At 44.9% G+C, this 144179-nt stretch overlaps 1 protein-coding gene and 2 long non-coding RNA genes across 3 annotated transcripts; 1 reads left to right on the forward strand and 2 right to left on the reverse strand.

Moving 5' to 3' along the window:
* Positions 1 to 430: 430 nt before the first annotated feature.
* Positions 431 to 66288, reverse strand: ST8SIA2 (ST8 alpha-N-acetyl-neuraminide alpha-2,8-sialyltransferase 2). Its single transcript, XM_077871145.1, has 6 exons — positions 66140 to 66288; positions 33549 to 33611; positions 29936 to 30064; positions 26119 to 26376; positions 19936 to 20229; positions 431 to 4949 (listed from the first exon to the last, which is right to left on the reverse strand). Exons 1-6 carry the CDS (start codon positions 66235 to 66237, stop codon positions 4664 to 4666), a joined length of 1128 nt encoding a protein of 375 aa, XP_077727271.1. The 5' UTR covers positions 66238 to 66288; the 3' UTR covers positions 431 to 4663.
* On the forward strand, positions 19201 to 30912 carry LOC144297277 (uncharacterized). The gene is made up of 3 exons (XR_013364342.1): positions 19201 to 21820; positions 24663 to 24747; positions 29420 to 30912. It is a non-coding gene; the product is annotated as an uncharacterized LOC144297277 (long non-coding RNA).
* A 29676-nt stretch (positions 66289 to 95964) lies between the features above and the next one.
* LOC144290641 (uncharacterized) lies at positions 95965 to 101453 on the reverse strand. Its single transcript, XR_013358225.1, has 3 exons — positions 101398 to 101453; positions 96146 to 96367; positions 95965 to 96056 (listed from the first exon to the last, which is right to left on the reverse strand). It is a non-coding gene; the product is annotated as an uncharacterized LOC144290641 (long non-coding RNA).
* Between the last annotated feature and the right edge of the window lie 42726 nt (positions 101454 to 144179).

Consider the following 144179-nt stretch of genomic DNA (forward strand, 5'->3'; position numbering starts at 1 on the left):
AAACCTGAATGGCTTTTGTCTTCCTCCAAAAGGAGGGAGACTTTGCCTTTGTTGATGGGCACACAAGCTGGGGTTCATGCTGAGGTTTGTCTGACTCTGTGAAGGTAATGCCAGACCCATGACAGCCAAGACTGTGCTTGGGGTCAATTTCCAATTTGCAGTGACCCAGCCACAAGGATTAGCAGAAGATGCCATGGAGTGGGGATAGGACCTGGGTGCAAATTCTGCCAGTGAGCCCCCTACAGGGATTTCCTGTAGGTTTTCTGCCTCAATTTTATGACCCATCCAATAGGAATAATGATCTCTGCATCTGCCCAACTCATAGGATTTTTTGGAGGTTCTTATGACATTCCTGATGCAAAATGACCATTAATTACACAGTCCTCCACAGGCATTCAGGATTTAATCCAACAAACATTTATTGAGCAACTGCTATGTGCTATGCACCACTCCGGGTGCTGTGATGGATACAGATGAATAAAACACAGTCCCTGCCCTTGGCGAGCTTACAATCTAAGAACACTCATAGGACAAGTGCACGATAACTATAATACAAGGCAGAATATGGTAAGTGCCATTAGAAAGGCACAAATAAAGTGCTACGGTGGTTCAGTGGAGGGAGAGATCCCAGTGGTTGGTAGATCAGGGAGGGCTTCATGGAAGATGTGGTTTCTGCATGGGCCTTAAAGGGAACAGAAGAGAGAGTCCCAGGAGATGAAAACAGCAAGACCAAAGGCACAGAGACAGGGAAACCAGGCACCCTTTCCAGAAATGACGATTCCAGATGGACCGGTACAGGATGTAAAGAAGGAACGGGGCCTTATTGGGTGATCTGTAATGTCAGGGTGGAGACTTGTACCTTATTTTGTGGGCCAGGGTGGGGGTGACTTTTGAAGGTTTGTGAATGCCTGGAGATAAATGCCTACGCAGGTGCAGGACAGATGGGGGCTGTGCAAACATGCCCAGAGGGGAAGCAGGAGGGAGGAGAGGGCTGCTAAAATTGTGCAAGCAAGGGAAGCAAGGGCAGTGCTGGTGGGGAGGGGTGACAAGGGAACCCATGGAGAAGAGTCGAAGATGATTTTAGGGTCTCAGACTTGGGGGGTGAGAGGCTCGCGGGGCCTCTAGCAAGAAGAGGGGGGATCGTGGAGTAAGGGGAGGCAGAGATGATAAACTTGGCTTCGGATATATGGAATCTATGGTGCCATGGGAGCAGGGGGGTAGGGGCACAATGGAAAGTGCCAAAGTAGGGAGTGTCCGTGCAGTGAGGCAAGGTGGAGGGAGGGAAATAATGGTCTGACCCACCTTGGGTCCTTTTTAAGATCAAGGGAAGGGTGGCAATAAATAAATCATAAATACTTAAATAAATAAATACATAAATAAATGATGAAGAGGCTCTGGGAAGGGAAGAGAAACACCAGGAGAACATGGCATCCTGGGCACAGAAGGGCAGGTGTCCAGCAGGTGTCGCTGTGGAGCCCAGCGAGGTGGGGAGCTGGGGGACGACAAAGGGTCTTTCCATGTGGCAACATGGAGGGCCCTGAATCGCAGGTCCCCAGAGCAAGGAGGCCAGACAGGTGTAGGGGACGGCAGTGCAAGCACCAGAGACCCCTTCCCGGGGCTGGTGGTGGAGGGAAGGTGAGGGAAGAGGCTGTAGGAGCCGGGATGGGTGGACGAGTGTGTCCTGGTGGAAGTGAGGACAGACGTGGCAGAGGAGTGGCTGGGGTGTGTGGCAATATGTCACTGGCCAGAGGAGGATGTCACTTCTTCAGAAATGGGAGGAAGGAGAGGAGTGGGGAGGAAAGGGATCAAGAGATCTGGAGGAGAGTTGGCATTTCAGATGGCTCCCTCTCTTCAGCCAAGGAGGTGGCCGATGGCAAATTGGTGGGCATTTGGGGGCTTGAGGAGCATGCAGGTCTCAGAGGCTCCAGGGTGAGTGATGGTGGGGCATTTGGAGACTGACTCATGGTCAATAGGAGGTGACTGAAAGGGTCTCCTGCTCCGAGGATGGCTGTGACCACTGCAGTCACAAGGCGGTGGAGGAGGGTAGCAGGGTGCAGGCTGGGACTCCTCGGGGCCACACAGGCTAGCTGGCCTGTGCAGTTAGCTACTCTCAGTGGGCAGAGGGGATGGGCTGCCTCCTGCCTGCACACCCAGGTGGAGGGGCACACCCAGGTGGGAAGCTCAGGCCCCTGGAGCTCCTGCCATCAGATGGGAAGCACTCGGCAGCGCAGGACCTGTGAGTAGGGGAATGGAGGGATGTGGACGGTCCTGGCTTCCCAGCTCTTCTCTGGAGAGAACCTGAGGGCACGTTCTCAGGACTCCTTCTACTTCAGCAGCCACTAGTGTCCGTCTAAGGAACCAAGACCAATATGGGACCGAAGGAAAGCCATCTCTTCCACGGAGCTCTTGCTTTGAAGTGCCCTGCAGGGCAGGCTGTTGGCTGGTACACGGAGCGTGGGGCCAACTCCAGGACCTGACATCCCGGCTCTCCTCAGGACTCACCACTGGAACATTCTGGAGTCCAAAGCCTTGGTTAATCCACCGAGGCCCAGGCAAGACTACCTGTTCCCCAGGGCATTGCCAGCTTCAGATATTAAATGTCTTCCAGGGCCTTTGAGATCCTCAAGATGAAAGGCTCTGGAGAAGCGTAAAATATGATGTTAATTATTTCCACTTCTTGCAAGGGAGTCCAAACCACTCAGTTCCCACAGAGGCTGTTAGGGCTGTTGCTTTTTTAAATATTCATTTTTATGATGCAAATCCCAAATCTCAGACTTTGAAGCATCAACTTGAAGCATCAGACTTGAAGCAAGGACAAGAAGGGAAGAAGCAGAGAGATGCAGGGTGGCGATCGCAGCTGTGGTTTGGAGCTGGAGCACCCACGTGTGGGGTGAATGGTTCTGAGTAGCTTCCTAACGCCTCCGCTTGCTTCCCAGCAGCCATTAATTTAGAGCAAATGTCCTGTTCTGAGTCGCCGCTGATTAATTATGTCCGGTCTCGTGTGCTTAGGAGCAGATCTTGGTTAACTTTTCTTAACTCCCTTCACCTTCAAGATAATGGTTTTTTACTTATCTTTCAAATATGTTTTAAAACACTGTTATTTATCAGGCAGGAGATACATCCAACAAATCAAGCCTGCCAAGGCTTGTCTATATGTGACCTCTGATTCCAGCCCCTAAGTGATTGGCATGGAGCCCAGATTTCCCTGGGGGAGATTATGCCCAGTGTTTGGATACTGCATTTGGCTTTGGGTTAAAAAAAAAAAAAAAAAGAATAAGTCTTAACAATTAATCTTAATAGAGGGCAAAAAGGATTTTGTGAAATTCTAAAATTGTTGCCTCTGGAGGACGGTGGGTAGGTGGGGATGGGGGTGGACATTGGAACCTCTCCCTGCAGACTTGAGAAGCTCGGTGTTGGAGCTCCATGCCGGCTTGTGTGACCATCAGGATAGGAAGATGATGAGAAAGTGACATTGACACAGCAGTCTGGCTGCAGAAGCCCCGTGAGTGCACGATGCAGAAAGCAAACAGAGTGGTGTCAGAGAAATGGAGCTAGGTGCTTAACATATGTTCAGGTCTCACACTCTGGGGCTCTGTGAGGCACCCCGAAAGGCAATCATATATATTTTTAAAGGGGTGACATTTATCTTGACAGAGCCCTTTCAAGCCTCTGCTGTGGTTTCCCTAGTGGGAGAAGGGGACAGTACCATCCCTCATGTGACATTCTAATAGAGCAGGAAGTGGGCTAACCCAGAGGGTGAGATCTCAGGGTCCCTTCCTCCTTGGGGGGCACTAGTCTCTTTAAAGAACATCCATCAAACAACCACATTTTGGACACTCTTCTGCCCTGTTGTGGGGTGGAGTGCTGCCCCTGAGCAGGAAATCTCAATTTTCCAAAAACACCAGGGAAACATACCAGCTCTTTAGTATCATCTGTCTGCTCTGTCTAGGTCTTGGTGGTTCTTGCAAAGCCAGAATTTGGACTGTCCATGGATTCTTCGCTAGCCTTCTCTCCATAGCTGTGGAAGCCTGTCTGGGACAGCCGGGTCCACTGTGGATCATCCCTTGGACAGTTCACCTCTAAGTCTGCGGGGCCAGGCCCACAGCTCTGAAGTAGCCTCTGGTTCTTGGTATCCTTGTACTCTTTTGCCAGGCTGGACCCCTCAACCTCCTTCTCCTCTGTGAACAGCACCATTTCAGACTTGGGTCAGGTTGTCCCCTCTGGGTCTTGGCTCACCCAGAATCTGCGTATCTCAGCGGCTCGGGGCAGCTGCCAACAGGTGGCTCTCTATCCATCCATGAGCCCAAAGATCTCTCCAACCCAGGAGGCAGTTTGTCATCCAAAGTCATGGGACTGGCTTCTTTTCATGCCAAGTCCTTCTGCCCCTAAAGATGGACTGAGTCTCAATCCAGTTTGGGTGGGTTCTCCACACCTTCTTCCTGTGGCTTATCTGCCTAATGCTAGATGAACACCACACAGTTATAAATACTCAGGTCAATATATATATGCAGGTATAGATATATATATTCTGGTCACTGTTTTACACTTTAACAAAGAAAACCACTAGCCTGCTTGTTCTATAGTTTGTGCCACCCCGACTCCCATCTGCCTGTGGTGTAGCTGGCAGGAAATGTGAGCCACTGAGTCCCGTGGGGTGCCCACCTTACGTAGCCCCGTCGCACTGGCCAACAGTCAGTTTCAAAGCCCCCTGCTCATGCAGGCTCTTGAGGGCCTTGAACTCCAAGGGCATGGTGTGGGGGCTGGCCTGGGAGGTGTAGCCATACTTGAGGCTGTCGTAATAGTGGTATTTGACCGGGTTCTGGTTCTGATCTAGTGGAAAGGGCCAGAAGCCATAGAGGTAGATCTGGTTACAGAAGCGTGTGGCCAGGGTATACATCAAGAGACCAGTGGTGGGTCTTTTGATGTGAACTTTGTTGGTCAGCCAGTATCTGGAAAAATAAAAGAAATAAAAATAAAAGAGGAAAGAAACAAAAAAGAAACATGAGTTTGTGAATCCTCCTTTCCAGGAAGAGGACAACTTTAAACTGTCCAGCAGCCTGCTTCCTGCCACTCCAAGAATTGTGGCGATCAATCGAGCCACTGGTTACCTATTCCCTTCACAGGGATTGACTACCAACATTTATTAAGCAACAGAAATGTTCCCTGTGCTGTGTTCTTTCACATACATGACTTTTGTGGGAATATAATGAGCCTGTTAGTAGGTCCAGATGCAGAAATGAGGCTCAGACAAAAGTGGCTTGTCCAAGGTCACCTAGGTAGAAAGGGCAAGACCTTGACCTGAGCTCAGGCTTGTTGAAATCTAAAGCAGGGGCAGGCAAACTTTTCCTATAAAGAGCCAGCTGGTAGATATTTTTGGCTTTGCAGTCATGCTCCCGGCCTCTGCTGTTGGAGCACGAGAGAGCCACAGATGACACATGTGGGCGTGGCAACTTGCTGCTCGGGCCACAGAATGCAGACCCCTGATTAAAGGGTGGCTCATGCACGGTGCCCACCACCTTCCCTTTGTGGAGGGTCCTGTGGTATGTGCCTTTGCCTGTCACCATTCCTGACCCCAGCAGAGATTGACTTCCTTGTCTCTTGAGCATAATTGGATTTCCTTCCCATCCCTGCCTGCAGGACCCCCAATCTCTCAAGCAGGCTGCCCACCTCTGACCATGGGTGGCTTCCCTGAGAGCTGAGGGGACACCAGATGGTGCTCTGCTTGGCGAAGCCGGGTTCTACTGTGCTCTCTTCTCACGGCCTGCCATGGCATTGGCATACCTCCCTCTGAAATGGGAGTTCCCGCTTCCTACCTAGGAATCTGTCGGGGGTAACAAGATGAGCTACAGAGAAGTGGAGAGAGCATGGCACTGGGCTCAGGGGCCCAGTGCTGGGCAAGGCACAAGCTATCTCTGCACACAGAGGGCCTCAGTTTCCTTCAGCCAGCAGTGAGGAAGAACCCATCTCCATTCCACAGTCTAGGAAACAGAGGTCTGGGGGAGCTACCAACTTTTTAGACTTGAGTTTCAAGTGACAGTTCTGTCCACAGCTACCTGTATGCTGTAGCAGGTTACTTCTCCCTGCTGGACCTAATTTTTCGCATCTCTATTATGGTGGGCCATAGACCAGGGGATCTCCAAGTTTCAACACAATCTAGACGTTTCTCCAGAAGTGGGAAAACATCCATTCTGTTTGCCACCAGTTTGACTTTCCACTGTGGTTCTTCCGCTTGGATTTAGAACTCATTGGGATGTGTGGTTTACCCTCTTGATTCCTTGTAAGAAGCTTCTCCTTACCTTACACTGAGTCCTCTTAAATGCAATGGGTATGCCTTGGTAGAAAGAATTCCTTACCACCAACTCCTTCCTGCTGCGCGCCCACACCCCAGACACTACCACGTTTTTCTGCCCTCAACCTCTGTGCGCCTCATCTCACGTGCTCCGCCTGCCATTGTGAGGAACATCCACTTCCCAGCGGCAGCGCAGCCTCTGATGACCCTCAGCACAGTGACAGGTGTGACTTTATAGTCAAACACACCAGTTAAATTCATGCTGGAAGTAAAAGTATGCCAGGCAGGACATTTACATATTGCTGAAAGTTGAAAATGTTTCATATTCTTCACAGCACTTTTAGGAAAAAAGTTGGGTGGGCAGGGGTAAGATTTTCGAGAAGTTCCAGTATGCCCTTCCTTTCACCAGTGGTTCTTTCTGCAGCCTCAAAAAGGAAACACCAAGACATTCCAGAAAGTTAACCTTAAATCCTTTTTTTTTGGGAGGAGGTATTAGCCTTTGAATCAGACGCGTTACAGATTCCTAGTAACCCATATAATTTTAGTAAATCATGTAATATGTGATATAGTGAAACATATCCCCCACCCCAATCCCCACACCATCCCATGAGCATGATTCTCTAGGGCACCATGCTAGCCTCCAGGGCAGCACCTAGACACCCAGGCTTTTGTTGTAAGTCTTTCAGTTGAAGACCACCCTGGTTGCATCTCCTCCTGTTTCATCCTGTCTGGGCCAAGAAACTTCCCTGCAGCTGAATTTTTCAACCCGAAATCAGATGAAGAGGACAAAGATGGGGAGCAAGACAATGGCTCTGTTAACTACAAGCACAACTGGGAAGTAATAGGGAAAAGCCTGTATGGACATCCTGCAGACCTTCATCATGTCTTCTTTCCTGAACTGCTGAGAGGCTTACTCCCAACTGACATGTGGAAGGCATGGTGCTGGCTTGGGGGTTGGGGGGCTTGATGCTGAGGTTGAGGCTTAAGAGATAAGGTGCCCTTCCTGAGACCACCTGCGCCCTATAGATTTAATGGGGTTGAGCTGAGCTTGGGAAGGTGCTGAGGGGTAAAGGCAGGGAGAATGGAAGGAGAAGAATCCTGGGAGAGTAGCAGCTGATGTTTGGATCACCCACACATTGTTGCAAAGTGCTCATCTGCCCTGGCTTAACCACCTCCTATAACAGGGATCTCAACACCCTCCTGAGCTGGTCCATTGCATTTTCGGTTCTAACTCAGTGCTTCTTGACCTAGAGCTTTAAGAAGACTGATCCTGAGTGAAACCTCCAGGTGCAGGCTGGACACTGAGGTTTTTAAAAACCTCCCCCAGTAGTTCAAATGTTCAGCCAAGGACAAGAAGCCCTGCTCTCACTGGTGGGTAGTTCTGCTAAGAATAAGGTATATTTAGAGAAAATATGGGAAAAGAGTAAGCCTAAGGAATACTCATTGAGTTTTAAAGATGGTTGAGTCCTGGAGACTCATCTAGCCCAATGGCCTGGTAGGGGATGTAACCGAGTGTGCTGGGAGCTGGAACATGTGCAGGAAAAACCAGTGCCTGGCCTCAGGGTTGCCAAGGCAACAGGGAGTAGTGGGGACTGTGGCATCTAAAGGGGTAGGCAGTTTTACTGTTGTCTAGTGTGGTGGTGCCAAATTTTCTGATTGTTTTCCAGAGTTACCAGAGATCTGGATTTCTATGCAATTTCTTCAAATTTTTGAATGCTGGCAACTATTGAAAAAAATTTAAAAACACCATGTGAGGCCCTGTTGGGTGAGTCAACAGGTTGTATTTGCAGGTGATCCATGGGCCTCCTAGATTGGATTTGTCCTGTTCTTTCAGGTTCCAGAGGAAAACGTGGGAGTCCAGGGAGATGTGCCTGAGCAGTGGTGCTCCTCATGCAGCTGGTTAGACAGGGCTTAGATAAAATGCAGCCTCCCTACTTCTGATTCTTGGGCCTTTTCCACCCCATGGTGGTTCTGGAGGGTCAGGGTGGGCACAAGCTGGCTGTAGTAGCTGTTAGTACTCCTCAGGGACATGCAAGCCACTGCAGTGTCCCTGCATGAGAGCATAGGGCTGTTTGCTCCCTGAGCAAATTCAAACCCTAACATAGGTCACCAATGCCATATTAGGGATTTGTGGTTTGTTTATTTTCAGATTATAAGGCCTTAGTGTGAGGAGGCTTTTGGAAATGAATTTCTTTTCAGGACATCAGTGCTGTGCTCAGGGGTGGGGAGGGAAGAATTTGATCATTAGGAGGTCTGAGGTTACATGGACATGTGCTGTGCCCTCCCTGCAGATGTGACTTTCCTCCACATATCCCAGTGGTGAACTGTCTCTCCTCTGCCCCAAAACCAAGCACATGAATTAAATCTTCCTGGAAATGTTCCTTCTGTTCCACCCTCTTCTTCCTGGTTCATGCTTAGGGAATCACTTCCATCTACTTTCATGAACTTTGCTTCTACTTCTACTGTTATGCTTATCAATCCAGCCTGATAATCCATTACTCGGTGAGTGGGCCTCCCACACAAAACTGTGCTACCATCTCCTTAAGAGCAGGGGCCATGCCTCACACTCCTGGTAGGGGGTTCAGAGGCACCTGGCTCAATGCATAGGGCAGCCAGAGCACTGTGGCAGGGACAGAAGTGTCAACAAACACTCCATGTGCCCTTCTACATCTCCCAGCATCTCTTGCAATGGAACTGGGGTCATGTAACCAGTTCTGGCCAACAGGCTGTGACAGGAAGGGTGTCCCTTGGGGGGGCCAATGTGCCTTAAGGGCCCGCAGTCCTTCTTTCTCTTCTGCCATGAGGAACCTCAGAGTGTCCCATAATGGCCATGTCAGTCTAAGAAGGAAGGATCCTAGATCCCTGGATCACTGGCTGGAAGAGAGCTCATGTTGACCTGCATCACACTTTGCATAAACGAGAAATCAGCTTCTGTTGTGCTAAACCACGAGGCCCTGGGGTCATTACCGCAGCACAGCCTAGAAACATTATTATCCTGGCTTCCATTGTGCTCAGCAAATGTTTGACTTAGATGGAACTGAGAAATAGAAGTTGAAAAGGAGAAAGAGGGAAGCCAGGAAGGCACACAGCCTTGTACCTGTGGCCAGCAGGGACAGGGAGAGAGGTGCCCACCCTCTTCGATCTGCTGCCGGCTTTCCCCGGGAGAATCAATCACTGAGACAGGTGTTAACAGCAAAGGAGGCTCCAGAATGAATGGAGAGCTCAATGGCATGGAGGGACCCACTTATTTTCCATTCTGCCTCCACGGGTGAACAAGAACACTCTTGAGCAATGTCTGATGGGGATGCGGGGACGCCATTTAATGAGCAGCTTGTAATGGGAGCTGACTGAGTTATGTGGGAACAAATCATCCTTGATTTCCTTTCTATCCCCCCTCAGTCACTCTGGCCAATTTAGACACTGTGTGTGTGGCCGACTTGCAGACGATTTCCTTCCTCAGGATAACAGCTGGGTGTTAAAACACAAACTAATTAATTTTGCCTTCCCAAATGAGGTTAGCTGGGTGCATCCGGGACATTGTATTGACAATGCACCTTTAATATCCCAGTCTTGAGATTTTAATTAGAAGGCAAAGTAATCTCAAAGAAGGCAGTAATTATTTTCCAAATTGGTTACCCCAATTGCCAAGACGATTAAGCGCCGTATTTTATGTGCATAGACAGCTATAGATGAGGATCGCCAAAATCATCTCCAAAGCACATTTATCCTTCTTTCTGGATTTCTGAGCTCGGTATGTGGCAAGCACAGTGGCTGCCACTGTTGGAAAAAGGAACCAAAAGGCTTTCTGTAAGATGCTAAGAGCACTTTGTGGGAACTAGCTCATATTGTCCCTTAAAAGCAGGACTGCCTTACAGGTGGTTGCCATGGGACACTCGGTGACACTTTGTGCAAGATGAGCAGCAAAGTCGGGGACAGGACCCTCAGAACCCTGGTCTCCCATTATCCACATCAGCAGCCTGGGCCCTGATCTAAGGACTCACAGCCCATTGCTGTCTTTTCTTTGGGAACACTGCTGAGGGCTCTGGTATCCTGAGGAACATCTCAGGACAAGGCTGCTCAGCTTTGTGAAAATGGAGAGCTGGGGCTTTTGTCTCAAAATCTGGGGCTGGAGTGCAGGGCCGACCAAGTCCCGTGGATGCTTGAGGCTGATTCCTGGTCCCCAGGCCTTCATGCTCACGCACGCCAGTGCTCTACACTCACATAAGCAAGGTTAACTTCAAGGATAACCACGCCACCAAAAACTCCCTAGTGACTCTCGGAGTCCCCAGGACAACATCCAGTCACCAAGCCCTTGTGGCCTGGGCCTGGGATCCCTCTCACCACCCAGCATGCATAGCCACACTGCTATAAGGATCTTCTTGTTTCCTATGAGGACATAGCAACTCCCAGTTCTCCTGGCTGGTAGCCCCTTTTTCTGGTCTCGGCTTCAATGGCACTTCCTGGACCTCCCCCAGTGGGTTTGTGCCCTGTGTGCTGTTCTTTTCTGATCACAGCACTTATCATGCCATGGTATAATTATTCATTTACTTGCCTTTCTCCTCCCTTACAATTTAAAATTCTGTGAGCAAGTGGACTGGCTTCCTGTTTCTATATAGCTCCAGATGCTAGCTAGGATAGCTCAAGCACAAAATGGGTGCATCACAAATCTCTATTTAATGAAGCCAGGAGTGAAAATGAGCAAGTGGGGGCTAGTGGCTCCCTGTGGGGGCACTGGAAGTGGAAGAGGCTGGCTTCCCACAGACCCTTCTAAGCTGCCACTAGGTCTGCCCATGTGAAAGGCAGGCTAACGTTGCCTTAGACCTTTGTTGCTGAAAGAAAGGAGGAAAACCATGACACCGATTACTTCAGAGCTTCCTTCTGCTATAGGGCAGGTCCCTGGAAGGGACATTTACATTGACTGGAAGAGTCAAGAGACTGTCACTCACCTACAGGGATCACCTCTGGCCCAGCAGTGATCCAGAAAGACCACCTCTTGAGGGCCAAAAACTTCTGGCTGGATTCTGGGATCTAAACTGATGCTGCTCCAAATAGGAAAAAAATTATAATTAACCTCATTCATAATTAAAGGAATCTAATTTCACACAACAATCAGATGGCATTTTCCGCTGGATTGGCAAAGATAACAAATGTTGGTAATTTACCATGCTGGTGAGGTTATGGGAAAGCAGGCATTTTCAATAATCATAAGTAGGAGTGTAAATTGGTACCTGCCTCTAGGGAGGGCAATTTGGTAACCTCTATAAAAACTAACAAGGCTCACATGCGTCTCTTTTTAGCGATGGCATGTCTAAAGAACAAGCCTACAGAGGTACGTAAGTGCAGATGTCGGTATAGATGATCACCGTAGCACTGATGATACTAGCAAAAGATTGGGAAAAACTGCAATGTCCACCATGGCTTGTGCCCCCATAAATTATGGTCCAGACACTGTGAAGGAGAACAGGGTGGTGTGTATTGATGTGGAAGGATTTCCAGAATTTAGCAAGGTACAGTGCTTAAAACATGCTCCCTTATGTGTAAAAAGTGGATATTTCTGGAAGAATAAACACAGAAAACCAGTGTAACAGGCTGCCTCTGTGGAGGTGGACTCACTCACTTTCCACTTCAGATCCTTTTATATTGTTTGGATTTTTCTTTTTACTATGTGCATTGCTGTTTGAAAAAAAATAGTCTATGAAAAGTGACAAAATGCCATCTGTGCCTTAATACCACAGACTTCCCTCCTTTTCTCTATGTAGCACTGCCCTGAAATGTACTTCCATACTCCATGTCCCCTAGAGGAGACTGGAACCCAGCTACTGGACGGACCCTAGGGACATATTCTTGGGACCGTGATGGGCATGCTTGGGAGAGGGCACCTCCAACCTGTGCTGGTCTTGCGTCTTTCTCTGCATCATGCTTGCTCCCTCACCCATCTAGCGCTTGGGTATCTGCTCCCTGCTGCCAGGCAGCAATGCCCACTCTGCTGATCTACTGCTCCAGCTCTGGCAGGGATGCCCGCTGGATCACTGCCATCCCAGGGCCGACGTTCAGCACTTTTGGTGCCTAATTAAGCACCAATTCACAGGCTTCCTCCGCACCAGGCCCATGGTCTGGGCAGCTAAATGGGCCAGGCAGCGGACTGCTTTCCTGCCCGAGGGCCACCCTCTCTATGGGTCACAGCCTTCTCTATTGTCATAATTGAATCTGAGCCATTCACTACCATCTGCAGACCAGAGTTTTCCCCTTCCTGCAGCCATATTCAACTGCCTGGGTGTCCTTCCCCTGGGCTGTTCACCTCCCTTGCCAACAGCCAGCCAGGGCACTGTGCCACTCTTGCAGGCTGGCAGAGCTGGAAGCCCCCTGGAAGAGCTGTTCAGCCAGTAAGAGTCAAAGGACAGGCCTTCTCTGCACCACATTGTCCCCTCTCTGTGATACCCAGGCCCAATAACTGCCTCAGACCAGCAAGAATCAATAGGGTGGCCTCTATTCCAATCCAACTGATGTTCTTATAAGCGGGGGCGGGGTGGGGGTGGATTTGGAGATAAACAAGCAGACACAGAAAATGATGGAGATGCTCCTCCACAAAAGGAAGGCTTGGAACAGATTCTAACCTCAGAGCTCTCAGAAGGACTTCCAGCCTCCAGATTTGTGAGACAATAACTTACTGTTGTCAATTGAGGCCACCTGGCCTGTGATCCTACAGCAGCGCTGGAAGACTGATACACTAACTCTGTATGACGCGGATTTCCCAAGTCATGGCCCAGCAAGGGGCATTCATTGCTGTCTGAACAAGAGGCAACCAAGCTCATTTCAGATGACCCTTATTTGTGGGAATGCTTTTCCCAGGGTCCAGATGACACCTGACTCATTGTAGATCCCTTTTCAGCCCTAGTTCTACACCTGGAGCCTTGCAGGCCAAATCTGTGAGCCCCTCAAGGGCAAAAGCCCTGTTTCATTGGTTTTTATGTTCCCTCAACACAGGCCTGGGGCCTTCTAGCTTATAGCAAATAAGTATTTGCTAACTGAAGAAAGATTGCTCTCATGCTCTTCGGAGATTTCTCTCCCCAAACTTTCAACTTTTGAATTTCTCTGCCATTGTGGTCCCTCTCCATCCTGGAACCCCAAATTTCTCCAAGTGGGACCCAACCAAGGTCATTGCTGACCTCAACTCTCAAACTGATATACATACATCGCTGTGATCTAAGATCATCTTATCCCTTTGAGCAACCAACCACACTCCTATTGCTGGTTGGCAATGTTCATTGCACCTATACAATTATTTAGAACCTAAGTACAGAATTTTGCATTTGTCTGTATTATATTTAACCCTTTTAAATTGGCTTCTTATTTCATCCCATCAAAGGTAGTTTGGATTCAACTCAAATATTAGGAATCCCCCCAAAGTCATGTCTTCTATGAACTGGCTAAGAAAACAATTGATGCCTTTGTTTAAGTCATTGGTAAAAATGAGGACAGCTGGTAGTATAGGAGGCTGGTGTTGTGTTCTGAGAGATCCGCATGAAGTCAACTTTTAATTAGTGTCTTTTGGGTGTCCATGGTCAACAGTGGTCAGTCTGTCAAGGACATGAGAAGAGGGATGGCAGTGGAAGAGAAGACCCAACTGAAACCCATACACATAGGTTTTAGTCCCTCTCCTCCTCATCTGAGTGAGCTGGAGCACTTCACTTAACATCCCTGAGCCTGTTTCCTTATGAGTAAAATGGGGATGAAAACAGTATCTATTTTACAAGTTTTCTCTGAGACTTAACATTTGTTCCCTTTTACCTGCTGAAATATCACTGTTCTCCATGCTGCTCAAGAAATACTTTATCAAAGTATCCGACCTAAACCAAGATATGAAATGACTACACTGACTCCAGATCTACCTGTCTCCTACCCTTCCCAGAAGAGCAGACCAGGACAGTGTGCTCTGCTGTTTGCCCCATGAGCACACCTGCTCTTGATGTTTGCTTCTTCATCTTCAGGTGTTCATAAGCCACTACACTGATAACCGTTTTGAGACTATGGCTTGGGGTTGATAACAAGCTCACTAGAGTCCATCTTTTCCCCACTTTTAGAAAATTGGGCAAGAATGGCCTGCTCCAGATTGTCCTTCTCCAATTTTGTATGATTTGGGGAAGATCAGGGCCAGCTGCTCTGTGGTCTAAGTGCATGATATCTCCTGGGATGTTAATAGGTCTTGGTTTTGTTGAGTGTAGAGGTTCTCAAACTTGTGCTGTGCATCAGAATCAACTGTAGGGTTTGCTAAAATGCAGATTTCTGGTCCCCAGACATATAGTTTCTGATTCAGTAAGTGTAGGGTGGGCCTGAGAATTTGCCTTTCTAACAAGTACCCAGGTGATGCTAATGTCGCTGGTCCAGGGACCATGTTGAGAACCACTGGTTTAGGACAATGAAGCAGGACTGTAAATAATGACATCAAAGGCTTCATTATGCTATTCAGATAAAAGATAGCTCTCCTTTGCTGAGAATACAGGTGTAGAAGACAAACCAAGGTCCAGTTCCTATCTGTCTTTTGCAGCTTCTACAGTGCCTGCCCTTAACTTTTTGGTTCTTCTTACTTGAAACTAAAATGCCCTGTTTTTCTTTTTCTTTTTAGGGGGGAGGGGTAGATAGAGAGGGATAGAGAGAAGACTCTTAGGCAAGCTCCATACCCAGCTCCAAGCCTGACTCAGGGCTTAATCTCACCACCCTGAGATCATGACCTAAGCTGAAATCACAAATCAGAGGCTCCACTGACTGAGCTACCCAGGTGCCCCCTTTCTGTTTTTCTTAATATTTTCATAAGCTCACACTCTGACTTTGGCCTTCCTGACATTATTCTTCTAGGGTCCCTGTCTTTATTTGCTGGTTATTGTCACAGGGGCAAATGGGTAGTGATCAGGAGCAAGGGAGGAGTCCTGAATCTGTCTCTTACCAGCCATGTGGCCTTGTACAAGTTACTTCCACCTGAGACTCAATTTGTTGTCTTTAAAATAGGATATTGGTACTAGTTCTCTCATTACATGTCATAATGCTTAGCATGGTATCTGGTACAGTAATGTTAGGGATTTTTTTCTTGTGCCCCTCATTAATTCTCCTACATGTCCTTCATCAATCTGAGTTCACTTGGGGACCCCCTGGCCAGTCACCAGATGCTCTCTCAGTATCAGGCACTGTGTAGGGGACAGGAATGCAGCACAAAGTGGCATTATCCTGGCCTTAAGGCACTTATTACTCAAATAACTAACAATAAGAAGTAGGCTAATAACCACAAATGTGTAGAAGGAGATTGTTTAACCAGGGGAACTAAAACCATGGTCATTTGGTTTCTTCACATGAAGCCTGGCTCTACCATGTGCCAGGTTTTAGTGTTAGATGGGCTTAATATGAACAGCATTGGGTTCTAAAGTGATTTGTATAAATGATCTCATTTGGTCTTTGTGACAAGCCTATTTGCTGTTACTAGAGCATCTCACAGTTTTTTTCCCCATGAATGGATGGACTGGGGACACTAAATCAGCCCTAGGAGCACAATGACTTGTATATGGACATGTCTGGACATTTCAAGCCACCCAGCTGCATTCAGAGTGTGTGGATGCACAGCTGCTATCTGAGGATGGCTGCTTTTCTTCTGAATGGCTTAGATGTGAAAGAGCAATCAAGCAAATGAGGGAGGCAAAGGCCAAGGTGAGGTCAAGGGGCAAACAAAACTGAGAACCTCAACGGGAGTTTCCACAGGGCTCTATCAAGCCTCAGCTGCCAGAGGGTGTTTGGTGAGACTCCGAGGCATTCTGACCTTTCAGCTTGTTCTGTCTGTTGGAAAAGCTGTCCCAGACTCAGAAGAACTGCCATGTACACAGAGAGTCTTCATACACTGCTGTCCAATGTGGTCTCCTAACTCCAATTCTCAGGTGTGACAGTACTCAGACCACTGAACTCCCTGAGGCCCCTAATCTAGAACTGGCTAGGTATGAATTTGCTGCATCTGATGCCCTGGCTAGAGTAAAGGGCTGTGCTTCAGTTCCTGGATGTGTTCCTCACTGGCTGGGTGTCCTCCTACAAATCACCCCACTTATCTGGGCGTCAGCTTTCTCTTTTGCAGAACAAAGACACTTGGATGCCTCAAAGGTGACTCCCACTTGACATTCTCGCCAGCAGACACAAGGTTCCAATTTCTTCACATCCTCACCAACACTTGTTACTTCCTCCCTTTTTTTTTTTCCTCCTCCCTTTTTTGATAGCAGCCATCCCAGTGGGTGGAAAGTGGTAACTCATTGTGGTTTTGATTTACACTTTCCAAATGATGAGTGATGTTGAGCATTTTTTCATGTGCTTATTGGCCATCTGTATATCTTCTCTGTAGAAAAGTCTATTCAAGTCATTTGCCCATTTAAAAATTGGGTTGTTTAATTTATTTGTGGTGTTGTTGAGATCTAGGAGTTCCACGTATACTCCGGATATTAATCCCTTATCAGATACATGATTTGCAAATATTTCCCCCTGTTCTACAGGTGGGTTTTTTCCACTCTTATAATATATTGACTTTTTGGTTCATGAAAGGTTGAATTTTGATGAAGTCCCTTTTATCTCTTTTTTCTTTTGTTTCCTGTGTTCTGGTGTGATACTTAAGAAACCACTGCTAAACCTAATGTCATAAAAATTTTCTGCCACATTTTCCTCTAACAGTACATTTCTTCTGATTGAATTGTACACGTAAAAGTGGTTAAAATGGGCTACTACCAAATAACAAGTGTTGGCAAAGATGTGGAGATGGAATAACAAGTGTCAGTGAAAATGTAGAGAAACTAAAACCTTGTGCACTGCTGGTGGATTGTAAAATGGTGCAGCCACTATGGAAAGTGGGATGGAGATTCTTTAAAAAAATAAAAAATAGGACTACCATACGATGCAGCCATTGAAAGCAGAGTCTCAAAGAGATAATCTGCACACCCATGTTGACAATAGCACTCTTCACAATAGTCAACAAGGTGAAAGCCACCCAAATGTCTACTGATGGATGGATGGACAGACAAAATCTGGCGTATACATACAACAGAGTATTATTCAGTCCTCAAAAGAAAGGCCATTCTGACACATGCTACAGCATGGATAAACCTTGAGGATGTTATGTTAAGTGGAATCAGTCACAAAAAGGCAAAAACAGTATGCATCTACTTGTATGAGGTAGATATGAGGTATCTAAAATAGCCAAGTTCATGGAAACCGAAGTAGAAAGGTTACAGTATCAGGAGCTAGAGGGAGGGAAGGGGGACTTGTTTAATGGGTATAGAGTTTCAGACTTGCACGGTAAAAAAGTTCTGGAGATTTGTTTCACAACAGTGTGAATATACTTAACACTACTGAGCTGCACAGTTAACAATGGTTAAAATAGTAAAGTTTAGGTTGTGTATATATTTTGCCACAATGAAAATGTTTATCACCCCAATCTCATAAATAGGGGGTTTACTGAACAATAGATTTTTAAATATGGAAACAAGATTATCCTGTTCCATATTTGAATGTTGAGGTGAACAAGTCTTGACAGATGTTTTTGACTTAATCCACCATTCTACTACAGAATCTTTGATCAAACTGAGCCTAAATATATATGCTCCTCCCTGTGGTTTCACTCTCTGGTCCTATTTCTACCGCTTAAATCCATAGGACAAATCTAATCTCTTGGTGGGTGGGTGGTGGCAGCTGCCATGGTGGCAGTAGGTACGATCGACTGACTGTGTGTCTCCCTTGGCCAGCACAGGACACACATTTGGATGTAGGCAGCGTTCCACAGTGATGACACAGAAAGCAGGGCTCAGGGAAACAAGGGACCTATTCAACCACATGAGTCATGGAAGTAGGATTTGAACCCAGTTGTCCCTAACTGCAGAGCCCATGATTCTCATGCTAGACCAGACTGCCCCGGCCAGGTTTTTTCTCAGCTATCTTTTCTACGAACCCTTGGTCTTTTCTCTTGTGTCTTTGTTCTGCATACCACCCAGCCCCCAGCCCATTCCTCCTTTGGCAGCAAACACAGGTAGGTTCCCACCAAGTCCAGGCAAGCCCTCACTCTTACTACAGATGCTGCCCACCTTTCCTGTAATGCCCTACTGGACCCCACATCCTACAGAGGGAGAGGGCTATTGGCAGAAATCCATTCTAAGGCCCCTGAAGCCTTCTTCCTCACCACCTTCTCCCCTTGCTAAAAGAAGAAGCCTGCCCTGTTCTCTCTCCTGCAGTATTTCCTCCCGGGAGTTCCTGCAAGGGAAGATGGTACCATCTCAGGATTAACAGCCTGTTTGTTTAAAGGACTTATTACTGGTGCTTAATGCTATTTTGACAGATGAAAGTGAGTCAATTATAGCTGGAAATAGCTCTGGCTGCATAAGTTTCTTCTAGGGAGTAGCCCATTCCCTGTCCAAGGGACTGTTTCTCTTTACCATGGGCTAGCCCTTCTCCTTCTCTCATCTCCTCTCACCCCCAAACCATGTAAAGACTTTCCTCCTCTGGAAAAAGACAACATTTAAGGCACAGAGCCTAAATCTGTGAGATGGGGGCTGCTGTGGCAGACCCACGCTGTGACAGGGATGAAGTGGATGCTCAAGGAAGATCTAACAGGTCAACCTCCAGAATAAGGATGTGGTTCCAGTGAACCTTGTGTCCATCAGGTATCACTCTGCTCCATCAGCCACAAGTATGTCCACCTCTTTCTGAATGTTTCTCTTGGCTTTTCTTGGAGGCAATGGGTTTCTGTGCTGGCAACTCAACCTAATGAGACCAGTCAGTGCTGGTCGCAGGCTTGGGTGCTTCAGGGGTCACCTTTGTGAGACAGCAAGAGCCCTTTGTGAGTTGGTCAGAGAGCTTCCCTGGGTCACACTGAGTTATGCTCAGGCTCCAGTAAAGAGCAAAAGAGCATTTTAATGTCAGTGGGGATCTGTACAATGAGCTTACTTGTCCCCCTAGAGCAGGTCAGTAAACTGCCATTTGGTTGGATGGGCAGATGGATGCAGAGCCTGATCCCAAGCTGTAAGGTCAGGCATGTGGAGGGGTGTCTTTGTAACAGGTATCTTGAAATTAGAGCAAACTTAATACCCCAAAACATTCATGGGCTTCTCCCAGACTCTCCTCTCACAGAAAATGGCACCACTGTCCACCCATGTGCTCAAACTTTAATCCTAACAGCCATCCTGGATGTTTCTCTTTCTCTCACTCCTTAAGGTCCTTAAATAGAACCCATCAGTAAATCCTGCTGCCTCTACTCCAAAATTTTCAGCTGATCTGAGCTACCTGTTGCCTATCCTCCACCACTATCCCAGTCTTAGCCACAGTCAGTTGTGACCCAGACTAATGCAAGAGCTTCCAGCACACATTCCTCCTTCCATCCTTGCCCCTCCTGGTTTATTCCCCACACAGCAGTCATGGGACCATCGTTCTCAACACAGCTCTCTGGGCAGATGAAACTCATCTGCCAGCCCTCCTCCTTTCTCCAGGAAGGGAGGCTCAGAAAGGCCAGGGGGCTTGCTGAGGTCATACAACGAGTGAGTGGTAAGCTGAGATGGAAGTGCATCTGGGAAAGGAACATGGCCCACCAAGCCCCTCCCAGACTTGGTGATGGCCCCGCTGGCTTTGGAGAGGCGGCTCACCCGCGGACGGCGTGCAGCAGGCGCAGAGAGGGGTATGCAGTACGCACGTTGACGTGGTGCTTCAAGATGAGCTCGTTGACCCACTCAACACGCTCCTTGCCACCCCTGGCCATGAAGGCGGGAATCCACAGGATGCTGCCATTGAGACTGCGCAGCCGCTGTAGCAGCTTCTCCCGCCAGGTGGCGTTGACCAAGTCCTCAAAGGCCCGTTGGATGACAGAGGGGTTCATGGTCACCAGGTCGGTCTTGAGCCCCACATCCCGGCCATACTCCTGCACGGGTGCCAGGTTGCACCTGTCAGAGAGAAAGGTGTCACAGTCCCTTTGGGAAACACAAGATGTTGCTGCTTATAGTTCATTTTATCCAACTTTTGCCTCCTCTCCCCTCCTCCTCATCCCCAAAGACCCAAGGGCATCTTCCAGCACCATCCCCCCCACCCCACCCCCAATCATCCCTGCTTCTTCTTCTGTGACCCATATGTTTACTAGGCTCTTACCACACACATAGAGCTGTGCAGGTCTCTGGGCTATACAATACCTGCCTTCTGCAGTTCCAGATCTAGTAGAGGACAAAGGAAGCTGGTAAGTCAGCCTCAGCCCACAAGACAATCATGCTATAGGCAGGTGTGACCTGGCCACGTTAGGTAACAGTGAGGGCTCTGAAGGCACACTCCCAGGTTCAGAATTCAGCTCTGCTACTTTCTACCTGTGTGATTCTGCACAACTTGCTTAACCTCTTTGTGCTTCCCTACCACAAAGGAATATGCACAACAGTTTGTTTAGCTATGATAAAGATCACAACACCCCCTCCCAGGGATTCAAGGAGTCGCCACATAGCCAGTACTTAGAACACTGCTCCACCACACTAAGATCTCAATAAACGTGAAGTAGTGTTATATTACTACAGAAAGGAGGAACATTAGGTGGTATTCTTGGAGGCGGTGACCACTGAGGAAAATCTAGGATGGATGAGCATTAATCCCTTTGTGGATGTGGCAATTAGAAGAGTGTTTCTCCAGCTTGCCAGAGCAGAAGAATCACCTCAGGCAGTAAAAATACAGATTTGCCAGGTCTCTTACTTGGGGATCCAGATTCAGCCAGTGAGCCTAGGAACTGATACTTATTTTTACAAGCTCTTCAGGTAATTCTTATGACCAAGCAGTTTAAGAAACATCATGCTATGGCATTGCAGGCACAAGAAGTGTATTTAAGGTCATAGAGGTGTGAAACAGTGTCGGTATTTAGGGGGAGGCAAGTGATTTGCTCTGCTTGGGGCATATTGTGTGGAGGAGATGAAGTGGAGAGGCAAGCAGAGCCTGTATGTCAGGGATGCAGTTCCAAGGGCAAAAGGGAGCCACAGAAGATTCTTGAGCAAGAGAGTAACATGACAAACTTGCATTTTAGGCAGCAGATAGACAACAATAAGATGAAGTTGTAGTAGGTATTGGATTGGATGGAATTAGGTCTGGGAAGACAAACTAAAAAGGCCATGACAATCTCTTGTTGAACTAGCCAGGGACCCTGGGTGGGAAACCTCTGATATCTCACCAGAGGCCTGCTTTGTGGGGGACCTTCCCACCTTCATGGGTCCAGCTTGGGTGTGCACACTGGAGCTTCTTGTCCATGCTGCAAGCTGATGGGACTGAGGTGGCCATGGAGTGCTGCTGAGGAGGGCTGGCTGCTGCCTGCATGGAGGATTTGATGGTGGAAAAGCCCTTTGACCAGTGGAATCAAGTCTGAGAAGCTAGAATAAGTATTTACAGAATGGAGGCTGGAGACATGAAGACCAGGGCCATGGGTCATTGCCAAATGATGTGATCCACAGAGTTACCACTTACCCTCCTTTTAAGCCAGGACTTTCTTCCTTCAACATTTGGGGAGAAAAGGTAGGACAATCAGAAATAAAACTAACATCCTTGAGCTCCTGGTGTGTGCTAGCCCCTGGTCCTTTAACTAAGCTCATTTTATTCTGACTCAGTATTTTATTCTGAATCAGTATTCTGACTCCATTGCCTTACAGATGAGGAAGCCAAGGCCAGAATGTGCAACGTAACTTGCTGGAGTCCCAGAGCTAGTAGGAGGGCATCCAGGATTGTTTCTGATGTGTCTGACTCAAAAGCCTGTTTGGTGCTCAGACTAGACTCCCTAAAATAGCCACTGTCCCCATTCTCACCCTGGCCTTGCTATCTCTGACTGTGGCTACACATTGCAAGGGGGTGGAACTGCTTTGGGACAGCTTTAGGGGCCCCTGCCTCAGACCTCAGAAAAACGAGGAGTCATTTTCATGTCCACCAGTTTGAGACAATTATTCCTACTGTCCTGAAGCTTGGCTGAGCCAGGCTTCCAAGACATTCCCAAGAGCCTGGGACCTCTTCTGGGCCAACTTCCAAGTCCTAAGGGCAGAGTGAGATGGATTCAATGCAGTTCAGATCTACCAAATCTATCATGGGCCAGTGAGGGCTGTGGGAGAGGCAAAGAAGGAAGTGATGTGGAGCCTGCCCCCAGTAGGCTTCCAGGTTGGTCAGGGGAAAGGAAATGGGGAAGTGCATACCCAGCTACAATATTGGTCAGTTGGGGTGTCATCCAAGTGCAGTGCTGGAGACTCTGGGGGAACCCTGGGGCTGTAAGCAATGTGAGGCAGGCTCCCAACCTCACTCAACATGGGACCCGACTCATGGCAGGTGTTCTAGGCAGGTGTTTTGTGAGGGCCAGGTTATTCCCATGACCATGTCCCAGGGCCACTTCTTTAGTGAGGATGATGGGGACAGCTCTGCCCTGACGTGCCCCTCACTCACAAGGCAATTTTCTTCAAGCAGATGGCTGGGGGGAATCAGGATGGGAGTAAGCTTGATCTAACAGTAGGCCAGGCCTCCTGAAGCAAATTCTGGGTGGACTGTGGGTGGGCTGCACTGCTTTTATGGGCATGGCTCTGGGCTGGAAAGGAGTCTGTCCCTTCCAGAAGCAGGCATGTCCACAGGTATAGGGTGAGGAGTAATCTGCTGGGGAAGGAGGCAGCTCATGTTTGGCTCTGACCCATATTGCCTGGGCCCACAGCATGAGCCCAGCTGCCCCAGCCTGCCATGGACCTATGGCTCTCTGCACCTCAGTTTCCTCACTGCAAAAGCCAGGGCAAAATAGAACATTCCTGTCAGGGTTGTTGTGAGAATTATATAAGTTAATGAACATGAAGTGTGTAGAATTGCACCTGGTACATGCTAAGTGCCTAATGAACATGACGATGATGGTGGAGATTTGTCTGTGAAGAGGCATTGGTTCATTAGGTGAGTGAGTGTGTGTGTGTGTGTGTGTGTGAGAGTGTGAGCACACAATGAAGTTTTGATCCCCAAACATCTGGGAATTTATTTTGTACATATATGATCCCGAGTGAGGCAGTCTCCTCAAGCTGCCCCTGAAGGCTCACGGGGACCCTGCGGGGACCAGCCTTCCTGTCCAGCCCCAATTCTCATTAGTACTTGAGGTTGGCAACCTGTGGTCAGTCAAGCACCAGCCTCCAGGGTCCATGGATTGAGCTTCTTGCTTCTATACTTTTCCTCACGCTGCTTCTCCTGCTCACCTTTTTCACTTGCCAAAGTCAACCAAGAGGAATTATGCTTCTTCCAGAAGCCTGCCCTGAACTCTTCCAGGAGGCTGTTTTGCAAGCTCATTCTGTTTTGCACACAGGGCGTCTTCTCACTGTATAGTGTAAAGCGTTCTGAGAGGGGGGCAAGGTCTCAGTGTCTCCCGGGCAGAGAAGGCGCCCGATTAACGAGGAGCTAGGCAAAGTGATTGAAGACTTCAATTGACAGAGACCCAGAACATCTCATCAGGACCTCCTGGTGTCTGTTATCTCATGGAGACTGGAGCCTGAACTGGGAGCCCCTTGTCTGTGCCAGGCACAGGCTTGGACAGGTGTCCAGAGATGGATGGGAGCAGCCTGCTTTGGGGAGCTCATGGTCAGTGTGAGGCAGTTGGGGTGGAGACACAGGCTCCACTGTGCACTCTCATTCAGATAGGCAAATGCTACAGGAGAGGTAGTGTGGAGTCGTAGGGTCACCTCCTGGCACCCCACGGAAAGGCAGGGGAGGGAATGAACACTCAGTGTGCTCTACTGTGGGAGACACCATCCAGCACACTCACACATGCTGACTCAGGCAGTGGCCACAGAATTGCACCCCATTTACTCTTTGTGAGGGCTTTGGCCCATAGGATCCCCTAGGGGGAAGGCAGATGATTGCCCAAGTGGGATGAGCCCAGAGGAGTTGCCCTGGTGGGGTGGAGGAGCCAGTGCTACCACTCGGCATCGAGAAGGGTCTGTGCACAGTACAGTTTGGTAATTTTTCCCTAAAAGAGCACCAAGGTCACCTCCCCAAGACATGCAGGTGTGTGCAAGAGACAGACCTAAAGGTCAACGGACAACTTCATGGTGCTCTGGGGAGCTCTCCGTGTCTCAGGGCCCTCCTTTCTAAGCACGTGTGGACAGGTGTGGACATGACCTTTGGGAAAAGGCAAAGCAAACTGTGGCTGTGCTTATTCTCAAAGCGCAGTCCAAGCAGCAGCAGGAACGGTATTGGGAATGCAGAGTCTCAGGCCCCATCCCTGATGACTCTGCACGTGAATACACTCAGAGGACTCCTGGGCTGGTCCGAGTTTGCGAGCACGGGGCCAGAGCACAGACTATTCCTAATGGAAGGATTCCAACAGGCTGAGTCCAGCCCACTCGTTTTACAGGTGATGATACTGAGGTCCAAGTCATGTGACAAGTGAGCAGCAGAGCCAAGACTGGACCCTAACACCACATTGCTCATCTTGCTCTGTAAGTAGCCGCTGGCTGGAATCTGCCCTTGCCTCTGGAAAATGCTAGGGCAGGGCTGGGTGGAGCATGCAAACCTCACCACTGAAGCTTGTGACAAAGCAAGAGGCGTGGCTTACAAGTGTGACACCACGTCAGGAAGGTCTCCCATTCCATGTGCCTGGCACCCATACTTGTACCCTCTGCATGCAGCCTTAATACCTCCGTCACCCCACTCCACCTTTGCTCTGGCTTCCATCAGACAAGAGCAAGGAAGCCCTGCTTCCTTCCCCCCTTGCATCCCACTCCATCCCTGAGTCTCCAGACTGGGGGCTTTAAGAATGGGGGTGAGCCACTGGCTATGCCAGGTGCAAGCAGAATCCGGCAAGGCTTCCGAACTAAAACAAGTTTGGCTGCTAGGCAGCTGTGGCTCTTCCATCGCGGTGGATGCAGAAGTAAACACACCATCTAATCCCACGTCCTGAAGTTCAGGGTGTCCTGTGAGAAGGCCGATTCCCAAAGCCCCAGGACAAGGCCCTCTTTGCATCAGGACAGCCCCAGAGGAAACGTGAGATGCGGTATGCACTCCTGCCAGGGCTGGGGCACTGTTTGGTATGAAACTCGAGGCTCTGTGTGCCCTACTTCTGATGAGGGGACAGCAAGGCCTTGTTCTGAGTCTGTCTGGGTTGGGGGTCAGGTAGCAGGGCCATTGGTAACTGACTCCAAATGTGTCCCCAGGGGAATGAACAACAAGAGCTGATATTTCAGGAAGAATGATGGTCAAGTCCAAGTTTCTCTGTCCCCCCACCCCCCACTCACTTCCCAGATTTTGACTACAGGATAATAGTTACTGGCAGAGCACCACCTTCAAGAACACTTACAAGAGGTTTGTAAACTTGGACTGACAACTGGCCGGCTGAGGCTTTTTCTAGGGGTCAGCAAACTTTTTCCGTAAAGGGATAGATAATAAATGTTTTAGGATTCTGGCATTTGTTCTCTGGTTGCAATACTTCAACTCTGCCCAACTAATCTAGCTATTGAGGATATGAAAATGAATGGGCACAACCATGTTCCAATAAAACTTTATTGATAAAAACAGGCTGTGGGCCATAGTCTGCCTACCTCTGTGCCAGATTAGGGATTCTCAACCTTGGCTGTGCACCAGAAACATTTAGGCTCCCTGGGCCACATGCCAGGGCTCCAGATCCCTCAGATTGACTTGATTGATCTGGGGTGCAGTCTGGATACCTCAAGAAATTCTAATGCACAAACTTGAGAATGAGGACTAACCCAAAGCAATGTCTCTGTCTCTTGTTTCAACCTCTTGGGACAACTGGCCATGCTCAACTTAAAAACTGCCTGTGGCTTTGCACCCAGAGCCCCTGCTGCGCTTACCTTATGACAAAGCTGTGTGTGTCAATCTCCTGCCCGCAGCCACTGTTCAGCAAGACCCCGGAGTTCCCCACGATGGCACAAGTCCGGAAGTGCTTGTTCTTCAGGGGTGAGGTTCTGGGGAGGAGATCGTAGAGGTTCTGGGACACGTTCATGGTGCTGTCGCGGTCAAAGATGTAATGAATAATGTCTCCGGGCTTCAGGGTCCCCTTGAGGACAGAGATGTCCTTTTCAGCATCCAAGAACTTTAAGATTTGCTTCCTACAAAAACCAAACACACGTGAGGAAAAAGTTTCCCTGTTGCTAGCTGCCTTTTGCCAACCCAACTTTTGCTGTCCCCTGTCACCTTGTAGCGTGCTGCAGCCAGTACACAGGTGAAGCGGAGTTCAGGTGCCCTCTGAGGATGGGTTCTGGGTGGGGAGCATCAGAGATGGCCCAGAGGCAATTATAGCGGGGGCCAGTCTGGTTTTGGGGGGTTATGGCCTCTTCCTATGAAGGGCAATAACTGCCCAGGGAGATAACTCCATGAAGACATATCATGAGCTCATCATAGAAGGCCCTGTAAAGAAGGGTGATCCAGCATTCTGGTTTGCCCAGGACAGCCTGCTTTTAGCATTGAAAATCTCATGCCCCAGGGAGCCCTTCCCCGTCTTGGACAAATCCAGACAGTGGTCACTGTACTGTCATTTCCCTCTCATGGGGTTCTGGGAGATCATCTGACAGGAGGTCCTGATCCAGGAATAGGAAGCCAGGATGACACCTGTCCCTCACTCCTCAGTCATCTGTTTGCTTCCACAAAGATCTTCTCTGGGCAAAGGGGTGAATGGGAGTGTGGATACTGTGAGGTGTGTCAACCCCTCTACCTTTGAGAGACTGAGAATGTGGCCTGCCGTCCCTGAACTAGTCCGTTCCGTGGAGGGTGCTGCCCTGTCTTCCACTGCTGTCTAGTTCGGGGATTGTAAAAATTGATACCTCTCTGGTCCCTCAGAGCAAGTTCCTTTGTGCTGTTTCAGAACAAAGATGAGCAAAGCATGGCTCTCTAGGCTCTAGGATGACTTTGATTGGGGTGGGGGTGGGGGGGGTGGAGTTCTAGAATCATCTAGCACAGTACACAACAGGAATGAGGTGTGGTCAGAAAGAGGGTAGGTGTCTTCTTAGAATCACCTGGGGAGATTTACTCAAACCACCCAGGCCTAGCTGGGTGTTTACTGTCTGACTCTCCTAAAAGATCTTTAGAAATGACTTAAGTCATAGAGAGAAAGAAATTTGGTACCCACATTAGCCTAAACGAACTTCATTTCCTGCAACAAGCCCCTATCTAGCATAGATACAATGATGCCAGTCTTCTTTTCCACAAAACCTTCCTGCACTTTGCAAATGTGAGAATTTGCAAGATGGTTGCCCCATCGTGTAGATGGTAATACTGATGCCTGAGAGCCTGTGCGACTGGGGATGTTGACAATCTGTGGTGTGTCCCAGAAGGGTGCCCATTCAACAACCCACCCCACCCCCACCCTTCGGGAAATGATAAATCCAGAAGCGCTGGGCTCACAGCTGAGAAATCCTGACTTTGAGAATGGTTCAGGTCTCTGCATCCTTTCTCAAGCTCGCAAGTGGCTCTAAAGTGTACCCGGATTTGGGAGCACTCTGGCATAGCCAAGGGGCAGCTAGAATGCTGGGTGGGGCCCAAGGCTCTTCTTCCACTAGCCTTTCCTTATTAGTGACCTGGGATCTATAGCCATCATGCAGGAGAGGCACCCCCATGCTGAATAATTTGTATCTCTGGATGGGAAAAGAGGCATTATACTTATTCACTGCCCTTTACCAAGGATTATACAACTTGACAAACTGATACAGTGTGATAATTGCTAAGACCTCCATAATAACTTACCCCAAAGTATTTAAAAGTAAGGAGAGTCCCCAGAAACTTCATAAACACCTCTGTGAGCGAATTAATTTATAACTAATTATGAAAAATTACTATCAATTATTAAACATCATTCCAAATCACAGCATCTTTTATGAAGAATAATTTTGGTGATTAATTGAAAGAAGCTGAAGGAAATTCTTTTCTCCCCCTGGGGAAAGGCACATTGTTCCTGCCAGGGTGGCTGTGTGTTTGCAGGCTTCCGTGGTCTGGTCTCTGAAAATGTGTATGTGTGAAGCGTCCACTTGTCTACCCGGTGGCAGAGGAAGGGCCATGGGGATGCAGGGAGGATTTCACTCTCAGATGGTGTGGTGGGGGGGGTCCCCCCAAATATATATCTACTTCCTAACCCTCAGAGCCTGTGCTGTGGCTTTATTTGGAAATAGCATTTTTGCAGATGTCATGAAATGAAGGATGGTCCTTCATCAAGATGGTCCTGGATTATTACCCTGGGCCCTAAAGCCAATGACAAGTGTCCTTACAAGAGGCAGGAGAGGGAAACACCCAGACATAGAGAAGACCATGTGAGATGGGGGCAGGGATTGAAGCGATGAGGCCACAGGGCCTGCAGAAGGGTTGGGGCACCGCCCGCCCCTGCGGAGGGGGCATTTGGAACTCGGGCCTCAGAGCTTCGAGAGAATATGTTTCTATTGTCCTAAGCCACTTAGGGGGCAGGGATTGCTTAAGAGCAAGCCAATCCTGGGAGACTACTGCAGGTATTCCACTGAACAACCTAAGGGTGCTGCTGATCCAAGGGTGAGTGACGTAGGCGTGCAGCTGGTCCACCCAGGGGGCCTTAGAAAGGGCACTGGTGAGGGTGGCAGAATGATGGCAACAGGATTTAGTTCCTTCAGATGGCTTCTCAGCTCCTGGGTCCTGGGTCTCACACCTTTCTAGCCGCACTCCCCTCTCCCCACCGCCCCCCCCCCCCCCACCAGCCACCATCTCACTGACCTCGCCACCCACGTTTCCTACTTCCTACTTTGGGTTCCAGCAGCACTGAGCACAAATAGCAGACGTCAGGCTGTGTGTGCAAGCGGGACGCAGCTTGGCATGCCTGGCAAACTCCTAATTACCTTTCAAAACCCACTGCTCCTTTCCTGGCTATCCTGCTTAATCCCCTTACAAAATGAAGTGTCCTCTCCTCAGTGTGATCTCTGGATTTCCACCTATTCATGAGATGCACCTAATGTGTGCATCACATGGCACTGTCTTGCCTCATAGCTGCATCTCCCCGCCAGCATGTCCGGCTCATGTCAGCACCCCAGGGCCCCCAGTACGATGCCAGGGTTATCCTGACCAAGCTTTCCTGGGTCAGTCGTGGCTACATGAAAGTCAAGTACTCAAACTGCTGACACTGTAATCCCTTCTTTACAGCTCTCCGTCCCTGCCAGCCAGCAGTGACTGCAGAGTTCTGAGACATCACCCTCGAAAGCTCAGGACAAGAGTGCTCTCTGGCTAAGCACACCTCTTCTCTTCATGTCAGCTCCTGGGTCGCCTCCACAGAAAGGCGGCACAGGTGCCGGGCTGGCGCAAGCAGGAAACGTCTCCTGCCAGAGAAGGACTCCTGCTTTGCATCCTCTGGGAGAAGCCACCTGTGGTCTCCACCCCCAGGCTCCTGCTGCCACAGATCCGAGGGCCTCGCTCCTTCTGGAACCAAGGACCTCAGCAGGGCCACCTCCCACGCCCCAGTCACTGCACACATGTGCTGGGCTGCTGGGCTTGTCTCAGGTTTTTATTTCCAATTGATCGCTTACAGATGACACTTGTCTCAGCGGGGGGTAAACATTTTATTTCTATCCTGACTTCTTTAGATGATGGAGAGCGGCAATTTGCTGGCTTGCGCCAAAGAAGGCCAAGGCTGTCTCTTGTCCTATAGGTAATTACCACTACCTGATCCTCAGAGAGAGCGTCTGGTTGTGCCTCCATTTGGCCGAGGCTGGCTGGATGTTGTGCTTAATGCTTTCATTACTTCTGTCAACAACAGCTGGCGACGAGGAGCCATTTATTACAACTTCAGCTCTGGAAGGGAAAAGAAAAAAAGAGAAAGAGGGTAGACATGATCTGTTAGCATGCCGATGACAAGTCTAATAGTTTTGTTTTTGCACGGGCTTGGATGTAAACTTCGGGAGAGCAAAATTGCAGTTATTACCTGAGAAGGGAAGGAAGTCTATTTATCCTCTAGAATGCACAAACTCTCTCCCTCAGGTATAAGCTGCATACAGTTTGGAGATGGGGGAGGGGGTGGTGGAGAAGGAAGGAATGTTTTTCCTCCCGACATCCCCGCCCCAGTGTCTCCTCCCAGTGAAACCTAGCTGTCACTGTTGGAATAGTAATAGATCTTCAAGTGACTTTTGCAAAAGTCCACAGTTGCATTAGCAGCTGGGTGTCATAAGATGGTCTACAAACTTATAAAGAGAAAACAAAGCTCATACCAGGGGAATGCGATGCAGCCTGCAACTTCCCCCACTTCCGCTTATCCCATCACTACCTCGTTTGTACTTTCAGATGCCACCTCACACCTTGTTTCACAGTTCTCAGTGCTATGTCTCGCTCTATCACTAGGCTGTAAGCAGGGGAGCTCCCTCATTCATTTCTTTATTCCCAGTGGTCTAACATAGCAGGTGTTTAATAAATGTTTGTTGAATTGAAATTTGACTTTTACCCTGGGGGAGCCTGGATGGATGAAGGAGCTGGTTGGCCCTGTGTGCCCAAGGCAAATCACAGTTCTGGCTGCACACCATTTCTCCACCTGACTCAGGAACACTAGGTATTCCGGGTCTGCTTGAATTCTGAGGTTTGAAATCTATGCTAGTAGGTTTCTAAGAAACTAGGTTACAATTACATCTCTAAATGCAGCGTAGTAGCCAGCCTGCCTCTGTCAGACACAGATGCATGTGGGTCACATCAGAACTTCCTTTTGTCTGTGCTGACAGCAGATTCTCCCACTTAGAGTGATAAGTGGATTTGTGATGCCAAATTTTGGAGCTCTAAAGAATTCAAACCAAACATCTACGTCCTCAGCATTTATCTCGAAAGAGCCAAGTTAAAAAAGATGCAATCCTTTTAACAAGGTCTACAGCCGATGCTCTACTTTGCTTTTTATAGGTAGAGAAGAAATTCAGTTGGGGGTGCAAATTGTCTCTGCACATTCTCCCCGCATACCTTCATTTCTCAATATTCCTGACTCTTCTGGCTGCTATAGCTGGTCTTGGATTCAAACATATATAACTTTTGCAGAGGACTAGAAGAGGAAACAGAGGACCCGACCTTGGAAATGTTGCTGTTTCCATGAAAGGAAGCAGAAGGTGTGCATGAAAAGATTCCACAAGCTGTGTGACTGTGGATAAATCACTTTACCTCTCTGAGCTTCAGTTTCCCCATTTATAGAAAAAGGGTATAGAAGAGGAAGATATCTAACATTCAGGTTCTGGAATTCTATAAGGACCATGATGTCTCCTGCACCTCTCACTAACTGCCCTCTCATGAAGCTCCAGGAGAAGCTGCTTGTGGCTTTAACTCTTTGGTACTGCCTCCTTCTGCACAGGCCACAGGCAGGAGCAGTGACGCTCAGGACCACAGATCCAGCTGCCACACCCCAAGAGCACAAACTTCACTGCAGCTTAAATCTGTGATAGAAAAACTTGACTGCTTGTGATGGGGCATTGTCTTCCTAAGGGGCTAGCTGATGTTCCCATTGGTAATAAGTGACCAGAACCTGGCCTCTTATGGCTTGATGTGGATTTCATCTAAAGTGAAGCTCCCTAGAAACTGGGGCACATTGGGTGATCCCAGGCTCTCTGAGGCCATAAGGTTTTGAGAGGTACCTATCCTGGATGCTTGCCCAGGGGATTTGCTTGGAAAACTCCAGAAGGAGTTTCTAGGCTTCTCTGGGACGGAGTGGAGGAGGTGAGGAAGGGAAAGAGGTAAACACTGGCATGACTATTGGCAAAATTCCATTTCTCTCTCCACTTCCTAGTGAAACTGTGGAGGGGACCTGGCACTGCCAACCATGGTCTTCCTGGATGTCAACCCTGGCTCTGTGGCTACTGAGGAAGGGGACTTGGTCAAATCACTTCAGGTCTCTGGCCTCTGCCTTCTTCTAAGATGGAGGGGATGGATTAGGTGACCCAGGAACCACCTCAGGTCACTGGTTTTACATGCTTTACATTGCACGAACCCAGCTGGATTGGGGAGTTGTCCTAATTCAATGAGGAAACAGGCTCAGGGGGAGAAATAATTTGCCCATGGCCCCATTTAACAAGCACAGGAAATGAATCCAGGTTTGACTGGCTCTTAAGACTCTTTCTTCCTGCTTCTCATAATCAATTTTGATTAAGACTCTTCCACCCTCAAGTTACCATGGGGCACAGCTGTGGCAAGATCAAGGGGCAAGATCTTTTTTCTCCAAAAGGGGACGTTTTTTTCCACAGTAGAGGAGAAAGAAACTTAGGCCACATGGCCTTCTCTCTCTCTCTCTCTCTTTTTTTTTCCTGCATTTAACCAGGCATAGTGTGAACTTCATTTGTAGCTTCCAGGTAGTTAAGAGGTCATTTGAGATCTAGAAGCAATGATGTCAGGGAGAGAGAGGTCACTTTCCTGAATCATGTGGGGTTAGGAATGGATATATTGAATAGGTCTGATAGGGTCAAGAAACCTAAAAAATATCTATGGAAGGGCAAATAGCAGACTCTACTCCAAATAATTTGGATTTCTCATTCCCAGACTGACCACGATAGGATATTTAGGAAGTAAAACAAGGCCTTCATTTTTAGTAGTGGTTGCTTATGTCAAATAATGTGGCATTCTTTCTTCCTTTCAATGTTCCTTGAGTTCAGGCTCATAGACTGTAGGTCAGAGCTATGGGACAGTTGTCATCAGTGGACAATGGGGACTCAGAGGTATGGCCCAACTATAGTCAGTGGCAAGTGGGGTCTGTGGCTTGCAAAGCATTTGCTCACTCCTGTGTATTGAGCTGCCCCTGGCCAACGATCATCACAGGAGAAAACACTCTTTCAGAATTTAGCTTGTGCATTCAACAATCAAGATAAATATTATTAGGTTGACTCCCTAAATATTTTTAAGAGGTTTTTGCGAAGTTCCAGAATGTTTTATTTTCCATCTTAAACTCCTAGATAAGCCACCTACCACAATGAAACTGAGAGAAACTCCTGATTCTCTTTAGAGCTTCCATTGCTCAGCAAAAACACAAATTATGAATAAGCACATTGGTGGCTCAAGTGCTTCAAAGTATGTGGGCTCTTTTCCAGAAAGTAGCTCTTACCCATCTGAGTCTTCCATCTTTGCAGCCTCTAGACCCTGGGCCATTTCATGGTCTCTTCTATCGACAGCTCCTCCCCAAAAGTGATTAGTGAAATGCAAAGCCAAAGTGAAAGGAAACAGATCTATTTGCTAAGTAAGAAGGGCACCATCCAGCAAAGAGGAGAAGCAGATTAATAGCTGCCTTACAGCAAAAACAAATGAACACAAAATCTAATTTACAAACCTATTAGATTTGCTATGTAAGCTGTTCACAGCTGATCTGATTGTACCTCTGCCTCCAGAATCCCTGCAAGACAAAGGAAATGCATTATTTATAAACCCAGCTCTTCTTTGTAAAGCCCTCTTCAATCACCAGGAGATCCCGCAGCCGGCCTGGAGAACTATAGAGGGAGAATGAGATCTCACTCTGGCTTCTCCAGAATGGGCATCATCCTGGCCCAGACACAGACCCAAGCATTTTACAGGGAAGTAGGCCTCCCAGATCCTTCCCACCTCCCACTTGAACACTATTTTAATTCGTACCAGGGTTTCCACTTGAGACTTTCATTTGAGTCTTGAGACAAACTCCTTTGGGTTAATCTGCCCTAGTTAATCCAACAGGATAGTACCCCTCAGCATGACTCAGCATCTGCTCTAACATGACTCAGCATCTGCTCTCCATGACTCAGCAGGACTTGGCATTCACTCTAGCATGATTCAGTATCTGCCCCCAGTCTTCTCTTGCTCTCACATGTGTTAGAATGTTGTCCATCACATTCCAAACCTGAGACACCAGAAGTTCAACAGAGGCAGCAATGATTAACTCAATGTGATACCAGATGTGATAATGATTTGCCTTTTGGTGGCAGAAAAAATAATAAGTCGTGTCACTTTGTAGGGGGGAGCAGGTGATCTGTGAATAATGGAGTCAGTCCTCTGCTTCTCACTCTGGAATATGTTTTTGGGGTAAAAGCCTTCCAAGGCCCTTTCTAGCCCCACCATCCATTCAATTCTGGAAAATTCCATTCTGAAGGGGGGCTGTAGGACCATGAAGTTTCACCCTGCTTTGTTATCACATTGGGCTGGGGGATAGATGAATCCTTTTACCCTTGGTACCTTAGTCCACCCTGTGCACTGTGTTGGTTTTTAAAAAGTGGTGAGACTAATTATTTTTATTAAATTAAATATTTTTTCCCCCACTGATTTATAGGATGTGTGGTTGAGGAGCTATTTCTTCATACTTTTCTTATTTTTTAAAGTTCCATCTTGCCTTTCAGTCAGGGTATTGGAGCACTCCAAAGAAACAATTAAATCACTGGCAAAGCTGTGTGTTTCAAGGGATTCTGTGATTTAATGAAAATTCTTTGGGGGAAGTTAACACCTATCTCTACACTGGCTGTAAGTCTGGATTTTTCTGTCTGCTTTTTAGGGTTATCATATCTGTAGTTATAACACTGTGCGTGTGTTGTGTGTATGCATGTGTGTGAAAGCATACATGTCTTTTCCTAATGGACTGAAATGTCCTTTCAGCATTATTTGGCAACAGGCAACATTCTCCTATTTCATAGCCAAATAGCCAGACAACAGGAAGTGTGCTATGTCCTGTCCAGAGTCTCTTTCCTCAGGTCTTTCCTCAGGTCTCAAATTTCCATCATTCCCGGTCTAGTTCTTGATTTCATGGATTGGCTCTTCACATCTTAAATCAATGCCTAATATTTCCTTTTTGTCCCTCCTCGTTTCTCCCTGAGATGACAGAGCTCTAGCACTTTTAACTCAGAGATCTGGGCATATCTGTCCAACTCTGGCCCTGTAACTATGTCTACTCAGATCAAACCCCAAGGGCTTTCTTGGGTGTACCACCGTCCACATGTCACTGACCTTTCACATCCCTGCACCCTGACCCCTGTCCTCAAAATCAGTACTCTTTGTGGGGAGGGAAGACCTGCAGAGCCAGATATTAAGTCAAGTGCAGTAATTAAAAGTGTGGTAATAGCTCAAGGCTAATGAAAGGTTAATGGAACAAAAAAAGATCATGCAGAAAGACTGCATATAAGAATTGATATATGGCTTTAAAAAGTCATGATCAATGAGAAATTCAATAAATGGTTTGGAGTAGTTGGTTAACAATCTAGAGATGAGGTGGAGGGGAACGAGTTGAGTGATACTTTATTCTACACAGCAAAATAAATTTCAAGTGATTTAACTAGTGTTTCCTAAACAATAGAGATTCTCATACTCCTACCACCAGTTCACCATGTTTCATTTATCACTCACACCATTACCTACTTAAGTTTTAAAATGGACTCATCTTTAAAAACTCCTTATCCTAAGCAATGCCATCTGTGAAAAATACAGATTTGATACCATGATTATATATGCATTTGAAAAGAACACAAAGTCCTTAACAAAAAAATATTTATCAGTGGAATTCCTAAAGTCATATTATCCCCAAGAATACTTGTAGTACCATCTGGGAAAGAATGAATTGAAGAGGCACATTTTTAAGGAAGGTATCCCATAAGAAATTGGTGAGAAAATGAAAGAGAATACTTATCAAATCTTTGATGAGGTATGAAGAGTGTATGTGAAAGACTTTTTAAAATTCAGAAAGGTAAACATAAATCATAAGAGAAAATATAAGACAGATTTGACTTTATAAAAATCTAAGACTCTGCTTATACAAAAAAGCAATCCTCAGTAAACTCTGTGCACAGTGTCTTTCAGGAAATTGAAGCAGGGACCAGGTGAGAGAGCACTGTCTCTATGCAGCCCTCTGAATTAATGTGACCAAGCATTTGGAGAGAACCATGTGCCCAACAACAACTACTTCCCTGAGTCTTTCTCACCAGGCCAGATCCCGAATGGCACTAAGACCTGATGTGGGCACTGCAAATCCAAGGCCTTTTTCTTTCTTTTTCTCTTCTTTTCTTTTCTTTTCTTTTCTTTTCTTTTCTTTTCTTTTCTTTTCTTTTCTTTTCTTTTCTTTTTTCTTTCTTTTTTTTTTTAAGATTTTATTTATTTATTCATGAGACACACAGAGAGAGGCAGAGACATAGGCAGAGGGAGAAGCAGGCTCCTGCCGGGATCCTGATGTGGGACTCAATCCCAGGACTCTGGGATCACGCCCTGAGCCAAAGGCAGACGCTTAACCACTGAGCCACCCAGGCATCCCTCTGGGGCATTTTTCATATCAGTTCTTCTTTTACCTCAGGACTTCCCAGCTTCAGCACTGTTGACATTTGGGTGGGAGATTTCTTTAATGGTGCGGTTGGGAGTAGGGTGTTCAGCAGCATCTTGGCTTCCATCACTTTATGCACCCACCCGCCAAGTTATAACAACCAAAAATGTGTCCAGACATGACCGAATATCCCCTGGGGGCAGGGGGGCAAAATTGTCTCCATTCAGAATCTCTGCTCTAACTCTTGCTTTCTGCCCATTGCCCCGGGGAACATGGATTCCTCCCCCCATCCAGCCCATCTGCATCACCTTCTCAAGCTGAACACCAAGCCAACATCTATGCCTCCCTTTCAAACCATCCCCATTTTCACTTCTCTACCATCTTTTCCTTCTTTTTCCAGAGCATTCAATTGTCTTACAGCCATTTGTCACCTTCATTCTGTATTTAATTATTTCAACTATTTCATGGACTCACAAATGGAGGAACTTTAAAGAAATCTTAGGTGTCTAGTCCAAACTCCTCTTCTTAGAGTTGAAACCAGGGCCTGGAGATTTGGTCCTGGTTGCAGCTTCCCCAGCTGCTCGCCACTTTAGAATATCAGCCCCTGGAGAGCATGCATTAATCAGGTCTTTTATTTTCTGTATTCTGAAGGGCCTGCCCCTCTGAGGGTTAGCCAATTCCTAGAGACAATAAACAACTTATTTGGGAGTGTACCTTTCAAAGACAAACCAACCAATTTACAGTCCACACCCCTGCCACCTCCCTATTGGTGTCTTGCACTCTGGGCTACTATCCCCCTGCCCTAATCACCCCAGAGCCAGGTATTAGACAGCTAGGACCAGCCCCTATGTCCCAGAGCCTGCTGAAATTATTCAAACTAGCCAACCTCAGCCTGTTGGCCCTGCCTTACTCTTCCTTCCTGTGAGAACAACAATAAAGGCTCTAGCTCACAGTTTTCCCTGTCTCACTGCCTTCTGAGTGACCTGGAGCTTCTCTATGTGGCCCTGTATGGTGTGGCATGCCCCTTGGGATCTAGGAGTATAACAAATCATCTTTTTAATGGCAATTGTCTCCTGACCTGTTGGCCTGACCATACCTAAATAATAATAAAACTAATATTAAAACAGGGGGGAGCTCTGTCTTGTTCACCTTCACAGCCTTGTGTAAATGGGGCTCAGTGAATCAAATCTAACTTCAAGGTTAAGTGGGACTTTTTCCCCAAATCTTCCCTTCCCAGTGTGCACACCGTGCATATTATTTACACTATACAAGACACAGTTTCACCTTTCAGATATCCATAGAACGGGGCAGACTGTCACTAAAAGAAGTAAACTGCAGATGTTCGGCTCAGCAAGAATCACATGAATTGACAAGGAGGGTTTTTTTTTTCTTCTAATTAGGTTTTGCCTTCAATGTTATTAAAATGAATTTATATTCCTTACAATGGGAGACTACTGATACCTGCTTGGTTGAGTAACATAAGAAGATTATCAGGTGAGAAGAATTTGCTAGAGATAATTCACAGTGTGCTGAAGTCATAGAAACAAAGTTGCTTAGATCATCCAAAGGAAAAAAATATATGGGAAAGCACTACGCCCACATAAAGAACTCTATAAAATGAGGAATAATACTGGTAATAACCACTGTATATTTGACCCTGCTAAATATTCTCAGCCATAGCAATGATAGAGATTCACTGCTTTAGAGCTCTACATTTTAGGACAGTGATCTCCTTTCCACCACTGACCCAATACTCCAAGTAGATTGTACTTGGTAAACTAATAAGACAATACAGAAAAATATTATGATATTAAAAAAAAACATGCACAATTAGTTCTGTTTTTGATGCAAAGCAGTTAGCAAACCTGAGAACTGCATTTCTATGTTGACTTTTCACCCAAGCCCAGTTGTTTATGGGTAAGGTAACATCCAGTGGGTTGGAGTCTTGTAGCTGTGTTAGAATTCCTGTCTTCTCTGTTTCTCACTGGAGAATCAGGCCCAGTAAACAAACTGTCAGCTTTAATTAAGAGTCTAGACCCAACTTAAACAACTGACTAGTCTTGAGAATAAAAGATTAAACTAAAGCACAAATCATGAATTTGCAGATGTTCTTCCTTCAGAGTTTTGGGAGGATACTGAATGTGCTTTTTTTTCCCCCCTCCAATTTTTGTATAAAACCACTTGGAGTTTGTACCTGTTGACATCCAAGGGACACACTATAAGTATATGGCCCCAGAGATGCATGTGGGGAGGACAGTAAGGAAAGGGATGATTCATTTGGGGTCAGTCACATGGACAGAGCAAGGGCTTCCTACAGGCCTTAAGGGTGAGTTTTTTTTTTAATTTTTTTGTGGCAAAATATACTTAACATGAAATTCCCATTTTAACCCTTCTAAAGTGTACAATTCAGTGGCATAAGTATATTGTGTAGCCATTACCACTATGTAGCTCTAGAAGTTTTTCTTTAATCAACCAAAGTGAAACTCTGCACCCATTAAATAGTATCTTCCTAATAATCCCCTTGCCCCTAGACCCTGGTAACCTCTATCAACTTCCTATCCTCATGAATTTCTCTATTCTAGATATTTTATATAAATGGAATCATACAATATTTGACCTTTGTGTCTGGCTTCTTTCACTTAGTATAATTTTTTAAAGACTCTTCCACGTAGTTCATGCATCAGAAACCTGACTTTTGATGTGGCCCTTCTCAGGAGGCAGGACATCACAAAGACAAAAGAGGGAAAGACTCCTCCAAGATGTTTGTATCTTGATCCTTGAGCATCTGTGATTAGAAGAGGAGCACAGGTTCTACCAGCTGACCCGGCTTTGAATAGTTCAGGGGCTCTCCTCTGCTCAGGGCTTACTTGGCTAGGAGCTTCCTGAATTCGTTGCTGGAAAATTAAGCTTTTCTGTCCATCTCCTCCTCCATGGGGCTAGCTTTACTTGGCCAAGGGCTCAGATGGGCAAGAGGCCCAGCCTCGTTGATCCACTGCAGATCCTCACCACGAGGCTGGCAATAAAATTATTTTCAGTTGCCCTAGCACAGTGGGAAACATGGCACCCCCATCCTTTGGACTAGGCCAATTTGCATTCCCGAGGAGACTCTGTCACTGGTTTCTGATTCATTCGGAGCAGAAGGCAGTAACATGTGTTGTTGCCCATAGGCTTAGTGATTCGTTTTGGGTTGGGCACTGTGAGACCATCCCCTACCACCTGTATATTACCTGCATTAGTGGGAACTTCTTCCCAGCTTTCCAGTCATCCTGATCTAAGGCATCTTCAGTAGACACACTGGGTAGTCCCTGATGAAGGACTTGCACCCAGCCACAAGCTAGTCAGGAGTGATATAATGGTTGAAGTCATCAAGAGACCTGAAGCTCGAGGTTATATTTTCCAAACTCTAAGAACTAGAGGTTACTGCATTCATGCCATTCACAACCTTATAAGTGTAGCCAGCCTTTCTAGTCACATTTCATAGCAACTCCAAGGGGCTGCATTGTCCAGGATTATGAGTCAGCAAACTTTTCCTTTAAAGGGCCAGGCAGCAAATATTTTAGGCTTTGTGGACCAAGAGGAAAAAATGGAAGATTTTACAATGAGAAGAATGCGATTCTTTGGGGGAGGGGCAGAGATTAGAATTTGCTTAATTGAGACTTAAAGCTAGTAGTCCTGTCATCATGATATCCTCTATAGAGCCTTCCTTTCCTTCTTTCCTCCTGTGAACTCATCAGAACACGTGTCTCGAATCTCTCTTTTGTTTTTTTTTTTCTTTTTTCTTTAATTGGAGTTCGATTTGCCAACATATAGTATAACATCCAGTGCTCATCCCGTCAAGTGCCCCCCTCAGTGCCCATCACCCAGTTACCCTACCCCCATGCCCCACCCGCCTCCCCTTCCACTGCTCCTTGTTTGTTTCCCAGAGTTAAGAGTCTCTCATGTTCTGTCACCCTCTCTAATTTTTGCCACTCATCGAATCTCTCATTTGGACTTCTACTCTATCTACGCTTACAGGGTTGGAGAACCTTTCATTCAGGGATGCAGGTTAAGAGCACAAGGCTCTGTGATAAGACTCCCTGGGTCTGAGTTCTAGCTGAACTAGCCATTAGCTGTGTGATCTTTGACCATTATTTAACCTATCTAGAAGCTTTCGTTTGTTTCCTCATCTACAGAATGAGTAACAGTATCCACTTCACGGAGTTTTTGTAGAGATTGCATGAGCTAATGAATGCAAGGCTTTAGAACACTGCAGGACATATTATAAAGCACTCGATATTAGTGTTACACGCCCTTTGATTTTTTTCCCCCAACCTTTAAAAAATGTCAAAACATTCTTGGCTTGAGGGCCACATGATAACAGGTAGCTGGCTGGATACGATCTATGAGCTACACTTTGTTGACCTCTGCTCTAGGGAGTGAAGAGCAAAATGCCTCTCATCCTCCACGTGGGAGGCGTCTTTGCCGTATTTCTTTTTGATGACATCCTTCTGATTGAGCACAGCTTTCCTGAAGTCATAGCTCCAACAAGAAGGACCATGAACTTCACTGCCAGCTCTTCACTAGCGTGACAACTACTGTGGATCATACTGAGAGCTGGAACTGGCCAGTCACTTCTGGACTGCCAGCCAGGACTGGGTGTGACCGTAAAGGTCAGTTTTATAGGCAGCAAGTGACACTTCTGCTATGGTAGTTCCATCAACTTTAGACTTATCCCCAGTGCCCTCATGCCTGTCACCAGTTTGTCTCTCTCTGGTTCCATGAACTCAGCTTCTTGCTCATCAGGTCAAGTCTAAAGCTTTACTTACCTGCTAACAGTCTCTGGGACAGCTTTCCTATACAGCGAGCCTTCCTGTACAGGATCCCTTGAACCTCACAGATATTGAAACATGCCGGGAAGAGAGCTCTGAAGAGACCTGTGTAGGGTTTGCCCCTGACAATGATGTTCCCATGACGATCGAGATCTCTGCTGTTGATACCAGGGACGAGGGTGAGGTCAGCAAGCTCATGGGTTTATCTGTAATGCCCCTGAGCTCTCCTCATCCACTGTTCAGCTCCTTTCTCTGCTGTTCTCCCTTTTTTCACTTTAAATATTAGCTTATTATTAAATTATTAAATATTACTCATTTGCTTTGATTTTAGGAAACTTTTGCTTGTTAATCAGCTTCTGTCAGTATACAAAAAGGAACCAGTTCACTCCTGGCTCTCCCTTCGCTCAACTTCAGAAAACATCTGTGTGAACTTAGGGCTTTGATTATATTCCAGCCAATTTCCCTAGTCTTCATATAAAAGTACAGATAGGCATCTGCAGATCAACATTCAAGTAAACAAGTCACTTGGATGCCAAACATTTTGTACCATGTTTATTGCTGATCCTTTCTCATCATGAAACTGTCACCTCTAATGGGGTGGTGGTGGGGAGGGGGCCCTATGATTTATCATCCAAACCAGAGCCCTTTCAGGGTAAACTGAGGCACTGATAGCCAATCCATGTGGGACTCGCCATCCTCCCATCTGTACCCATTTTATAAAGACAGACTTTATAATAGAAAGACTTCTAAGAGAATGCTGTGTTCCAAAACCCTGACCACCCAAAAACCAGAAACCAAGACAGTTAAAACTCAGAGATGAGACATACTTATTCTGTTGCTTAAGCTGGAGACAGTGAGGTTCTTGGTAGATAAGACCTCTGTTAGTCGTTCATGGCTATAGAGACATTCCTGAGTCCCCCTGACCCATTCTGAAGGCCCTGCTTTATAGCGGGCCAGTGTACTCATCCTACTTCCATGTCCTGGTCCTACCTGCACCAAGGTTCTCCCTACCACTGCAGCGTCACTAGCCTGTGGCTTTGCCAGACTGGGGTCGAACATAGGACAGGGGCCTGCTCGTTTCTGTATTGTGAGGAGTGGGGTGTGTTTCTCCTGTATGCCAAACATGCTCGGGAGAGGGCTGCTGAACGAATAGATGAGTCAGAAAAGCTGAAGGTGTCCTTCCATTTTAGAGAAGAGGACTCAGCCTCCCAGAACCATGGCCAGGGTAGGAAGTAGGGAAACCCTAGTCTCACTTCCATCACCACTGCCCACCTACCCATGTCCCCATAGGGGTGCTCCAGCCGCAGAGCTTTTGCACTGGCTATTCCCTCTCCCTGGAACACTCTTCCTATAGATAGCTCCATGATTCACTCCTTGATCCTTCAAACCTTGGCTCAGATGTCACTTCCTTGGAGAGGCCTTTTCTGACCAGCCCCTTTAACTGCTCTGCTCTGCTATTCCCCTCATCGTGGCCCTCCCCACTCCCAGCTCCTTTTATCTTCTTATCACCATATTCATGTCTTAAACACACTATCTGACTCTGCTCCTGGATTGTAAACTTCATGACAGAAGCGTGTGTCTGCCTTGTTGACTGCTGCACCCCCAGTGTTGGGCACAGTGCCTGGACATCATAAGGGCTCAGTGAATATTTGTAAATAGAAGGAGCCTGCCTCCTCCCTTCCTTTGTTACAAGAGAGGAGCTAGCTGTTCTCTTATCCAAACCCAGCACCTCCACCTGTGCTCTGGATTGTATCCCTTCCTGCCTTTTGAAACTCTTGTTCTATCAACTATTTCCTCTCTCTTCCATATATTCAACAGCATCCTTTCAGCTTGCTAATACTTCTGATACTTATCTTGGACCTCACAAGAGCCCCGTGAAGCAGAAATGCTTATCCATTCTATGTGAGAAGACACTCAGGCACCAAGAAGGTGAAATACTTCTCTGTGGGCAGCACAGAAACTAAGTAGGGACACCAGGATTTGAACCCAGTAGACAGGCTCAGGAGCCCAGCTCCTGATTATCTGCCATGTAACTGGCTCATACCCACCAGCATTTATATATATGTTTGCTTTCCTCATCTTAAATAAACAACCCAACCTTAACTCGATATTCCCCTCAGCATCTTCTCTATGTCTTGCCAGTACTCTGCAAACTTCTTACAGCATTGTCTACACTAACCCTCTGTGTTCCTCATTCTGCCCTCTCTTGGCATCACTCCAATCTGGTCTATGTGCCTGTCACACTATCAAATGAGCTCTTGTGTGAACATCTTGCAATGGATGCTACTCATTCCCCATCTTATTCGAATCCCAATCTTGTGTGATGACAGTGGCCGCTTCTTCCTTCCTGAATAGGTAAAATCAGGGTTTCCTGGGTCTGGCCATGGGACAGATCTCCCTCTGGAGGAAATAGGAAATATGCTACTATGGAGGGACATGATGAACGATTCCCAACAAAGAGATGGGTTAAAGTCCTCGGGGCATCATTAAGATTCCTTCTGGCTCAGAAAATCCATTATTATATTAAATCATCTCCTCTCAACACTTTAAGGTTCCACTTATAATGACATAAAAATCCCTCCTTGATTCTCACTACTCCCTAGACCGAGAGAGCCCCCAATTAAAAGTCTTGATTTTTCGCTATATTCACACCCAGCAAGATTTCATCCAGTATTACTTTCTATAGTTTTTCTTACAAAATATTAGTTTTATAAAATTTTCAAATACAAAGTATACCAGAATATGCTTTTGTTTTGTTTTTCAAATGAAACAGCCTCTCTTTCCCCAGCAAAATTTACTTCCTAAGAATTAGGAAGCAACCCAGGTGACAATCCCTGTCCCAGATGGATACGTTAATAAAACATATTTTTAGGAAGGGGATGCAGATTTCAAGAGAGCAGTGAAAAATATTAATAACCTCATTTGCTTGACCCCACCATGTGCTGACTCTTTACCAGGGACATGTTAATTTCCATATTTTGGTTTTAGAAATAAGACAGACAGGCTCCAAAAGATTAAGTGATTTGTGCAGTGAAAACACTGGCAGAGCCGGCATTGGGGTTTTCTGTGCCTGCAGAAAGCTGGCCCCAGCATCCTGCCCTTCACCTGCTGCAGATAAGGATTTAATATACTGTCAGGGAGACACCAGGAAGTTGAGAGGAAGCAAAGGTTAACTCAACAAGTAGATGTGAGACAGTTGGTGAGCTAACTGGAGAAATATTCAAATTAGATTCTTCACCTGCACCGCACCAGTACGGATAAAATGTGATCCAGGAGTGGTTTTATATGAAAAATCTTTCAATCTTACTGTCTCATTCCATTTGGGGTACTGGAACATAATACCATAGCCTGGCTTATAAACAGATATGTATTCCTCACAGTCCTGGAGGCGGAGAGTTTGAGATCAGGGAGCCAACTTGGTCGGGTGAAGCCCTCCTCCCTCATCTGAATCTGACTTTTTGTTCTAACTTCTAGTGATGGAACAAGTGAGGGAGCTCTGTGGGGTCTCTTGGATAGGGCACTCATCCTATCATGAGGCCCCACCTGCATGACTGAATTCCCACCCAGAGGGCTCCACTTCCTAACAGCATCACAGTGAGGGTTAGGGTTCCGATATGTGAATTTGGGAGGACACAAACACTCGACCATAGCACCTCCACTGGCCAGTCATTTGGTGTCCATTTATTGGCAGTCCCTGGGCCTCCTGCTACAGACATAGTGTTAACCTGGGCTGTAATTTTTTTCCTTTTGTATTGCATTAGAAATATACTCTTGCAAAAAAAAAAAAAAAAAAAAAAACCTGAAGCAAGAGGTTGGCAGCTCTGAAAAGTTCTCATTTCATTCATGTGGACTGCTATGGATAAATCTTACTCTTTAAAAAGAAGCAGAATACCTGTCCAATGCGCAGTGCTTTGCTCTTGAACCCTCCTCGCCTCGCCAGCACTTGAAAGGCCTTTACCCTAAGCCAGCCTTTCTTCCCTCTCTTTTGTTCAATTCTTGATGGAGCCGCATTCAGAAACAGCATCCCCATTAATGTCAGCTGCAGCCTTTTCCTGAGGAAACTGTCCCCCCCCCCCCCCCAACAAGGGCACCAGTGTTGGAGTGAACTTTGAAGTCCTATTTCTTCTGGGTGTCAGATGTGTCCCCCACCCTGCCTTTTCAGCAGCCACCATGCAGGGAGAGTTGGCATCATGCAGAAAGAAGATAGCCAGGACCATCAGTAAGGAACTGGGGTCTGGCTCCTGATGGTTCTGGCTTTGCAGCTCCAGATGTCTCTAGGTCCTGATGTCCTTCTTGGTAAAGCAGGGTCCTGTTGTGGGGCTGCAGTGAGAAGCGCTGGACAGACAGGGATGTCAGTTGTGGTGTTCAGGGGATGGCTGCTGCCCTTCTGATTAGAGGGCATTAGATTCCATTGCTGTGCGTGGACTCTGCCAAGGCGCCTTGGAACAGCTATCCTCAGGGAACCTGCCTTTCAGCAGTACAGCCCACAAGGGAGAAATAAGGATCAGCGGATGGAAGCAAATGGGTGTGTTCACCATGGCAGAGCCATGGTTCCTGCTGCCACTGCTCTCACTGATGGTGTGCCAGAGATTGAATTAGTGCATTTCCTTTTCTTCCCCAAAGAAACTCTCAGATAAATAGCAGGAGGCACCTCTGAAGATCACATTGTCAAGAGCTGGGCATGGTATGTCCACTGGCTGCCAAGCTGTGCTGGACTGAGCCCCCAAGGGACTGTCTTGTGGAGATTCTTGAAGTGCCACCTAGTCCTTGGGCAGGTCTGACTGCCTAGTGGTTCTCTGTTCTCTCTGCTCTGATGGTAAACTGAGCAAGACCCAAAATATGCTGAGAGCCATGGACATTGTCCTCTTCCCTTGAGTGGTCTCACTTCTCCAAGTGCTCCTTGAACCTTTCCCATTACTTTTTCCCAGCTCCTCCACACCTGCTCTCCTCTCCATGTTCATAGCTCAGCACCCTCTGAGCATGGGTCACTTGTCCAAACCCCAATTTCCATCGCTTGTCTATAGGCCATGACTGCCTGATGTACTGGCAGGCATCCCTCACTCCTGGCCCCAGAATCATGCACATCCTGGATACCTCCACACAGAACTCAAACCTGACCAGGATGGCAGCCCACCCAGTTCATTCAGAATCAAGGTGGCATCTACACTCTCCACCTCTCACTATGTTCCCCCTTCCAAGACCACTCAGCCTTCAGATTATACACCTGAGGGGAGCAGGTGTCAACCTTCATGTCCTTACCCTGGATCACTGCAGATGTAAAGTACAGTGTGGCACTCCCTCCTTGAAACTCTTTTGGGTTCCCTCACAGACCCTCCCAGCTTTCAAAATAAAGTTCAGAATCCTTAGCAGAACACAGGAGACACTTTCTGAGCTGGCCCTCTCTGTCCTTGTCTTCCATTTTCCCATAGAGACAGCTGCTAACACCACCAAGCAGAGGGAAGTTTCTGGAATGAAGGTCGGATCCAAGATTGTGTTTTTGAGCCTCAGGCTCCCCCTCGGGAATCTTTTATTCTATCTCCATTTATTTAATTCAGAATTTATGAACCCCCCATCATATCTGGCCTAAATACCTGGTTGGGTGGGGGTGGCTTGCATATGCTAAACATTTTAAAAATCAGAGGCCAATATTTTAAAATTCAAGGGAATAGTTATTGTAAAGCATGGTAATATCTGGCTTCTTTTGAACAATCAGAAGGTCTGGCCATACTGAACCATAGTCATTGGTTGAGTTGAGTTGAGTTGAGAAGCAGCCATGCATCAGGTTGGTGGGACTAGGGGTAGAGGAGGTATATGCTACATTTCCCCCACAGTCCTCACCACTCCCTTTTGTCTTACCCTGAGATACCTCACTTATGTATGTGCCCTGCTTGGACTTGGTAGTTTGAGATACCTGGACCAACTCCTTGCTACTCAGGTAGCACAACCGTGCATGTCACCTTCTCCGTTAACTTCCCTGACTCAGAAACCCCTCTTATGCCAGGTATACCAAGCCTGCTGGACCTGAGGGTGGGCAGGGAGCAGCAGGGGTACTAGTTTCTTGTTCCTTCCCAGCGACAATTTACAAGATGCTTATTGATAAAGTCAACCATAAGCAGAAGAACACCCAGGGGCCCAGTCCTTTGCCCCCTGCAACATGTAGAAGACAAAGCTGCTGGAAAGAAAATCTGGGAGCTTCGTTCTTCTTACCATGCAGTAAGAAACTGCTCCCCAGAGCTTACTAATTGAATCACCAACTAATAGCATAGTAAGAGGAAGCCAGCCCCAGTTCTGGAAGGCTACTTAGCCCTGATGTCTTCAGCTGTCAGCCGTGGCCTCCATCCCCACCCCCACCCTGTGTTCTATAGGAGTTTGAGGCTCTGAGGAGGAATTGTGGAGGGTTTCTGCCAATTGGGTCCTCCCTATGAGCCAATTCCTGATTGCCTTGGAGAAAAGCCCAAAGACAGTGCTCAGGATGGAAAACAGGACCTCCAGCCATGTTGAGTTTGGGCATGGAAAATGACTTCACTCAACAAACGTCACTGTAGCTTATAGCTGGTGGGCCTGGGGTGGAGATGGGCATAGGGAGGATGGTGGCACCCAAGGCTATGTCAGGTTGATGCTAGAAATAGGTGTCTGGGTGGGAACTTGAGAAGGACTTTGCTTGGATAGACAGAGCCCAGAGGAGTGACCATCCTGAGTTACTATTGCCTGGGCACCTAGCATGCAGCACTCGCAGGCCACACACTGGCTGTGGATTGTCTTGCTTCGTCTCTATCACATCCCTATGAGGTGGATGTTTTCGTATTCCCATTCAATTAGAGATGTTAAGCATTGAATCCAATGATTTATAGCAAAGAGGGGCTGGAGGCAGAATCTGAACCCAGCTTTGTCTGAAACTGTCTCCAATTTGGAAACATGGTGCAAGGGGTTGGGGGTGGGGGCGGTCAAAGCCTGAGTGGAGTCAAAACTGGGGTTCTGTGTAACTGAAGCAAACCCAGAAGAGAAGCCGGAGAGCCAGGCCAGACAGCCATTGTACCTGAGACACTACACCTGACTCCAGACAGATGCTCCAAACATCACCTGGCAGAGTAAGAGGAGGAAGCACGAAGCCACGTCCTATAGGAGGTGTGTGCATCTGACTAGATTGCTACCCTCTCATTCTAGGAGGGTTTGGCCCTCATGCTTCGAATGTTTCTAGCAGCTTTTCAGGAAGTTCAGGCTGTGTGAAAGGCCAGGAGCCTGGTTTCTGTTGTGAACACACGAAAGTGAAAGGAGCAAAGAGAACGGGACAAGTGGCACCTCCTTTGCTTTTACTCTTGCCCTGAGCATCAGTTTGGACTTCCAGGGAGAGTCTGCCTGTCTGCCTCCCAAGTTTGGGCTGGGGGCTCTGCACGGTGCTCTGGGGTCAATAGCTCAAGGTATCATTTTGGGCTTTGATACTGGGGCTGCCTCAAAGCCTTACCCCCTCCCCACTTCTCTTGCCACCGAATTCATCTAGAAAACACCAAGGAAGAAGCTATGGTGAAGTGGGGGCTAGTCTGCCCCTCCCTGGACTTTAGAATAAACCAGAGGCGAAGAAAATTCTTTGCCAGCTGACTTCTTCATGTGACTACAGTGGACTGGACAAGTGGATGGAAATTTAACCCTTCTTAAGCTCTTGTAGAACACCCTGGCATGTGAAGGGCTTTGTGTGGCCACATCAGAATGGGGAGGAATGGGGAGAGGATGCCCAGAAACTACACACCCCCTGGTAGAGGGTTGGCAGAAGGATCTAGCATCTCTGAATTTTTATTATTTTTTTTTTGACAGAAATGCCTCTTTGATCCAATACTGTCAAAAAAAAAAAAAAAAAAAAAAAGATTGGCAGAAGAACACGGGCTTTGGTGTGATCCCTAGCTCTGTCTTCACGAGCAGAGTATTTAAAACTGAGCCTCCTCACTCCTTAAAGTGAGTAAACTTTGAAGAGTAAATGAGGTAATGAATACATACAAACAGCTTGGCAGATGCTATTTTTGTTCTATTTTTATTATTGTTCTCATTAAATCATTTCTGAGAAGAGAGATAGGTCATGGCTGGATTCCTCTGCCTTCCTGTCATTTTGTTCCAGTTAGCATGCACTTATTGAGCACCTACTATGTGACAGGCCCTGGGGGCACAGTGGGGATAGACAGATAGCCACCCACTCCACTCCAGTTTGAAGGTGCTTAAAATCTAAATTTGGAGACTGGAAGCACACACATACACATACAAGAAAGGCAAATACCCCAGCAAAGGAAGAGTGAGTACCTGTTATTCAGGTACCCAGTGACACTGAGAAGGAAGTAGGAGGAATGGTGATGGAGGTGTATGGACTGGGGGTGGGCTTGGCAGGGGACAGGGAATTGCTGCTGGAGGTGCCAGCATTCCATCAGACTTGAAATCTGAGGAGGAGCCAGCCCCACAAAGGGCTTTGGGAAGTGCCTCAGGAAGAGGGGTCTGCTCAGGCAAGAAGAGCCCAATGGGTCAGTGGATCCCAAATCTTCCCTCCTTTAAATTCATGTTTCTGGACCCTCCCCACTCCAGAATATGGTCTGTAAGGCTTCATTTCCCTCTTCCCCTCCCCACCTCTGGTTATTGGTCCTATTTCCACCTCAACATTGTGGCTTTGACTTATAACCTCTCCTTTCCTTCTCCCACTGCTTATTTCCCTACCTTATTTTTACAAATGCACTCTTTCCTATGTAAATTCCTCCTGCCTGGTCTCCCCACCCCTGATCTGCTTCTCTTTCCTTCTCAAAACTCTGGCGTGGCCACGCTGTAATCACTGCCCCTTTGATCAGGGACTTCTCTTTGAAATCTCCTTCCATTTCGTCATTCTCCTAGATGTCACCAGGGACCTGCTGATGGCCAAGCCCAGTGGCTCTGAGCACTCTCAAACCTAAAATCCTCCTGCTGGGAGCACTTGCCTCTCTTACTGCTTTGCTCCCTTGGTTCCCCTCTCATCTCTTTGTCCATCCTTCTCCATGGTCTTTGCTACCTTGGCTTCTCCTTCCCACCCTCTAAATGAGGGTGATGACCAAGGCTTAATCCTGGGGTCTCTGCTTCTTTAGGGATTTTGTCTCCACTTAATGGCTTCAACTAACATCTCCCTACAAATGGATTCCAATTTCCATCTCCATCTTCCATGACTTCCTTCCTAAATATTATTCTCTTATGGATTGGTCCCTGGTTGCCCACCATCTGTGTGAGCATGGACAATCTCTTCCCATCTCAAGGTCTTTGTTACCATACTTGAAAAAATAAAGAGGAATGGGCTGGCTGGACTTTTGTCCCTATTCTCCAATAACTGGTGATTCAGTAAGTGATTTTTAAATGTTTTCATTTCCACATAGATAAACTCCATCCTCTTATAATCATCATGTTTAAAACCAAACCATTGTCCTTGCCACCACTGGTGGTCCCGAGTGCTGTTTCTTCTTCTCTGTACCATGATGCCCTAACTCTCTCTTCCTTTCCATTGACACGACTGTAGCCCATACCCTCCATGTTCCTCCTGTGGATTACCTGAGTGGTCTCCCTAACTTGTCCCCTCTGAGCAACTCACATATTCTCTGCACCATCCTGTTCAAAACTCTTCAAGGGTCCCTATTGTCCATAGCATCTTCTCTTTAGCTTTGTGGATCCCTTTGAGAATCCTTTAAAATATATAAATCTTTTGCTCAGAAAAATGCCTAAAATTTCAAGAGGTTCATGGATCTCCTGAAATCCATCACAGATTCTTTAGAGGTTTTTGGACCACAGCTTAAACCAAAGTGGTTCCCAAAAGAACCAACTGTGAGATCCTCAGCACTGACAGCTTTGCTCAGAGCTCTTTGTCCTGTTGTATTTCCCTTCACCTCCAGGTATTCCTGAAACCTCCACTCCAGCCAAGCTCTTTGCTGTCAAGCTCATTGCTTCTTTGCCTTGGGCCATTATCCCCATCTGGATTACCACCTTCATTCTTTATTCGGCTAAGTCCTTGGACCCTTTTTTGGACTGAAGTCCTACTCTGATCCCGCCTTCTCTGGAAAATGTCTTTCAGGTCCTCAGTCCTCTTTGCAGCTCCTATTGTCTGAATCATCAGTATCATTAGTACAACAATGTCACTTTCATTTTTATTACAAGGCAGGGCTCACTGCTGAGGACAGGCACTGCCATTGTGCACACTAGAGGTTTGTTGGTGACGATGAATCTTCCTGATAACTGAAGGAAGAAGGCTTCCAAAGTCCCCAATTTAGCTATGTTGATAATAGCTTCTTTATATTTTATTACCCACACTCAGGTGCTTTTCTAACACATGGAATATTGAGCATAATTTATCTGGAACACCAATCCTGCTGTAATATAATGATTCTCCAAGTGGTACTGGAAGATGGGAAACAGCAATGCTAACTGAACCTCTCTTGCAAGTTTATCAAGGCACTTCATTGAGATGTGAGAGTGTCTACTGCAATGTCTGGCATGTAGCAGGTGCTCAGTATGTTAGTTTGCCTTCTCGATGGTGGCCTTTTTTTTTTTTTTTTTCCTGTTTAATGTAGAGCAGGTGGTGCTTGAAAATAAACCAGCACCTATTTTTTGCCCTGCTCTAAAATTTCAGGGCAAGGAATTCAGAGGCATCACAAAAGGATTTGCTATTTCCAGTGAGTCTGGACTCCATACAACAGGGAAATTCATTGAGGGAGACATCCACTTGTGATGCACTGGAGCCAGAGAAGACCTATGGGTTCATCTAACACTCATTCTACAGATGGGGAAACTGAGGCCTAGAGAGCTTAGGGCCTGCCCTTAAGGCAATGGCCTAGTAGTGGTGAATCCACAACCAAAGCCCAGATTCCCAAATTGCTGCTCACTGCAGACACATCTGTCATCAACCCCTAGTAAGTCTCTGTGCCGCCAGACCATAAAGGCCTTGAGCCTTTTCTCTGTACTGGGTTCAGCTTTTCATGGCACCAGTATTCAACACCGGGCTTGTGAGTACCTGTGTATAGTGAGTTGGATGCATTTTACTCATATAGCTTTGTGACGACCACATGAAGCTCATGGTAACTGTCCCAGAGACCAGGTACCAGGGAAGTTTTTCTCCAGGGGCACCATGAGTACCTTGTAAGGCTGTTGTTCTTGCACCTTATCGAGAGCAGATTAACTTTTCCAGTGGGCTGGCCCATGTCAGATAGCATGCGCTGGTCTCAAAAACAACACCAAAAAGTTGCTTTTGAGAAACTGTTACTGAGCACTTACCACGTGCCATGCACTGGGGACACATTGGTAAACGGGACGGAAATGGACTCTTTCCTTATGGAGATTGTCTTATGGTAGATGAAAACAATAAGAACAAAAGTAAATACACTACCTTCCTAGTCCAGGCTGAATGATCCTCTCAGTGGCTAATCTCTGCCGATTTCCAAGACAGAAAATAAAAACAATGCTACACAATGGCACTCTGATGAGGACTAAAAAAATCCAAAAGTCAACACATTTTACTTTATTTTCTCTCAATTGATCTCAACTCCCAAATGTTCCAGCTTCAAAAGGTAAGATTAGGTACCATTAAGCCAGCCAGACTAGCATTGATTTAAAAACCCTCCTTGATGGTACAGGATGGAGGAGGTTGCAGACCCTTATTAATCTCCTTGTTATCAGCTTGATCTCAGCCTGCCAGGAACTAGCTCGTCTGATTCCCAATTCCGGCCACATCCCTCCAGTCCTTGGGTTTCTGTGTACCAGGCCATGGAGCCTGTATAGAACCATGAGATCCCTGCGAGGAATACTTATGTTAATAGGGGGCTGGTGTTGCTTCATGGAAACAGGAAATGGAAAGGGTGCTTCATCTGTAAATAGATGGAACTCAATGGATTTCAAATCAGACTGTTCTATGGGGGCTTGTATAACCCAGCACATTTTCTCTCCTTTGGCTATGGAGAGAAATATAGACATGATCTCAGGGTGTAGGTGGCAGGGGTCTTTCTGAGCCTCAAGAAACGAATTCCCCAGGGATCCCTGGATGGCTCAGCAGTTTAGTGCCTGCCTTCGGCCCAGGGCGGGATCCTGGAGTCCTGGGATCTAGTCCCACATCGGGCTCCCTGCATGGAGCCTGCTTCTCCCTCTGCCTGTGTCTTTGCCTCTCTCTCTCTCTGTCTCTCATGAATAAATAAATAAAATCTTAAAAAAAAAAAAAAAAGAAACAAATCCCCCCCTTTCCTGCTGTCTCTCCTTTCCTTCCTGTGTTTTCCAAACCATCACTTAGTCTCTGCCAGGCACTGTGCTCAACGTAGCACAGCTCTGAAATGGCTCCAGCCCTCCTAGGGCTACCATCTAGTAGGCAAGAAAGATACCACGCAAGACACACAAAGCGGAGGGAGCTGCACAAAAGAGTATAGTGTGCCTGGAGACTACAAGATAGGGGTCTAATCTAGTGGTGTTGCTGGGGTGGAGGGGCCTCTCCGGCCTAAATTGCCCTTGCCTTTTGTGTCATTCACAAGACGGTTTCATTGGGCAATTCCTCATTTGTACACTGGGCAATTTCCCACGTACAGTGAGCAAGTATCTCTGTAGCTAGGTACTTTTGGGGAAGATTAACTCACTTCCTCTCTATAGAAGTTTTGCAAGAATTGTCATAGCTTTGCTACCAAAGAGGCAGAGCTTTGGTAGCTCTGGGGGAAGAAGTTAAGACCAGCACATCATCACTGCATAGACGTTAATCTTCTCCTGGATCTACCTTCATGTGTTTTGTGAACTCCACTTCATTGACCTAACATGTTTCTTTGCAATGACTCACTAAAAAACGTAAATGAATTTATCATAAAAGGAATCTTTATATTATTGCCGCAAATAGAATACCAATATCCCTTGCTCTAAATAGAAAGTTATGGCAAAAATAAATATAATTAAGTTCTTGGCTACCAGCCTGCCCAGAGGCTGTCTTTACCTGAAGGAGCAGGTTGGTTCTAAAAGGTTCCCTTATACTTGTCTTTTTCGATCATCCCCAGAGGCTTCCCCCATATCAATTCATCTGCTTTTTTTTTTTTTTTTTTTTTTCATCTGCTTTCTATAATGGTTTCAGTTTGGAATGAGACTGCAGGCTGGGTAAGCCACCAGAATATCTCATGAACCCCAGGAACTCCAGGGCACTGTTACTGTGTACACCAACTATAGAGAGGGGTCATTTGCTGTATGAATGACCACATCCCAGCCAAGCTCATGAGGGGGCTTAATGATCCAGCCAAAAAGTGCTTTGCTGTCTAGCTTCTCCAGAAATTTCAATCATGTGCTATAGTCCTGGGTCGAGGTTATTTCTGGTATGGGCACACTGCAACCTCCTTAAAAACTGATTTCATAAATCAATTCAACCCTTGGTTAGGACTTCTCCTTGTCTTGCCTCTGTCTCGAGCCTCATCTAGAAGGACAAAGAAAGAGAAGCAGGCTAATCCCTAGGGCTAAATCTCCAGCACCTGGGACATGGCCAGCTAGACCTTGAGAAAATTCGGGGGATTTTTTGCATGTGTTTATTCAGCAGTTACTTTACCAGAGTTTCAGTTTACCTCTCCATTAAGTGGGTTTTGTAGGGGTTTCATAATAAATGTGTGAAATAATGTATGAAAAGCTCCTGGTCATATACAGGCATCCAGCAAGTGACTATAATAACTATTATTAAGTTTTTCTGACATCCATTTGAGGGTCACTCTAGGCCAACTCTGTGATGGGTAACAGGGATCTTTGGACAACTCCTCCCTGGTCTGATGGGTCAATGTCACTGTCTTGGGCTGGGGCTCTGTGAAAAGCCAGGAAACCAACTAGTCCCCCCAGTGGAAGGAGTGTGCATACAAATTACCTAATGATGCAGATTCAATTTCATTAGGTTTGGATCTGGGTGAGGCCTGAGATTTTGCATTTCTACCAAAACTCCAGATGATGCCATGTGGTTGGTCTGAGGACCACTCTTTGAATGACAAGGCTCTAGACCAGTGGTTCTCCAAGTACAGTCCTTGGAGGGATCAAGGGTAACAGCATCATCTGGAACTTGTTTGAGATTTCGATACTAAGACCCTGCTCCAGATCTGCTGAATCAGAAACACTGATGTTGAGGAGCTAGCACTGTTTCTTACAACCCTCATGTAAGGCTGAGCCACAGCTTTGGCACTTCCTGGCCCTGCAATCCACAGCACTTGCTCATTCCTCTTTTGTTAGGGGAAGCGTGTGGCCTGAGCCTAAAATGGAGAAAGACAGCTGTATCTCAGCCCTTCCTAGACCAGAGACAGCCAAAACTCTGGGGATTAGCATTTGGGGGCTCTCTTCTCTTTTCAGATTCACCACTGACCCCAAAAAACACTAAACAAGGCTACCCTAGGCAGGTAGTAAGGCAAGAGGCAGCTAGGGACCTAGATCTGGAAGGGAGAGTGGTTTGGGCTGTCTACATCCCTACCCAACCTACTCCTCCACCATTCCATGTTTCTATGTGGCTTGGGCTTTTACAAGACCTCCTGGGCCCCTCCATTGAATTTAGACAGGCAGGCAGGCCAACAACTATTTACAGAGTGCCCCATAAAGTTATGTGTTTGCACTTTCCACAGTCCTAATTCCCAGGTGTTGGGTATTTGGGCCACCACCTCCAGCAAGTGGTTTGTATATCTGTAAATCTAGGTCTATATTCCTTCTTCCTTTTCTCCCTCTACTTCCTTCCCACCATGATTTTTGGTACTATATTATTTTTTGAATTAAATAATACTCCCATTGATGTTGCTTTGTTAAGATCATAACTGCTCTCTTAAAATAAATCAATGTGTCTTGAACACCTGCCAGGCGCTTTTTTGGCGGTTCGCATCTGTATGTGTGTTTTTAATTGTGGTAAAATACACATAACATAAAATTTGCCATCTTAGCCATTTTTAACTGTAGAGTTCAGTAGTGTTAAGTGCATTCACGTTGTTGTACAACCAATCTCTAGAGTTCTCATCTTGCAAAGCTGAAACTCTGCATGCATTAAATAGTAACTCCCTCCTCCCCCAGCCCTTGGCAACCATCATTCTGCTTTCTGTCTCTGGGAATTTGATGACTCTTGGCATCTCAAGGAGGTGGAATCATATAGTATTTATCTTTTTATGACTGGTTATTTCACTTAGCATACTGTCCTCAAGGTCCATCCATGTTGTAGTCTGTGTCAGAATGTCCTTCCTTTTTAAGGCTGAGTAACATTCCATTGTAAGTTTATGCCACATTTTACTTATCCTTTCATCCAACCATCCATGGATATCTTTTGGCTATTGCAAATAATATCGATACGACACAGAATTGAAAGCAAGGGCTTTCAATTCTTCTGGGTACCCCCCCAGGAGTGGGATTACTGGATCCTATGGTAATTCTAGTTTTAATTTTTTGAGGAACTGCCATATTGATTTCCATAATGGCTGCACCATTTTTCTTTCTCATGTCTTGTGTTTTATTTAATCCTCAGAGCACTGTGAATTGGGTATTATTCACCCCGTTATTTAGGTTAGGAGCTGGGGCTCAGAGAGATGAGGTCACCTGCCTGAGGTCACACAGGTAGTAAGTGTTCCTCCAGAGATACAGCCTCAATCTTCCCACAGTTACCCTTGGCTTGAAGCCTGGGAAAAATTTACAGTGAAGACCTAAGTGAGTTATTCTGACATTGCTAGAGGCTAGAGCTTTAGTGGGCAGCACCAGGCAGGCTAGGGAAGGGGCTGCAGAGCCTTGGCTGGACCATGCGGGTCTGTGCGAGGCCATTCGTCAGCATGCGGCCCTCAGGTACAGCGGCCTAAAAGGCATCCTGCCCAGGCCCGGATGGATTCAGCACTGGGGGTTTCTGTCTTGCCCTTCTCTTTGCTTCTCCTTGGAACTCAGTTTATTGATCCAGGGATACTCAGACATCCTACAGAGTCCTTGGAGCGTCAATTCCCAAGTTTCGGGAACCACGGAGGTACAGTTGGAGAAGCTTTGCTTCTTATAGGAGAAAGTCACTGGCCTTATCAATTTACCAACTCATTTTCTCCAGAGATCTTCGGCCTCCTCGCTTCATTATTTAAGCCATGCTGGCATTTACCAAGAAAGAAAGTGTGAATTAATCCTGAGTATCACTCCTCCGAGCACTGCCAATGTTCCTGTTCTTGAAATTGGAGATGGGGAACTAAGAACACTCACCCACGCCTCACTGGGCAGAGTCCAAGTGTGGCTGCCCCTTCCTAAGCATCTGCTGAAATGGGGCACCCGATGGCAGCGGCCACTGATGCATTTGGGGGGCTCCTCTGACATGCCATGAGCCTTGTCTGCAGTCTTAGATGTCCCTAGCTGCCCTTTACAAACTCTTGGTGTGGTACAGAGGGTACAGAGGTGGCCTAGGGGGCTAGAGGGAACAGGAGCAGCAGGCCCATAATTCTAGTACCTGAAAGTAGCTAAGGCCCACATGGGCCATGAAGTCTGGGATTCTGGTGCCTCAGTTTCCCACCTGTGTGACCTTAAGCAAATCCTGGAATCTGTCTGGGCCTCCACTTCCTCATCTGCAAGAGGGCAAACAGGGTGGTTGTGGTGGTTAAGGAAGTGAGCTGTGGAGCTCCCAGTAGAATGGCAAGCATGGCGTCAGTCCCTGGGAAACAGGGCTCCCTGGGCACATACCCTCTCCCTGCCAGCTTCCTTCCTCTCTTCCTTCCTCCCTTCTTTCCTTCTTTCCTTCCTTCTTTCCTTCCTTCTTCCTTGCCAGGCCCCTCCCGGCCTGAGGAAGCTGGAAGCACTAGTCCTTTTCTCTTTCCCCAGAAGAAACTTCCTCCTGGCCTTAATCATTTGTGTTGTGTTCCTCTTTCTTCAGTGTGTATCTGTCTCTCTGGTAATGAGACAGTCACACAAATGCCATGCTCCAGAGCCATTTTGATGAGATGAGATGGGGACAAGCAGGTAGCTAGCAGAGGCAGCAACAGGGCGGGCAGAGTGGGGGCACTGCTGTGCAACAGGTTATTGAGTCACAGCAGGCAGCCCTCAGTGGCATAGGTCTGTGGGCTGCCAGGATGCCACCCTGGCCTGGCGCTGGCACGCTGCCCTGTGGCTCTCTTTCAGCATCACTGCTCCCTACAGACTTTCATGTTTTCCAGCTTTAGCTTCTGGAATGAGGACCATGAAGATTTCCCCACCCGAATGCCATTTAGTACATCATTTCTGAGTAGTTCTCCTTGTTTCTGGGTGCTTGGACTCAAATCCCAGCTATGCAACTTACTAGCTGTGTGACTTTGGCCACTTTCTTTAGCTGTTCTGTTCCTCGGTTTGCTCATCTGTGAAATGGAGGTAACAGTAGCCCAGACCTCATAGGATTGCTGAGAGGACAGGTATGAAGAAGGCTAATGGGCTTTGAGTATCGTTTGGTGCAGAGAAGACACCCCAAAGTGATGTGATATTCTCTGCGGCATCAGCCTCTGGGAGGAAAAGGCGGGTGAGGAGTGAAGCTATCTGTGCTTCCAGGAGCGATGCTCTCCGTTTACCCTTCAAAGTGAACTTGGAGCCTAGACTGTTAGATTTCAGGGATCAGATAACAATTCCCCAAAATTGAGGTCAGGGAGTCATAGGATCAACAGCCTCTTTGGCTATGGAAGACCATCACAACCACCATCCTAGCATCACCCTCTCTCAGGAAAGAGAGGACCCCTTTATAGGAAAAAAGAACGTCGTCTCAGAACAAAGAAAAGTCATTCTCAGGAATGGTGGTTAGCAAATGAACATAATCGTCATGGACACATGGTGCTCTTTCTTTTTCTTTTTTCTTTTCTTCTCCCTTTGGGATCCCCGGCCTTCTGCAAATCAGCTTTGGGGACCACTGACCTTGGGGTCACTCCCCGCCCCCCCCCCCCCCCCCCCCCCCCCCCGTTAGCTGCTAAGAGGCCAGAGGAGGAGGAAAAATTGTTGTCATCTCGAGCCTCAGAAACAGGCTGGGAGGCAGGGCTAAGGGACTCCGTGTCTCTCCCAATCCCCCCAAGAACAAAAAAGTGCTGGGGAAACTCTCCGACAAAGTGAGAGCCTTCTTCTGGCAGAGAAATCGAAGAATCACACTGGCACACACACCCACACCACAAGGCGGGACGCCGGATTTCCAAGAGCAGCGGATCAGGATTCTAAGTGGACAAGTGTCGGGAGGAGCCACTCCTGCCGGCGCAAAACACAGATACAGGCTTGTCACGGCCACTGCTCTTTCCCCAGATGGAGCAGTTCCCTTTGCCACTGTGAGGTCTGTGACAGCTGAAGCTGAGAAAATGTTGGGACAAACAGGTCCCGTCAGGACACCGGGCGGCTTCCTAGCAGAGTGACGAATTGCAGGCGACTGGGGAGAATTTAAAACCAGCCCAGCTGCCACCCAGGAGAGTGACTAATCTCCACACTTAAGGACAAGCCCCAGACCGGCAGTCGTTCAGACACAGGAGACGGTTTTCCTGGACGCAGATGGCACCCAAGTGTCTCACCCTGTGGCTTCTCTTGGAGAAATGGACCTATCCCCCTCCCTGGCAGGAGACAGCCACCTGACAGGCATCCCCCTCCTGCCCTCTGTGGTGTTTATGTGCCTGCCCCTCCCACAATCTTCTCCCTATACCTTTCCATCGTCTCCAGAACTCACTTTTGCTTCAGAGAGCTAAGAGATAGGAGGATCTGGAGCTTCTCTAGGAGCTTCTCTAGGGTCCACACAGTTGCCACAAGTCCATCCATCACGATTCCCTGGTTTGATCAGTGTTTGAGAATCAAAACGCCACCTAAAAATGCTTAATAAAAAAAGTCTTGGAGATCACACACATTGATCTGACCTCCTGTTCCTTTGCTCTTGCAATGTTTCAAACATCCAACTTCTAGAATCCTTCCTAGGGACCACCAGCCCTTGGAAGGAAACAGTTGACTCCAGTATGGAAGCATTAGGGTGACAAAGGGGGACAGAGCTGGCACTTTCTCTCCAGGCAGAAGGACGGTGGCTGGGGGGCAGTGGCACTATTAGCAGTGGCAGGGCTAGGAAGAGCTCTCTGGCGAAGAAAGGGCCAAACAGAGGTGTGGAGGTGGGTTCTGCAGCTTTGGTTTTTATCTGAACTGACAGTTGGAAACATACCACTGGTCCTCTTCTTTTACAAACTAGAAAGGGCTTTTCCACTGGCCCGCCTCCAACATTCTAAGATGATGGACAATGCCCTTAATTGGGCTGTGCCCTCTATGTTGGATACATAAGGTGGGAAAAACAGGGCCTTCTGTGTAAGCAGAGGGTGTTTCCTTGTTATTAAAATAGTATAGAGCTTCCGGGGGCAGGAAGACTGAAATCTTATTTTGGCCGTGTCCTAGGCCTGAAAAATATATTATGGGTTTCAAGCACTAAACCATATGCTTATCACCAGGATCTGGGGGCAGGGAGAAATAAAACAGAATCAGTGAGCCCATCCCCATTGGCATAGATACCGGCATAAAGGCATGCTAAGGGTACATACGGGAGGCGCAGCTATCCCAGACTGTCCAAGGAGGGTCTGGGCCCTGAGAATGCTTTACAAAGGAACGGCTACCAGACCTTAGCCTTGAAAGATGAGTTAAGGGAAGGCAGGATAGCGTGGGGTTGGAGTCAGGGAGGATAGTGTGTGGAAGGAGGTTTTTCTAGAAAGGAGGAAGAATGTGTGCAAAAGCGTGGAGGCATGGAGTCATGGCTCATTCTAGGAAACTGTGAGCAAAACAGGAAGGCTGGAGCCCAGGGAGGCAGAAACAGGAGATGGGGGCCAGATTATGTATTACCTTGTACACCGTGCTAAAAGCATAGGAGCCTTTCTAGAATTCCACTCTCTCTCAGAAGTATTTATAATTTGCAATTTACAACGTCCCCAATTTGTAAAACCTAAACAATTTTAAAACCTAGCAACCCTGCTTTATAAGGGGAAAGAGGCCCTGAGTGGTGAATTGGTTTCTAAGACGGATATCTATTTACAATTTAAATTTGATGCTAGGAACAGTTGGCAACAGGACTTGGAGCAAGTGAGTTAAAAACCAGAGCTTTCTCTCCTATTTTATCCTCCAGTCATGTTTATACGAGAGGGAAGTACACCAGGACTGGGAAGAAGAATGAGCTTTTCCAAAAAAAAAAAAAAAAAGAATGAAAAAAAAAGATTGCATCTTCTTGAGCAAATATGTATGCTCCTTACAAAGTGCCTGCACTTCAAGTGCTCAAAAAAGGAGCTCCTTTTTTTCACATCAGCCTGGACTCATCCACCACCAAAAGGTGCACCTCACCTCACTCCTGGCCAATGGCCACAGCTGTGGCCTGCTCACAGACCTGGTCACAGCCAAGGACCAGAGCTAGGCTGCCCCGCCCCCATCTTAACTGTTCCCCAGATGTGGCTTGAGGTCTGTCTGGGGTGCACTGGGGACCCCTGGCGAGGGTGACTGGATGGCATCCATTTTGAGGACGTCCATTCCAATAGGCCAGTGCTCACAGGGACCCGTTACTAAATATCTCTACTATCACCTCTGCTGCAGGCCCCCAGATGCCCAATCAAATGGCATGCAGATGCCAGAATTCTCTTTCAATTGATAACCAAATCAGATTTGCAAAGAGATGGCTTTTCCCTCCAGAAGCTTCAGCCCAAGACCCCACCTGTGAGTCTAGGATGCTCATGTCTGTGGCATGTGAGCTTGTCTGACAAGCCAGGGAGAGAGATGTGCCATTCTGTCCTCTAGCATCACGCTGAACTTGACAGGACCAAAGGGGCATTTCAGGGAGACTAGTCCTTCTCCCAGTCTCCTTCATTCATCTTCCCTCTTTGTAAGCTGCTGAGGCCAGACCATGCTCTTAGGAAAACTGTGGGCCTGTCAGATCCCTGGAGAAAGGGTTAAGTCCTGAGACCCAGTCTGTAGTATTACCACAGTGTGGAAGAACCCAGAGGACAGGGCAGGTCTAGCAAGGCAGTCAAGAACACAGGCTTTGGCTTCTCATAGAACCAGCATCACTTACTTGATCACCAAACCTCTCTGAGCCTCAGTTTCCTCACTGATAATCTGGAGATAGCCACAGTACCTTGCTTAAAGAAGTTCAGGAGGATTGAATGAAGTAGTACTTTAGAGCCATTAGCCTAGTGTCCGGCACACAGAACTTGTCAAATAGTAGCTCCTGTTGCCACCAGAATGTGACCACTGGGTTGCCATGAGGAGAACCTATGTTAATACCTATGAAGCACTTGGAATAGCTCTTGGCTCATAGTAAGCTCTCAGCAAATCAATAAATGCTAATGACCATCATCACCTTCATCTTCACCATTATGATGATTATTGCTATTATTACTAGTTACATTCTTTTAAACCAGAGACTCTTCTGGAGAGTCTGAAGAGCTCATCTAGGAATAAGGGCATTGGGTTGCAAACAAGGAGACGTGTGCAGGCTTGCCCTCCCTTTTACCAGATCAGGGTGTGATATTGGATAGATAATATTGCTTCGCAGGGTCAAATTTACCCTCACCGTAAAAAGAGAGGAAGTTTCCTAGTCAGAACCTCACACTTCCTTCCCATCCTAAGGCTCTGTGGGTGTCTGCTTTGCCCAATGATGCCATGTGCGTCTGTCACCAGGCCAGTGCAATAGAAGTTTATTGGATGACTTTGTGCACCCAGTTCTGGGGATACCTCGGTGGGCAAGGGAGTCATGCCTCACACCCCTCTGTTGTAGGTTACACTCAAGATTAAAGCTCAAGGGACAATTGGAAAAACATCTTAGCTTGCAACTTGGTCTAAAAACTGGGGCACTGCATGAATTGTTGGGGGCCAGTTTACCAAAGTCCCACCCAACGTCTGATGTAGAATTTGAATTTGCTCTTTGTTTGAGTGCTTTGCAGAGATCTCATCTTGCTACACTTCCTTTTCTCTTTCAGCCCCAGGGAGACATTTCCATAAGCAAGTTAGAAGTTGAAAATCATCACTGAGGAAAAGAAACAAGTCTCCCAGAAAAAGCTTCAGGAAGAAAAACCTGCCCCTGGTAACCCACTGCATGATTGCTTGGGCAGGACAGGACCTCTGAGAGTACCACATCAAAAGCTTCATTTTATAAGAAAGAGGATCAAGGGCTTAAGAAAAGTGTGTCTCAGTTTTGTTCCACCAGACAATGCACACACAATTCTCTTTCACTTCTCATTCCTGAATCATACATAGATGTTTACTCCAGAAAGAGATGTCTTCCTTCCTGCCTTCCTAACAGCATCACAGAGTCCTACCTTCCAGAAACAAGCCATCCTTTTATAGAACCAATGTTTTCTTCCAGGGACTGACACTGGCAGGTTATTTGCAATCTTCCCTGGCACAGGTTGAGATCAAGTTGGGGAAGGGTGGGCACGGCTGGTGGAGTAGCACCATGGTCTTGAGTTTGAGCCCAGGTCTCCCAGGAAGGAATATGATGAGGAAGACAGAGCCCTACTCCTGGCACCCCTCACTGGCCACTGTGCCAGGACCCTTAACCCACTGAGCCCTGGCTGGCTACTCAAAGTTGGGGTGGTTCCAAGGATTAAAGCGACGGAGCTTGAAACCTGGCTTCTAAGCAGATATCAGACCTGTTGGTATTCTAGTCCTCTGCTCCACGTCCTTCGTCCTCCAGCTATGGCAAATCCCAGTTATACCTCCATTCTCCTTAAATATGTGTGGGACAGACCGTGAGTGGGACTCACAGAGGGATTGTGTGTGTGTGTGTGGAGCGGGGAGATGTCTCAAGCTGGAGTCAAAACTGGTCTAGCCAGGGGTCAGCCTGGGGACAGACACCGAAAAGGAAGGATAATGCCACAGAAGATAACACGTTTGACCCATCTGACAATTTTCTCCAGGGTCAACCCAAACAGGGACCCCTCTCCCCCCACCAATGAAACAGGTCCCAGGGGCATACCCATAGCAGAGGAGCCCTGGGTTTTAAATACATATGTAAATGCCCTTCTTAGCTCCAGCCTAGGAGCTTACTTCTAGATACCCTGTTGGAATAACATGATGTGGGGTGGCGGTGGGGGTCCCTACAATGCATTTGGCAGGAAGGTGCGACATTATGTGCAAAGTGATTTCCTGATTGCATTTTAAAAATTAAAAGTCCCTGGGCCATGTAGAAGCTATTCAGTAAAAGTTCAGTGAATGGCTAAGCCAGGGATGCCTGAATGAGCTCCGCACTTCTTATGATTTTATAGCAGAACAATGGGCAGCTGCTGCTCCTTCCCGCTCACCTGTCAAGGTCAGCAAGTGGTCTGGGCCAAGCAGAGCCCACAGGTGGGAGAAGAGAGGGAGAATGGAGAGGAAGGCCCTCCCCACCGCCGTCTACCACCCCAAGACTTGGCTTGCCTGATTTCCTCTCCCACCCTGGTTTTTGAGGCTAACAGCTCTGGAAAGTAACGTATTTCTCTATCTCCGCCTGGGAACACGTCATGTATTAGCTGAATAGTATTTGTGAAAGTTTTGGAGCTCTTGGGGAGCCCAGGATGAGGAAGAGGAGGAGGCAGACAGAAGTGTAGTGGAGTTCACAGAAGGAATTCTTGCGTTCCTGAGATGGGAAGGGGCAGGGAGAGAAGGAGAGAGCAGGAAGTGGCGTCTGCCCCAGGTTTGGGTCCTTAGGGCCTTGGGATCCTGGCATTTCCCTTTCGAGGGACCTGTCAGCGCAGCGGGCTCTCAACTCGCGCAGATAATGAATGAAACAAATGGGACAAAGGAGTGGGCGCACGCGGCGCGGGGCTCGAGCGGGGCGCCAGGCTCGGCTCTAGCCCCGAGGAGGGAGGGACCTCGTGCCCACTCCGCGACCTCACCTGTTCCCTGCCCTGGGCCAGGGAGCGCTCCTCAGGGCCCCCGAGCGCCCTGGCTGCCTCCCCACCTGCCCGCCGCGGGCCGGACGCTCTTTGCGGCGCTGAAGCAGAGCCACCCCCGAGCGTGCGGGAGGCCGCCGGCCGGGCTCGCCCTCAGCCTCCGGGGCCCGCCGCAGGTGCGTCCCGCGCCGCAAGTGCGCGCTCCTCCAAGTCCCGCGCGGGGGCAGCGGCTCGAGGCCCCTCCCCACCCCTGGAGAGATCCGGAGAGAAGCCGAGGCGAGACCGCGCGCCTGGGGGCCGCGAAGACCACCGGCGGCGGTTCACACTTTCCCGGAAGGTCTCGGTCTCCGCGCTGAGAGCGCACGGGAATCGGGGGCTCAGGGGCCGCCGCGGGGTTAGCCGAGCGTGCAAAGCCAGGCGAGGACGAGAGTCTCAGCCCAGCGCCGCGCGTGCCGCCTCCAGCGCTACCCGCCGGCGCCCCCAGCCCGGGCTCCCGGGCTCCCGGGTTCCCGGGCTCCCGGGCCGGCGGGAGGAGCGTGTGCCAGTCCGTAGGTACTGGGGACACTCCCCTTCCCGGGAGCCAGTGCAGAGCCCCCGCCCTCCGCCCCAACCCGGGCATCCCCTCCCCCAGCGCAGAGATACCCGCGCGCCCCCTGCCCACTTTGCCAAGGCGAGAAAACGGCCGAGCTGGAGACAAAGAAACTCCTGCCTCCTCCACTCTCGGCCCCTCCGCCCGCCCCAGACACTCCCCGGCGCCCTCCCTCGACCCCGGCGACAGCGCTCGCGGGCGCACTGGGGAAGGGGGGTGGGTGGGCGAGTCTGCCCCCCGACGCGGGCCAGCCGGAGGCTGCCCGTGCTCCCCTCTTGGGGACACCCCACGGCGGCCGCGCCCCCAAGCTCCGCTCCCCAAACCGTCCCGGTCCCTCGGCACCGCCTCCCGGGCCGAAACCTTCCCCCACTTCTCCCGGCGAGCGGCAGGGGGGCGCGGCGCACACAAAGCGGGTGCGGGGGGCGGAGTACCGGGGAGGGAGAGATCCCGCCGGGGCTCCGCACGGGCCTGGGCGCAGCTATTTACCCGATTTCTTCTTCGATCTCCGAGATGTCTGCGAAGATGAGGAAGACCACGAGCAGCGTGAGCGCAGCCAGCATCCAGCTCCGGAACTGAAGCTGCATGGTGGGTTCGCGCCCGCCTGGAGCCGCGCGGGCCGGCGCGAGGAGCGGGGGCTGGAGGGCGCAGCGGCGGGCGCCGGAGCCTCCGCGCGCGGCACTCGGGGAGCGCGGGCCAGCGGCGGCGGCGGCGGCAGCGGCAGACAGGGGTTGCTCAGGCGCGGCGAGCCCGCTCGCTCCCTCTCCGCTCCCGCCCGCCCCTCCTCTCCTCTCCCCTCCCCTCCCCTCTCCTCCCCTCCCCTTCCCTTCTCCACCCTCCTCCGCCCCGCGCCGGGCTCCCAGTGCAGTTTGACAGCTTTGCTCCGCGCCTCTGCTCGCCTGCTCCCACCCCAGTCAACTCCGGCGTCCAGCCCTCCGCCTTTGCTCCTCCCGCCTGGCTGCTTGCAGCCCCCGAGGGCGCCGGGAGGTGGCCGGAACCCGCCACAACCCGCCACAACCCGCCACTCCCCGCCTAGGGAGGCCGGGCCCGGGGCACGGCGGGCGTCCGGGTAGCGAGCTGAGCCCGGGGCAGAGAGCGCAGCGCCCGGCGTCCCCCGCCCGCCGGCAAACGCCCTACCGCGCTCGCTCTTTGTCCAGCGCCCTCGCTTTCTCGCAAAGTTTTGGCGACACAAAGACCTACACCTGGGGACAGCCCCCAGCGCTCGGCGGCGAGGAGGCGGTTTCAACCAGGCAGATGTTTCAGCAGTTGACGAATTAGAAGGGGTGGTGGGGGAAGGGGAGGAGAGACGAGATATCCAGGATAGGCCAACTTCAGCGGAGATGCTGATCGCAATCTCCGGGCGAGGTGCTCAGCCCGCGGGAAACCACCCCCTCGGGGCCGGTCATCCTGGTCACCGTTGGGAGAACCCAGACTGGATCCAGAGAGGCTCCCCGAGCTGTCCGAGGTCTCGCAGTCTTGGCTAGAACTCTGGGCTCCTGCTGGAGCGGCTGCTCTACCCACAAAGGCAGACTCCGCGGCGTCCGCCCTGCCCACCCTGGGCCCTCCCCCTTCTGACTCCGGACTGGGCTTGCCTCCCCAGCTTTTGCCCTCTCCTTGCAAAATCAGTACCCACCCTGTCTTGATCTAAAGGCCTGCTAGAAAATATGGCTCCCACAAGGGGCAATGCCCCCCATGCTGAATATTTTTCGCTTCCCCAGCCTGAGACAATTTAATTCAAATTACATTTTGCACCGACCATTAGCCTGGGAAGGGCCCCATTAAGTTTTACTGGAATTAGATAATTACCATTTTTTTTTCTTGCACTAATTGTAACAATCCTCAAATCAGGAAACGTAACTTCCCAGAAGTGGTCATCGGGTTTATGAAAGGGTCCTTGAGGTCTGAGTTTGGGGAAAAGTGTCCTGTTCAAGAAGCCATGTGGAACATCCTAACTGCCTGGAAAGGACTCAAGAATGAAGGTGGGGGGCAGTGCAGATTGACTGTTTCCTCCAGGACCACCCACACAGAGCCAGTTCTTAGAGGGGTTTGGGGACCGGCTGGCAGTGGCTAAGTCCCTTCATGGGTACCGTGGGGGGATAAGAGGGCTGTCTGTGCCCAGAGTCCTTCTACTTTTTTTGTGTAGGAAGGAGGGACAGGTGGAAGCCTTCCAAGCTAGGGGCTGCTGGACAGCTCTTGTTGGCCCTAGAAGCCAAGATCAGTTCTCTCCTGCAGGAGGTGTTCCCAGAACCCTGCCTAGAGAGCAGGAGAGGGAAGCAGCCCAGAGAGAGACGGGAAAGCTCTGGGTGTGGGGAACAGATGTCTTTTCCCCAGAGGAGGGGTGTACCAATCTGCGTGACAGCACTTCATTTCTTTCCTAGCCCCTTGCAAAATCTGTGTACCTCCACTCCCGCAGTGAGCTCCTCCAGAATACCACATATTTTGATTGGACTGCAATTTTGTGATATTGAGTACAATGTTAAAATTAAGTCTTCCAGTCCATTAGAGGTGGTAGCAGGCATCAAAAGAGGGTTTACCATCAGGGTCGCTGGCCATGCGGTATAACCTTTGTATCTCTAAGTTTTCTGCATGCTTTGATCTTTCCCTCATCTTGCTTCATGAGTGGTTAAGGAGTTGTAGAATTGTATTTGTTGTTGCTTTGTCTGTTTTTTTCTGAGAGGTAAGAACGAGGTGCACCTGTTATGCTGCCTCATATTTCAATCATTCATTGACTGCATTACTCAGCAATGTTTATTGAGCACTTACCCTGTGCTAGACACTCTGTGCTTGGGGCTAGAGCTACAAAAAGGAGAGAGAGAGGGAGAGAGAGAGAGAGAGAGAGAGAGAGAGAGAGAGAGAGGCATTTCCTGCCCTCTAGTGGCTCATGGTTTAGAAGAAGGAAGACAGATGTAATTATGGTATGGGATGTGAGCAAGCTACAGTACAGCTATGGTCTCCTGTATAACTTGTAATTGGTTAATAAGACCATGCAAGAGAACAAGAAGAAACTGGCTGGCCTCTCTCTTCTCTGCTCTCTGCTTCTTTACCAACTACACTCTTACTATGCTGAACATCATGGAGAGGTTGCTGTACCCATTTCCTATCAGGTGACCCAGTTGTTATCCCAGGCTCAGGGCCTCCCTTCTTTGGACTCACTTGAGTGGACAGGAAACGTGGAAATCGTTGAACACTTCTATCCTTCTATCCTTATATAGAAACCCTTGTAACCAGACCCACAGAACAACCCCTGCCAAGTACACCTGCTGAGAAAGAGCTAACTTTGTGATGTTGAGGCTATCCTTGCACTGAGAGTCACTGAGACAGGATTTTACTTGGAGAGTGGTAGGGGATCCTTGTGATAGTTGACCCAGAATGCTGTCCGGAAGCGCTTGCGTTTGAATCTGCGTGGGCCAGCTCCTTTTACAGTGGTGTCTGCTCACACTCACTGCCTCAAGGCTGTCTCTGAAAACTGAGTTTATTCCTGGGGTCTGGAAAGAGGGAAGATGATTGGATGGGCAGCAAGTGTCATGTCTGCCAATGCTGTATGAATTGCCGCACAGGCATACAGCCATCCTGATCCCTCCCCTCTTTCTGACCCCTCTGTTTAAACAAGTCCCCTTTCCTGCCTTGGTCTTTCCAAAAAATTGGGAGAACCCACAGTAATCACTTCTTTAGGTCAAGTTTCTGTATATTTGGGTTAAAACATAAGAGTTATATGGGAGAGGTAGCAAATTAAAAGTCATTACTACCCATTAACATTTTAATTCAAATTAATAGAGTAGATTAGCTATTTGACCACTGATAAGGCTCTGGAAGTTCATATTAATGAGGGGTAGAGGAGCAGGAAGCTCTGCAGAGCCCAGAAGGGGTCCAGTGGAGTCACATGCAGCAATCAGGCAGTCCTTCCTCATCTCTGACTCGGACTAAGGGTGTATTTCTCCTTCCAGGTGCTGACCTGAAGAGTTGAAATTCCTAAAAACACCAAAACCATATGTATCATTTGCACATCAACTAAATACTCCGTGTCTTCTCTCCAGAAGTGGAGAGTTTTCATCTCAACTCTTCAGGTCAGCAACTGGAAATAAAGACTCTTCTGGCATTCTTCTTACACAGATACCATCAACTTCATTTTACATTGGAGGCAACCTAGGTCAGGAGAAGCTCAATTGTGCAAGATAGCTTAGTTGGCAGGGAGGGAATTTTAATGCAGCCGGCCTCCCTTGGGCCTCAACAACTTCTGGGATCCTGGGAATGCCAAGGTCCCCTCCAACACATTGGGCAATTCTGAATGAATTTGTAAATAGGGACCACCTTTGACTTTTACCAAATCCCCTCCATTCTGGTATGTCAGGATTTGGGGAACAAATTTATCTTCACTCACTGCACACCCTCCATCATCGATGAGACCATAATCATAAATCTCAATTTTCATTTCTCCACACAGAAGATACCAATCCTTTTAATCCAATCTTTTTTTTTAGGAAAAAAAACCCACCTCAATAATAAATAATAATTTTCTGATCCAAAATTCTGAACCAGTATCGACCACCCTTTAACTCACTCTGAAAGCAGTTTAGAATGTTTAAGAAAAAAAAACTAGAGTGGTTACAGCCTTGCTTTATCATCATCTCTGAATGAGGAGCTGTGAATTGCTTAGTGTGGGGTGGGGGAAGAGGGGTGTGTGGAAAGAAGGAGAATAGCCTAGTTGGAATAGACTAATAGGCTATTGTATTTCTGCACATCCCATAACTGAGAGAACCTGCCTTCCCTTTTGAAATTTACACTAAATTTGAATGTTCTCACAAATGCAACGTTTCCCCCCTTCAAAATCAGAATCCAGCGATAACAATATGGGAAAATAAACGGGCACATTTGCATTTCATTTGTAGCTTTTGTAAATAGCAAGATTGTATATTAGCTGAAGAAAGAAAAGAAATATACCCAGGCAAGTGCTAAATGTTTCTGGGATTATCTGCAAGAGGCCTTGGGAGGGACGTGGGAATGAATGAGCTGGAAGTGATAGCAGAAGGTGGAGGGAGAGGGCAGTGGTTCAATTTTTTTCCTGAGATATTTCCAAATTCTTCAGTCAGGATTAAAGGTGGTTTTGAACCAAAGCATGAAGTCAAGGACCAGATGGCAGAGATAAATGAAAAGGAATGTCCTCTTTCAGACTCTCATCAGTGCTTCTATGAAATTAAAACTGGGATATTTGAATCAACTCATCCAGCTTTGCCCAGACTCCAGCATGACCTCCTCCCCAAGAGCATCTAAGGAAGCTGGCCCTGGTCAGCCATCCCTGACTCTCCCTCTTGTCTTGTGTCACTTTCTCTAGCCTCTGTTTGGATCACAGACTTCTGGGCATTCTCAGAGCTGGGAAGGAAGTTGGGTAGAGAGGATGCACCCCTGTCCATTCACTCACTCAACTATGGTGTGTCTGGAATCATGCTAGAAGGCTGGCATGCACAGTTTCTACCCTTGTGGAATTTGGAGTCCCATGGGATTTTACGGATAGAAAACCCTGGGACCCGGAGACCAAGAGCTGGCTCACAGGTCTTGCTAGTTTCAGAGCCGAGAGCAGAATTCTGTCTCTCCTGTCTCCTAGCTGAGGTTGGAGCCAGATTTCCTGCACATACACTCTTTCATCTTTTTCTTGACAGTTCAATGAGATTGTAAACTCCCAAGGAGTAAGGGAGCTTTATTCTTCTTCTGGTCCCACATTACCTAGCATGGTAGAGACCCAGTGAATACATGTTCCCACCATGGCTAATTACAAGCCACCCCCATCATGTCACTGACATGTGCATGGGCCTGCCATGATGTAGAATGTCCACCACTTACATACAATAAATGAAATAATCTCGAGAGTGGGGATAATGGCAAAAGGTAGATAATCAGATTAGGAAGTGATGAGTTCTGAGTATGTGTGGTCTTTGTTTTTAATGAATTTTTGTAGTTGGAAGTTTTTATGCTTCCATTTCTAATAACGGCTCTGTTTCACCATCAGCATGAGCCACCTCCAGCACAATACTGGTGATCAGGGGCAACGGGAATTTGGCACAATTACAATTAACTTGGTGAGCATGGTTGGGTGAAATACCATTTCTAAAGGAAACTCCAGATGGGATAGTCTCCAAAGCCTCAGTACTCAACGGAATATCCACTTGCTAGGATCTTGGCATAAAGCATGGCCAAAGGAGCGTGCCCTGGGCCCCAAGTAGGCTTCTTGTGAAATGGCCCTTTGGGAATCCTTTTTTTCCCTCTCCCTGGCTCAGACAGGTCCCTATGGCTGTTTCATACTCTCTTCCCAGTTCCCCCAGTCTGGTTTGACAAACCAGACTGAGAACCTGCAGGAAGAAGGGAATCTGTGGAAGAAGGGAAGGGCAGGTGTGAGGGACATGTGGCGGGCTCTGGGATAGAAAAGACCACCATAGAGTTTTTCTCTCTTTGTTAGCCCTGCCTTAAGATGATTGTGTGGACTGACCAGAAACACCCGAATCTGTTCCTGAAGCCAAGTTTCATATTGTCATATCTTCCTATTTCTTTGTGCCCTACTTTGCCACACTATGTCATTGTTATCACCCTAGGGAGGCAGCATAGTGATTTGTATTAAGAAGATTCTTTTTTTCTAGTGTTCTGACATCTAGGGCTTCGCTGAACCTGGAAAGTACTCTCCTCGGGCTAGTCGATCCTGGAGAGAGTAAAGCGTTTGCCTGGGAGTGTTCTTTTCATGTGTAAGCCAGCCAGTCCAGGTCCCATACCCCATCCAAGTCTTGTATGGCCTCTCACTCTCTAGGCCACTATCCCCTCTTTCCTAATCCCCCGCAACACCTGGTACCAGACAGGCAGGGACAGCCCCTGTGCCCCAGAGCTGACTGAAATTACACAGAATGAATCCTAAGCCTGTTTACCACGATCGCCTCTTCCTTCCCATGAAAACCACAAGGAAGCCTCTTGCCCACATTTTCTTCCCACTCCTCTGACTGCTGACCGACCCTGGAGCCTCTCCCTGTGTTCCTGTATGTCATGGCCTGTGACTTTCTCTTGGGAGCTATAACAAATGATCTTTTCAATGGCTACAGTCTCCTGATCATGGGCTTCACCATAGCTGAATTACAACAACACCTACATTTAAAAAATGGTTTGGAGCAGAACTTCTCAAATTACTTGCGGTATAGGACCAGGATTTTTATTCGTTTTTAAATCTCAACCATTGCAGAGCAACAAGTCTCCTACCACATACCAGTATGCAGTTCACGTCATGTGCTACTCACCATGCATGTGGAGAATCTTCAAACTCTTCATCCAGGAGAGTCACTGATCACATACTCAGATGCTGCAACATGTGAAACTGTTATGAATGTTTCTAAACGTTTCTTGTCTTCAATTTCTGTACTTATCTCAGCATGGACCACAAACGTCCAGTTCATACGTTGGCCCCTGGACCATATTTGAGTAGTTCTGGTTCTAAGCTGATTTTGAGACCACACAGATTGCTGTTCGGAACTTAGCTTTTTGTGTGGTCTTGATCTAAGTTCCAGTTTTCTCTCTATTAAATAGAGAAGATAATAATGCTTAGCTCATGAGTTTTGGTAAGAATGAACTAAATTATATAACCCAAGTACTTAGGAGCATGCTGGCATAAAGTAACTGTTCATTACGTATGGACTTCAATTTATTATTTAGGATAATGCAAAAATAGAAAGGATGTATATATACAAAATACAAACTGGTTATCTCTGGATGGTGGAATTTGGGTTGATCTTTATTTTTCTCCACACTTTTCTCCATTTTACAAATTTTCTACGATGACCATAAATTACTCTGTAATCAGGAAAAAAGTCATTACAATTTGTGGTGCCTATTTCCTCTGCACTGAATTTTTTTTTTCTGCTGGAGTTTAATATCCTTTCTTAATAACCCAGTAGAAACACAAATATTTAGTAAAGAAAATTGGTTTTGCAAACAATTTCCAACCTTTCTTTGATGTTTTGTGAGCAGCTACCTGATATTCACACTGCAGTTTTTGATGAAGGAAAACACGGTCTACAAAACTTTGCCCACTGGCATCAGAAAGCCCTGGAGATTCTTCCCTCCCCTATTTTCTCACTTGATGTCACCCGATCATCACCTAGCCTGGACTTCTCTGTTGATTGCTCTGTGTCACTGCCAAGTCCCAGCTTCCAGAGCAAAGCGGTGACTCAGAGAGCTGTGTGCAAGGAAAGCAGGCAATAGCTTTATACCCACAGGCACCCCCACCCCACCCCAGCCCCCAGGGCTGAAGGGACTGACTCTCCCCTCTTCCTCACCATGGCTCAAACTCTGCTGCTGATAGTTCTGTGCAGGCAGTGATACTGAGGACATATTAAAATGAGGGACCAAGGGGAAAGGACAAACATGAGGGTCATAATGAAGACAACCTTCCTCTTCAAGTCCTCACATAAAGTCCTTGGCCAGATCATCAGGTCATCTCACTATGCAAAGCTCTCTTTGAGAAAATGATCCTTGTCTTGAATGCAACTATGTGACCGTTTCATATTTTGGAATATCTGCCCGCCCCCCGCCTTTTTTGGTGGGATGAAATTCATTGAGATGAAAAAGAAGGCAATAATTTAAGTCTCCCCAATTGTTTATTTTTTAATTCAAGCTGCAAAATACAAACTCTGAAACTTGTCCAAATTCTAAGAGGGCATTATTACTATCTAACATTCATCATCATTAACATTTTTGCGGGAAAGATGATCTTTATGATGTAGTAGTATTGTATGTTTTTTTGTTACAAATATTTTTCAGAGAGCATTGGGATACCGCACATAACTAAAACTTAGAAGGTACCTGGGTGACTCAGTCGATCAAGTGTCAGACTCTTGATATCAGCTCAGGTCATGATCTCAGGGAATTGAGATAGAGCCCCACATAGGTCTCCACGCTGGGTATGGAGGCTGCTTAAGAGTCTCTCTGTCCCTCTCCCTCCGCCCTCCTTCCTTTATCTCTCTCCTCCTCTCAAAATAAAATAAAATAAAAGTAAAAAGTAACTAAAGTTTAAATGTTTACCAATAGGGAGATAATTTTGATAATTCTTAACAATTATGGAGATTTGTGGCTGCGTACCTGCCTTTGGGTCAACATATTATTGGTAATAGCTATGTTTTATTTCTTCTAAGACCTTGATCAGTAACAGAACCCCAGTTATAGAGTTGATCCAATGGAGGAAACATAGTCCATTTTGCAGTTTTCTGGAAACTCATAGAGATGACAAATAAGTGCTGGGTCACTCTTTCAGTCTGAAAGCAGTTTAATAAATTTTCTTGAGTGGCCCTGGGAGCAGCCGTGGCCTCCAGCCATCTGATATCACGAGAGGTGGATTGGGCACATAACAGCAACCCCTATGAGCATTTAGTTACTCACATATTGAGTCAAAAAAATGCTATGTGATTTTCCCAATACAGCAGAACATACATCCAAGAGAGATTAGGAAGTATGATCTTTCAGTTTTATTCCAAAAGGAATGCCAGGGTCTCATATCCAAAAAGGCTCCATAGCGAGTTATTATACTTCTCTAAGTGCCCATAAGATTCTTGGCCAAACTCTAAATTTTACTAGAGGGACCCACTGGCTCATGTCCGCTGATTCGGCTGTGTGTGTAGATTGTGGTTCTTGAGTGCGCAGGGAAGGTGAAAAAGGAAGAACCATTGAAGGTTGGACTCAAAAGATCTTCTTTACAATGTCCTTCCTTTTCTCTTACTCTCTATGTGAATAATCCCCAATTTGGACCATTTAAGATGAGTCTTGTAGTACCTATTTTGTAGTTTAAAAACATGAAAGGTATAAGGGACTTCATCTGGCTTTTTTTAAGGACCTTTCATGTTTCTAGCATTGCCCTTCTACCTTTCCATGTGAATTGCTAACTTCCTGACTCTCATGTATTTCAGGAAGATTTTACTTTCTGTAGTGAGGCTCGTGTCAAAGGATAACATTCTCTTATAATTAATTCCAGGCCCAGCAAAGGGGAACACATCTTCCCTTCCCCTTTCTTCCTTCCTCTTGGCCATCTCTTGGGAGGGGCCAACACCCTTCCTGCAGAATGAGGGTCCCAGGGCTCTGACAACAGCTGGCCCCTGGCAGACGTGTGCCCACAAAGGAAAGAAGCAATAACAATGCTGCATTCATTTCAGGATCCATTAGGGGCACGTATGGCACAGGGAAACCAATAGGAAAGATGAAACTGGCAAGAAAAAAACGATTTCTCTGTTTCTAGAATTGAATTGACCACAAATAATGATGGGGTGGAAATCACTAAGCAGCATCCACTTTAAAAGGTGAAGAAATTTAAAAATCACACCCAACACACATTTTTGTTGTCATTTCCAAAGCATAGCTAAAAGAAAAGGGATAATTGCCGCTTTGGGGTGTGTGTGTGTGTGTGTGTGTGTGTTTTCCTGTTTATGGGGCAGACTACCCACCCGGATCTGGGACTGTAGCACACAGCTAGCCATTGTGAGAGCCCGTGGCCTCCCGGGAAGCAGGAATTATCCTTCTAAGGTTGCTGCAACCATTTGAAAGGATAATCTCTTTAGTATCAATAATATTGATGATTCATCATAATTTGCTAGATAATAGAAAACCATTTTACAGTCTTGCTTTCAGAAGCCAGTAAAGACAAGGCTTCCAGAGGGACTGGTTACCCACTCAAAAGTGATCCTTGTCCTCTGACAACATACAATAGAAAAGGTATTTTGAGAGAAGGCATAGAGAGTATAGTTTTGATGTTTGTAAAATAGTCTCTGTAGAATCAGTCCTTCCTGTGCCTTCATACAACTTGGGAATTTATGGGCAATTCCACAAAAGGAGGAATTTCTCTGTCTCTCTCTCTGTCATTTGATTTCTTGCATGGGGTCAATCCTGGGTGTACTCATGCTCACCTGAGGGGTGGTCTTTTCGCGGCTTTTGTTGTCCTGTTGCGATAGTGGAGAAGGGCCACCAGGTGGCACTGTGCTAGATCAGGGTCTCCAAAATGAAGCGGAATTGCAGGGCTGAGCGTGCCAGGTAGATACTGGGCAAGGTAGGGTCAAAAGAGAAATCGAGACAATGCGAACAGAGAAAGGAAACAACCACCCAGAGGACAAAAATCTTGCATTTTGCTTATTGACCTGTGTTAGACCCACGGAAGCCAGTTTCCATTAGCCATCAATTTCAAGCATGTAACTGGAATTGAGATAAGAAGTAGACACAGTGTCTCCGGAAATCAGTATTCAAGGCAAATAAAATGGGAGATGGGTGTGAATCACCAAAAAATTGGTTGGATGATCCCAGTTATCTCTGCAGAGGGGTCCTTTTCTTAACGCCCCTTCTAGTCTTGGTGAAGAAATGAAATTTGAGCAGTTCTTCAGATAATCAGTAATGGAAATCAATAATAGACACTTTGCACTATCAGTGAAAATCAATAATAGATTAATACCTTGCACTGTTCCTGATTTGGGCACAACTATAATAGATGTGCGTTTCTAGTTGTTTAAACTGAAGAGTTAGAAAAATATGAAATGTTTCCACTTCCTCAGTTATCCTGACATATAATTAGACCAAGAATCAGCCTTTCTCTGGATGCCCCTCCCTCTCCCCCAAGGCAGGTATATGAAACAGCAAACCCACTTCCTTGGGGATGGAGGAAGAGGGTGATATTTGTGCAGCATCTGTGTCCTCACAGCTCATGCACCAGCCATGAGGCACTATATACAGTATCTCCCCTTTCTGAGCCCAGAACTGTGCCCACTGCTCTGATAGTAAGAAATAGACATCAGCCCTGCATACTCTCCCTAGAGTCTTTGGGAAAGATCCCTGCTTCACTTATGGGGTGATGCTTGTCACATGTTGCACAGATATAGCTGCACCCAACCCCTCATTAACTTAATGGATTCGTGTAGTCAGTCCCCCAGGGATGTGGAGTTGAAGCGACTGCGATTCACAGCAAGTGTGGGAGTATTTATAAGTGCGTCTCCCACTGCTCCCAGGTTCTGAAAGCGGGTGAGCTCTGCTCCTGCAGCAGATAAGGAGGAAGTGAGCACCGTACCCAAAAGCTGTCATCGTTTGTTCATTCATTTATGCTTTTTTATGACACTTAGTTTTGCTTCCCAAGAAGAGAAAGCTTATTAATTTTTGTGTACTTCACCCATCTTGCAGTCCATACTGACCCATTTTGTATGAGGTGTTTCAGTTGTTGCTTTTTTGGTTTTTTTTTTTTTTTTTTGTTCTTTGTAGTAAGGAAATGACCTGTATGAGGCAATCAGCTTTACTTAGGCAGTGCTTTTTTTCCATGTGCAGAGGCAATAACTGTTCTTCACCAACTTTCTCTCAAGTGTAAATTATGGATCATAAACTCATAGCCCAAGTTTAATCTGAGCCCCCTCAAATATTTTCTTGGACCAGCAAAGTATTTGAAAATGTTTTTGAGTCTGGAAAACTTTAGAGGACCACAGACTTCCCAGCTCTCAATAGACCCCACCACTTGTTCTTTTACATCTGGTCTGATTCACACACTTGTGAGCTTTGCCTCACCCCATGGGCATCTAGGAATTAGACCAACACGAAACCCATATTAATGGGTCAGCACCCTCTCATATAATAGATTTTAAATAAATGGGGGAGAATCCCACATATTGTTCACAGGAGGGTAAATTAGAACACCTTCTCTGGAGGGCAATTTAGTGATATATGGAAGCCCTATTATAGGAGGCGCTTGTCTGTAAGGTGAATTGATGGTCAGTGAGAAGTATGCAGACCCACCAGGAGGCCTGCTCCTCCTGCATAGCCGCATGCCCTGGGAGCAGTTAGTAGTATGATTTACAGAGAGGAATGGAGGCCTCTTGTTAACCAAACAAGTCCATTAATTGGAGTTGGAAACATCTCATAACATAACAGAAGTCTTTAAAAAGGACATGCCCTCAACACCCATCTAAATTCCAAATCTTTAGAAATTTTTTCCTTAGGAAATAACATAAATGAATGTGGCTATGTCTAGATACAAAGATGCTTATAACAATATCATTTATAGAAATGAGATATTGAGAACAATCTAACGGCTGGCAGTAGGCCATCATGAACAAATCATGTGACAGTTCTTCAGTGTGGTCATTAACAGTCATAAATTGTTGAAATTTATATATATAGAAGTCACTTTGCATTTTAGTAAGTTGAGGATTATAAAACAATATGATCCCATTTTTGCAAACATTAACATGTATATATTTGCATGGTGTGGTGGGCATCCTTCAAGATGGCACCCAATGATGTCTGCCTCCTGGTATTTACAGCCTTATATGACCCCTTTCCTGTAAATAACTTGTTTCTAACCAACAGAGTACAGGAACTTTGAGGGGATGTCAATTTCATGATTAGGTTACAAACGGTTGTGACTTTTGTCTTGCTTTTGGGCTCTCTCTGTTGCTTTTTTGGCTTGCTCACATTGATGAAGGCAATCACTAGGTTAGAAAAGCCGTGTGGCAGGGAATGGAGGGTGGCCTCTAGCCAACAACCAGCGGAGAACTGAGGCCCTCAGTCCAGTAGCCCATAGGGAACTGATTCTTGCCAACAACCATTGAGTGAGCTTCTCCCACTGACCCTCCAGATGAGACCCTACTCTGGACAATATTTTTGATTGCAGCCTTTGGGAGACTCTAAAAAAGAGGATCCAACTAAGCTGTGTAACTATACCTAGATTCCTGGCCCACAGAAATTGTGAGATAATAAATGTGTGCTGATTTGAGCTACTACATTTGTGGTGATTTGTTACATAGCAATAGACAACTAATACCCAGGGTGAGAGATCTGGAGGTATATATAGGAGAATAGTGGATGTCAGTGTGTCTTGATGGCATAAATGTAGCATTCTTAAAATGTTTGGGGACTACACATCACTTAGATGAGGTACTGGCAGGCTTTTATATTTTACCCTGATGAAAACATTGAGATTTTGACACTGTCATTGAGTAAACAGAAGGGTGACTTAACAGTTTACAATTTATTTGGCTGGTTTCATATACTTATGACAGAGTTATCATGTCTCTGAGACACACTCTGTATTTATGGTGGGAACTGTGATTTGGGGTGACTTTAATTCACATTTACCCCTTCTCTTTGTTGCAGGTTGGGTTCTCTGAAACAGAATTTGGGTTGCAAGATGTTTACCAGGGATCAACACCTGTGAAAGGAGGGTAGGGGGAACAGGATTGAGCAGAAAGTAAATTGAACTGCAATGCAGTCTAATACAGCCTCATCTAACCAGGATTGAGGGACTCTGGAGCAGATATTGTCCAGTAGATGTGTCTTGAATGGGGCTAAAATGGCAGAGCCTCTATAGCCCTGCTTGCTGAGCCACTGAATGCAGGCTGCCCCCGAAAGAGGAGTGGCTTCTGCTTGGTGGCTTTCTGCCCCTGACAAAGACCTGGAAGGCGCTGACACTGGAGGCTGCTGACTGCACCTTCCACACTGGACACCACATCCTTCCTTGAATGGGATTCTGGGCAGCTCATTTCTCTGTCAACCACAGTGGAAAATAGGGAAAAAGAGCAAGGCTGGGCTGAATGGGAGGGGGGAGTGGAACTACTGCGTGGACCTAACAAAAAGTTTGGCAAACCACATGGAGAAATCTTGACTATATTTGGCCAATCAGAGTTTTTCCCCATTGAGTGGAAAATGCTAGATATTTATATTCCCCACAATGGGTCATTGGATGTGTTATCCTAGGAAAGACATGCCGTTAGGTGAGGTCACTTTCTGCAGCTGAGAAAACCTGGAGGAGTTGACAACCAGAAGTTGTCCTCTGGCAGCACTTCCCACAGCTGTGACAGCAAGTCTTCTCTCCTGGAGGTATCTTGGTGGATGTCTCTGTGATCATGGTCTACTATTAGTATCACCAACATCCACTTCTTTATATACATTCTCAAGACCTCAGTGTACTCCCCCCTTCCTGTGGAAACGTAGATTAGAAGGACTTATAGCAGTTGGTCTTGGGGCCCCACCTGGAACTGATTATTCTTTAGATTTCCCTTACCATCACCTAGCACCTCTGCTAGTCTCAGCGGCTTACCAGCTAAAGTGATTCGGAGGTCTGAGTCCCTCATCACTGTGCCTTCCTCAGGCCAGGGTTGTGCATTTACCTGCTCACCTTCACATTTGGAAGGGAGGACTGACCAAGAGGCACTGGGTAGATCACCTGGAGCTCTACCTCACATTCAGGGACCATTTTATCTGTTGAGATGGTGATACCTTGCTTCACCTGTTTGTCTCTTGACCGAAGGATTTTGAAGTGCCCCGTGGGAAGCGCAGCTTATAATTCAAAGAAATTCTTGCTCTGGCTCTGGCAAAAGTATAGCCCCATTGGGAAACAGGACCTCTAACTTTGAAGAACCCAGTTACAGGAATGGAAAACACAAAGTTGTCCTGTGGGAGGGGTGTTAAGTAAGGTCATTCCTGCTTCCACCTATTGGTTCCCAGACTCATGCACTCTTCCCGTTGGGCGCACAGCACCATATATAGGTCTTTAATTCAATGTGCATACTGCATCTTGGAGAGTGGTACCCCATCCTTATGAAGTACTGCATCTAAAGGGTGCTTCAACTGAACTTTCAGCAAACCATTCCATTGCTCCATAAGCATGGCAGTTTCTGGGTGATGCATTATGTGATATGACCAGTGGATTCTATATGAGCCAACTTCCTCATCTCCTCTGCTGCAAAGTGTGTCTCTTATGATGCAATGTTGTATAAGCTCTCATGTTGGTGGGTCAAACATTTTAAGCCCTTGGAGAATGGTGCTGGCCAAGGCCATGTGGGCAGGAAAGGCAAATCCATACTTGGAATATATATATATATATATATATATATATATATATATATATTTCTCTTAGAAGGAATCTCTAGCTCTTCCAGAAAGGAAGAATTGAAATGGCCAGCTGTATTCCTTAAAGTTTGTTGCCATATTAGGCACTCAGTGTTTTCTCTGTGGCTGGCAAATGGACCTCAGCAGCAGCGGTAGTTTACTAGCTTTAGTAGGTGGGATCCCATACTGTTCGGACCATGCATAGCATTCAGCCCTCTCTCTTTGTCCACTCTGCCTATTATGCCAGCACTGAGGTGACCAATAACCTAGGATTGATGATTCAAATGGCTGAGTCATTTTGTCCTAGTGGCTGTTTTGTGCTTCATCCACAGTAGATGCTCACTGGTAGATATTACCATTCAATATAAAGATCTTCACACCTTGTGTCCACTGCCTATGTCCATCCATATGGCACTACCCAAATCTCTCTGTTCTTAATCTCCAATACTTTCTGTTCAGACTCTTGACCACCAAGTCAGACTAGTCACACTACCCATAAGCCATATATGTTCCCACCTTTGGCCATTTCTCCTTCTGTATAAAGTGGACAATGAAGTGCACTGCTGGAAGTGCCACCCATTGGAAGAATGTCCCTCACCACTGTCTTCCAAGGCACCCCCTTGCACCTGAGTGAGGTTCTTGTGCATCTGTCGTCCATTTTTGGCTTGAATTCATATACCAAGCTGTCTTAGTTCAGGCTACTATAACAAACTACCATGAACTGTGTAGCTTAAACAATAGACATTTATTTTCTCACAGATTCAGTTCTGGGTGAGGGCTCTTTTCCTGGCTTGCAGATAGCTGCCTTCACTCTGTATCCTCACATGACAGATAGAGGGAGTTTTGGTGCTTCTTCCTCTTTTTATAGGGACACTTATCCCATCACAATGGCCCTACCCTCACAACCTTATCTAAACCTAATTACCTCCCAAAGACGCCCCCAATACTATTACATTGGGGGTTAAAGCTTCAACATATGAATTTTGAGAGCACACAGCATGTACCCTATAGTACTGATCCATCTATAAGCCAAGGTTTGGCTTTTTCTTCTTTTAGCTAGTCATACATGGTTCTGATATAGCTACAGGCATGGACTGAGGAAGAAGTCATGGACATCTGGGCTCTCTGTTCATGCAGCTTGTTTGTGCCTCCCTGGGTACACTGTTGTCCAGTCTTATCCTTTTCCATTTTATGATGGGCTGCTACTGGGCCAATCCAACCTTAGGGCATAGAGGGTCTGACAAACTTAGATCATAATGGAAAGTTCTGGACTCATGACCACATGTGATGTTTCCATGGTCAAGTGCTCCATCTGTACTAGGAGCTGTTTTCAAAAGGTATACAATTCTCCACTGCAGATGCCAAGGTCTTGCCACAATCCTAGCAACCTGCCCTGTGGTTCTTTAACTGGAATGGACCTTTTGCTTCACACAGCACCTTTCCCCACCAGCAATAACTCAATATTATAGGTCCTCCTGGGTCATATGGTGGAAATAGCCACATGCTTTCACTACAGCCCAGCCCAGCTGCAAAATCCTTTTTGGTTCTGGGCTCCACTCAAAGTATACAGTGTTTCAATTTACCCCCAATATGGGCTGGAACCATACTGCAAGGTGTGGAATATGATACATCCAGGACTTCACTAAGCCTACCAGACACTGTGTTTCCTTCCTTCTTCATGGCCAGAGATATAAAATGTATTATATTAGACTTGGAAGGAGATGTCTTGGCATACCTCTGACCACTGTCACCCTAAAAATTGTATTGATGTAGCATGACCTACTTATACATAGCTTACCTTCCAACATCAGGAGCATGTGTCATACCAACTCAACCAGTGTGCTAGCCAGCTCTTCCTTATCTGGCCCAATTATCACACTGTCATCAATGTAGAAGATAGATGTGATGCTCTGTGGGATGTCCAAATCATCCATATCTCTTTTATCAGGAGGGTTCCTATATTCCTGGAAGAAAACTATGACTTTTTTTGTTGCCCATTCCAGGTGAATGCAAACTGTTTCAGATCCTCTTTTCATACCATGTACCTGAGACCACGTTAATGTGCCCTAACAAAGTCAATACATCTGACATAACAGCTGCTATTAGGGCTACTTCTTGATTGAGTTTGTGGTAGTTTATTGTCATTTTTCAGGATCCATTTGGTTTTTGCCAGAGACCAGATTGATGAATTCATTTGAGGTATGACGGGAATTGCGTCCCCTGCCATCTTTAAATCAAAGTTTAGCAAACCTTTAAAGCACCAGATAAATATTTTCGGCTATGTGGCCACATAATTTCTATTATAGCTGTTTAACACTACTGCTATAGTGCAAAAACAGTCATAGGCAATATATAAACAAATGAACATGGCTGTGTTCCAACAAAACTTTATTTAGAGAAACAGGTGGTGGGCTGGATTTGGCCTGTGGAATTTGCCAATCCCAGCTTTCGGTCTTTAGGAGTGTCACTAATTTCTGCCATCCTAAGAAAGATTTGCTATGTTGCTGTGGAGAAGGATGTGTGAAGTCAAGCAGTTCTTAAAATTTGCTTTCCACATTTCCATAAATTTGGTAAGAGAACAATGTGGCAAAAAGAATTTAGATAATCTATTAGTCATGACACAACATATTTGCATGGATTTTCCCATTACCCCCAAGTTCCATGGGTTGATGTGGAGTGGGCCTAGTGGATGTTGCACACACAGATCTGTGTCACAGCCAAGAAACATTGAGCTTAGAGAATGCTAAATCTTATAAGGGTTGTTGGCAAACATACCCATCCTTCTCTCCAGAGAAAGATTAGACTTATTATCCTGGAAGGTATGAAAATCCTCTCCTGGGAGGAGGGAGATTTTATTTTCCTGGAATGTTTCCTAGGATTTCTATCTTTAGGGAGACACTCTTTCTAGCTTCGAAGGCTGTCTGTTATAGAAACATTTTTTTTTCTTTGCAGGGCCTTAGGCTCAAAAGATAAGCAGAAATGTCAGAGTTATGGAGAATCACCTCCAAATAATACCATTCTAGAGGCTTCCATTTGGTGTTCCCCATTATGATAGTTTTCACCCCATAGATCAAGAACCCAATATTTGGTTTGCATCAATTCTTGAGTATGTAAAACTCTAAATATGCATTTGGAGTTCAGAAGTGACTAATAGGTGGGTCCATGCATGGAGAGGATCTACTATGAGCCAGAACTTGGCCAGACCTCACTTATCTCCTGGCCCCCATGTGCTCCCCACTTTAACAGAGCATGGGAGGATAGTGATGCTTTAGACTTATGAGTGTCAGTGCTAACTTAGTCCTGTGTCCATTCAACATTTGAGTATTCCCCTTCCCCTGGTATAAGCTATATAAATTAATAGCTGTAGGTCCCTTATGAAGGACTGGAGTAAACATACCATGTAAAGCCAGGAGATTCAATAAATGTTCTAAGGAAGTCTCAAAGAAGATACCATTTTCTAAGACCAATGGTGAGGGGCACCATGACCACTAAGAAGTTCAGTGGTATCACTTTTCTGTAAGCCAGGGGGCTGGTGGTAGGAGGAGCTATCATGGAGCTGGGCACACTGGCAGCAGTGGGGATGATAGGGTACTGGAACAATGAAGACCAGGTGGGCACATTTATCATGATGAGGACCAGGGCAGGAGTGACATCCAAGAGGCTTGACCCACAGAAAATTCAGAGCTTTATAGACACAGGTAGTAGAACCAATGGCACTAGAAATGAAATATATGAAATCCAACCAGGTACTTCTAAGCAGTACAGGCAGAAGAAATTAAGGATGGATGAGTAAAAGGCTGCAGGCAATCACCTCAATAAAATATTGTACCCCCTTACCTGTATTCTTGGTTTCAGCCAGTTTTAGATTAAAGTGACTAATAGGTGGCTAAATTCAGGCACTAAAGAGGTGCCTGAATCCCAGGAGGAAGGACCCTACACCATGGCAAGCATACACAGTAATGATTCCCACAGCCCTGCCCAATCCAAACTTATGTCTGGCTCCCTTGATAAAGCACCCACAAATATTCCCCCAGCTTCTGCAGGTGCGTGTTGGCTGGCACTCACATCCTTCTTGATCAGGAGATAATTTTAAAACCTTTATGGAACCCTCTGCTGGTTTTCAGCCTCTCTTGAGTTGACTAAATCATGTGCATTTTGCATCTACACAAGATGAATTCATATTTAATGGCCCATCTGATGGCCCCGACCCTAGGAGGTAATGGCATCTGATGTCTTTAGGAAGACAGTGAGTGACAGGCAAATCATGACCCCATCTCAGTGTGGCATTGATTTGTCCATGTTGTGCTCATTTTTGGAGTAATCTTTTTTGGCAGGGTCATATTCATGTGGCCATCAGAACCAATCCGTTTGCCCAAATACTGGCTTATTAACCTGAAACAATCAAGGAGAAGAAGTGTGGATCTTTCTTCTCCCCGTTGTGTCTTTGAATGTTCCCCTTCTGTGAAAGTACTTAGGGGAGGAAATTAGTAGAAGGTCTTTCTTTGCTTTTGAAGATACAAAGACCTGCCTAGGGACTCATCCCTGTTTCTGTCTAACAGTATCACTTTTCTAATTAAAAAAGTCATTTCCTGACAAGAGGCTTTGAGGGATAACTAGGGGACTTAGTTTGTTTCTCATAACTATAGGAAAACAAACCCAGAGGAGAAAAAAAAAACATGCTGAAAATTTGTGGAGGGTCTGTCTGTGCAGGGAAGACAGCACAGGATTTGGTGATGGGTCAGCCTCAGGGAAAAGGGCTTAAATGCCACTGATTTGTATGAGACTTTGGTCATTCTTGATTATTCTCAATTCTCTTCTTTTCTTCAAGGGCATGGCCAGGATCTAGACTATTTAGAGGAAAAAGCTGAATTTCAGATAGTTTATATGGCTTGGCCGAAATCTCATGCTAATATGTGACATTTAAACCCATTTACCTTTGAGGCTGACTAGCAAATCCTATGCTGTCTTCCCTTCCCATGATAGATAGACCTGCCACGATTTTTTAATTGGGAAAACTAGTTTGTATCCACATTTCTTTCTCCTTGAAGACTGAGGAGGGGTCTCCAGCCAAGTTGGAGGTTTAAGAAGTCTGGTGCCCATTTGATGCGGTCATCTAGAAAAGCAGGAAGTCATGAGACCAGGAAAAGAATGGTGGAATCTCTGAGCAGGATCTGGGTTCCTGTTTGAGATTTCAGGGTAAACCTAAAGGGAGTCCAATCTGTACAGGCATGAGATTTTCTCCAGCTATGTTCACGTGGGCCACTGTAGCTCTGAGAAATCCCAGGAACAGAACTGCTGAATCAAGGATCATACACACTTTACATTTTCGTGGCCATTGCCAAAGAGCTATGCAAATATACTCTTCCATCAAAATGTTTCTCCACACCTGTTAATATAGCATTGTATCAAACTTGTTGATCTTTGCCATCTGCTAGGTGGAAAAAAAATGGTATTTTGTTGGTTTAAATGCAAATTATTTCATTATATGTGAGAATGAACGTATTTTCTTATCTTTCTTCTGTGAACTGCTATTCATGATGGAAACTACTTGTGAATTTTAGAATACTCAGATTAAAAGGAAAATATAGTGTCTGAGCTACTGAGCAAAAATACAAAACACTAAGGAGGGGGTCCTAATACTTTAGGGCTAAGTCTTCCTCTGCCTTGGCTAGAAACATTTTGGCTGTGGCCACAACTCTCCTCAGAAACATCCTCAACCCACCCAGGTGTAGGTACCAGCGAATGGGAGACTGGTACCCAGATTCCCAACTCCCACTGCTGTAATCCCACTTCTAACCCGCAGCTGAAATTTTGCCCATGACACATCCTAGGGAAACACTGAAAGGAAAAGTAATAATAAATAAAATGAAAGGATAAAATAAATCCTTTTCCTTATAGGTTCAGTGGGAAATGTGAGTCAGAATTATGCATTCAGCAGCACAGAAATGATACTAATATATGCAAAACTTATGAATCATACACTTTTTAACCTGCTGTACAACTCCTTAAGAGAAAATAAGACTCCTAAATCTAGTAAGTTTGTCTACACTGAGACCCATGGTACATATACACACTGTGCTGTTCCAAATTTTTGAAACTGGAATGTGAAATAAATAAATCTTTTGGATTCCTTTTCCTTTTCTGTGTGTGTGTGGGGCATTAAACACAAGTTGAAAGGGGGTGAGAATCTCTCAAAGTGCATGCTTGGAGAGGGAGGCATAGTACAGACATCGAAGAGAGAATATAGGGTGTTGGTGGTGCAGACCTGTTTTGAGAGTGTGGATGTGGCCACAGGAGTCTAGGCTTGCCTGAACTATGACAGTGTCTTCACATGAATATGCATTTTATATTTAGAACCTTGGAAGTGAGGGTGGGTTCACCACCCAGCAGATGTGGTGGACTTGTGCCAGATGAGTAGTTTTGAAATGATGTCCTTTGAAGTCCTGGGTCTTAGTGTTGTTTCCAGAGGGAAGTGAGACTCATATGGAAGGGCTGCCTGAACAGAAGCAGTTCTGCCCTTATTACCTGCATAGATGGTGCTTCTGTCTATGAAAAAAGTATTCTGCACCAATAACATATGTGGGATGCTTTCTATGTGCCATGAACTATGTTGAGGTTTTCATTGAACTTGGAGAGCTGTCCAACTTTCCCAGTTTTGCAGGTGACAAAATTGAGACTCAGAAAGGTTACATAGCCTGCCCAAGAACCCCTTGCTAGTGAGTGGTGAGCCTGAGTACTATGGAATGAATGTTTGTATCTCCCCCAAATTCCTATGTTGAAGCCCCAACCCTCAATAAAATGGTACTTGGCAATGAGGCCATTGGGGGATAATTAAGTTAGGATGAAATCATGAGGATAGGGACCTTCATGATGGGCTTATCACTCTTATAAGAAGTGACATCAGAGAACTTGCTCTTTCTTTCCTGCATGTGAGGACACAGCAAGAAGGTGGCTGGTCTGCAAATGAGGAAGAGAGTTCTGACCAGAACTCGATCATGCTGGCACCTTGATCGGGACTTCCAGCTTTCAGGACTGTGAGAAAATAAGCGTCTGTTATGGAAGCCACCCAGTCTATGGTATTTTGTTATGGAAGTCTGAGCTGACTGTGACACTGGGTTTTAATCCTTGTCTTTCTGACTGGAGCAGCCATATTCATCCCAGTGTACCCTGCCACCTCTTTGGGATGATCCATGATTCTACTATGCCATTCTGCTAACATATCACACAATAATGATAAAATAATTTAGGACAAAGCACATGTAAACTGTCCTGAGAAATCTGTAATATTCTTGGGATATTTTTTGGTCTTTAAACTTGTCATAAGGATGCTGTTCAAAAAGAGACATTTAATTTGCTTCCTTTGAAAGAAAGGAATCTATAATCAGTGATTCCACCATCCATAGAAATCCATCTATCATATATGGTTCTGGGTTGTATAAAGCTCTATTTTCAGGGCAACCCTGGGTGGCTCAGTGGTTTAGTGCTGCCTTCAGCCCAGGGTGTGGTCCTGGAGACCCGGGATCGAGTCCCACGTTGGGCTCTCTGCATGGAGCCTGCTTCTCCCTCTACCTGTGTCTCTGCCTCTCTCTCAATCTCTCTCTCTCTGTGTGTGTGTGTCTCATGAATAAATAAAATCTTTTTTAAAAAACTCTATTTCATAGAAATTATTTAAAAATCCTAAACAATAAAATTTACCCTTACAGAGAAGTCCTTCTTTCACTATTCTCTAATTTTTGCCTTTGAAAAATAGACTGAGTCGAAAGTGCATACAAAGCTTGTTCATGGTCGAGCATACATTTCATCAGAGCATGTAAAGCTGAGCCATACTGAGAGCTTCTCAGAGAACTCATCAGATCCAAAATACCTAAGACAAAAGGAAATCATGCTTGATATTTTCTCCTGTGAGTGAAAGGTGGGCTGCGCATCATTCTCTACCTTCTTTCTGAAATAATCTTGGTTCAAGGCCCTTCCCTGCTAGTGGCCTCATCCTGGGTGCACTAACTCAGGGTGGTCAGACCACAGGAGTCTTTGGCCTTTGTTGCTGAGACCCTGCCTTAGTTTTGATGCCAACCAAAACACTGCCCAGTCCCACCAACCTTTCTCTGTTCCATGTCCAATTCCTTGCTTAAAAAATTGCTTACATTCTCTAGTCTCCTCTTGCCCTCCAGCCACTGAAGAACTAAATGAAGTTACCTATCAGACATCTCCAGAGCTCTCCTCCCACCTCATCACAGGTAAACGAGGTATGGTTTTCCCTTTGAATAAAAACATAGATTTTTAAAAAGCATAAAAGTACCATGTATTTGGAAACTATTTTAAATATTACTTAAAAATCTGCTACTCAGCACAACCACTTTATCGTTTTGGTTTAGATTAAAGCTTTTTCCTATGTACAATTTTTAAAAATGTGGTAAATGTTAAGAAAGCATACATACATGTTTGTACCCTACTTTTTTTTAATGAGACATTACAACATGGTAATTTCCAAGTTGTTATGGAAACATCCTACTATAGTTTTAAGTTTCTGCATAGCTAGTGAAATAAGGAACAACTTGGTCTTGAGAGAAGACAAAAGGCTCTAGTGTCAGACAGACTTTTCTTCAAATATCTGCTGCCACTTACCAGTTGATGTGAATTACTTGCTCTCACTGTTCCTTGGTTACCTCATTTCTAAAGTGAAGCAATGTCATCTAACTTTTATAGAGGAATGAGGATGCAATGAGGAAAAATACCTTGAGAGTTGGCACTTTATACCTGCTTGCCACGTTCATTACGATTAAAGAGTAGATGCATGATCCTGAGCTACTCTCCAATTCATGGGCATACCATCCCTCTCCTCTTTGAATTTGTGCTTAGCAGGTCCCATGTTTCTCCATGAAACTTTGCTGCAGGTTTAAAGAGCTAATGGAATTCTCTTTGCTGCCTAGACTATTGCATCTCTGGGCAGCTTATTCTGTTGTTAAACAAATAGTGATGTGAGCAAAGGTCCAAGTTCTTGGGACCCAAGGACTCCCTAAAATGTTCCAGGACAGTGTGGTATTGAAAGCAATGTCCCTGGACTCTAGTCTGTGATTGGAGAAGAAAAGACAGCAATTCAGTTTACCTAAAATAACTCCCAACAGAAAATACTTACAGAATGCCTTCTATGCACTAGACTTTCTTCTAAATAGGGGATAAGACTAGCCCTCTGATCTCCATATAGAAGGAGGAGACAGACAATAAGTAAATATCAGTCAAGTTCAGCATATGGTAAGTGATACAAAAGTGAAAAAAGGTGACTCAGTGGCTCAGTCAGTTAAGTATATGACTCTTGATTTTGGCTCAGGTCATGATCTCAGGGTCATGAGATCAAGCCCTGCATCAGGCTCCATGCTCAGTGTGGAGCCTTCTTAAGATTGTCTCTCTCCCTCTGCCCCTCTCCCCCCACCTCCTGCTTATACATGTTTTTTCTCTTTCTAAAAAGAGAGTGAAAAGAAGTTAGGTGGATCATTTTATAATGGTAGTCTACAAAGTCTTCTCTAAAGATGTAACACTGGAACAGAGCCTGATGTATATGAAAAAGCCATCCACATGAGTATTTAGGACAGTAGGGTGGCCAGGCCTCTTATTTGCCAGAGACTGAGGCATTTCCTGGGAAGCAGGAACTTCAGTGCTAAAAGTGGGACAATTTTAGGCAAATCAGGATGGTTGGTGTAAGAGTGTTCCGGGCAGAGGAAATAGCAGTCATAAAGGCTGGTGAGAGGTGAAGAATGAGGTATATTCTAGGGATATCCAGGAGGCCAATACGATGGGTCAATGGTATAGTATGGGGAGAGAGGAGACAAGCACAGGGTGGGAGGCAGGGCCAGGCCACAGATGGCCTCATTGCTTAGGAGGAATGATCTCCACATTGTTTTCTTTTTTTTTTTTAATTTAATTTTATTTATGATAGTCACAGAGAGAGAGAGAGGCAGAGACATAGGCAGAGGGAGAAGCAGGCTCCATGCACCGGGAGCCCGATGTGGGATTCGATCCCGGGTCTCCAGGATCACGCCCTGGGCCAAAGGCAGGTGCCAAACCGCTGCGCCACCCAGGGATCCCCCCACATTGTTTTCTGAAGACCACTCTCATGCATGCATAAGCCCATACTCAAGTTTAGAGTAGTAAGGGCATGGCTATCTCCAGACATCCCTTTTTCCAGATGAGGAAGCTGGACTCAAGCTGGGAGGAAACGACTTACCCAATGAAACTCAGGGAGTCAGAGGCAGAGCTGGGCATAGACCCCAAAGGGAGGGCAACTGGCTGAGAAATTGGTCTTGACAGTGAGCCAGCTTTGTTGTACTTGAGCTGGGTTGGTGGGTGATGCCCCCTCCCTGCTGGTCTCACTTGAGCTGAATTAATAGGAATTTGGTCTTAAGATGAGGGGAGAGGCTATCTAATTTATCTCTGTATCAAGGCCAGAGTAGAAGCACTGTGGGATATTGTGGGAGGGGGCATCCAGGATTTAAGGGGTACACATATATAGAGTGAATTAGGAGAAGAGTGAGGTCAGATGGTGAGGGGAATTGAAAGCATGGCATGTGGACGACAATTGGTAAAACAGGCTGTGTAAGGCTCATAGAGTGCAGAGCACTACATCCAAATATATGAAGGAGGACATGGACAAATAATGTACTTGGCTTGATTTTTATTATTTTCTCTATTATTAACAATTATATTGCCATGGTGCTACTTACCATGTTTTATTCCAATTACATAGCCCTGTAATTCCTTCATTCAGGGTTAACTGCCTATCTGTGGGTTGGCCTGGGACCTGAATCATCCTTTAGAAGGAAGAATCCAACCCAGCTGCACATTTTAGGGGACATTTTCATCGCCCATACCCTAACCCAGAAATTGTTATTTAACCAGTCCGGGATGGGGCCCTGTGATAGTTTGGACCACTGAGTGGAATATTTTTTCCCATCCTATTGATAGCAGGCTTGTACATAGGACTTGCTTTGGCCAATGGGATATTACTGGACATGATATGAGCAGAAACCTTAAATGTGCTTTGTTTTGCTTGTCTCTTGTATTGCAATGATCTGTCATGAGAGCATATCCTAGGTAGCCACTGGTCTAAAGACAATGAAATATACTTAGAGCTGACCTGAATGCAACCTGCACTCTGTAGGGTTTGCCCAGCCGAGCCCAGCTTAGGTACACCAACTCCAATCCAGCCATAGACCTTCAAGAGAGAAATAAATGTCTGTTGTTTTAAGCCACTGAATTTTGAGATGTTTGTTCCACAGCATCATTATAGCAATGTCTGACTAATACAAGGCCTCAGCCCTCAAAGATTCTGATTTAATTGGTTTGAGTTGGGGCTCAGGCATTAATGTTTTTCAAAATGCTGCCTAGGTGACTGTAATGTACAACCATGATTGATGACTGCCCGTTTGGGATATTGCTTTTCTGTTTGGGAATAGGTGATGATATCATTGCTTGAGCTGGAATCTCTTAGAACCTGGCTCTGGAACCACATACACCAGAAATCCCTGAGGTAGTAAGGCATCTCACATGTTAAGAATGCAGATTCTTGGACACCTGCCCAGACTTACTGAATCAGAGTCTCTGCAGTGGGCCCAGGACTTTACATTTTTAACACACTCTCCCCTTGGGCACTTTTCAAACACAACGATGTTCAGAAAAGACTGATTTAGGGTTTCTCTCCCATTTCTCACTACCCTATAAATAACAGAGTTGACGATAACTGAAAATTTCTTATTAATATTCTAAGCCATTTGTGCTTGTCTCTATGAACATCTGACTTGAGTCTTTTAAGTCTTTATAATGGAGAACCTGGGGAGGAGAAACAGGCTCTGATCTCATTTTGATGTAATGGAGGAGGTCAGACTACGTTATTTCTTGGGGCTCTAACACTCTATGCCTTTATGCCACCGTATTTGTCATTATAATCAGTGTAGCAATGTCATGAAGTGGGTTCAATCCTTAGCTACCACAGGCAGAATGGGGCCTTAGAGGTGTGTATACGAAGTCACAGACCTCCCCATGGGTCCTCCCTCAGACATTAAGCCAAGCTGACCCAGTGGGTCTCCAGACACTTTGGCTGGCCTCTGAGGCTGAGCTGTGGGTCCCACCAGGCCACAGCTCTTATAGAAGCTGTTGTAGGTCCTTGTGGCTCTCGTCTGGTTGGCTTTTTTTTTTTTTTTTTTTTTTTATCCCGTGCTTCATTTGTGCCCCGCTTCAAACTCTTGGCTTTGCATTGTGGACTCCAATCATTTTGCTGGCTTTTTGGACATGAGGTTGAGCCTTGCTCCCCCCGAATGTGAAGCTGGGCTTCTTGCTGACTCTGATTTGACTCAAACTTGCAGTCTGGTTGTTCTCAGTCTCACCTGAGGAATTTGAAACAATCAACAACCAGGTCCAGGTTCTCCTCTTCTCCAGTAATTCAGTCAGTCTCTCTGGGGTGGGATGGAGGTGTCAGAATTTTCAACTGTGCTTCAGGGGATTGCAATGGGCGGCTCGGATTCAGAGAACCATTCTCTGGCAGAAACCACCCCTCTCTGCGGCCCCCACCTTTACCTCCGTCCCCACAGCTTCCATTAAACCTCTGTTACCAGGGTGCTGCTTCTACCAGGAGAATTTTGATACCAAGTCACTGTGTTGCCATGCAATGGAAGAGCTCTTTTAGAGTAGTCTGTCCCACACTGGTAGTTACCTTCCCCACCCTCCAGGAGTAGAGTTTGAAATATGCCACGATCATCAGGTTGCAGGCTGAGCACAGAGGCAGCTGGCCAAAGAAAACAGAGCACTCAAATGAGAGAGACACAGACAGCAAGCTGCAGGGCCATGCAAAATAGGAAGCGAAGCCATTCCCCGTAATGAGTAACCAGCGGCAGGCACTTTGCAGAGCAATACAGTTGATAAATACTCTGTACTTAAAGTGAACTTTGAACAAATGCATAAGCAGAGATTGAGTGTTTTCTGCAAAGAGAAGCAAGCCAGGGCTGCACACAAAGAAGCCACGTCCCAGCACAGACTGAAGTAGAACAAGAACGGAGTTGGAGACTCAGTGGAAGCAAAGGAGCCAAACAGAGACAATCATAAATTTCAAAAACCCAGATAAATCAGATGGCAAGCAAGCTTCTAGTAATACCAAGGGGGGGAGGAGAGTTTGCCCTCGTTTTGTCATGAAAATAAACTGGAAATTCATATCAGAATCTCACTGTGTTATAGTTTGCTGTTTGTACCACAGCTTAAATGGACTATATAATAAGTGGATTATCATTTTTCATTCTGTAGGGTGGGCTCATTGTTTTCAGTGAATTCTTCTGTTATTGTCTTCCCAAAGGCCAGAACTAAGGAGTGCCATCAGGATCTTTTGCACCTGGACTGTGGGGCTGGAGGTCCAACCTAGGGGCAGACTGGGTGAGGGGCTCCCCTGAGAGAATGGGCCTTCAGCATTGGAATTTCTCTCTAGAATGCTGCAAGTTGTGTCAGCACCAGAAGCCCCCAGAAGAGAGAATAAACACTGGCTGTGAGAAAGGAAGAATGGAAAAAACCCTGGGGATGATGCGGTTGGTACATTCTTCAGCAAGATGGGGAGCCAGAAAGCTCTGGAACAGGCACTAATTGTCAAACTGGAGAGGTCGAGGGAGTCAGGGCGAACGTTTCGGAGCAGCCTTGACTGCTTTTCATTAAGATGGAGAACCAGATACGCCCTACCCTCATGGGACGCCAGCCGATCTCAATAAGGCAGCCCAAACCCACTGCCCATCAGTTCCGACAGGGGCCAGCCGATGAGAACAGGATCTGCCTCCCTTCTTTGCCAGGACCGGATATTGAGATGAGATTCTGACAGGAAAAAAAAAAAAAAAAGAAGAAGCAGAATTTGCTTTTCTCCGTGATTTAAATGGATGTAATTTAGAAAAAAAACATCCGGGCTGAAGGTAGAGCTCTGTGAACAGACTTCTCCCAGCCCTCTGGGTAGGCACCTTGCCGTTCCTCCGCTGCTGCTGATTCTCTTTGTTAGAGTTTCTGGAAACTCTACAGAGGAGATGTTTAAATGACATTGCCAGTGAAAACAGATTAAGAGCAAATGATTGCTTGGAAGCTGAGCTGAAACTGAGCCCTGCCCTGGCAATATGCTCCTGATAACAGCATGCAGCTACAGGGAAGGTCTCCTTGGATTTTCATGGAAAAGGGCAGATTAGGCAAACAAATGGATAAGAAGCCCAAACCTTAAATAGCTAGACAGCAGCCGGGTGGTAGGAACAGCCCTTACTAGGTCCTGTCTTTTGGGACCTTTGAGGCCAAATCCCATTTCACACCAGATTTAATGCAGAATTCTCAAAGTCAAAATCTGCCCACTGCCTTTGAACATCTTCCTTTAAAATAGTGTTAATGAGCTTGACATTTTCTGGACCAGGAGCCTCCACTGCTGCCCCTGTGGGGTTGATACGTACCCAGGCCCTACTACCTGACTTCTCTCGTTTGGGGATCCAGGTTTTTCACCGATTTTCTTTCTTTCTTTTTTTTTTTTTTTAAATTCTTTTATCTGAGAAGAAAAGAATATTTAGACATTTAATTGGCATGTAACGAGATAACTATAACAAGTTAATTAGTTCTCAATTAAGTTGCATTTACCATACTTCCTGAATGTGTTCTTAGCAATTAGGGGCATCTAATGAACTTGCAGGAGTTGCCTGCTTCCCACAGCATACAGAATGTTGAGAATATTTTTCCTCGTGTCTGAGGCAGCACAGCATTGTCTTCTTGAAAGCCAGCGTCCTGTACACATCCAACCTGTCTTAGGATCAATTGAATGTAACAGCTGGTCAATCAGCAAAACAATAAGCTGGACAGATTCTGTGAAAATGGAAACAAAGGATCATGGGTTTAGTGTAATGGTAATTGGGATCCAAGGAACATGAGGTCAAGTCTCGACTAATGCTTTCTAATAATGTGTGGCCTTGGGCAAGTACCCCTAGGATCTCTGAGCCTCAGTTTCTCCATTCCTATGCTGGGTGTAAGAAATAGGGAGCTCATTAAGGTTTCTGGGTAGATTGGTGAGAAAGGCAGGTAATGCCTTGTAGGTCTCGTGTATAGTAGACATTGCTATTAGTTTTTAGATGTTTCACTATGATTTTGAAGGTTTTGGTCTAAAAACACTACTTGGTTACTTGGCTAAGCACTTGGGGGCTTAGTTGTCATTTTAAATCATCACAGAGCCCTAAGTCAAACTTCCCTACACTGTTAGTGGAGAAAGCTCCCTGAAAGCATTACCAAAATATTATAGGACAGCCAGGAAATGTATGTGGGTAAGGTTAATTATTCATTTTATCCTGGTATTTCCCTTAAGATAACATTGTTCAGTAAGCTGGAGATCAGAAAAATGATTGCATTTACCAGTTAAGCACAGAGGGACAGTGAAGATGAAACCAGTCCCCTCTGGGGAGCAAATGGGTGATAGAAGGTTGAAGAGAGGGGTAAGGCTCTCAGAGAATCCTTCATCCTGCAGCAGTGAGAGGGGGTCCAGAGTTTTGGCTCTCCCTCTCTATTCCTTCCTAGCTACAGGTTCACCTCTTTTTCAGAGCCAGCTATGATTAAAAAGCCATGTTGAGGAATCATCAGAAGGAGGGAAAAAAATTTACAAACTAATTTGCATTTTAATGAATTTTTAATTGAACCAAAATCTGTTGTTTCTGTTTAAAGATGCAGTGCTGACTTTGTGGTCTCTGCTGCTGAGGGCCAAGTGGGAACTTAATGTGATAAAAACAATGATAATGCTAAGCTTAATTAGGTTTGAAAACTCGTCTCAAAAGGCTGCAAGGAGTCTAGGAATGGCAAGCAATTTGCTAGCAGCAGACTAGGAAGCTGGATTAGATGGGTAGATGCCTTCTCTCAAAAACCACCAAGAATGTAGCCCATATCAGCCAATTGAATTGGTCCTACCAATTGCAATATGATGGTAGACCAGTGTATCCTCAAACTGTCCCTCCTGTCTTCATGCTTCTGGGTTTCTACCTATGGGTGCCAGATGAACTCAGCTAGTGGGAGGTAGGTGGTAGCTTTCTACCATGGCTTTGGTTTTTATTATCACCAGCATCATTTTCTTTATGTCATTTAGTAGGATCTTATTGGGTGGGTGGGGATCATACTAAGACATAGATGGTGGTCTCAGTGGCTTCATAAGCAGTGTGTGCAGTAGGTTTGCTTCTTTACTGGAAAGGAATAAAGAATTTGTTGAAATTACTGCCCAGAAAGTCCTTGATTTTGAGTCTTTAGGTGGTGGGAAAAATTCTGGAGCATTCACCAGTGAATCCCTCTCCACTCTGAATCTCCCCACTTGCTCCTCAAGGTCTTTTTGGTGTTTTCACCTTTCCTCACCTGCTCTTTGCCCCTTAACCCCAGCAGTCAGATGTGAGTCCACTTTCCTGCAAGGTGATGACCATAGCAGAGCCAGAGGAAAAGATATCATATAGTTGGTTTTAAAGATTAAGGAGCCACTGCCCAATAGTGTAGTGGGAAAATTTTGGAAGGCTGTTTGCCAAGCAGCTATTTCTCTTCTGTAAACACAGACTCCACAACAACTCCACAGGCTGAGGGGAGGAGAGAACAGTCAGAGAGGCAGTGAGAGGTGTAGGTCCTTGTGCGCTGATTCCTTCAGGCTGAGTAGGGGGATGCCTACTTGATAGAACCCCTAGATAAATTTAAGTACTAACTACAGAGAGAGAAAAATGTCCTGGAAAATGTGGTGGAGAGGATCTGAGAAATCCACAGTTTCTTGTGGCATGCAAAACCAGCTGTATTTTCCCCAAGCCCTAAAGTCAGCTTCTTGAGGACACCTGTTCATCCGAGTTGACATAGGTTTTAGTCCATCCTGTGAGTTCCAGCTTTTCCATTTTCTCCCTCACATTACAACCATCTTCCCTTCCCAATTGCCTACCCTGAGGACGTTAAGTGCAGCATCAGATAAGAAGACAACATCCTATAGGGACTTACAGTTGTATAAGACCAAATTCCTCCTGTAGCAGCCCTATCCATCCATCCACCCACCCACCCATCCACCCATTTATCCCCCCATCCATCCACCCACCCCTCCATCCATCCATCCACCCACTCATCCACCTCCCATCCACCCACCCACCACCCATCCACCTATGTACTCAAGTGGTTCTGCTTCTCTGTGATTTCTAAAGGTCATTCTCATTACACATACAGTTGACCCTTGAACAATGAAGAGGGTAGAGGTGCTGACCTCCCACAAATTTGAAAATCTGCATATAACTTTGACTCCCACAAAACATAATTACAAATAGCCTATTGTTTACTAGAAGCCTTACCAATAACACAGTTGATTAACACATAGTTTATGTATGTTACATGTATTATATAATATATTCTTAAAATCAAATAGGCTAGAGAAAATGTTAAGAAAATTACAAGGAAGAGAAAATACATTTGTAATACTGTATTGTATTTATTGGAAAAAATGCATCTATAAGTGGACCTGTGCAGTTCAAGGGTCAACTGTAGAAGGAAACATCTGGAAGGTGGTGGTCTTGTGAGCATGGGGAGGAGGAAAAGCATTCAAGAGAAGCTTCTCTGTATTCCCTTCAATTACTGAACTTTTACCTTCCCAAATCCTTTGGATGCGTACATCCTCTCACCCTGTAGAAACTAAGATGGAAGAGGGAGACCAGGCCACTTTTACTGTTGTGTAGACTAGAGGGTAGTGCCATCTCAGGGTTCCTCTGTGTGAGAGGCAGGAACTTGTCTCAGGCAGGGAAGGCTGGCAGCCTTCCTCATCTGACAACTCTTCAAAATGTATCTTCCACAATAGTTAATCCAATCAAGGAATATGCTTCACACCAAACCTAATTATTTTCAGCATCTGTCTTTTTGTAAGGTTAAAGAACAAACCTTTGTAATTTTTTACTGGCCAATTGGAAATTGTCAAAGATAGGTCTAGAAAATACCCTAAGCATTTTATTTTTTCTAAATTAGTATCTAACCTAGGAAAGGCAAAATCTAATGAGTTCCCAGAGAAGAATTGGATACTTATGTAAGTTAGGATCATTGGGTGCCTGAAAAACAATAATGGGCTATCTATTTCTAAAAGTGACTAATAAATATTTTTAAATAATAGACTTATAAAGCATTTTAGCTGCTTCACAAGTCATGAATCTTTTTTTAAATAATCAAGGAAATAATAAATTAAACATAAAGCACAGACAGAAACACAAAAATTATTCTGATAAGACAAAGAATCTTTGCTATCTAGGTAGATTACACAAATGGTATAGAATATTTTTTTATATTGTAGATAAACACATTGGTCAATAAACCATGGAAGTTAACGTTTCAAAACGAGACAGGTTTGCCAAAATGTTAACAGTTTTCATGGCTTCTCTTCAGATTCAGGTATTATAAACGAAGGCAAATAGAATTCACTTTCCATGTTTTGTCTTTCACTTTCTCTGTTTCATATTCTGGAATAGACTTGTTTGAAAAATGAAAGCACAGAAGCACTTCCATGATGGCTTCTAATATAGTCTCAACAGTCCATTTTAATTATGCCTTGTAACTAAAGTAACTAACTTCTACTTTACAGAGAAAATGGGGGATAGATAATTGAGAGCTGTCATATATGAACATTTAGCAGACTAACAAAGCTTTTGATACACATAATACAATTTTATTTAGCCACAGACATCACTTTTACACATTAAGATGAATTTATTTATTAACATGACCTGAAGATATAACGGTATAGCATATAAAAACAAAAGTACATAAACTTTGTTATACTTTGTAATTAATGTCTCACTATTCTATTTTAGATAATATCTAGGTATATAAGAACTATCTTTTAATTAGCTCAGTTTGATATTTTTCTGAAGTTTTAATTCATCTAAAGATGTTGGAAATTATGTCCAAACTGATTCAATATAAAATATAATTACTGTTGATATGAAAACTTTGTAAGATAATGACTCAATTTAGTTGAACACAAATTTACATTTTTTATCATCTTAAACATCATTGGGTGTAATGGTAGCTTATTTGGTTGGCAACCCTGTATAAATTTAGGAAACTTCAGATTTTTTTCTTGCAAAAATAAATCCAAGTAAGATGAAATGTACTATTGTATTATACTCAACACTGATAAATCAAAGAAAAGACATAGCTGGTTTTTCTTGAAGTAATGTGATTTGCCAAAATTGACCATAATGTGAGCTTACATCCTCAGAATGTTTCTGAGCTAATAATTTGTGTAAGCAGGATTTTTTTCATGTGTAACACATTAAAGTATCAGAAATTCTGTGTTAAAAAAAAAAGAAATTCCATGTTATAATTTGGTGGAATTTTTAGGAATATTTCACTTATATGATTATTTATGTTTATAAACAAGTTAGAGGAGTGATCTTTTAAATTAAGAAACAATCTAATTTATCAATATTCTCCAGAAGTAGGAAACCATTTCACATTCTTACAGCGAGATGCCAAGGCCTTTCTCAGTTATGGTTATATAGAGAGTTTGTAGCTTTAGTTCTACAGCTTTAGCCAGAAGTTAAAAGTAAATATGAGACACAAGACTTTGCTGGCCCAGATTTCAAAGAGTTAATCTCCTTCCTTATGAACATGAAGTTCTTAATTGACCAGAACTTAACAGAAGTTAGTCTAACAGACCAACAAATCAGATAATCTGTCATCTCTTACCCATTAATGACTAGATTTCCACCATTCCTCTACAGATTACCACGTGGTCAAACCATAAAACAAAAACCCTAATCATTATTGTCACCCCAGGGGATTAATTTATTGGCTCCAAGTGAACCAGAACCAAGACAAACGCACCAGATCAGTAAAAAGGGGAAACCTTCTCTTTTTACCTTCCCTCTTGACTTCCTAGCATGTTCAGAGAAAGCTTCCTGCTGCTGTGACCCACATCACACAGGCAGATCTGGGCTGAGCCGGTGGTCCAGTGTGGTTCTTTGTGATGTAAGGCAACACAACTGATCTGATTCTCTCAGTGTGATGCTCCTAAAGTAACATAGCAAATACCACACTGGGAGATAATTAACACATATCTAAGACTTGAAGCATTAGAAAAAGAGCCTACAGTTTTCCCATGACTTTAGAATTGGCAGAGAGTTTTGTCATCTTTCCCCCCAGTATTCTTGCTTGCTGAAAGGGAAACTGAGTCCCTCAGAGGGCAAGACGTTATTGCTCAGGATCTCATAAGAAGTCACGGGTAGAGCCAGGACCACAAAATGCAGGCTTTCACTACCAGTGATGCTCATAGTAAGTTATATCTTATAGCAGTGTTGTTTTTCTGGTGCTGAAAACCACTAAAAAGTCTTCATATGTATTCAACATCCTGGGCAGTTATTTCACTGCTTGTGTTATGATGAGGGCTCTTTGATTCTGTAGCAGTTTTAGAGGAAAGCCAGGTAACTACATTCTCAGTAATGGTCTTACTCTTTTTGGGATCAAAGCAATGTAAATTAGACACTAGGTAAGAAGATATGACCATCAATGTTGATTTAAAAGATACTATCGATTTATCAAGGCTGTTTGACCAGTCAGTTCACTTTTCCTTATATCCCTAACATGTGCTGGTTTATGTACATAATTGCATAATGAAGGTAAAGTAAAGGTAAAGATGTTGAGGGAAGGGAATATGAATTAATGCTAGCACTAGATACTTCATGTGTTGTCTTCCTAAGTCTTTGTAGCAATTCTATCAGAACCCTCATTTGAATATGTAGATAAGGAACACACTTATCCAACATCACAGGGCCACCCTTCTGGGGAAATGGGGTTCAAGGCTGTCTGGCTACAAGGTGTAAGCCCATTTCACTGCTTTACAAGGCAGGCATAGACCTAAAAGCCACACTGGTTGGGGGGATTAAGTTGCCCTCATAGATACAGAAACTAGGTGTGAAAGGAATGAAAAAGGCCTCTACTGATTCACACAGCAGGGAAGCTGAATATGTGATTGCCATTTGCTTGTGCTATGAATAATGGAAAGGGGTTTTGATTCATGGAGATGGGGAAGAGAGAGAGGCTTTCCATGTGGAAGTGCTTAGAAATTTGGACACTGTAGCACAATATTTGGAAAAAGGCAAGTAGATTGTTTGGAGTGAGTCACAGCAGGTTGGCAAAGGGACTTTATAGGATAATTATAACAATAGAAATTCCATTCATTGGGTTCTTTTCTACAGACTCGGTATTCTACTATGGTTTTACATACATGATCTCATTATAATCCTTTATATAACCCTTCAGGGTAGGTGCAATCATTGCCATTTATAGATGAGGATCCTGTGGCATAGAATGGAGGAGTGATTAATTGAAGGTCAAATGCAATTAAATGCCAGCATTGTGATCTGGACTTGGATTTTTCTGATTTTTGGCCCTGAACTCTTGCCACTATTGGAAAAGAATATCAGGTCAAAATTTTGGAAGGTTTTGAAGATCAAGTTACAGAATTTGGATATTATCTTTTAGGCAGACCTTTTCCAAACCTTGCTCTACAAGATGTAATAATTATAAGATTTTAGCAGATATTTAAAGAGGGCTAAGTACATTTCTGTAGTCCAATTTATTGAGGAGACCCCAAAAAACACAGGAAAATAAGTCTCTCCTGTGCTTTGTGAAACACATAGAGGTCTGGTTTGCAGCACTTCCCTAAGATTATTTGGCCACTTTGCTATACTCAGAACATGATCCGTCTCTGGACAGATTATAGCAGGCAGCAGCATGCTGCAAACATAGATCTGTGTTTATGAAGCATCTTAGGAAGTGGATTCAAGTTTGAACACGGTGGTCCAGCTTGAAGACAGGGAGAACTAGTTAGAAAGCAGCTAATTCTAGTGAGGGAGAAAGAAAAGGAAAAGGAATCTCATTCTTTCATCTGATAATGAAGACTCAACTCCAGTGACCCGGATTACCATAATGTCTTCAAAATCCTCATCCAATTAAAAAGCCATCGTGTGTGAGAGAGCACTATGAAAACCGAGACACACACACACACACACACACACACACACACGCATCCACACATTAGCAAAGGTTGGACATTAGATATGCTGGGTGAGCATATAGACGGACTCCAGGCTGCAGTTCCTTCTGGGGTGTGCCTCTTAGGCCATCCCCTCTATGTTGATGCTGATTGAAAACACGCAGAGTCTAGGGATATGGGCTCCTACTGTATTGATCTGGCTACCAGCCTCACCATGAGCATTCACCTGCCTCATTGCTCACAGCTCCCTTCTACACCAAGGGCAAGCCTCCTCATTCAGGGCTGCCATTGATGGCAAAGCATATGTTTGGCACCACCCAATTCTCCACCCACAGTGGAAGCACTTGAGGCAGAGAAAGGCCTTTGGTTATCACTGGTCCTGTCAGCCCAAGACCTTTCCTTGTTTCCCTTGGCAGCTGTAGGTGTGCATGCTTTATTCTCTGCATCTCATTATACTTTGTTCCCATCATTACAGACCTTGCTGGCCTCTCTGGCTTGTGGGTGGATTCTATTAAAAACATGTCCAATTTGGAATATGTGAATATTTGGATCATTACTTTTGTGATCTCCTTGTAAAGGGTCTGTTAAAACAAACCACAGTAGTGTATATAGGGGATACCTGGGTATGCAGTGGAGGGGTCAGACTAACTGCCTTAGAAGGAGATGGTATTGGTGGGATTTTTGACTCCATGTCTTGATACCTATGTGACTTTGGGCACATTACTACACTTTCTAAACTTCAGTTTGCAAACATAAAAAAGAAATGGGAATGCTATCACTCTGTCTATAGTGGGTGTGAGAGGATTCAAAGAGGACAAAACTCTCAGTAAATGTTAGGAGCCAATATCCATCCATGGGGAGGGCTTGTGGGAGTACTTTGGCTTTTGCTTTTGGCACAAATCTCATTCCTATTTCACTTTGCTTTTGCCTATCAGCTAGTACCCATTCAGGTCCAGTGGTTCTGATGGCCAGGCAATTGCTCCAATTCTAGCCACATCTAATTCATATCTCCACCTCGGGACATAAATGAAAATGGCTCTACTGTTGCCTCTTAAAAGAATGTGTCAATTCTATCAACTCTGGGAATTTCTGGGCTCCAAACTTCCCCTCAAGGGAGCGATTTAGCAACATAACTTAGATTATAGTGGAGTTAATGTTTAGTGAACACCTGCTATGTGGTAGGCAGTATGCTCTGTGCTTTCATATAAGTTGTCTCACTAATGTTATAGAAAATGACTATTATTTTATGGAACCATCAGTAGCTCAAAGTAGTATTATACATATATGTTCAATCCTGGTAGAGTGAAAAACTTTTCCCCTCTAGGGTAATATTCAATATCCATGAGTATGGCTTGGACACCAGCCAATCAGAATGAAGCTTTGGTGGGCTTGAGGACAGTAGTTATTTACCAACTGGCATAGAAATATTTTAACAATTCAGTTTTCTATATTTTGATAATTGGTATGACTGTTCTGGGTGTAACCTAGATGAAGATCAATCCAGTCTTCTTTCCCAATGGTTCAGCCCCTGGAGAGATGGCAAACCAATCCTTTCCATCCTCCAATTGCTGTTAGGGGGAAATGCTGAAGATGTTACCAGAAACACAGAGTAAAAGCTAGGTCTATGTCTTCTGGGATTTGGAGACGGACAGAATCTGGGTGGGCTAGTAGAGGCAGGGTAGCATAGTGGTGAAGATTACAGGCTCTGGATCAGATGAACCTTGGTTGAGGCTTCCCTCCCTCACTTACTAGCTGTGTGATATTGGGCATGTTATTAGGCTTGCCAAACCTCAGGCTCTCCTTTTGTGGAATGGTGAGAACACCACCCCCCTTGCAGGCTCTCCATGCAGCTTTATTAAACAATATGTGTAAGTAACTTTATTAATTAGTATAAGTAGAATAACACTTTCAAAGTACCCCTCAAAGTTATCTCTCTTCTCAGTAATCCAGTTTTTTTTTTTCTTTAACATTTCTGCCCTCATTGCCTGAGGAAGGGAAGAACACAGATGAAAAGGAGAGAGGACTTGTCAGAGGGACGGCTTGTATCAGGCAGAAAGGGGAAGTAGAAGGTCCCACCATTGCTGGGGAGGCAAAGAAATGGGAGAGCATTTGAAGTTTAAGAGGTCAGACAAGTGTCCTCACTTCTTCCGTCAACTCCTCTAGGAGGTTGAGAAAAATTTGTAGAAACATCCAGATCATTTGGGTGAGTCACAGAACAGGAGAGCTTGCTCCTTATTTCCCAGAATGTCCCCTGGGGAAACCGCAGGTCACTCATACAAGGCCTGCTCACAGGCTAGTGCCAGGGCAAAAGGTGCAGCCCTGATGGTAGGGATGTTTGTGCTCCTAAGTGAAGGCAAAGGACCTCAGACCACTTTGGACCTTGACAAGATCCCCAAGAAATAGTAGCAGTTCCCCTGCAGCAAACATTGGCATAGAAAACCCAATGAGGAGGTGAGAGGAGGGTCTGCCTAGCAGAAGGCACAGTGACCCTGAGGATATTGGGTGACCAGAAGTCCTGCTCCTCTTGCTGTGAGGTAATGCTGGCTTCCCTCCCCAGCTTAGCACCAGCTTGGGAAGGAAGAGAGAGTGAGAAAAACCCTTGAAAGGGAATGAAGGGCCAGGTAGGGAGTAGGGAATGGAAGGGGAGGAAGAACAGAGAAATTGCTGCCTTCAATAAATGATACATCTTCCTTCTCCCCACTTCCCACCACTGTATCCAAAATACAGGCTCAAATGAGGCCATTTACAGACATTGACTTCATGGGGTATGTAGTTTAGATTCAGCACACCAGCTACTATTCATAAGAGCGACAACAATAAAGCAAGCTTGACTTCATTGGCCTCCAACACCATGTCTGACAGTGGTCATGGACAAGGCAAGAGCAGCACAGGGCCTTAATACTTCCCAATCAAGAGGGATCTCTCCAGCACCACACTGGACCCCTCTGAGCTCAATGACCCAGCTCCTCTGATCTTCACTCCAGTGCCTTTACCTGGAGCTGTTTGAATGGCCCTGACCAAACACTTCCTCTGAGCATATCTCTAATCTGCTTCTGTTAGAATCACAGCCCTATCTTGGTTCACATTTGTCACTAGTTATAGTCACCCTTGTTCCTTGACACTTGACCTATCTGTGTTCCTTGCCCCTCAGAGCTACCATCCTTCCTGCCTGCCCTGTCCAGCTTCCACCCAGGACCCATCCACGGTGTCAGCTACTCTGTTGCCAGCATCCCCAACTCAAGCCCTTCCGCTTCACCTTGCTGACAAAACCTAAACCCTGTGCCACTTCCATTCATAGCCCTTTCTGCTGAGAATTGTGGAAGACAAGATAATCACACAAGCCTGCAAACTGGGGCTATGATGAATTTCCAACATTTAGCCCCACGCAGAGCTATGGCATTGCCCAGAGCTAGCACTTTTCTTTCCAGTCAGCTCTCTGTCCCATTGTGCACAGTGGCCTTTACTGAGCATTCCTATCCTGTCTCAGCAGGTGACCTTATGCACTACCTCCAGAGAAAAGTTACACCACAAGCAAATGTCTTCAAAATGTCCTCAGGCTTCTGAAAACCTGCAAAAGAATTTATACCTGAATGCAACTTTCTACTTTTCTTTTGCATCCAGGGCCACCCCATCTCACATGCTTTGGACTTCATTCCCTCCTGCCTCCTCAGCACCCAGGTCTATCTCCCTTTTGTCCTGTTTCTTCAACTTCTTCAATCCTGCTTCCTTTCCCTCCACAGTCAAAGATTCTGAAGTCATTCCCACCCTAAAAAATAAAAATAAATGGGACAGTCTCCCTTGGGTCCACATCTCCCCTCCTAGCAATCGAGCCCAGCCTTCATCAATATTCTGGAAGTAGTGCTTTTTTACTTTTTGCTTCTACATTCTCATTTTCACCCACTTCTGGTCCTCTGTAATCTGTCATAATGGATTTCAGACTTTACCCCAGATGTTAGTCATGAGCATCGATCTATATTTCTTTCCAACCACCCTCTAGACACCTACTCTCCAATAGCTCACAGAACTCTCACATTCAACATGGCTGTTTGAGTCCTACTACCTACTTTCCTTTGGACTTTGTTATTTCCAAGGGGGTACCACTGTGCCCCCAGTTGCCCAAACTAGAAAACTGGTAGATAGATTTTACTCTTCCGCACTCTACCAGTTTCCTGTCGCTGCTGCAGCAAATTTCCACAATGTGGTGGCTTAAAACAATAGAAAAATTTTCTCTTATAATTTGGAGGCCAAAATCCAAAATGTGTTTCACCGGGCTGAAACCAAGGTGTCTGCAAGGTCATGTTCTCTCTGAAGGCTCAAAGGGAAGAACCTATTTCTTGACTTTTCCAGCTTCTGGACAGCATTCCTTAGTTTGTGGCCACATCTCTCTGATTTCTGCTCCATGGTCACAGTACCGTCTTCTCTGTCAAATTTCCCTCTGTCTCTTGCTTATAAAAACATTCGTGATTGCACTTAGGACCCACATGATAATCTGGGATAATCTCCCCATTTTAAGGTCCTTAATTCAATTACATCTGCAAAGGATTTTCTATATAAGGTATCATTTATAGGTTCTAGGAATTAGGGCCTGGTATCACTGCAGGTCATTATCCAGCCTATTGCAAGCTCCCTTACCCCCACGCTTCCATCATTGATTAATATCCAAATCCTACCCATCCTACCTCCGTAAGTGTCTCTTAAACCTTTGTACTTCCTTCTATCTCCATTGCTATTTTCAAATCCAGGTTCCATCATTTACTGTCTGAATTATACAGTAATCCCTTAATTGGTATGCTGTCTGCCATCTTGTTACCCTCCAGTCTTTTCCATAAGGCAGAGTAATTTACCCCAAATAGTGATACTGTTCCCCTGCTTTACCTCCTTCAAGGAGGAGGATGTTACATTGGATTTCAATGTAACATCCATTCTCCTCATCCTGACTTTGAGACTCCACTCTGGCCCATACCTACTTCACAGCCCAGCCTGGGCCCTTCTCTCACTGCATCTGTGCCAGTCGCCAATCTCAGAGCCCTGTATAATCTTTCCTCTGCCTGGAATAACCTTCACACTGCACAGCCCCACACTGGGTCCCTGGGGCAGGTTTCCCTGGCTACCCATGCTTCCTCAATAATAGTTACAAATCACCTGGCACAGGTCTGTTGTAACTATGGCTTAATTTTCTGTTTCCCAACTAGACTGTAGGCTGGAGGAGGGGTTGGGGGAGAAGTTGTTCAGAAGGCTTATGTTGATATTGTTTTCCTCTTGATGTCTAGCACGGTGCCCATCTTAGAGTAGGCATCGAGCAATATTTATTGGGTTGAAATGCCATGGCCTGTCCCCCAGCCAGTTGCCCTTAGGGCCTCAGGGATACCATTTGGACTATTTAGACATCACTAGCACCCACTGAAAAATAAGCTCCTTTTCTTAGAAGTCCCAGGTGAATATTTCTCCACATCACTGGTGGGGCTCACCTGTGTATTCTTTCCATCATATCGTTTCGGAAGAAATCAAATTGGCATGATGTTGGTTTCCTCTGATTGGCTGGAGAATGATTCCACATCTATTCCAAGCCCTGCATCTTGCCTCCACACTCCCATTCAAAGCCCTTGAGTGGGGCCAGACCCTACAAAATCCATAACCATTAACCCAGAAAATCTTGTACCTGTAAAATTCAGACTGTATGCCCCTGGTAGCTCAGCCTGCTGCCTTTCCAGACACTAACTACTGCATGCAAGCATGGGTCAGGGGCACAGGGCAGACGGTCTTTGATAACAAATGAATCTACTTATAGGTAATTAGAGAACCATTAGCCATCTCACTGATATAGCATAAGGTGATCATGCAGATAGAAAACCCTGGGCATAGTAAAGTCCCAGATGCTCTCACCTCTTGCTCAGCTGAACTTCTTTCTTCTCATCCATTGTCTTCTTGCAGATCTTTCAACTTAAAACTCCTGTTTCCAGCTCCTTGCCTCTGCACTGATTTCAGAGTTTAGGATTTATCCTCTGCATCTTGCTAGCCTGGATATAGTATTAAGCATGTAGCACCTAGAGCATCATTCTCCCAGCCTGCCCTTCTCTAGTCCCGTAAGATGGAGATGGGGAAAGATGTGTGTGTGTGTGTGTGTGTGTGTGTGTGTGGTGTGACAGAGCACCTTGCTTTTAATGATTTTCTCCTTGCTTCTTGGTCTGCAAGCTTTCTCTCTCATTTTTCCCACTCCTGCCTCCAGGACTGTTGGCATAAAGACCTTTCTTATCTCTCTACTTCCCTGGCTTATTGCCCTACATGTTCCTTCACCCACACCATGTTTCAGGACTCTGCTTGTCATGTGCTGTTCCTGTTCCTGGCATGCTATTCCCATCTTCTCTGCCTTGCAAGTTCCTGCCCATCCATCAGAAACCAGCCCCAATGCCCCTTCCCTTCTGAAACTTCCACAGTGCCACAAGGCAGAGCTAGACATTCCTTTGTGCACTCACAACACCCAGTACTGATCTCTATTAGAGCATTTGCCATATTGCATGGCCATGCTCCATTTACAGGTCTTTCTTCCTGACTAAAACGTGAGCTTGTTCACTAGGTCTCATTCATCTCTGGATTGCTTATGCCCAACCCATAATTGGTTCTCTGCATTTTTTACAATAATATGTGGACTGAGAGAAGTCCCCATCCAGCAAGCCTTGCTCAGCCTCAGGCAAGTGGGGTAAGTGGCCCTTGGAGAATCAGCAGCAATGGCCTCCCTCCCCACTCATCCTCTGGCTGCTCCCACTTCTTTTGTGATTTAATTGGGATTTGGCGCTTCAGTCTCTTGGCTGGCCCCTTTAGAAAGAGAGTCATCAGCGGTGAAAGCTCTCCACATCACTCACACCTACAGGGCTGTCTGCAATGAAGTCCCTGCCCCTTCTGGCCTCTCCAGCACCTGAGCAAGCTTCCCAGGGACCCCACTATGGCTTAGATTAGCGGGCAAAGTGGTTTAGAGAAGTCCCTGCACCTGGCAGGGCATTATCTCAGCTACGGTGGAGCTTAGAAAATTAATGAAAAAAGAGGGGGAAGTCATTGGGATTTTGGACTGGCAATCAGGGGTTCTTCGACCCCCGAAGCTGGCAGTATTAAAAGGGAGCTAATGTGCCGACTGCGGAAGCTCAGCTGGTCTCCGTTTGCTGATCTCCTCATCGCAGGGGGAGCTGGGCACTCTTTCCTCGTGCCAGACAATGAGATGCTGGCAGAGAGGCAGCAGGCACAGTGCTACAAATGCCAAGCAGGGGCAGCTGTGCCAAGATTTGGAGGCGCAGATGATTCCCCGGCAGCCCAAGAGGTTTAACCCATCCGGCTGTCCTCACTGATTCAAAAGGAAATCTGGAAGGAAAGCAGTGCTCATTGGGCACCAACCATGTGCCTGATACTTTATAAGGTTTACTCTGTTCAATCTGCCCAACAAATCTGGAGCCTCTGCTTTGCCATCCCATTGAACAGAGGAGAAACGCAGGGCTCTTGAGGGTAAATCACTTCTCACAGAAGGACTATCTCTTAAGTCCTATAGGCTGTGTCCTGTACAGGGTGTTTGGCCACATCTAGTCACATTCTGGTTGTCAAGCTGTTGCCCAGAGGCTGCCTTTACCAAGGTCTCCCAGTGAGGGGCCACCACCCTTGGCTGCAATTGGGTAGGGTAAGGAGGGAGGAACACATATCTTTGCCTTTAAAAAAAAATCAATCAATACAAACACACGTTTAGTACCAGAGTTCTGGGAGTAAGGCAGCTAGCTTGATTGGTTTGTTCACAGCTAATCAAGATGGGGCTTGGAGGTCAGCATCTTGATGGGATTGCTATATATAATACAGTCAAGCCAGCTCGAGCACATCCCAAATGCTGATCTCATTCCCATCTTCCCATGCCCCAGCCTCTGCCTCCATTTCCATGCTCTCTAGCCCTCCCTATAGACCTCTGGCAGATGGAGCCTTCACAAATCAGTTCATTCACTGGTTTTCTTACCGACTCAAAAAGTTTAGGGGGTTCCATGTTGCTTAGAGGATAAAGGCCCAACTTCATTCAAAAGTGCATCTTGAAGTGTGGCCTCAGATCAGCAGCATTGATATCACCTTGTTAGAAATGCAAGTGTTCAAGGCTCCGCTCCAGATCTATGGAATCAGAAACCCTGGGCATGGGGTCCAGCAATCTGTACTGAAACAACACTTGGAACAAACAGGTACTTCGGATTCTTGTTAAAGTTTGAGAACTGGCCTATCCTAAATCCTGACTTGCCATCTCTTTGTTACCTTCCACTCCAACCAGATTGATCTCCCTGCTCCTGGTCACGGGCTATTTATTGTCCTCTTCAACTGTGCTCCTATGGTGCCCACTGGCAGGAGTAGTAGCTCCTTGTCACCCCAACCCTCATCCTTCCCTTCTTTGTTACCAATCAATCTGTATTATGGAGACACCATTTTGCCTAGCTGACTACTTTTCCATTGCAAGTAGGTGTGCATGCTAAGTTGAATTGTAGCTAATAATTTTAAGTGGAGTGACTTGAGAAGGAAGGACAGACAGCTGGCGTAAGCCCCTTTTGTTTTTCCACTTTTTCCTCTTCTTTCTGACTGTTGCCTGGAATATGGATATAATGGCTAGAGCTCTTGCAGCCTTCAAGGACCTTTGGAATAATCTTGACAGGAAGGCTACACAGTCAAGCAGAAAGACAGAAAAAGCAAGAGTCCCATGGAGCTGCTATGGCAAATCTAGAACTTGATCTCTGAACTTTACAAGTGAGAGAAAATCCCCATGTGTAGAGGTCATGGAAATTAGGTTTCTGTTAACAACTCAAAGCAATTTCTAACTCAAAATGCCTTCCAAATTTCTTCTTATTTTTTTTTTTTAATGACTGGTTTGCTCACATGTGATTCATTTAGCAAACACTGGGGCATCTACTCTGTGCCAGGACCTGGGTAGGTCCTGGAGATGCAAAGACAGATGAGCACAGCATATTACATGATGACATAATTGTGCACTTGTCTCTCTTGCCCACCATTTCAAGAGCCTGTCTGTCCTTTCAGGGCAGAGACTCTGACTCATTCATCTTTGGATCTTCAGCCCTTAATATGGAACCTAATGCTTTAAAGGAGTCTAGTAAAGTTTTGTGACATATCACAGATTTCCCTAGAAGGCTTGCCTGAGTTTTTTCATCCACGTTGATCAAAAGGGAAGTGATGCTTACTAAGCACCTACTACATACCAGGTACATTTTAGATGATTTTTTCCACTCATGATTTTACTCTTTCCTTCAGGGAACTCAATGACATTTAGGTTGTCATCCTTATTGTGCATTTGAGGAAACTGAGCCTTGTTGAGATGAAAATGACTTGTTGGCTTATAACAACACAGCGAGTAGCCATAGAACACTGGGATGTTTTTGGTTGTAAGAAACAGAAAATCCAATTTAAACTGGCTTAAATAATAAAGGGAATTGATTTATTTCCAAAACCTAAAAACTTCTGGGTTTGGGCTGGCTTTAGGCAAGAGTAGTCCTAGATGGTTCCTTCTTCCACAATCTGTAAAATTCCTGAAGTTCACTCTGAATGAACTAACTTTGTTTCCTCGCCTACTCCTGAGTCATTTCCAGGGTTGATGACAATGAGGTATCTTAGGCTTGCACAACCATTGTGGGTTCTAGGCAAGCATACAAACAGAAGCTTTTAGGTAATAGTCCACCTTTGTTGTTGTTATTGTTCAACCTGTGCTCTATCCCACACTGCAAAGGGCTCACATGCATGCCGACGATCCTGCTCTAGTGTCCAAACTCCACATGTGGACTAGGTATGTGCCCACTGCCAGCACAGTCTGCCTTTGGGAGGAAATGGAAAAGAATCCAGTGCCGGCCTAGCGAGTGGAGTTTAGGCACGGTCAGTGAGGGTGTAGTCTATCAAAGGAGATGTAGACCTCTTATGGATCTGCCCCTCAGTCACTCAGACTCTCATCTCATACTGCAGGTGTCAGAGTTAGACATTCCAAAATGTGGGGTACAGGGCGGGGACCCTGGTGCCTGATTGTAGTTCTGGATTTTGTAATTAACCTCCTCTAATGGGGTCCAACTCCAGATGCAAAAGTACTATCACACCCTCTTAAAACCCAGGCCTGAGTAAAGTGGAGTATAGGGATAGAGTAATGGGCTATGGAGTATGGAGGGGGTGTGTGCTGACAGGGTGACCACCAACTATTCCAACAGTGGCCTGGGCCTGACTGCCTACCATGTGCATGCTTTCCCTGCTAAACTATCTTGCCATCAGCCCTGAGGAGCTTGCAGGGAACATTTTGTTCATCACTGAGTTTCCATTACCAATTGCAGAGCCTGGCTCAGAGTGGGTGCTCAGTGCATATTTGTGAAATAATGGATAGATGAATGAAAAAGGATGTTATCCTCATCATTCGTGGCTTTTGTCATGTGTATCTTGCATACAGTCTAAAATCTTCTTGCCTTTGGCCACTTCAGGTAAACTCTTTAGTTGCCCCAAATTAAGCCCCTGAGACTCCATCTTAAAGTTAGGGCCACAGAGCGGGTGCCTGTTAGGTCTCCTTACTCAGAAGAAGTGGCATAAATCAAAGCTGGACCCACAGTTCAAACTGGGAACTTGGTGTCTGCCATATGTGCCATGTCCTCTGATACTGAGGATATGAGTATGTGGTGCGCAATTGCAGTCTGTTTTCTAGACTTCAATATGTTGACATGAGAATTTCATTACATCAGAAATATAATTTGGCCTGGCACCATGAAACATTTTGCTTTTGTCTAATTTACCATTATTAATGGCCATCCATGGAAATAACTACATACACTTTGCTGCTCAAAATAGCCAGCCCTGTCTTCACTCCTGTCTCTATGATCAACAAAGGGCAGCCCTGTGCTCACTGCATACACCAGCTCCTGGCAGTGCCTTCTCTGAAAGGGAATTTTCTTGTCCCTGTGATGAGAACAAAATGTATTTTACCTTCTGCCTTCGAGAGATAACACCACATTTTCTGAGACATGAGTTTTGACCTGTGATAATGGCCATCCTCAGATGATGGCCTATTCCTGGACAGCTGGGTCCAGAGCTCTACTGAAACAATTGTACAAAACACACTGAACAGGAGGCTGCTCTGCAGATGGATTCAATCTGATTATTTTAATCTTCTCAGTAAGTGATTTGAATTAGCACATGCCTAACCCCAAAGGGTATGATATAATCCACATATCCCAAAGTCCCCTTATAGGTTCCATGGGTGGGGAAACCCATGTTTCACTTGACTTGTTCTTTTTTTTTAAAAAAAATTTTATTTATTTATGGTAGTCACACACACACACACACACAGAGAGAGAGAGAGGCAGAGACATAGGCAGAGGGAGAAGCAGGCTCCATGCACCGGGAGCCCGATGTGGGATTCGATCCTGGGTCTCCAGGATCGCACCCTGGGCCAAAGGCAGGCGCTAAACCGCTGCGCCACCCAGGGATCCCCACTTGACTTGTTCTTAACTTGAATTCTCTCCCTGCTCACTCCACCCATCAGTTCCTCCTGAATCAGAAGACTGGTTCTCTGGGGTATTGGCTGGAGGACGTTAAGTATAAAAGCTGCATTCCAAATAATTCCTCTGTGTGACTGGCCCATAGCAAGTTCTAAATAAAGGATAGCAAGTCTCATGTGACCATAAATCCATATCTACAATATTGCCTCTTATCTCTCCCGCACTGGTACAGTGGTGGGTGCTATCAGACTTGTAATAGTAAGGAATGAATGATTGTTTGATTGAGTGGAATTTACTGTCTTTGGATCTAGTAGGCATAACCTAACTAACATTCTCTCGGGCTGATTTCTTCATTGTACTGTAGCCCACCCAGAAGGTACAGTACTAGCTACTCCCTTATGGTTCGAGGGCATCTTGGGCTCAGGGAATTGTCAGTCCTGACATGTTCAATATTGTCTGGTTTAAAGGATTTACCTGTTGCAGTCTCTGGTATGGAAATAAGCACTGTGAGCTGAGCTGGCATGCCTAATATGCAGTTGTAACAGTGCTGATCTCTGTTCTGATTCTCATCACTGCTATAGTGGCTAGAGGTGACTGGAAAAAGAGTTGAGTGTCAAGAAAGTCAAGCCTAATTTAAGCATTGTGCTTAGAACAAATATTCTTTAATTTATACTGAGACCCTGTTCACAAAACGCTATTTACAGTTTTCAGTTTCAAAAATGAAGGGGGGAAAGAAATCAGCAGTGAAGAATGTAACTCACACAAATTACAAAGGACTATTTAACAAACTTCTGACCAATGGCTGAGTCTTGGTTAATGGTGTTTTGAATGTGACAGGATCTGAAAAAGGAGGCAAGGAAATTATTGGAGAAATATTATTCTTGAGTATTCTTGAGTTTAGATGCTCTCTGGTCAGGCATTGTGGGTAGGTTGAATAATACTTGCTTAGATAAGTTTGTGTCCTAATCCCTGGAACCTGTGAATGTTATCTTCTATGGCAAAAGAAACTTTGTAGATATGATCAAGTTAAAGACCTTAAATTGGGGAAATTATTCTGGGTGATTTGGGTGGCCCTGACATAATCACGATAGTCCTCATAAAAGGGATGCAAGAAGAGTCAGTTAGAAGAGAAGGTGACATCATGATGGAAGCAGAGATCAGAGTGGTGTGCTTTGAAGATGGAGCAAGGAGCCACAAGCCAGAGACTTCAGGTGGCAACTAGACATTGAAAAGAGCAAGGAAACAGAGTCTCCTTTCAGAAACTCCATGAGAAAATGGTCCTGCAGATACTTGGATTTTAGTCCAGTAAGACTGATTTCAGACTTTTGATGTCCAGGACTATAAAAGAATAAATTTGTATTATTTTAAGTCACAGAGTTTTTAGTAACGTGTTATAGCAGCAATAGTATCAACCTTGCATTTGCTACTGGTCTCATAATGAGTAATTTCTTGTGGGTCTGATCTCCTATCAGTGGAGGACATACCAGTGAGGAAGGTTCATATGGCATCAAAGTGACTCAGTGTAGAACATGTTAATGATTTTTCATTATTAGGGGATTAGAGAGAGGGCAATTCCATGGTATCAGTTTGTAGAGCCATTTTGCATTCCAGGCATTTGAGGAATGAATCTCAGATGTGGTGGAGTGATAGCCAAGGGTAGCTTCCACTTCCAAAGAGAGGCTTAGGAAGCAGAAATGTGGTCCATGGAAAATAATCTTCTCAGGTTGGATCTTTCTAAATTGTTCACCATAGGTCTTTTAATAGTTCATTTTCAGTTTCTGTGGTCAGTTTGCCTAGAGAGATTAACAGCATGGACTTTCAGGTTAGAGACACTTGAGTTCAAATCTTAGCTCCACAGCTCTCCAGCTTTGTGGCATGGGGCTAGTTAATTCATGTCTTTAGGCAATATTCTCATTTGTAAAATAGGACTAATAAAACTGACTTTATAAAGTTATTTTGCATATAGGTAAATAGGTTAGCCTATGGTTTGGCATATAACAATCACTCAATAAATGAGCACTAATATTATTTAGTAATATATAATATATATAATATATAATATATAATAATAATTATTATTAATATCTCTCCACCCATGGAAGAGCCATGACAATCATCTACATGAATGTCACAAGGGACATTAGAAATCTATCTTGGGAAGCACTTGTCATCTTTTGATCAGTGTATTAGGGCACTCCAGAGAAATAGAACAAATAGGATATATACATATATATGTGAAGAGGAGATATATATATATATATATATATATATATATATATATAAAGACTTATTATGAAGAGATATTTTAAAAATATTTTTTTATTTATTCATGAGAGACACACAGAGAGCTAGAGACATAGGCAGAGGGAGAAGCAGGATCCTTGTGGGGAGCCTGATATGGGACTTGATCCCAGGACCTGAGCCAAAGGCAGATGCTCAACCACTGAGCCACCCAGGCATCCCTGAAGAGATTTATTATAAGGAATTAGTTCACACAATTATGGAGGCTGAGAAGTCACAAGTCTGCATCAGTAAACTGAAGATCCAGGAGAATCAACGTATAGTTCCTGTCTGAGTCCAAAAGGCTGAGAACAAAGAAAACCGATAGTGTAAATTCTAGTTCAAAGCCAGCAGACTCAATAACTAAGCAGAGGTAATTTTTCATTTTGGGTCTCTCTGCCTTGCTTTCAGTTTGAGTCCAAAGATAGGAAAAGACTGGTATCTCAGCTCAATTAGCTGCAGGAAGATGAGTTGACTAAGGAACTGAGGTAGGGAAATTGGCAGTGCTGATAGTTTCCTTGAGGTTATGAGCATAATTTCAGTGTCAAACAAGTCTGCCTGCATGTTTCTCTCCAGTTACATTCAGCTCCTCCAAGGCAAACATGATGCTTTTAAGTGGGGTTGGAATTTGCTAGGCAAGTGCAATGGTAGAAAGAAGGGAAGAGAGTTGAAGATATAACAAAGAAAGTGTTCCTAGGGGTAGACCATCCATGTAAGCTGAGAAAGAAGGAGAGTGAGAACTTGAAGAAGCAGATAGCAAGAGAATGGGGTTGGAGGCTCTTGTGGGACCAAAGAAGTGTTGGAATTGGAGTATCAGAAGGAATAATGGCAGGAGTGGTGGTGGGTAATTTCCTGTAAAGTTCAATCCAGATCCTGATCCTGGCTTCCTCTCCAAACTCTACCTCCTCCCACACTATGTGTTAGTCCTTAGCTCAGCCACACCAGACTCTTCCTTCAACCTGCCTGACCCTCCCCTCCCCTCTCCATTGTTTTATTCTTTTTTTGCCCTCCCTGTTTTGTCTGCCTGGAAAACTCCGCTCTAGTGAAGAGTTCTTTCGCTGGCTCTGTCTTATCATTCAAGCCTTCCCCGACCTCCTACCTAAAATAGCAATGACACCATCTGTCACTGAGGTTACTTTTGATCATGTCAGCCACATACTACTCACTTTACCCTGAAATGATTCATCTGTTAACTTGTTTATTGTCAATCTGCCCCTCCATCTGGAAGGCAAGCTGCATGAGGGCAGGAATCTTGTGTGTCTTGCTCACTGTTGATTTTCCAGTACCTAGAACAGTGCAAGAACAGGGAAGGAGCCTAACAAAGAGTGGCATAAATAGACAAAGGCATGAATAAATAGATTTTTAAAATAAACTTTATCACTTTATTTTATTTTTTTTTTAATTTTTATTTATTTATGATAGTCACACACACAGAGAGAGAGGCAGAGGCACAGGCAGAGGGAGAAGCAGCCTCCATGCACCAGGAGCCCGATGTGGGATTCGATCCCGGGTCTCCAGAATAGTGCCCTGGGCCAAAGGCAGGCGCTAAACCGCTGCGCCACCCAGGGATCCTTAACTTTATCACTTTAAAAATTATTGATCTACAGACATTTTTTCCTAAGTCCAGTGTTTTTACTGAAATCACTTGGAAACCCTTTCCAGTAGAGGGAGCAGTTCTCAACTGAGGGCAGTTTGTCCTCCAGAGACATTTGGCAATGTCTGCTGACTTTTGGTTGTTTGACGTACTCTTGGCATTTAGGAGGTGGAGATATGGATATTGTGAGAAATCCTGCAATGAATGCTAAGGACAGCCCTCAATAAGAAGAAATTATCTGGCTCCAAATGTTAATAGTATCAGTTGAGAACACTGTAGGAGGCTAAGAGTCATCATTGCTTGAGAATTGTGGGTCAGACCAAGCCCTGTGTGAAGCATGAAGGTACCTCCAAGGCACTCTAGAGAAGTGAAGCTTTCCCATGAGCTTGGAACTCTTGTATAGGCCCTGCCTGTGTAGTGTCTCTCTCTAGAAAGACACAGTGAGGGAGCCACTATACCCCCAACAGCCAAGATATATAATCCACAAAATATATCCACTTCTTTCAGGAAAGGACACAACCTAGAGGGCAGAACTGCATTTGTAACTGCTTGTTATCTGCCAGCTAGGGCCCTGGAAGCCTTGAAGTGGACAAACATACAATTATGTGAAAGTGCAAGCATACATTGCAGGCCTTGATGGTCCCAGCATTGAGGGTTTCTCAACTCCCAAAGCCTTTCCTATTCATCAGGAGAGACCCCATTTGCAAAACATTTATTCAAGGCTTAATTACTAATAAATCCCTGCATGAAGCCACTCCATTGAAAGGCTGCACAATAGCTTGGCCTGGTAATCAATGCCCCATTCATGCACTAATCAGTGGAGACAAATGGATTTAAGAGGTGTGGGGAGCAGGCCCATGGACCAGAGGAGAGACTACCTCTCCTATTCCCTTTGGGGCTCTTCTCTAATTAAGGCCCTGTTCACATGCTAATCATATTGGGATCCCTGAAAGTTAGGGAGGGTACTCTCCCATTCCGATCTGTGCTCTTATATAGGCAGAGACGCATTAGTTAATGTGGATTTTCTCTCCTCTGAAACATCAGCCCTGCTTTTGACCAGTTGGTGTCCTGAGTTCTATTTTTAAATAGGGTAGGGAATTATCCCTGAGCTGCCCTCCACCCCTACATAGGTACCATCATGCATCAGACCCTGGGGTTGGGCTCCCTACATGCATTGTTCTATTTAACCCTTATCACAAATGTAGGACATGGATCTGTCTTATTATTCTGATGATAGAGATGAGGTTCCTGAAATTCCCCAAATCACAAAGCTAGTGAGCAGAAGGACAAGTCTCCAACTCACCAACAAATTAAATATTTATTTTATGCATACGTGTGCCAGGTACTGGAAATACAGTTTAATAGGGAGGATGAATACAAAAACAGTTAATTGCAATACCCCACATTGGGGCTCCATTCCAAAACCCAGTGTCTTTCTAATCCTCTGCATTGAGTTATCTTTTATGGGTAATCCAGGTGCAAAATAGTGGTGATGTAGACCAGGGTATAATGATAAGAAGCCATCAGATTCTTGTAAGGAACAATTCCTGTATTATTAAAGTTACTCCAAATAAGGACAATAGGAGAAAAGAAATTTATAGTCCTATTTCATTTATCATTGTAGGTATAAGAAGTCTTACACAATATTAGCTAACTGAAACCAATAGTGTATTAAAAATAATGTATAAGGAACTCCTTGTGGATAAATAAGAAATCTAGCAACTCCAATAGTAAAATAATCAAAGCAATGTGAACATATAATTTATGCATGATGAAATCAAACATATATGAGATTTTTAAATTATTGATAATCAAAGGCAAATTATAAAATAAGATATTACTTCTAGTATACTGGAAAAACTAGAAAGCTGTATAATGCCAAGTGTTGGTGGGGATTTCGGAATGGAAGCTCTTTGGTACTATTGTCAGGAAGGCAGATGGTGCTTTGGTGCTTTTATCTTAAGTAGATGCACATAGAATTACTCAGCAATTCTACCCTTCTCTATGTCGTCTAAAGAAATTCTGACACAGCTCCCCAAGGAGCATGTGCAAGACTTTTCATTGCAGCATTGGTTATGGTGCTGGAGACCACTTGGGTGTCCATCCATCATCCAGAGCTTGGATAGATAAATGTAGAGAGTGTATGTAGCAGAGCAGGGGTAGCAGTTTAGAGACAACACATTAGCTGTAGCCATAGCAATGAGGATGAACTTCAAAAAAATATAATTAGTGAGAAAGGTAAGAAGCAGAATGAAATCTATAACTCAACATTTATGAGAAAATTCAAATATGTGCATATAAAACAACACTATTTTGCAAGAACACATATAAACAGAAACACATCAATGCACATGGATGGTTTCCATCGTGGGAAGAGGATGAAAAGTGGGGTGTACAGTGATGTTTGCAGCAGGAAGTGTATGGCACACCCAAATTAAGATAATTCAAGACAGGTTTGATCACAAAGGTGTGGGAGGTATAGGAAAACCACAAGAGGTAGAACAGAAACCCAGAGTTGGTGGAACTTGAGCTGATATTTCAATCCAGCTTGGAGGGACTGTAGGAGGGGGCAGGTACTGAGACTTGGAGGGGAGACATTTGTGAAGGTTTCCCTACTCAGGAGGAATCTGGGCACTGGCTGTAAGGGAATGAGAAAACTTCTTCATGATTTTTTTTTATTCAAAAATACTTATTTCATTCAGTGTCATATACATAAGAGAAAATAAATAAACTAAGGCACACCCCCCCACACACATTCTTGATATCCTACATTGTATGTATAATGTGTTCAACACAAGTAAATTTAGTTTGTATGTTCACATTTATGATCTTTACTGTAAAATTGGCAAGTTAGCAAACAAATTAAAGCACCAGTGGTCCCAATAATAGCAAAATTTTGGAAACATAACCTTTGAATATGCAAGTTTTTATTAGGCCTTTTGAGAAACAGGTAACTATAGAATTTCTAAATCAAACTTGTATGGAATCGTTGCAGACCCAAAGCACCCCCATGGGACCCTAGTGTCTTAGGACTACAGTTTAAAAATTACTTTCTTGAACAAATGCATAGCAGTCTGTGATTATCTAACCCAAATCATCAATCTCTATAATGTGTTCTCTCTTCCAACTCCTGCCTTTGATTAATCCAAATTTCTCCTAGTTTCTTTTATTACAGAGTATTAATGTTTAAAATACCATAGTCTATAAGAGTGCAATTAAGTGGTTTTTGGAAAATTCCATTCCTTCCTCCACTTGAATGATGAATCCTCTAAGAATAACTTGACCATAGTGTGAGCAGATGTTAAGCCTTCTTTCCACTGCTTTATACTATAGTGGGACATTGGCCACTATTTCTGTGTTGTATGCAACACAGAAATTTTCTAGGTGAACCACAGTGAAATCTAGGCTTTGAGAACAAGAGTGACTTTCCACAGGTCCCAAGACAGTGGAGAGGAGCCCCAAAGTAAAATGGATGTTCTCTCAGATACTGGAAGGAGGGACTCAGTGCTCAGTAAGATCAGTAATTTATGAAGTCTAGCTTTGTTCAAGGCTAGAATTTGGCAGCAGATCAGTCAATGGTTCACAGAAACCAAACACATTGACTCGATGTCCCATGGAGAGGAAAACACTGTCCTTAAGAGTATCAGCTATAGGACACAGACCTCAGGAGGAGGAATGGAGGCTTTGTGAAGAGGCATCAGGTAGACCAGAAGCCTAGCACTGGGTTCTTTGATGGTAAATAGGAATAGGCCTTAGGCACAGAGATGCCTCGGACAGGAGAGCAACTTCATGGAAATGCTAGGACTTCTGAGGCCACAAGGACAAGCCTGGGGTCTGAATAAGGATAGAAAGCAGGTCTGGGAGAGACTTGCTTCCCACCAGATTTGAATGAGCACAACCACCTTTGCGGGCTGTTGAGATAGTGGAAACATCTGGGCTTAGGAAGCATTTTCCTTGCTCATAATTCTAACTAGCTCATTTGCTTGATCCATGGTTTTCCATGACATTATTTAGTTTTATAAGCCTTAAAAGTTTGGGTGTCTTTCCAGCAAGATGGGTATGGATAGAGAGATAGAAACTCTCAGGGGTTCTGCTGGTATGATGATAGAGGGCCTAACAGCACAGAACCCAGGAATATCTGGGAATCTGATGGCCTGTGGAGGCTGGCAGATTCCCAAGGTACAGTAGGGTTCCGAAGGGGAACATCCAAGCCCAGCCCAGCTGGTCCTGCCTTCTCAGGCTCTGCTCACTCGCCAAGCATAAGCCACTTAGTTAAATGTGCCTACTATATTTAATTGAGCTCTGGCTATGAAATATTAATGTGTCAGTGGTCTTTACCTTGTCACAGAAGTGGGGTCTTGGAAGTCACAGCATACCTTATTAGAATCAGAATACATACCTTATTCAGAATACATCTCTTGTGGGGAAAGCTCTATTGTATCATTAATCTTAGCTGTGCCTGGCATGCTAAATAAATATCTAAATAAATAATGCTAATATTTAGTAAATAATAAATACCTGTGGAAAGAAGGAAGGAAAGAAAGAAGGAAAGACAGAAGATAAGAAAAGGTGATTAACTTAACCAGAGGGAATGTTCTCTGGATGTTATTTTCTGATCATATTTTGGAGATTTTTCATTATTAGTTGGCTGTTATGTTTATTCATTCAATTGCTTTATGAGCACTTGCTAGCAAAAGAAGTCAGTTGTAGGAAACAAATTTTAAGAAAGCATTTTGAAGGAAAAATTTAAAACAGAAAATTTCAAATTCCCCTGTGAATTAGAAGGCCAACTTTTATTGTCCTCCATTTTAGTCATGCTCCATTTTGGTTTAGGTCAAGGCTGAGTATTCTATAGGTGGAGTTGGAGAACTACTATCACTGGATAACCTGACAACTGAGTGAAGCTACTGCTCAAATTAAGTCTACAAATATTCGTAATATTATACTGTATGTGAACTAATTGGAATTTTTAAAAAATATTTTATTTGTTTATTCATGAGAGACACACAGAGAGAGGCAGAGACATAGGCAGAGGGAGAAGAAGGCTCCCTGTGGGGAGCCCAGTGCAGGACTCAATCCCAGGACCCCAGGATCACACCCTGAACCAAAGGCAGATGCTCAACCACTGAGTCACTCAGGTGTCCCATGAACTAACTGGACTTTAAATAAAAATGTAAAAATGCTCTAAATATTCACTTGGCACCTATATTATATAAAGGAGTGTTGGGGGGTGATCATTGAGAGGACCCAACCGCACTGGTTGACCCATAAGATGGACCCAGGCAATTGGAGGATCCTCAAGCCCTCTCCTGTTCTTGGAATGTCCACTCTCCCTATTGTTCACACCTTGAGAGCCGTTTTCAATAATGTAGCCTTGAGAGAATAAGGTTTCTGTTGAGACCATCTGGATGGTATGTGTGACTGAATCTCATTAAGGCTTCTACATGGACTTTTAAGATTCTGGTTGGCAGGTGTGGAGATCTTGTCTTATGGATGCCCAAGACCAGCCTTGTCTGTAGGTTCCCTTGTTTTTTAAACCTACCAATCTGGAGTGGGCTGCCTCTTCCCTCTTTTCTTGCCCTGAGTGTATGGGTGCCAGTTTACAAACCAAGAAGAGTTGCATTGCTAGGGGTGTGGAATTAATACTTTCCTTTCAGTAGTTAATTCTAGCAGTAGAAAGCAGCCTAGGATTTTTCCTGAGTAACACAGCATCTGTCCATCTTTCCATTTTTCCTTCCTTACATTCATTTATCCATCCATCCATTTATTTATTTAGTCATTCAATAAAAATTTAGTTATAAGCATCAAGCAAAGCTCTCAGGATTCAAATAATAACCTGAACAAAGTAGGTAAAACCTTGAGGTGATTCCAGAACAGGTGTTGTCAACCTTGGCAACACATTGGTATCACCTGATACCAATGTCTGGATCTCACCCCCAGAGATTCCGATTTCATTGCTGTGAGGTGAAGCCTGGGTATCTTTGAATGATCTCCATTTGATTCTAACTTGCTGCCAAAGTTGAGAACCACTGCTCTAAGGAGGATAAGTTTGAGTTTGCTGGACGGATTAGGGGAGAGAGGTTAGTCCAGGAATGAGCATATACAAAGGTACCAAAAACACAATAGAGAAAGTTGCCTTCAAGGAATAACAAAGATTCGATGTAGCTGGAGAATAAAGGATTAGCTGATTAACTGGGGCCCAAGAGAGATGTGCTGGGCTGCTGTAACAGATGAGAACAAGGTGCAGCAGGAGAGAGCACAGGGCACATAATCCTCTAGGCTGGGAGGATTTGGAAGAACTACTTCCAGAAAGTTGAAGTCCCTCCCTTGAAGGACAGCTAGGATTTGACAGGTAGGGAAGGGGCAAAGTCTCTCCAGGTGGAAGGCATTGAATCAAAGGGATCAAGTTGTGAAATGTCTGGTAGAGCTGGAGCCTAGAGTTTCCAAGCCAGTAGTAAGGGAGTGACACAGTGAAAGATAGAAAAAAGATTAAGGTCAGATCTCAGGCTAGGAATTTTGGATTTTACCCTTAAGGCAGTGGAGAGCCATGGAAGGTTAGTCTTTGGAGGAGGGGAATGCCAAGATGAAGTCTGAGATACAGAACTCAAGAAGCAGTAGCGGAGGAAGGCTGGCAGGTAAGAGAGCTTAAAATGAGGCTAATAGATAATTTCTAGGCAGTAGACTTTGCATGCCTCTAACACAGCTAATGGGCACATTATTTTAGTCTAAATGAGTAAGAGACATTTTCTTACCCTTTAAAACTCAGGATCTGATTTAAGTGAGGAATCATTGCAAAGATCAATTTTGAAATTGTTGGTGGTAGAAAGCAGCTTTTGAGGATGGGGATGAGGGTGATTGGGTAGAAACAGTTTTTATGAAAAATCCTGCTGCCTAGAGATATAAAGCGATTAGCAAAGCACGAGTGTGCCAGGAAGGCAGCTTCCTTGTTACCTGTGGGACTCGCCTGGGTCTGCCCCTCAGTCCCCGTCGGGACCCCCAAACAGCTATCTGATCCCCACACATATCTCAAAGCAGGAAACAAAAAGCAGACAACTCTCACCCTCTGCTTTACAGACTGAAAAATTTAAAGACAGAACAGAGGAGAACAGGGTCAGCCCTACCTTTTGGTATGTGCAGCTGAGGCTCTGTGCCTCTGTAAGATTAGGCCCTGCTCTTTCCTGAGCCTTCTGAGCAGGATAGGCCCTCTGGCAGTATACACCCACAGTGGTGGGCACAGTGTTTGGAGTTTAAGTGCAGGCCTGACATTTCACCAGAAGGCACTGCTACAGATATGCTAGTCGCTAAAATATTGAAATGTTTCTTTAGTAGTTGGAAACTTGCTGCTATTATCTAAATGGCTTTGCATTGCCTTGCTGTCCCACCCATTTCCCTGAGATCCCCTTGGATACCCAGACCTCTTCATGGTCCAGCAACTAAAGGGTCAGTGTTCCTGGGACAGCAGTGTCTCCAGGCTACTAGTCCAGCAAGTTACCTGTTCAGGTGGTTCACCTTATTGGTTGTGTGATGTCTTGAGTATCACTCTGTGTGTGTGAGTCTAGGCATCTCTTTTTGTTTTTGTGGGGTTTGAGGATCTATTTATCAGAAAGAAAGCAATAGCACGTGGGTGAGGGGGAGGGAGAGAGAATCCTTAAGCAGACTCCCCGCTGAGTATGGAGCCCTAGGTGGGGCTGGATCCCAGGATCCTTAGATTATGACCTGAGCTGAAATCAAGAGTTGTCTGCTTACCAGCTGAGCCAGCCAGGCTCCCCTAGGCATCTCTTCTGGTAGTCTTGTTTTTGCCCCCTGGTCCCCAATAGATAGGAGCCATCTTTGAAGCCAAGGTCTGCTGTCCTTGGCTCTCCCTGTCCTGCTCTCCCCTGCCTCTTCTTCCTGAAACCTGTGCTATTTCCAATCCCCATCTCCCATCCTGCACTCTCCTACTGCTAAAGAGGATTTTGCTTTGAATTTAAAGAATGAACCTTCGCCAAGTATCACTGCCAGATGTACATACTATTATATACACCTATTCTGTGTTATTGCAGATCTCAAGTGTAGTGTGGGTCTAGTCAGCACCTTCCTTCTGAGAACTTTTTCTTGCCAGGCCTCCAGAACACTGGTGGACCTCCCCATCCAGACCCTGCCTAAAATCACAGCACACCTCTGGAGCTAAGTACCACTGAGTGAGGACAAATTCAGTGTTGCATAGGATGATCTCAGGTGTCCAAAGTTCTTCACTCAGTGCTGAGGACCAGCCCTCACTCAACACTGCCCATGAAAACCTCAGAGGCAGAAGATCAATGTCAAGGCCTTGGGTGACTGATGGATATGTGGTCTAGGACTGGTGCTACCACAACAGTCTGGGTGACATTGGACAACTTATTGAACAACTTAGAAGCTCAGTTACATCATCTGTAAAATGGGGATAATATGCTTTAAATGAGATAATGGGTGAAGTACTTGGCAGGTAAAGGTGTTTAGTATGTAGGACCTCTTATTATTGTATTCCTCTTTTCTTCCTATAGTTTCTAGGCCCCACTCTGACTGAGCCTCTGGACTGATAGACTGCTCTTTGTTTTCCAGCCTCCCCCTCCCCCAACCCTGATGAAGGATTTTGTTTCAGAGAGCCTTCTGACACTTCCCTCTCTTGGCCACCTCACCTGTCAGACTCAAATGCTGCCCCTGCCCATCTTATTGACTGTGGCAGACATGACTGAGCGTCTCCCCAGTTCCCATTCTTCCTTTCCTACTTGTTAACAAGGACCTGCTTTTGTTCACAATAGTAATATACCCAGCTAAAGTACTTGCCTTCCCAGACTCCCTGCAGGACGGTGGTCAAGTGTTCATTTAGCAAACACTTTTGTTGTACTTATGATGGATCAGACATGATTATAAGCATTTTGCAATTTAGGTTCCCATAATATTTCAACGAGGTAGGTACTGTCATTTACGTACTATTATTCCTTTTTGACTCATGAGAAAACTGAGATACAGAGAGGTTAAGTCAATAGCCCAAGAACATGGCTATTAAATGGTGGATCCTCGATTTGAACCCAATTAGTTTTTAGAGTCAGTGCTCTTAACTATTATGGTTGGCTGGTTCCAGCCAATATAAATTGGATTTCAGAGAAAGTCTGTGCTTTTCTGACATTGTTATTAACTCCTTCCTTCTTCTGGCCAGGGATGCTGATGGGAGGTGTGAAGTGAGAAGCATGAGGAATAAAAGCTACACTTTCCAGATGATGGATCCTGAGACAGCAATGACACTGTGGACTGCTGTATCACTGCTGGACAGCCTCCTCTGGGCTCCTGCTTATGGGGGAAATAACCTTCTATTTGGTTAAGTCACCATGGTTGGGTTTCTGTAGCTCAATAATGAACTCTAAACGTCAGCCTCCAGCAAGGAGGATTATATATTTGCTCACTCATAATGGAAGCTTTTTGAGGACACGGTCTGCTTTGGGCTTACATCCAGTGATGGAAAGTCCCCCGTCAGTGGCTCAGCTGCAGTGCTGCTTGTCCATACAGTGAGCTGAGAGGCTTGCAGCCTCATCTCAATCTTTCCCAAGCCCTCTCCGCACCAGCTGCCAGTGAGGGTAATGGCGAGGCTCAATTGGGCCTCTCTGTCATGCCAGGAAGATTCTGGCTCTACTCTCTCTCTCTCTGCCTCCCGGGCTCTGAGTAGAAGAGGAGCACTGTACGGTATAAGGAGGGCCCGTTTAAGCAAGATATAGATGACCAGAGAATATTTAAGAAGGTCAGCGTAGCAGAGCTTGGCCAGGAAAATAGCATGGCTTCAAACTTTGTCTCCCAATTAGCTAGCGTGATGCCCAGGATAGTGCCTACTCACTGTGTTTTTATTCATTCATTAGTTTCCATTCTAGGGTGGAGGAGGGAGAGGGGCATTCATACATGGGCTTGCTAAACAAAATAACAGTACAACAAACAAAAGCATAAAACCCTACCCACTCCTGATTCTACTTCTCTTTCTGTTGCCATATTTTTGTTTATCTTTTCAGAAATAACCTATGAATATATGTTTAATCAGATGGAATAGAAGAGGACACACTAGCCACAACCCACATAATAGTGGCTCAAAATTAAAAACAAACACAGTTTACTTCCTACTCATGCCACATATCCATTATGGGTTGGTAGGAGGCTCTAATCCCCAAAGTTGCCAGTCACTGTGCCAGGGGGAAAGAGAACTGGAAGGTTTTGCATTGGCAGTTAAATGCTCTAGCCTGCAAATGACATGCATCACTTTTGTTCAAAACTCATTGGCCAGACTGAGTCACACAGCATCTCCCAACTACAGTGGAGCCAGGATGTCCAGCCAACTATGTGCACAGAACAGGGAGGATGAGGGGTTTCTGGAGAATAGCAAGATTGAGTAACACACACATTGCTTTGCACTTAGTTTTTGATTTGTCTTATAGTTTGGCAATAGGTAAAGTGTTTAGAACAAAGTCTGTCTTATAAATAAGTGTCTTCTATTATCATTTTAACCTATATCATGTCATATGCAATAAGATGTATTGTAATATTTTTATCAAAAGAAGCTTCTCATTTAATGCCCTTTGAACAAGAGAACGTTACGTTAAGCCCTGCTTCTTGTGTCTCTGATGCTGTGGGGAATGAAGAGGAACGAATGGTGCAGCTTAGGAACTCAGTAGCTACAGCAGAGAGCGCTACAGAGGAAGTCTGGGTCAGTTCAGGGCAGAAGATGTGGGTATTGGACTTTCTGGCACAGGTCTTGCATTGTGCAGGGCCTCAGGACCTGATGCCAGTCTGCACTTGATGGCCTTCTGGGTCCACATAATGAGGAGTGCTACCGGGCTGACTTGTGCTTTTTGCCTGGGAAAGGACAGAAGTTGGCATGCCACCAAAGCCCTGACTGCCTTTTGGATCAGGTTCCTCCATCTATGCAGGACAACCACACAGAGCCCTTTAAAAGGCACTTGTGATGATTTAATTAAATCTGACAGATTTTTAAAAAACCACTAACTGGAGACCTCAACCTTATTTCCCATCTATTTTTTTCCTGTTTCTAAAGATTAACAGCAAGCTTAACTCTTTCTTTCACCCCAGAACTGAATTCATAATCAGCATCCCAAGCGAGCATACCTTTCTCTCCCTTTGAATGAATCTACTTGCTCTACTTTGCTGAAAGAAGGGTGGTACATGGAAGCAGCAACCTGCTGTCATCTGACAGAGAGCCTGGAGTATCTCCCAGAATCAGCACTAAACTCTGAAGCTAAAGGGCATTCAGGCTGGCATTCAAGGGCAAAGACATTGCCACTGCACTCCAAAATGTCCTTATCCTCAGAATATGACTAACTCTGAGGGCTTCACAGTTTCTTGAATAGAGACACCTAAAGCCACCAGAGTTTGATGGTGGCAATGGCTTTGGGATGAAATTGGTAATCAGTGGGTTACCTGTAGAAAAAATGACATAAAAACCAGACTGTGTCTACACTGGATTTAGCCTGATTTCCACTTCCCACCAGGGACCATATTATTAATAAAACGCTCATCTGAATCAGGGAGAGGGCTAGCAGGAAATTAATTGCTTAATACAGAATCGAGCAACTTAATATAGAACTTTTTCTCCTGATCCCCAGGTTAGTTCTGAATGGTCAACCTTGCACTGTGACCTCACTGGGGTCCTGTTTTCTCAGGGGAAGCTGAGCACCATCACGTGACTCATAAGCAGCTGACCTTGGGCTAGGACTAGGGCCTTCTGACTACCTGCCCAGTGTTTACTGCACTTTTCTCTGTGGTCTCTCTGATCCTACTTCCCCAAGCCTTATCCATACCTGGAGTATTTTTATGCTGCCCTGTATCTCGGCTGTGCTGCGTTGGGAGGTCTCTCTATCCTATAGGAAATCCTCCCAATCAGATTCAGGCCTCCATACCCCAACACCAATCCACCAAATTTATCAGCCAGGACCCATTGTCTCAAGACCATCTTCTCTAAATTGAAGGGAAGATCAGGATTTTAAAGCTCTGGGAGTAGGGATTTTCGTGGAGCAGGAAGAGGAGCACTGCGCCCCCTAGTGGGAGGGATTAGAATTCCCAGGGCATGGGGCAGAGTCCTATAGATTGCAGTCAAAAAAGTTATTACTTTGCCCTGTCATGATATTCTATTTACTTTGAAATTCCAAATAACTCTAAATAATTCCATGAGATTTTTAGATTTGTCAAAAGGAGATTTGCATTTGTAAATAGTGGAAAATCTGGATGTAACTATCACTGGGTTTGCAAGGCTCTCATTGGTGTCTGTATTTGAAGAGAGTCAAGGGGATCAAACCTCTCAAAATAAGCCTCTAAAATGGGATTTGGGGCTCTATTGGGAACAATATTTTTTATTATATTGGCTCTTTTCTCCTTTTCAGCACCCAGTGGGCACCCAGGTCTTTGGATAGAGGTATGCTAATCACACCTTTCTCACCAACAGTCTGCAAAGCCTTTATGAGGAGGGCCAGTTCTGTAAAGGTTGCATGCCTCTCATCTTTATCTTCACTCTTAGTAGGGATTTTCAGAGCCACAATATCTTAATGGTGGTAGAAAGCTGAGAAAACTGTGAAAATCAAGAGAGTCTCATAAAACATTCTGAAGTCAACATATGTGTGTCAGAATAACATTGAGAAATATGTGGTTCCATCCACATCCATTTCTGGGGGAATCTTCTCTCCATTCCTGCCTCTGGACAGAAGACATCTGTTGCCCCAAGGAAAGGGCACTTCAGAAGCTGTAAGACAAAGGGCATTAAATTCCTGGCTTTTAAAGTAAACAGACAAACAAACAAAAAGCTGCTATCCGTGGCTGAGAGAAGAAGATTCAGTAGAACAGCTACCAAAAGTAGTATTTTCCCCCACCTGAAAATGAGTATAAAATATCTTTGGGTTGCAGGAGAAGGAAAAGTTGGAGATCAAGTGAGAGATAAAGTCACAGAGGATGCCATCTGGGAAGGGGCTGTGATTGTGAATCAAATTGTATCTCTCAGAAAGATATGCTGAAGTTCCTAACCCCCAGTACCTGTGAATGTGACCTTACAAATAAGGCCTTTACAGATAAAATCAAGTTCAGATGAGATCACAGTGGATTCAGTGACTGGTGTTCCTATAAGAAGAGGAGATTTGGACACAGAGACAGATACAGAAGAGAAGTTCACATACAGGTAAAGGCAGAGATTAGAGTGATGTATCTACAAGCCAAAGAACACTAACAATTGCTGGCAAATACCAGAAGCTAGGAAAGGCAAGGAAGGACCCTTATATAGCACCATCACACAGTATGTCCCGCTAACACCTTGGTTTCAGACGTCTAGCCTCCAAAACGAAGTATATTTTTGTTGTAAGCCATCCAGTTTATGGAAATTTGTTATAGCAGCCACAGGAAACTATTACAGGTGATAATCTGAAAACACACAATTCCCAGAGGAGTTTAGGGATCCAAGAGTAGAGAGAAGCCTGGGAAGCAACATTCTTGTACCACCATGTAGTGGGAGCAGTAAAGAGAAGGGGGCTGTCAAGGTGAGGAAGAGCCCAAAAGTTCTCAGTGGGGTGGAAGGAGGAATATGAATTTTCCTGTGTCCTTGAGAAGGGAGATAGCCAAGAGAGCAGGCTCGTGGTCATGATGAGACTTTCATCAGCTGACATTGGCTGGGACCCCCTATGACCAGGGAGCAGAGAGGAATACAGACACATCAGCAGATTCCTACATGGGCAGACACCACCCATAAGGATTTGAGGGTATTCATATATAACATCTATGTTTATCACCTAAGTTCAGAAATAGTTGACAGGTACATAAGTTGGGCAATTATGAATCCAAGTGTCATCTTTATAAGTGAGAAAGGTAAGGTAGGAGACTGTTGCTGCTTGGAGTAGAAACAATGGCTTATTAGTACTGCATGCTAGTGTTCGTGGATGGATTCATTCACAGAAGGCACAGGCCACCGCAGCCCTTCCCTGCAGGGCAGAGTGAAATGATTGCTCTCTGTAGACAGATCCCTAACAGAGGGAATCATAGAGAGGGGCAGGACTAGCTCCCTTTCTTATATACTTCAGGGAGAAGAAAGGAAAAGATCCTGGAGTATTACCCTATGAGTGTCTCCCTACCTAGAAATGAGGACTGGGAAACATGAACTCTTTCCTTTTACCCAGGGCCAATGCTGTGATGCTGCAGGAGGCCCCTGCTCTATGATGTTACTCCTGGGAAACGAAAGAGGATGAGAAAACTTGATTGCTTGAGTTTAAACCTGAAATGCCAAGTTTACCCAGAATTGACTAAGATCACATTTTCTGCCTTCAAACAGAATAGGGCTTCAAATAAAATGTAAGTTGAGTTGTAGCAAAATAAAGTCATGTTTCTTGCAAACCAGAGTTTTATGAACTGGATTCATACCCACTGTGTAAGCAAATAGAAAGCTACGCTGGGAAGGATAAATAAATCACGAACCATGACCTTCTGGGTTGGGTCAACATGGAGCTATAGTCATCCTGTGCTTCTCAGAACTCTCAGTGCCCAGGGCTTTCCTTTCCTTGAGTGCCACAGTGGAGACTCTGCATGCTCAGTGGCTGTCCTCCAGGTTCTTAGGCATCCTGGAGGAAGTTTTCAGGTTGTCAAACCACTCTGCTAATTCATGCCGGTAGCAGCTGGAAGAGCTCATCCCCAAATGCACCACTTCCACTTTATACATAAAGCCAAAGGGTTAGTATGGAAGTTAGTACTTTCCTTACATCATAGGGTTGGCCAGGGACTGGGCTGGGGTTTAGACCTAGGTCTCTGCACACTCAGAAGGCCCAACCTGCCATGGTAGACTGGCAGCTTCCTGAGAGCAGGGTTGTTCTGTAGTTCTTCCAAAATTCCCCATATACACACCCTGCTCATGGCAATGCCAGCCAAGTGGAGGCAACCTAGTTGTAAATAGCACTGATGTGCCCAGAGGGATCTTTCCAGAAGGAGACAAGCATGCAGAAAGTCCTAGAGTATTGTGTCCATTTGTATTTCTACCTAATTCCATTGGGAACTTTGATTCTTCTAATTGTTAGTCTTTCTTTTTGGTGCTAAGTAGTTCATCCCTGCTCCACATGGACACATAGACTGTTAGGACATGTCTGCCATGTGTTTTGGGAGTCCCCAAGGGCTGGTGCCATTTTGCACATTCATCTATGCTCACCTTCCATCATCGTCCACCTCATGGGTGTGATGTTGCTTCTGACTCAGAAAGAGAAACACTCCTTTTAGATTCTCACACCAAGTGGAGTATATGGTGTAAGAGTTAAGGAAGAGTTCACTTCATTTGCAAAAGTGACAATTTTTCGTCCGAGATGGATCCAGAAGAGCATAATAGGGTGTTATCTTTCTTGACCCTTGGAATAAACTCTGGCTTTCATATGGCATTTGTTTGTTTTATGCGAATAAGCTGGTTAAACATATACTTTGTTTATGGTTCTGATACATTTTGACTAGCATTTATGGAGTACCTGTTTTGTGCTAGATATTTACAGGGGCAAGTTGCTGAAGGACTTTTGGTTTCACCTCCAGGAAACTGCAGGAGAATCTGTTTGCTTGAATGCTTGTGATGTGCCTTCTCTATATACACAGTTACCCACCTTTGCCTTCACAGAACAGAAGGTGAGGGACACGGCAGGTGCCAGTGAGGAAAAATAGCACTTCCAGAGTCTGTGTCATTCTAGAATTCTTATTTGGGAGCTCAAGTAACTATATCTATTATTGGCCCCCAAAGGGGGAAAAGAAAGATTCATGTCACAATGTCTAAGGACATCCCTATTTCCATCGATGGCTCCTCCCAAACCAAGTGGAGGGATCAGACTCCAAAAGCAAGATGAAGGAAGTCACGATAGGTGGATTTGACAGTTAACGTTGAAACTTTATGTCTGGAAACATTCCTGTTGGCTTTGGTTGATAACATTTACCCAAGGGAATAAAGAGTAACTAACATTTAAATTTTTTATCTGGATTTTTTTTATGCAAAGCATTTTTATTACTACATAGATAAAATCATAATATATGTTCAAAATGCCATGGTCTGTTTTTATTACTTAGCTAGATGCATTTGTGAGTGCTTTCCACATTTACTGGTCCTCATAATTCCTTTTTAGAAGTTGATTGCTGGATTAGCAGGTTGTCCCCAATTTCTCATGAGAATAAGTAAAATGATTAAAGACAATTTTCTGCATAGAAATTCTCCTCTGGATTTGCCTTTTAATTTTGTACCTGTACATTTTTGATGTATGGAAATATTGCATTTTAGTTTGTTATATCTACCAATCTATTCTTTTATCATTTCTACACTTGGTATCCATCAGTACTACTCCAGCCTATGTTACAGACAAATGAAGACATAAACTATTTCATTATAAATTGTTATTTGTTGCTAAAGCCATTTGTAAGTGTGTTTTCTAGCAGAAGTTCCAGTATGGTTCTAGAATATGGTTGTTTCTTATCTTGACTTTCTGATATTTTTGTGAGTTATGCCCTGTTCCATCAGGGAATGAGTTATTGATTTTCATTCAACCTCCTTGTTCATGGGGCACCAATGGAGAGCCCAACCATTTTTGGAATATTTCCTCTTGTTTTCCATCACTCTTTCACATCTTTCTTGCCACTTCTCATGGCACCTTCTTATTGCTTTTGGTGGATGCCCTTCAGTTCCCTTGATACATTCGCTCTCCAAAGTACTCTTTCTAAGAGGAGTTTTTAAGAGGCACTAAGCCAGGCAGATATTTTTACTTTGACATATGTTGGGGCATTGTTGTGGGGGATCATACAGGTGCCAAGCCATTTGCTGAGATACCATTCTTTAAATCCACAAGGAAAAACAGACTTTTCCAGTTAAGATACTCACAACAACATATTTCCTATGGGAGGCATTTCCTAAAAGTGTATGATCACTATGCCCAATGTGATCATAGTCCTGCTCATGATCCTCTGGGCTCCCTTTGGCTGAGGAGTAAAATCTAAACCCTTACCTTTGACACAAAAAGCTCTCCAGGTTGGACTCCAGTTACTTTTCTAGGACTTGTCTCATGCTCTATACCCCAGCAGCTCCAGCATATTATCTACTTTCACATCAAACCTTCCCTTTCCTACACCTGTAAACAGCCCCTGCTGTTCTCTCTGCCTGGACTATTCTTCTCCCACACTCCCACCCACAGAAACTTTACCTACTTCTGCCATGGCATATCTCATGGTATACTTGGTTATTTAATTCTTTTTCCTTTACTAGATCATGGTACTCACAAGTGTACAGTTCCTGCCTTCTATGACCTATAGCATCAGTGCTAGCCGAGGCTCAGCCCACTGTGGGTGAACAGCAAATGCTTGTTGAGTGAATAAAACTATAATAATAAAAAGAAAAGAAGGAGGCTCTGTAGAGAATAAACATATAATTTATATGGTAGAAAAGAATAATCTTATAGGAGGTCTATATAAGTTTACTGTGAGTTATCAAGCATTTTTGAGCACATTTTGTATGTATTGCTAGAATTAAGCATTTGCTTTGACACTTGCAGTGCCTTTAAATGGGATTAGGAAAGACAAGATGGCAGGCAGCTAGCTGATTCTTTCAAATTCTTTTCCTATCATCAATGCCTAACATGACAGCTTATTTAACCAGGCTCTGAAGGGCAACCACTGGAATTTAAGTAATTCCCGCACTCAACCTACTGTATGCATGGTTATCATACCTTGAGAAACTCAATTTGGTAATCAAGACTCTAAGAACCTCTCAAAACACCCACAGATATTTGCATACTGCTCCCCACCCCATTTTGCCTTCAGAATGACTCTGGGAGGTTGGCAGCATGGTTTTTTTTTTTTTTTAAATCATTTTAATCTCCATCTTATGAATTAGAAAACATACTTGGTGATGTTAAGCAACTTGCAGAAAGACATACAGCTAAGAGAGGTAAAGTCAAGACGCAAACTTGAATCTTTCTGACTCAGATGTACTTACTACTAACCATTATTAAGAGATGATAAAGAGAAATAAGAATCTTCATCCAAATGAATGGCTTCATGTTCATGTTAAAATGTGCCAGATTCTTTGGCAGACAGACATCTGAGTCTACTTCAATGCTTTTTCTTCTTCTTGTAGTGGGCAAAGAATTTTCATTTCATACATTGATAGTTAACTGCAGTGATTTGATTCCACCAAAGCAATGCAAGCCATTAATAAGACCAAAGAATTTTTTAAGATGTGGGAAGAAAATTATTTTGTTCTGAACTTTGTATCTTTTGGTTTATGAACAAAAGTTAAATCAAATTCAGAATCAAAAAGAACAAAGGACATGTAATGGATTGAAGTATATCCCCTAAGATATGTACAAGCCGTAACTCCTAGTATCTATAAATGTGATCTTACTCGGAAATACAATCTTTACAGATACAATTAAAGATCTTAGGGTGGGATCATCCTGGATTTAGGGTGTTCCCTAAATCCAATGACTGATGTCCTTATAAGAGGGGAAAAAAAGGGAGATTTGAGACATAGACACAGGGGAGAAAAGCCGTATATAAATATTATTATATAGATAATATATTTGCCAGAGATTGGAATTAATGCTGCCACAAACCAAGCCACATCTGGAGCTACCAGAGTTGGAAGAGGTAATAAATGATCCTCCTTTGGAGCTTTCAGAAAGAGAGCATGGGTCTACCAACATCTTGATTTCAGACTTCTGCTCTTCAGAACTATGACAGAATACATTGCTGTTGTTTTAAGCCACCGAGTTAGTGGTGATTCATTAGAAAACTAATAGAGATTTTTTCTATCAGGAAATGGGATATTGGTAGATCCTAAAATCTTATATTGGTACAACTAATATCTACAAATATGGAAGTGGCTTTAGAATTGAACAGTGGGCAGAGGCTAGTAGGATTTGGGAAGCATGATAGAAAAGACCTAGATTGCATGTTCAATTGGGTTTGCAACTGAGAGGCGATAAGCACCTTAAGAAAGTTCCCACCAGTACCCTTGGTGGGTGAGGATATTTCCAACCCTGGTGAATTCACCCTGCTTGTGGATGGTCAGCCTGTGGCCTCCTGTCTTGTGTTCTGTTGCTTCTCATCACGAGAACCCCACAAGGAACCTGTTGAGCTTCTACTCCCCTGGCTTCTGCCAAGAAGCCTAATGCAGAGGTGGCCTGTTGTGGTGGCACCTGCAGAAGTTGACATCCCAGGCCATATGCAGAATGGAAATCAGGGTGGCTAGGTGGGAGCTCTAATCTTCATGTGGAGAATGTCTGGAAAAACTTGGCTCACCCAGCATGTGCAGGGATATGTATCCCCTCTGAATGGAAGGTAGGTGGAGAAGACCAGAGTTCTGGCTTTGGAGCCAGGCACAAGAGTGAATCCTAACTATACTGCTTAATGACTCTGTGACTGTGGGAAAGTCATTGTACCTCCCTGAACGTTCTTATCATCTGCATGGGGATGATCATACATACCTTACACAGTTATTATGAAGATTAAATGAGATATAAGAGGTAATGATATGGTAACAAGCCTAACCCAGTGGCTGCTATTTAGTGGGCCCTCAGTGAATAGTTAGTCCTCCTTCTCCTCTTTGAATGGTGGCTATTGTAAATTTAATTGCAGTTGACAGGCATTAACTGAGTTCCTACTTTGTGCTGTGCATGTGTCACTGTTGAGAACACAAAAATGAATCCAATGAAAAAATTCTTGTCCTCAAGAAGGTCACAACATAGGAGAGGAAATATACATATAAGGATGATTGTCCCAGCCAGAGAAAGGTAACACTAGTTGTTTTATAGGACAAAGTTTACCGTACACAGTTGCAGTATTAAGAGTTGCCCAGAAAGGGATAATTTTCTCCCCCTCTCTGTGAATAATCAGCAGGGACCTATTTGAGAAAGAAAAGTTTTCCAGTTTTTTTGCAGTCTCTTCAGGCTACTATAACAAAATACCATAGACTATTTGGCTTAAACAAAGAAAATATTTATTTCTCACAGTTCTGGAGCCTGGCAAATCCAAGATCAAGGTGCTGATAGATTCTGTTTCTGGTGAGGGTCCTCTTCCTAGCTTGCATATGGCCACCTTCTTGCTGTGTCCCTACATGGGACACAGAGAGAGATCTCTTAGATATATAAACAGATAGATGATAGATAGATAGATAGATAGATAGATAGATAGATGATAGATAGTGAGAGAGAGCTAGAGAGAGCAAGAGCACTCTGGTGCCTCTTCTTATAAGGGTAATAATCCCATTATGAGAGTCCCATTCTCATGGCATCATCTAACCATAATTACCTCTGAAAATTCGTACCTTCAAATACCATTACATTGGGAAGTAGGGCTTTAACATAGGAACTATGGGGGGATACAAACAAAAATCCTATAACACAGATGGACAAAAAGAAGTAGATGTTCAGGAACAGACCTGACTTCCTGAGTTGGTATATTGAGGGATCTGTAAAGTAGCCCTGGATGACTGAAAGGTACATTTTTGTAGAACAGGAGGGATGATGTTAAAGAGATAACAAATCCAAACTAAAAAAACTTAGCACATCATGTGGAAGTGTTCTGAAGTTCCATAGAAAGGTCCTGGTGAGTCACTGAAGACTGGCAAGCAAACATGCTGTGACCAGATGTGCTTTTAAGACACCATTCTAGCTGGGAAGAGGAGGATGGATTAGAGGGAGAGTAGGATATTATACTGCATGTTGGCAAATCGAATTCCAATAAATATGTGTGTGTGTGTGTGTGTGTGTATATATATATATATACATATATATATATATATAGAGAGAGAGAGAGAGAGAGAGAGAAGGGTAGAAGAAGGGAGACAGTGAATTCCCTGTGGCTATGGCTCAGAGAAGAGCTAGTAATGGCCTGGATCAAAGTAGATGGTCCCTCCAATTATGCCCCCAATACTGTATTTTTTCCAATCATTCAAAAGATCTAAAAATCTTCCAGTTGGAGTTGCTGGAGAATTAGGTTGTAATTTTCTTAAGAGGAAGATTACCCTGGTACCAACATACTTACTTGATTAATCCAATACTACCATTCAAAACCACTTGGTACACATCACTTAACTTCTCCAAGGCTTAGCTCTGCCATCTAGGAAATGAGGTGATACCTATTATTCGGAAGTTAAATGAAATAACATACAAAACTTGCCCAGCAAGGAGTGGTGGCACCAGTAAATGCTCTATACAAGTAATTATGAATACAGGAATGGTCTAAAGAAAGAGACAAATGCCCCCACACCATATCCAGATCCTCTCATTTGCTAACCAGGTCGATAACTAGGATAAGAATTGGCTCTAGCTTTGATGTGAAAGAATTTATTGAAGGAAAAATCTGTCCTGGTTAACAAATGCAAGGCCTTTGGGAATCCATTTCTATTCATCTGCAAAGGCCAAGTGTAAGCCTTGGCAGCCCCTCATTGGAGCTTGTAATGGTAGATGCTCTCTGAAGCCATTGATAACAGCATTGGTGAGAAATATCTTTATTAATTAGAAGCATTATTTGAGTTAAAGATAGAAAACAATATACTTTTTATACTTTAATGATGCAAGTTGTTAATGGCAATCTAAAATAGTTTACAGTAATTCCTTTTATATATGTGCTTCATCATATTATTTCTTTAGACATATAAGTAAGGAATAAAGCCAATCATTTATGAAGTTTAATCAGAAAATTGTCTTTAAAAGAATTTCCTTAAGTGTGTTGCTAGGTGTAAAGTTCCTAATTGCCAAGATATATTAAAAACATGAACTCAAGTCATCAAATAACAGTAAGAGCACATTTGTGAAAAAAAAAAGTGCTATAGAAGGCAATGCACAAAAGTCTGACACTTATACATACTTTCCAAAAGGCCGCCTAAAGGCTCCAGAGACTTGGTGTGGATCAGACAGTGGGTGGCTGTATGAGCCCTTTGAATGGATTAGGTGTGACATCAGAGCTGTGTGCATGTCAGTTTAATCACTGTTTTTATTATAACAACTCTAATGGAAAATTTGAAGCCTAAATTACATCACTTTTAATCCCACAACTCTATGAAATTGATTTTATTTAATAAGTTGCTTTTTTGCTCTTTTCCATTTGCACATATGTATACACACATCTGCGTATCTATACACATACATTTTTACTTCTAGTTGGCCTACAAAATATATGTATCTTAGTTTTGAAGATTATCATTAGAAAACAGACCTCTATCTACATTGCATACTCTTCATGATTGTCATTTTATATGTACAAGTCATCCCTGCAAGATGATATGACACAAGGGGCTTAACTGTCTTTCCTCGCTAGGAGGACTTTAGGTCATTTTCAATTTTCTTTTGGTCCTAAGGAAAACTGTAGTAAATATATATATGCATATATAGCCTTTAAGGAACTATTATTGCCTTAGGGAAAATTATTAGGAGTGAGGCTTTTGGGAAGGAGTAAATGTGTGAAAATGCTGGCTCTGGAGTCAGGCAGATGTAAATTCAAATCTTGGTTCTACTGTTACTAGGAATATCGCTCTAGCCATGCTATTGAACCTCTGTTCCTTCATTTGATGGTGCATCTCTGTGAAGTACTGCTGCCTAACAAGTGCAAAAAGGCAGTGGGACACAACAATAAGACACATCTCAGGGCTGGCTGGGGTTTGGCCAATCAGACGGGGCTCAGGTCAGTGACTCAGTTTCTTACTGCAGGTATGTGGGCTAGCTGAAGTGGATATGTTCCACCTCTCTCTCATCTTCTTCCTGGTTATAGGCATGTTCTTATGGTGATGGCACACATGCATGTGCACATACACAACTGAACCAAATGCATAGGTATTTTTAGTTTTTGGTCACATCACATCTGCTAATATTTTATTGGCCAAAGCAAGTCATAAGGCCAAACAAAGTGAAGGAAGGGTAAAGGAAGTATATTTTGCCTCTTTAGTATGAAGAACTTCAAAGTCACAAGTCAAAAAGAATTGTTACAGAGAGGAGTAAAGAATTGAGGAACATTAATGTGATCTTCTAGAATGAGTGATAATACCTGTCTCAATTGTTATGGTAAGGACAAAATGGTATAAAAATTTCAGTGTCCAATAAATGTTACCGTCAGGAAAAAAAGGGTTCATTTCTGTTTTTATTTCTCTATCTTATTACTAAGCTTCCAACATTTCTTTGCATATAATAAGTAGCAATAGATTTTATTGTTTGTTGCATGAAATGGACTATTATTATTTGCCCCAATGATAAAGAACCCTAACTGTACCCCTAATCTCTACCATAGGTGGTCACCACCCCAATATTTCTATGTTCCTCTAGCACTTTGGCCAAATCTCCACTGGCACTCATCATGTTCTAGCATATTTTATCATTTCTGCATTTACCTTTTCTATTAGATAATGAACTGCAGGAAAGCAGGGGCTGCAACTTCATCATCTCTGTAGCTCCAATGCTTAACACAATACCATACTCATAGGTGGCAGAATGAAGGAATAAATTAGCACTCTTAATAGTTTATGTTTTCCTTTTCTTTCCTTATCTTGTCATGTTTTCCTCTACCTTCTTGAACATATAGAACATACTTATAAAAGCTGTTTTAATGTCCTTATATCCTATTTCTATCATCTCTGTGATTTCTGGGTCTGTCTTTAATGGTTGAATTTTCTTGTGGTTATAGATATATTGTCTTGCTCTTTGCTTGTCTGGCAATTTTTTATTAGATGTTGGATATTGTGTACCTTTATGCTGTTGTTTGCTGATTTTGTTTTCTTTTATGTAGTACTGGATTTTGTTTTGGCATGCAGTTAGATTACTTGGACTCAGATTGATTCTTTTGAGGTTTGCTTTTAAGTTTTTTTTTTTTTTAAGGGCTAATCAAAGCATCCTTTCTTTAGCCTAAGGCTAATTTGATCCCACTACTAAGTTAATATTCTTTTGAGAATTTTACCCATTATTACATGTATTAAGAGGTCTTTCCATTCTGGCTGGTGGAAACAAAAGCTATACCCAGCCCCATGTGAATCCAAGAGATTTTTCAATGCACTCTTTTCTGGTAGTCCTTTTCTCCAGACTTCAGTTGTTTTCCCTCAAGCATGTGTAAATCAGTGCCCAGCCAAAGACTCAAGACCCTCTTTGTTTCATCTCACAAATTTTAGTTGCCTTGGCCTCACTCAACTCAAGGAGACTACTTAGTTCTATTTGGATTCCAACTCCCACTCTGAAGCCTGGAAAATGCCTCGAGGTAGCAAGCTAGAGCAACTGTAGGGCTCTCCTTACTTGTTTCTTTCTCTTGGTGATTACAGTCGTTAGTTACCTATTGTCCAGTGTCTGATAAAATGTTCTTTTAGATATATTTGTGTAGTTTCCTAGTTGTATAAGGCAGAAGGTAAATCCACTCTTGGTTATTCCAAATTGGCTGGAATTGGGTTTAACTTTGCTGTTGCTCTGTGCATGGGCATTTCTATCTAGAAATGCTGCTTCCCACTGCTTTCACATTCTTGGCATCACCAGTTTTGTATCTCTCTGACACTCTGGTCAGGGTTTCTCAAATTTGACACTGTTGACACTTTGAGCTGGGAATTTCTTTATTGTGGAGTGTTGTCCTTTGCCCAGTAGAGTGTTTCACAGCATTCATAGCCTCTATGTAGTAGATGTCAATAGCACATTCTACAGCCCAAATATGACAATCAAAATGTTGCCAGACATTGCCAAATGTCTCCTAGAGGCCTAGAAGATATGTGATAACTATTGCTCTAGGCTGTTGGTAGCAAAGCCCTCACTCATACTCTCTATGCAGCAGATAATTTTCTATTTCCTGAATCATGAAGACATGTGCTCTTCCAGCCAAGGGTTTACCTCACCGGGCAGAGGTTTTGTTGGATAACATATTTAGTGATTTTACTATGATTTTAAATGTCTTTTGTACTAATGACTTTGGCAGAGAACAAAGAAGATGCTGATCCTGAAGAGTGAGGTTATTATTTACCCATTAGTTTAACCTGAAGAGAAGATGATTGAACGGGTTCATTTTCTCAGTAGGAATGTTTTCTCATGGGAGTTTCATAGTGGAAGCATCAATAAGTATTGAGGAATTGGCATTCCCAGTGCTTTTTGTATGTTTGGAACAACAACAACCAGTTATTGAGTACTGACCCTTGCAATTTACATCTGGAAAATATGCAATTAATGCTAAGAAAAAACAGGTTTATCTCTGTATTCTGGAGGCCAGTCCTCTTTTAGAACAGATTAGTCGATATAACCATTGCTGTAAACATGAGGACAAACAGAATATTGCTACCAG

The sequence above is a fragment of the Canis aureus genome, chromosome 2 (assembly GCF_053574225.1).
Source record: "Canis aureus isolate CA01 chromosome 2, VMU_Caureus_v.1.0, whole genome shotgun sequence".
Taxonomy (NCBI): domain Eukaryota; kingdom Metazoa; phylum Chordata; class Mammalia; order Carnivora; family Canidae; genus Canis; species Canis aureus.

Excerpts from the sequence above, each read along its gene's own strand:
- ST8SIA2 (XM_077871145.1), bottom strand. The coding sequence starts at position 66,237 with ATGCAGCTTCAGTTCCGGAGCTGGATGCTGGCTGCGCTCACGCTGCTC. Across the intron at positions 30,065-33,548 it reads TTACATAGCAAATCTAATAG|AGCTGAAGTTGTAATAAATG; the intron begins GTTTGTAAATTA and ends TTTCCCTTCCAG. Across the intron at positions 20,230-26,118 it reads ACACACAGCTTTGTCATAAG|GTGCAACCTGGCACCCGTGC; the intron begins GTAAGCGCAGCA and ends TCTCTCTGACAG.